Source organism: Anabrus simplex, chromosome 6, assembly GCF_040414725.1.
Source record: "Anabrus simplex isolate iqAnaSimp1 chromosome 6, ASM4041472v1, whole genome shotgun sequence".
Taxonomy (NCBI): Eukaryota; Metazoa; Arthropoda; class Insecta; order Orthoptera; family Tettigoniidae; genus Anabrus; species Anabrus simplex.
The window spans coordinates 246682960-246796318 of NC_090270.1; the positions used below are offsets into that span (position 1 = coordinate 246682960).

The window sequence follows — 113359 nt, forward strand, 5'->3', positions numbered from 1 at the left end:
ACAGACTATGAAGTTGTCAGTTCGTTGGGAGACAATGTTATGGTTCTCTCAGTGTGAGGTTAAAACGGCCGGCAAAATTCTTCAAATTTCGCCAGTTACGGGTATCGGCCAAAGATTGTGCGCTGAGGTAACGAAATTTGGCAGATATAAATATTTTTTCGAGAGGGCTTTAGACGCCGCGGGTAAGAGCAGGGTACCTCAACCCAGGCTCTAATTTTTGCGCAGTGACGGATGCGATGTTGCCAGTTTGAGACGGGTAATTGTCTGCTAACGTCATCTCATCAATCTCAAGGTGATAACATCCATTTGTGACTGGGGTATGCCATGTTTCCGGCATACGTAAAATCGAGCCCACGGTAGGCCGCGCGCGAGACTGGAAAACTTATTCCAGGTTAAAAGGGCTAACGTCGAATCAGTATTATTATTGTTAGTATTATTGTCGAGTGATATGATGAAATTTCCTATACAATGAATTGTGACGTTAATATGGTAGGGGCGTGACACAAGCCGTTTGTAGGCTCAGTTTGGATTGATTTGTTGGAATTTCGAGTAAAGTTAGGTCACGCTGAAATTTGTATTAAATATTTGAATGTACCTATGCTTTCTGTCGATCACCGGTGGTCAATTTTCTGCCCACGGGAGATCTGCTTTCTCCAAGATTGAATTTAATATGGACATGGAGGTCATGAGGGATATGATGCGCCAATTATTGGCAGAACGCGAAGAAAGGGCAAAGGAAGACAGGGAACTTTTAAAGGAACAGTTAAAGATAATGACGGAACGTGCAAATCAGCAGGCAGCGGATGTTAAAGCGGAGTTCGAGAAGCAGGGAGAACTTTTAAAGGGACATTTCGAAGAACAATTAGGCAAGCAGGCAGCAGGCTTTAAGGCGCAGTTTGACACGCAGGCAGAGCTTTGCCAGGCTCAGGCGGCCACGAATAAGGCTTCGTTAGGCGAGCTCGCAGAGGATATGAGATTAGGTCGTGAACGCAGCGACGAGAACGCCGCGAGATTGGAGGCGAAGATGACCGAGGCGTTAGATGACGTCATCCAGCGAATAAAGCAAGTGGAGATTAGGGTGACAAAGAAGATCGACCTGACGGACACCAGGGTAAGCGCGTGCGATTAAGAGATGGAGAAGGTGAGCACCCTATAGAGGAGGTTGCGAGTGACGTGCAGGATACCAAGGCGGAAGTCCAAGAACTAAGGACGCAGACGACGGAGTCCCTCAACAAAGTGGCGAATGAACTCAGGAACGGCATAGCCCAAGTGCAGGATACTGCGACAACCAAATTCAAGGAGGTCCAGACGCAGATGTACGATGAGGTCGAGAAGCTACGGAAGGAGATGACCGAAGAAATGGGAGTCGGACGGATCTGTAAAGTTTCTACAGAACATATAGTGAAAGGAGATAGGAACAACGGAGTAGAGAAGGTGGCCACTAAAAGGGATACCGAAATTGACGCATCCGAAACCCAGGGTGACGTCGAGATAGATGAAACTGACATACGGCGACCACCAGGCTTGGAGATGAGTGACATGGCTGGCGGAGTGTACTCAAGAGTGGAAGAAATGATGGAGATAATAGATGACGTCGTGGTAAGCCATCTGGAGTCGAGAGAAGAAGTAGAAACTGAATTGGTAAGAGCAGGAACAGCGAGAACGGCTAAGGACGTTGAAGCGTCAGTTGGGGGTACTGGGGAGTCGAACTCAGGACTAGAAGATAGGGAGTCACGTGTACATCAGGCAGATATCGAACTCAAACCAGAAGACTTAGTGGAAAGAGATGCGACCCCAGATGTCGAAAAGGAGTTCGAGATGGAAAGATCAAGGAATGGAGCCAGGGAGTGTGACTCGCTAATGGACATGGCAGTAGCCGTGGAACAGAGGGACACAAACTGCTGGGAGCAGGTAGTGAACTCCGAAGAAGAAAGGAAGGCATTGGGTCATCGGGGAGCAGAGCTGAAAGAAGGGGGCGAGCTATCTTTAAGTACCCAGGCCATTGTGAGTGGACCAGAGGTGACAGGCGTATCCCTAGCGTATAATGAAAGAAAGGTCGCCAATGTAAATGTAATGGGAGACGTAAGTACGAGCGCTAATTCTCGTACGGAGCTAAGTGAACAGTTGCTGGAAAACAAACAGTTTCAACCAGCTGGAGAATCGAACTGGGTATCTCAGCCCAGAAGAAGGAAGAAGAATGTATTGGGTCGACGGAAAAGACGATACCGCTACAAGTACGGATGGTTCATTAGACGGAGGAAATTGCAGTTAGGAAGAGAGGAGCAGCGCTACTGAAGAACCATGAGATCGCGACCCGTGCAGCGTACCTTACGTAATAATAGAGCTCGGAAGAAGGAGGACCGGTGCAGCTACGGGAACGTTACCGCAGGAAGGAAGAAGGAAGGGAAGAGTTGTGAACCTCATCCTAAGAAATGCAGAGGTAGGGGCACCCAATTAGACCCCCACGTCTCAGGGTACGATCCCGGAGGGCGAAGAGAGGATCTACAGGAGTGATAGCGAATTGTGGTCGCACGAGGAACTGTATATTAGGTAAATAAATTTCACCATATTGTAAGCAAATTTTTTTTGCCGCATATTTTAAGGGGTCGCGAATATATTATTAATTACGCATCAGGTGAGACCAAGCTGGAATCGACGGGAGCCCAGAAAGAGTAAAACTGAACGTGTGTGAAGACAACGGTGCAAGATGTCCAGGCATAAGCCGAGAAGAGTATGGCGGCGAGGAATTATTACCATAGTTACAGAACCCTTCATCGGAACCTAGAGAATAACACTTACGAAGTACAGTCAATGGACGGAAGAACAGAGACCACTTACAACGCTGCGGATAACCAAATTTTACCATGCCCCAGGACAACACCCTGAAGAAGGTCCGGAGGAAGAAGAACCAGGAGAAGCTGAGGATGACGAGGACAACCCGGATCCAATGGAAGGAATGGAAGCCGATGAAGAAGATGATGCCGTGAATCACATTGATTTGGAAGAAGGGAGCGAGTCCGAGGCATCAGCATGTGAAGATTGTCCAGAATGCTCTGAGAGGACCGGTCTTAGGAACGCTTTAATTAATCTATGCTACCAGATACAACTGGAGAACACAGAGTTGACCGAGAAGGTCTATCAATTACGCGAACATCATCAGTGACTACTTTCCGAGACAGTTGAAAGGGAAAGAAAAATCCCGAGTTCGTGATTTTTCTTTGATGAAGCAGGAGGAGAATGAAACCGTACAGTGTCCTGTCCAGCTCATGGGAATGATATGTGCCTTTCTACTCCATTAAAATTACTCCTAAAGGTCGCGTCATTGGTAGCAGTATGGGCGATGGGGATCGAGCGGCGTCCGGCCAGAACGGAACCCGCGAAAGAGCGCCTGCAAAACAAAGGGAAGACAGAGCAAGAGCCAAGCCCCCACGGAAATACCCACTCAACTTGCAGAGAGAGATAGAAGAGGACGCGATACTGGAGTAGTCAGATACGCCCCGAGGTGTGGCTTAGCTTCCCAGAGTTCCAAACTAACATAAGGAACTTCCGGTTTTTTATGCACGTAAAAATGGGATGATATTTTGATCTAGACATAGGAAAATTATGTGAGACACACCATTGAATAGAGCGGAATTTTCTGTGTTTCCCAGACTAAAAATATGTAATAACTTATTCAGGGGAAGAAATGAGGTCACCAGCTGTCCAGATGTAACATATTGCTAACACATGTGAATACAACAGCGTCACCCAAGCTAAGAGTCGCGCTCAAAAGATGACTCCACCCCCCAAAGGACGCTATGAATTAATCAAAGGCGGGAAGCAAATTGCATAAAAACTGCCGATCGTAGGTCCAGCACGCCTTGCTCAAATGAAAGAGCAGATGGAGGGCCACAAGATGCACTATTTAAATTTCTTCAATTCTTGGTATGAAAGGAGCTCTTGTTCTTAATGAACCGTGAACGTTTACGCCCCCAGGCTTCCGGCGGGCAAGATAATATAGGCCAGGCTGGCCATCGGAGAAGACAGTTGTTCTTTGCGGGTCGTTGAGAAGGACACTGTGTCCCGCGGTGCTCCAGTTTACAGTCCGAAACCATTGACCGCTTGCTGAAAGTGCTATTGTGTCCATCGCCTTTGTGAAGTGTAACGGGAGGCCAAACCAGCCTAGGTGAATTGTCTCTGTGCTGCGTGTCAAACTAGTTAATCCGCGAGCATAATTTACAAACAAGTAGCAGAATACGGCTGAGACAGTGCCGGCTTTAATGAGTCAGTGAAATTCATAATTTGGTATCACCCAAAGTGTTACTCTGAATCAGGGGGCTCGAGTCTCGTGAGCCACCCGATCCCTGCTGTGAACGCGCCCGCCGTGATTTGAAAGACCGTCTTATTCGTGGTGTAAACTCTGGAAACAGAGGCCGTGTGACGAGTGTAAAGTGTCACCCATTTTGGATTACTGTAAGATTTCAGCTGTGAACGAGTTCCCCAGGATGTCGGACTTGTATGGACCAGAGATGAAGGACTGCACGCCCGCCACCAACCGCGTGGTCATGCAGTACTAAGAACTTCACCATGGGTCTCCCGTGGAAGGAGAAACAACGGCCACCAAACAGATGAGTGATGTCCAAATCTAATTTCTAAGCATGATAACATAACCGGGGGATAGGATTAGCTTTCTTTGTAAATATCAAAATGTTGTAAGATAATGCATGTCCTATATGGAAATTTTATTGATCTTTATAATGTTGGAGTAAATTCAAGGGAGCTAAATTCCCGGACAACTCATTTTTTTCTTAATGATTAGCTTATCGTGAGGGTTATATTTTTAGTAATATGTAGAATGTCCTAGCAAATATGGGAACAAGGTTAGGAGAATATTTGAGTTTCCCGTAGGGGTGGCTGAAACAATAATGCTGGCGAGCAGGGAAAACCATGTCAAAATGTTGGTAGTTACTGTCCCACGTGGCTGTTGTATATGCCAGGGAAACTCATGGGTCAGTCAAACAATGCATGCCTAGCGTACACATATAATCAGTGCATGTACAGCAAGAGAGAAGAAATCCCGACTGGGAGAGGTATATGTTGTGTTATTTAGGTAGGTGTGAGGGACCATGTGCAAGTCTCCCGTGATTTTTGGCTAATTGGCCAGAATGGTTTGGAGTGTTTTTTTTCTAATCTATAGCCGGGGTGCGGCCCAGAGGCAGGAGTCCCTAATGTTTGGTCAGAAGATTTAAATATAAGTATATTTCCTGTGGCAGGAACGATATAGTCATGAGAGCCCTATGCCCAAGGGAAGAAGATACGCGATATGAGACGTAGTGAGAGGGCCGAATGCCTGAGTAATCTACGATGAGATGAGTTAGAAGTGATCGTGCCCACAGTCGGCGCTCAGCGATAATAATGAGAAGGGAGAGAATAAAAGAGTATTTCAGGGGAATTCCACGATAATATGCATAAACAAATGAAGTGGGCCATGGGTATGTGTCCCCGAGATGAGAGGGTGGACGTGTGAGGGAGAGAAGAATCTGGCGTGGCCAATGAATGAGAAATGGCCGTGCGAAGTGAATGGCCGCCCTCCTTTTTTTGTGTGTGTGAATGTCTGGCTCTCGCCCTCGTGACAGAGGGATCCCGTTGCACCATTGTGTTAAGACTTGGAGCCCTGGGTCTACCTCGTGCTCTTCTGTTTGGTTTAAATGGCTTAGCTAAGAATACTTGTATAATGATAATATCATGGTGATTTTAAAAGGTATTTAATAAATGAGTAGGGATCTCCCCCAGATATCCGGTGATATGAGACTGTAGCTATTCTAGGGATCTATAGAAACCCACAGTACCTCTCGGTCGGGAGTCGGCCAGTTCGACTCCGGATTATGATGGCGCCCTTGAGCGGGCTGCTCCAGGCTTGCGCCTTGGGCCGGAGACAGTGTTAACCATGCTGTTTCTTTCTAGGAGTGGCTCTACTTTAAGCATGAAGTGTATATATCCATATATCTGTGTATGTTTCGTAATTATGTGCATATATTTTTGAGTTCAAACAGAACCTATGTGCACGTTGTGTGGTCTTGGTGACAGATGAGGAGTCCGGGGTTTAGATAAATGGTATGTGTGTTTGTTTGTGTATCATGCAAATGTTTCTTTTAATATGATAATTATTTAGCGTAGGCCCCGGTTATGTTCGTGCTAAGAACAACAAGTAATTTGTGAATAGGGACATCAGATCATCTCACGGTGTGATCGACAGAATAATATAAAAATTTCATGAACGGTCTGAACTAATGAGGAAAGATGAACGATAGCAAGTCGCAAAACCTCAATCATACCGTTATGCAGACGACGCCCATGGGCGATTCATATTTTAAAGGGATCATTATTTGCTTTTCCTCCCATATGTGGAGAGTTCATTGTATAGAGCTGTGTCAACTTCTTTAATATGTCATATTTGAATAATTTCGTATTCGTAACCCCATCTTATGATTCTTGTCATTTGTAGCAGTGCTAAGCAGTATCCACTAGGCATTTGAACCCAGAGATCCTACTTTCATATTATAGACATAAGGCTCCATCTTAAGTATTTGTTTTTTTTTTCTTTCGAACGTACCACTCCCCAAGTGCTCAGGCTGCCCGGGCAAGCACAGAAAGTAGGAAGGGAAGCGGTTCGAAGCTCGTGAAGCAATTCGACCCGTTCTTCAATCCATCTCATCCGTAGGTGTTTACCCCGTTACGTGGAGGCATTCTTATGCGTGGGTCGTCCATTCGAGGCCCGGAAGGGTGTAGTATTATTTAATTTATTTTATATCCAGTCATGAATTTTTTTTTTACTTTATTTTCCCCCAGATCAGACTATAAGTATTTTTCGGAAACAACGCTCATTCTCCAGAGCAGAAAAGCAATTAAAAGCAACCAAAAGCTCCTGTAAATGATAACGAAATAAAATAGTTACTCGATAGCTAAGAGGCCAAACCCCCTCTAATCTCCTCCTTCTTCACACCGTTTACCCACCTCCTTCCTCCATCACAACTCCCCAATCCGCCCGCATCTCTTGGCCAGAAAGGAAGCGCAACCCTCCAGGTGACCCACCCCAACCCTTCAGAATGGGGAATGAAAACATTGATATATACGGTATATTATTTTTTTGCAAGCTGCTTTACGTCGTACAGACAAAGATAGGTTTTAAGGCGAAGATAGGATACGAAAGGGCTAGGAGTGGAAAGGAAGCGTTCGTGGCCTTAATTAAGGTATAGCCCCAGCAATTTACTGATGTGAAAATGGGAAACCACGGAAAACCATCTTCAGGGCTGCTGACAGTGGGGGTCGAACCCACTATCTCCCAAATACTGGATACTGGCCGTATTTAAGCGACTACAGCTATCGAGCTCGGTGATTGATAGATAGATAGATAGATAGATAGATAGATAGATAGATAGATAGATAGATAGATAGATAGATAGATAGATAGATAGATAGCCTCATGTCCCACTTATGTTTTTTTCACTGGAAGTTGTTCCGCTTCAGTTTCTTAGGGTAAAATTACAGCAATCAGTAAAGATTCTAAGTCCGTAAACTTTGCCATCTCGATTTCGCCACTGACTTCCTATTACTAAAACGATACTACAGGTGTGTATCGCGCTCACTGAGACGCCATGGATGTAACTGAAACAGAACTGACACGTCAGAGCACGGAACGAAAACTTTTAAATAGTAGTGGTAGTAGTATAAATAAAGCTTTGGTCGCCACACCTATGGATAACTAACTACAAAAGTTTTCACCGTGGCCTGTAATAGGAACTGCCCCGGCATTCACCTTAGTGCAGAAGAATGGGAAACCCCTCTCCATCTCCCGAATACAGAAGCGCAGAACCGCGGTAGAGCCGTGGCCACCCCTCCTCTGCTCGGTTGATCGTTCGGTCGGTCGGTGAAAAAATAGAGAGCTGTCGAACTATGGACCAGCCTTGGCCACCTGCAGGCCGAAGCCCACTCTGCATTCACCGACCTATCGTATGGATACGTGATACAGTAGAATCTCATTAATCCGTACTAACTGGGGCTGTGGGTTGTCCGAATTAACGAAATCCTGGATTAAATAACTAACTACCGAGCTCGATAGCTGCAGTCGCTTAAGTGCGGCCAGTATCCAGTAATCGGTAGATAGTGGGTTCGAGCCCCACTGTCGGCAGCCCTGAAGATGGTTTTCCGTGGTTTCCCATTTTCACGCCAGGCAAATACCGGGGCTGTACCTTAATTAAGGCCACGGCCGCTTCCTTCCCATTCCTATGCCTTTCCTATCCCGTCGTCGCCATAAGACATATCTATGTCGGTGCGACGTAAAGCAAATAATAATAATAATAATAATAATAATAATAACAATAATAATAATAACTAATGAAATGTGCCAGGTACATATTTAAGCACATTGTTTAGTAACAAGAACGTGTACAGTACAGTGTATTAAATTTAAGAAATATAAAGGTTTTTTACTATACAAGATATAATGCAATGTAGTATTAGGCCCTACAAAATACAGAATAACAAAAACATGGCAATCATGGCACACCTTCATTGACCACACTTGACACGCATACTAGTTGAAGCCTGTGCCGGCTGCCAAAGCCTGTCGCACTTCGCTGGGGCAATGATTAATGAATGATATTGGAGAGTGTTGCTGGAATGAGATATGACACGGAAAACATGAGTTCCCGGAGAAAAAGCTGTTCCACCTTCGCTTTGTTCTGCACATATCTCACATGGAATGACCGGGATTTGAACTACAGAACCCAGCGGTGAGAGGCTGGCGCGCTGCCGCCTGAGCCACGCGGACTCTCTGCCCTTTAGCATCAATTTCTTTAACAATTAACTCATGCAGATGCCTCAAATGTTCATAATTTGCAGATATGTTTGTATCGTTATCTTCTATGCATGTTCTTTTAATTACACTAAGTTTTGGCTTGTCCGCCTGTACAGTGTAGTGGTTAGTGTAATTACCTGCCACCCCCGAAGGCCGGGGTTCGATTCCCGGCTCTGCCACGAAATTTGAAAAGTGGTACGAGGGCTGGAACGCGTTCCACTCAGCTTCAGGAGGACAACTGAGTAGAAGTGGGTTCGATTCCCACATCGGCCAACCTGGAAGTGGTTTTTCGTGGTATCCCATTTCACCTCCAGGCAAATGCCAAGATGGTACCTAACTTATGGCCACGGCCGCTTCCTTCACCCTTCCTTGTCTATCCCTTCAAAAATTCCCATTCCCGGAAAGGCCCCTGTTCAGCATAGCAGGCGAGGTACTGACCATCATCCCCAGTTGTATCCCCGACCCAGAATATGAAGTTCCACGACACTGTCTGAGGCAGTAGAGGTGAAGTCCCTTACTGAATCCGAGGGAAAAACCGACCCTGGAGGGTAAACAGACAAAGAAACAACAGCAGGACATTGCTTCATAAAGTACCAAAAATGCTTAATTTACATCATACCAACTGGTAAACTGTTGCTCCTTAAAGGCGTACGCCATCGAGCGCTGCTTTTGTGTAGAAATTGCTGTAGGCCTATGGAAGAACCAGAACTCCAACATAAATGGAAGTAACCAATAAATCACGATAAGGATTACTAACAGAATAGCAGGAAAACAAATAGAAACTATACATATCTAGGACAAAACATACTTAACCGTCAGCACGTAGCATCCGTGGCGCAATCGGTTAGCGCGTTCGGCTGTTAACCGAAAGGTTGGTGGTTCGAGACCACCCGGGGGCGGCAAGTTTTTAAAGCCCAGTGTCACTTAGACGGTCCTAGAACAGATGTTTCACTGCAGAGATATGTGGCTACTGTTATATTTGTTACGGGGTTTTTCGTGGTAGTTAGAGGTGAAAGAAGGTGCTGGGATGAACAGGTCTCAACTTACGAAATTAAAGTTAATTTAAAATTTAACAAGGTTATATTTTCTTTTCAAGATCAAGAAATAACAAATATAACAGGTACTCAGTAGCCTAGCAACAAATCGAAAATGTACAATCACAGTGTTACAGGATTTGGGCTCCGAGAGCCAGACACATAATTCTTGAGCAATTAGCCCAACTTTAGCCAGATACCAGGTTTGACAAAGGGGCAGAAAACCCCAATCATGCCCAGGAGCTCTTGCTCCCTATTACTCAGTAAAGCCTGCTCGAGGCACACAGAAATCATAATTTTTTGGAAGAGCAACCCGCTCTCAAAGTTCCAGCCTATCAAAGGCCACACCAAATTCCACCTTCAAGCTGTCCTCTAAGGACATAAACACAGGGGTAAAAATACCCAACCTACTGAGGCCGATTTAGTAAATAAACAGGAAAATTACAAGGCCCCAAAATACAAACTTGAGCGGAGGCGTAACTAGCACTCCTAATACGCTTCTTTAAAACCTACTTGGCACTAGGCCACTAATGCAAGGGCTAATCCCATACTAAAGAGGTGACTTATATAAGAAAACGGTTTACATTACATTAGGAGGGAAGAAACGGTTGTGAAAATAAGTTCACCTCAAAGCAATATGAGTGGGAGCTCGAGAGGGTTAAGCACTCTCTATCCCAATATGTAGTTACAGAGGCAGAATTTAAACCAAAAGTCTTTTACATTTTAGGGGAAAGTTACATGGTAAAAGATTTCGAACCCGCCCCGAGGGTTAAACTGCTGAGCTGGCAAGAAAATAAGTTATAAAACGACCATTACCTGGTGGTTGAACTGCTGCCCGAAGAAAGAGGCGCTTCCCGCCCCCTGCTACATAATTTACACAATGATAGATGTTACTGAAGTGGCCCGGAGACCCGAAAATCAGCAGTTTATATACCCTCGCGGAACATTCGAGACCTTTCATGAATGAGAACACCCGCCCACAAGCCTTTTATTGGACGACCAAAAGATTACATGTCAGAACTGAAGAAGAAACCCAGGATTGGTGGAAAATTAATTATAGAAAATTATGATTGGCCAGTTTCAAAACTGGCAGAAAGAAAGGGTTAACATTGCCAACTTAAACAAAAGCTGAAAGAAATTTAATAAGGAACAAACTTATAAATACTAAATTTCTTCAAAAAAGGGTTCCCTCACTTCGCACTAGGGTGCACAATTGTAGTTCGTAAGTAGTGTCATCTAGAAGAGAATGTTCACATTTCTTGCTACAGAGAAAACAACATTGAATCGAAATTGACATAGTTCAGAACACTTCAAAATTTACAAGTAGTGACATCTTCTGATAAACTTGAGAATTAACCTGGTAGTTAAAGTTCAGGTTTCCTCCAGTAGAGGAGTTTCAACTGGCGCAAGGTTTGAATTAGCGGCGTGGAGGTGTACCACCCGGTACAATATTCAAGATGGCATCCGCTGGAAACACCTCAACAAGACAAACTGCTCTACCTGTCCTTGGTTCTTATAGGTAAGGAGATATTCAGATGAATATAAGGCCTCATCTGATCAGGAGGAAGATAGCGTCACCATGGCCATACAAACGTTCCACTTCTATGAGGATGTGCACTAAATTGCAAACAAGGAAATTACTCGTACAGTTTACATGCGGAACTTAGTCTCATATAAGAAGTTTGTATATAAGTGTCCGCCTTTGTGGTGTAGTGGTTAGCGTGATTAGCTGCCACCCCCGAAGGCTCTGCCACGAAATTTGAAAAGTGGTATGAGGGCTGGAACGGGGTCCACTCAGCCTCGGGAGGTCAACTGAGTAGAGGTGGGTTCGATTCCCACCTCAGCCAACCTGGAAGTGGTTTTCCGTGGTTTCCCACTTCTCCTCCAGGCGAATGCCGGGATGGTACCTAAGGCCACGGCCGCTTCCTACCCTCTTCCTTGCCTATCCCATAGCATAGCAGGTGAGGCCGCCTGGGCGAGGTACTGGTCATACTCCCCAGTTGTATCCCCGACTAAGAGTCTGAAGCTCGAGGACACTGTCCTTGAGGCGGTAGACCCTGGAGGGTAAACAGATTACGAACGAACGAAATCATGAGAGACTATTGACGAACATAAAGCTAAATGAAATGAAATGGCGTATGGGTTTTAGTGCCGGGAGCGTCCGAGGACATGTTCGGCTCGCCAGGTACAGGTCTTTCGATTTGACCCCCGTAGACGACCTACGGGATGAGGATGAAATGATGATGAGGACAACACATACACCCAGCCTCCGTGCCAGAGAAATTAACCAATGATAGTTAAAATTCCCGACCACCGGGGAATTTGGCCGTGCGGTTAGGGGCGCGCAGCTGAGAGTTTGCATCCAGGAGATAGTGGGTTCGAACATCGGCAGCCCTGAAGACGGTTTCCCATTTTCACACAAGACAAATGCTGGGGCTATACGTTAATTAAGGCCACGGCCGCTTCCTTCCCATTCCTAGGCTCCTCCTGTCACATCGTCGCCGCAAGACCTATCTGTGTCAATGCGACGTAAATCAAATTGCAAAAAAACTCCCCGATCCTGCCGGGAATCGAAACCGCGACCCCTGTGACCAGAAGCCAGCACGCAAACCACACACCCATGGAGTCGAACAACATAGTGGTTGTAGAACAAGACAAAAGGGTGATTACATGGGTACCTAAATTTCTAGACAACAGAACTCACAAAATTAATGAAACTTTACCTGACACTATCATGATAAAAGGGAAGCTTACGCAAGTCATTATTATTAACTTTTGCGTTTGCGGTTTTTTTTTTTTTTTTTTTTTTTTTTTTTTGTTCCTTTCTTTACAATTTGCTTTACGTCGCACCGATATAGACAGGTCTTTTGGCGACAATGGGACAGGAAAGGCCTAGGAGTGGGAAGGAAGCGGCCGTGGGTTTGATTAAGGTACAGCGTGCTGTGACAATGGGAAACCGCTGAAAACCACCTAAGGACTGCCGACAATGGGGGTTCAAACCCACAGCTGCGCGCCCAAAAACGCACGGCAAATTCGCCCAGTTTTGTGCTTTGTAATGTAAATAGATAAATAAATATATATAAATGGCATAAATAATTATGTAGAAATGATAAATATAAGAACTGGAATCACATATAAAGCTTTGGTGGCTGATGTACTTTATACAGGAGGAGGATAAACAGATGATGATAATAATAATAATAATAATAATAATAATAATAATAATAATAATAATAATAATAATAATAATAATCATCATCATCATTATTATCTGTTTACCCTCCAGGTTCGGCTTTTCCCTCGGACTCAGCGAGGGATCCCACCTCTACCGCCCCAAGGGCAGTGTCCTGGAGCTTCAGACTCTCAGTCGGGGATACAACTGGGGAGTATGACCAGTACCTCGCCCAGGCGGCCTCACCTGCTATGGTGAACAGGGGCCTTGTAGGGGGATGGGAAGATTGGAAAGGATAGGCAAGGATGAGGGAGGGAAGCGGCCGTGGCCTTAAGTTAGGTACCATCCCGGCATTCGCCTGGAGGTGAAGTGGGAAACCACGGAAAACCACTTCGAGGACGGCTGAGGGGGGAATCGAACCCACCTCTACTCAGTTGACCTCCCGAGGCTGAGTGGACCCCGTTCCAGCCCTCGTACCACTTTTCAAATTTCGTGGCAGAGCCGGGAATCGAACCCGGACCTCCGGAGGTGGCAGCTAATCACGCTAACCACTACACCACAGAGGCGGCAATAATAATAATAATAATAATAATAATAATAATAATAATAATAATAATAATAATAATAATAATATTTGTACCGGGCGGTACACCTCCACGCCGCTAATTTAAAATGTGCGCCAGTTGAAACTCCTCTGCTGGAGGAAGTCTGAACTTTATTGACGGTATTAATTTCAAATTTCTCAGAAGATGTCACTACGTGGAAAATTTTGAGTTTTTGAACTGTGTCATTTTCGACGTATTTTTGTTTTGCTTGTAGAAAGTAGTGTGAACTTTCTCTTCTAGAGGACACTACTGAAGATCAACAATAGTGCACCCTAGTGCGGAGTGAAAGAACTGGTTTTTTTTGGAGAAATTTTTATTTCAAAAGTTTGTTTCTTGTTAAATTTCTTTCTGTTATTGTTTAAGTTGGCTGTATACCCCTCTCTTTCCCCTTGTTTTGTATTTAGCCAATCCCGAATTTCTTTAATTAATTTCTGACCAATCCGATGTATCTTCCCCCAACTTGAATATGTTGCTGTATCCTACCCAATAAAGTGCTTGTGGGAGGGTGTTTTCATTCCCCTAACGCCTCGAACCTTCCGCGAGAGTATATAAGCTGCTGATTTTAGGGTCTCCGGGCCACTTCTGTTCCATCTTTCAGTGTGTAAAGTACATAGCAGGGGGCGGGAAGCGCCTCTTTCTCCGGCAGCGGTCAACAACCAGGTAATGGCCGATTAATTACTTCTTTTCTTGCTTGCTCAGCAGTTTAACTCTCGGGGCGGGTCCGAAGTTTTTCCATTATGTAACCTTCCTTAAAATGTAAAGAAACTTGTATTTATTCTATCTTTTAAACTACATATTGGGATAGAGAGTGCTTAACCCTCTCGAGCTCTCACTCATATTGTTTTGAGGTGAACTTATTTTCTCAACCTATTCTTCCTTAACATTATGTAAATTTGTTTCTTTTCTAAAGTCACCTCCGTAGTATGGGATTAGCCCTTGCATCAGTGGCCTAGAGCCAAATTAGGTTTTGAAACAAATACATTAGGAGTGCAGATCGCCTCCTCTCAAATTGTTATTTTAGAGGTCATGTAATTACCCTTTTTCATTTAATAGAACCCAGTAGGTTGGGTATGTTACCCCTGTGTCTATGTCCAGAGAGGACAACTTGAAGGTGGAGTTTGGTGTGGCCTTTGAGAGGCTTAAAGTTGAGAGCGAGTGGCTCTTTTTCGAAAATTGAGTGTTGTATGCCTCGAGGAGGCTTTTCGGTGTAAATTGGAGCAAGTGCTCCTGAGCATGAATGGGGTTTTCTGCCCCTCTGTTAATTCTTATTTTGAAGTAAGGTTGGGCTGATTGCCCAAGCATTGTGAAGTCGGGGCGCGAAGCCCAAATCCTGTAAATATTATAACTACCTTTTGACTTGCTACTCTGTACCTGCCATGCTTGTTATTTCTTTTGAAAAGAAAATATAACCTTGTTAAATTTTAAATTAATTTTACTTTCGTAGTTTGAGACCTGTTCACCAACCCGCACCTTCTTTCACGCATAACTACCGCAAAAACACGGTAACAATATTATTAATAATAATAATAATAATAATAATAATAATAATAATAATAATAATAATAATAATAATTGTACCTGTTGGTACACCTGTACGCCGCACATTTGAATTTTCCGCCTTAAATTACTCCTCTACAGCTGAAACTCTGAACTTTAAAACTGAATTAATTCAACCGTTTATCTGAAGATGTCACTGTGTTAATTTCGAATTATTTTTGTTTACTAATTATCAAGAAGTGTGGACATTCTCTCACAGATGTCTCTACCAAAAACTATGATCATGCACCCTGGTGCGAAATGAAGGAACTTTTGTTGAAGAAATTTTGTATTTATAAGTTTTGGTCTTTACTAAATTTTGTTCTTTATTATTCATGAAAGGTCTCGAATCTTCCACGAGGGTTTAAAAACTGCTGATTTTCTCGGCTCTTCGCCACTTCAACAACATCTAGCTTAGTGTATGGAAGTATAGCAGGGGGCGGGTTGCGCCTCTTCCTTCGAGCAGCAGCTCTTCAGCAAAGGTAATGGCCTTTTAACACCTTTATTTCTTTCTTGCTCAGCAGTTTAACCCCCGGGAAAGGTTCTTTTTTTTTTTTTTTTTTTTGATAGTTGCTTTACGTCGCACCGACACAGGTAGGTCTTATGGCGACGATGGGACAGGAAAGGGCTAGGAGTGAGAAGGAAGCGGCCGTGGCCTTAATTAAGGTACAGCCCCAGCATTTGCCTGGTGTGAAAATGGGAAACCACGGAAAACCATTTTCAGGGCTGCCGACAGTGGGGTTCGAACCTACTATCTCCCGAATACTGGATACTGGCCGCACTTAAGCGACTGCAGCTATCAAGCTCGGTGGGAAAGGTTCGAAACCTTTTCAAAGTAGCCTACCTGTTCAAAATGTAACTTAGTGCCGGCTTGTGTAAACATTTTCTTATTACTTTAACTGTAAATCGGGGATAGAGAGTGTCTTACCCTCTCGAGCTCCCCTTCATTTTGGATTTGAGGTGACTACGTTTTCATAACCGATTTTCTTATCTTCATTAATGTGTTAAATTATTTTTCTTATACGAGTCACCTCTATAGTATGGGAATAGCCCCTGTGTATCGGCTTAGCACCACTTAGGTTTTAACAAGCTTTCATGTAGGAGTGCAAGTACTCGCCTCCATTCAGCTTTGTATTTTGGGCCATTAACTTAACCCGTTTTGTTTTCCTTCCTGCGAAGGCCCAGTAGATTGGGTACGAGGTACCCCTGTTCCATTATAAGTTGTGCCTTGATGGCAGTTTAGTATAATAATCTGTTATTGCCTTTAATAGGTTTGGACAATTAAGAGTGGGTCAGCTCTTTCTGGTATTTTGAAAGGTGCCTCTAGGAGGCTTGACATTACGAGGTGGGAGCAAGTGCTCCATGTAATTAGGGGTTTTCTGCCCTTTGGTAATTTGTGTTTGTGAGCTGAGAGCTCAGAAATTGTTCAACTTTGGGGCTCGTAGCCCAGAATTTGTAAAGACACCTTACTTGTGTTTTCGCTTGTTATTGTACCTGAATATTCATTGTTATTTCACTTAGTGAAAAACTGTTAAAACTTGTTATCTGTTGAAAATATAAACTTTATTTAAATTTTAAATTCATCTTTCGGTCTTGTAGTTAGACCCATTCCAGCCCGCAACTTCTTTCACCTCTGCTGATCTAAAAAAATACGGTAATAATAATAATAATAATAATAATAATAATAATAATAATAATAATAATAATAATAATTGTACCAGGAGGTACACCTCAACCCCGCACATTTAAAAGAAGCGCCTTAAATAACGCTATCTCTCATACAAATCTTAAAACAGCTACGGCATGAAGTTGGAACATCGACCAGGAGATGTCACCATTGAATTATGGAGTAATGGTGTTATTGTGAAGTTGCCTAAACTGTCTGTATTTATTGGTTTTGTTGTGGTTTACGTCAAGAAGATTGAACTTTTTTCAACAGATGTCGTTACAAAAAACTGAGGTACTAATGCACTCTGGTGCAGGGAAAAAAGAATTAGAGATTTAAAGAAGTTTTGTGTCCTTATGTTCTCTCAACTAAATTAATGTTCATTAATTTTATTTCAAGGTTTGCAACACTTCTTTCTCATTCCGCCAGTTTTTGAATCTGGCCAATCACTAATTTTCTGTAAATATTTTTCAGCTAATCACTGGCTTCTTGTAGGTTTCTGGTTTACCCAATAAAAATGAGAGGGTGTGTCCGCATTTAGTCCAGAACACTCTCGAACCGTCCCCTCGGGTATATAAGCTTGTCTTTTGATCGCCGAATTTCTGAGAGTGTGTGCGTAAAGACAGGAGGTGAGGCGCCTCATTCTTCGCCAGGCAGTTCATCAGCCAAGGTAATGGCCACCAGTCATATCTCTCTGTAGTTACCTCCGCAGGCTTACACGAGGGGAAGGTTCAAATTTCTAACTATGAAAACACCCGTTTTCTAAAATGTAAATTTCCTTTCAGCTAATGTAAAATTTCATAAAGTCTTTAAATCGGGCATAGAGAGTGCATTACCCTCTCGAGTTCCCCTTCAACTTCGTTTGAGGAGACTACGATTTTGTAACTGTTTCTCTTTTCTGTAAAGCGTTTAATTAACCTTCATTCTAGTCACTTCAGGAGCTTGAGATTAGCCCCTGCATCATCGGGCCGAGAGCCCAAATAGGGTTTTATATTTAATTTTCTAGGAGCGCAAGTGTACGCCTCCATTCATTTTGTGTTCGGGCCAGTAATTTAACCTGATTCTTTTCCACGAAGGCCCAGTAGTTTGGGTACTAAATTGTAAAATTGCAAGTTGGGCCTAGAGAGGCCAGAAATGTGTAAGAATTTTGTAAGAAATTGGGAGTGAAGTCTCCTTGGTTAATGTTGGAGAGCATGTAAGCTCCTTTCTGAGATTGCTGTAATATTGAGGTGGCCTTTGGAAGGCCGTATTTGTAACATTTCGAGCAAGGTGCTCTTGTTTTGGGAGAATTCTCCTGGTCTATGTAAACGCTAATTGGCGGTGTTGTAAAGTTGAAAATTAGGGGCTTGAAGCCCAAATTGGTTAAATTCCCTATTATTGGCTTTTCCAATTCTTGTATCAAGATTGTTATTGTACCTGATCTTTCTTTTCCTCACCTAGTGAAGAATCTTGTTAAGTTAGAAATTTGAAAAGAAATATAACCTTCATTTTTAAAGTTTTAAGTTAATCTTTGATATAGTACACAGATCTTTTCCACCCAGCACCTTCTTTCACCTCTTTCTGCTCTACGGAAACACGGTAACAATAATAATAATAATAATAATAATAATAATAATAATAATAATAATAGAGCGAAGAATCATGAGGACAATTTTAGGACTAAGACACACGGAATAATGGTACCGCCTCCAAACCCGGAAATACACAGAAGAATTATCTAATATTGCATCAGACCTCAGGAAAAGAAGACAAAAATGTTATGGACATGTTAAGTGGTTTCGTCCGCCTCTATGGTGTAGTGGTTAATGTGATTAGCTGCCACTCCCGGGAGGCCCGGGTTCGATTCCCCGCTCTGCCACGAAATTTGAAAAGTGGTACGAGTACTAGAAACGGGTCCACTCAGCCTCGGGAGGTCAGCAGAGTAGATGTGGGTTCGATTCCCACCTCAGCCATCCTGAAAGTAGCTCCCGTGGTTTCCCACTTCTCCTCCAGGCAAATGGCCGGGTGGTGCCTAACTTAAAGCCACGGCCGCTTCCTTCCCTCTTCCTTGTTTATCCCTTCCAATCTTCCCATCCCCGCAAGGCCCCTGTTCAGCATAGTAGGTGAGGCCGCCTGGGCGAGGTACTGGTCTTCCTTCCCAGTTGTATCCCCGATCCTGAGTTTGAAGTTCCACGACACCGACCTTGAGGCGGTAGAGGTGGGGTCTCTCACTGAGTCCGAGGGAAAAACCGACTTCGGAGGGTAAACAGATAAAGAAACAACAGCGAGACTTTGCTACAGAAAGTACCGTAAATGCTTATTTTACATCGTACCAACCGGTAAACTGTTGCTCCTTAAAGGCGTACGCCATCGAGCGCTGCTTTTGTTTAGAAATTGCTGTATGGAAGAACCAGAACTGCAACATAAATGGAAGTAACCAATTGATCACGATAAGGATTACTAACAGAAAAGCAGAAAGACAAATAGAAACTATACATGTCTAGAACAAATCATACTTAACCTTCAGCACGTAGCCTCCGTTGCGCAATCGGCTAGCGCGTTCGGCTGTTAACCGAAAGATTGGTGGTTCGAGCACACCCGGGGGCGGCAAATTTTTCAAGCCCAGTGTCACATTAGGCGGTCCTAGAACAGATGTTTACTGCAGTGATATGTGACCCTTTTTATATTCGGGACGACACCCGCTGGAAACACCGCTACGAGACAAACTGCTGTACATGTCCTTGGTTCTTATAGGCAAGGAGATATTCTGATGAATATAATGCATCATGTCCGCCTCTGTGGTGTAGTGCTTAGTGTGATTAGCTGCCACCTCCGGGGGCTCGGGCTCGATTCCCGGCTCTGCCGCAAAATTTGAAAAGTGGTTCGAGGGCTGGAACGGGGTCCACTCAGCCTCCGGAGGTCAAACTGAGTAGAGGTGGGTTCGATTCCCACCTCAGCCACCCTAGAAGTGGTTTTTTGTGGTTTCCCACTTCTCCTCCAGGCAAATGCCGGGATGGTACCTAACTTCAAGCCACGGCCGCTTCCTTCACTCTTCCTTGTCTACCCCTTCCAATCTTCCCATCCACCCGCAATGCCCCTGTTCAGGTGAAGCCGCCTGGGCCAGGTACTGGTAATACTCAAATGTCTCACGCTCCAGGACACTGTCCTTCAGACGGTAGAGGTGGGATCCCTCGCTGAGTCCGAGGGAAAACCAACCCTGGACGGCAAGCAGATTAAGAAAGAAAGATAATGCATCATCTGATCAGGAGGAAGATAGCGTTACCATGGCCATTCAAACGTTCCTGTTTTACGAGGTCCTGCACTCAATTGCAATCAAGGTTTAAGTACGGAACTTAGTCTCATATAAGAAGTTTGTATTTAAGTAAGGTTAGACTCAACTTGGAGGATTCCAGTAAGTTGTGCCGGATGTTTTCGAATCAAGAGGTCAAATGAACTGCATCACTATTTATCTAACCAACGAGCTTTGGTTAAGCCCCCCTAAAGAACCAATTAATACTGAAGTGATGATACTTGTACTAATGAAAATATTTATTTCCATAATATAGGCCAGGATCATGAGAGACTATTAATTAACATAAAGGTAAATGAAATGAAATGACGTATGGCGTTTAGTGCCGGGAGTGTCCGAGGACATGTTCGGCTCGCCAGGTACAAGTCTTTCGATTTGACTCCCGTAGGAGACTTGCGCATCGTGATGATGATGATGATGATGAAATGATGATGAGGATGACACATACATCCATACAAATTGTACCGGGCGGTACACCTCCACGCCGCTAATTTAAAATGTGCGCCAGTTGAAACTCCTCTGCTGGAGGAAGTCTGAACTTTATTGACGTATTAATTTTCAAGTTTCTCAGAAGATGTCACTACCTGGAAATTTTAGAGTTTTTGAACTGTGTCATTTTCGACGTATTTTTGTTTTGCTTGTAGTAAGAAGTGTGAACTTTCTCTTCTAGAGGACACTACTGAAGATCAACAATAGTGCACCCTAGTGCGGAGTGAAAGAACTATTTTTTGGAGAAATTTTTATTTCAAAAGTTTGTTTCTTGTTAAATTTCTTTCTGTTATTGTTTAAGTTGGCTGTATACCCCTCTCTTTCCCCTTGTTTTGTATTTAGCCAATCCCGAATTTCTTTTATTAATTTCTGACCAATAGGATCTATCTTCCCCCAACTTGAAGATGTTGCTGTATCCTACCCAATAAAGAGTTTGTGGGAGGGTGTTTTCATTCCCCTAACGCCTCGAACCTTCCGCGAGAGAATATAAACTGCTGATTTTAGGGTCTCCGGGCCACTTCTGTTCCATCTTTCAGTGTGTAAAGTACATAGCAGGGGGCGGGAAGCGCCTCTTTCTTCGGCAGCGGTCAACAACAAGGTAATGGCCAATTAATAACTTCTTTCTTTGCTAGCTCAGCAGTTTAACTCTCGGGGCGGGTCCGAAGTTTTTCCATTATGTAACCTTCCTTAAAAATGTAAAGAAACTTGTATCTATTCTATCTTTTAAACTACATATTGGGATAGAGAGTGCTTAACCCTCTCGAGCTCCCCCTCATATTGTTTTGAGGTGAACTTATTTTCTCAACCTATTCTTCCTTAACATTATGTAAATTTGTTTCTTTTCTAAAGTCACCTCCGTAGTATGGGATTAGCCCTTGCATCAGTGGCCTAGAGCCAAGTTAGGTTTTGAAACAAATACATTAGGAGTGCAGATCGCCTCCTCTCAAATTGTTTCTTTAGAGGTCATTGTAATTACCCTTTTTCATTTAATTGACCTCAGTAGGTTGGGTATGTTACCCCTGTGTCTATGTCCTGAGAGGACAACTTGAAGGTGGAGTTTGGTGTGGCCTTTGAGAGGCTTAAAGTTGAGAGCGAGTGGCTCTTTTTCGAAAATTGAGTGTTGTATGCCTCGTGGAGGCTTTTCAGTGTAATTTGGAGCAAGTGCTCCTGAACATGAATGGGGTTTTCTGCCCCGTTGGTAAAACTTATTTTGAAGTAAGGTTGGGCTGATTGCCCACGAATTGTGAAGTAAGGGCGCTGAGCCCAAATCCAGTAAATATTGTACCTACATTTTGTTGACTTGCTACTCTGTACCTGCAATGCTTGTTATTTCTTAATTTTAAAAAGAAAATATAACCTTGTTAAATTTTACATTAACTCTGATTCCGTAGTTTGAGACCCGTTCACGCCCACACCTTCTTTCACCTCTACCTACCGCTAAAACACGGTAACAAGTGGTAGCAGAGCGTGGTTGAATGGGTCTCAATTTAGCCCCTTTTGACGGCTAAACATTGTTTTGTTCCGAACTCTAACAATTTTCTCAGTTGCTGGAATTTTTTTTGATTTTTTCAAAATTGTTCTGTCATCACGCCCGGCCCTCGCGATGTTCTCCATTTTAACTATTTGCGCAAAGAGGAGTTAATCTATGAATTAACTATTAGAAATGTGCAATCTGGAGGCTCGGTTGCAGTAGACACAAATAAGCTTCGAGAGTCCCTTGATTTGCCCATTTCCATCCCCACCTTGGGAGAGAAAGAAGTTGACGACTCTCTTTCCACGATCGTCGAGAATATTACTGGGCTAGCTTCTGTAGTTAGTTTTTTTGATGAAAATGATCCTTCTCCTAATCAAATTAAGCGGGTGCAAGCCAGGCTATATCACTTTTCAAATAGAGTTAACGATCTGTTGTCTCTGAAGTTGAATGACGTTCAGAGGAAGGAAGCTAGTACGCTGCTTGAAAATATTTCTGAATTATCTAGCAAGGTCACTCAATTGTTAACTGGGGAGGTTCCTCCCAAAACTGATCAACCCGCCACGATGAATGCAGGTAGCGAGGAAGAGCCTCCTAAGGGAGAAGTAAATAGGAAAACCATTGCTGCTCAAACAACCTCTGCCCCATTGGACGAGTCTGAACACCGTAACTCATTAAATAATGTACGTTCTGAATTAACTTCCTTGCCATTGAAACCTTTACCGACTATGTCACCTGGGTTTAACAGCTTGCCTCATCCATTGGCAATGTTGCTCAGAGGTATCTCTAAGTTTTCCGTTAATACCACCAGTGACGTAATTTCATTTTTAAGATTTCTAGTTGAATTTCAGGATCATGCCCTTGTGTTTAATCTTTCTCCGTGTCAAATTTTGCAAATCATCTATCCTTATGCAATTGGTATTCTCTCAGACAAAATAGTAAGAGCCATAGCCGAACAGTCATCTATTGAAGATTTTCATGCACACTTGCTTGCAAATTTTATTCCTGCTCGCGCGAGGTCATCTCTGATTCAGAAGTACTATTACCGTGTACAACGCTTGGATGAAAATTTGGCTGATTTCATACAAGACATTAAGTTTTATACTAGGGTGTTTGCCCTTCATTTTCCTGAAGATCAGATTGTACAGGCTATTGTAGAGGGAATTTCACCTCCCTATAGGTCATATTTGTGTTTCGCGGCGTGCCCGCAAACTTTTTCTGAACTTGAAGCATTGGCCGTCTCAGCGGAAGGAGTTAGATACGCCGATTCTTTGCGTGTCGCGAAAGAACCCCCTCCTTCTTTTAGTAATCCTCGGCCTCCACCTCGCCGACCAGTCAATCCCCGTAAATGTTATGCTTGCGGGTCGCCTGACCATCTTCGCAATAAGTGTCCACTGATCAAGTCGAGTGGGACAAGGAATGGGGCTGGTTCATCCCAAGGCTGTTTTAAATGTGGGGCTTTCTCACATATCGCCAAGAATTGCCCAAACTCAAATAGCACCCCCTCCTGCTCAACTTCTGGTGCAAATTCCACCAATGCCAATAATAAAAAATGACTAGTGGCTTCGGCTGAGTCGACTAATCCTGCTTCCCAAGGCTCAGCCCCTGGCAAAAAGGTCGTGAATTCAGGGAACGATCAGTCTTCAAATTCATCTTTTGAATGCCCTAAAGAATGTCTTAGGATTGCGGCGGATACCCCCGCACCTGTTCCTTTTCTTAAGATTGAGTTAAATAACGAACCTATAACTGCTCTATTAGATTCAGGCAGTGTTTGTTCTATTATTTCGGACCAATGGTATTCAAAATTGAAATCTATTTGTAAATTACCTGACTATGATTCATCTCCTGTTCAATATGTTTCGGCTAATTCATCCCCATTAGAAATTCTAGGTTCTGTAAATGCCAAAATTCGTATTTTTAAATTTACATGGAAAATCAAACTGTTTGTGGCTAAGCATTTGTCTTGCCCCATCATACTGGGAGCGGACTTCATTTCTCACACGGGTCTTGTGCTCGATCTCCAAAGTAAGTCGTGCACATTCAAATTTGCGTCCAATTGTAAAATTCCCTTATTAAAGTGTAATTCTGTGTCATGTTCATCTATTTCGCCTACCCAGGATGAGATGTTTTTAGACCTTAGACATCTACCTGAGGAGCAGGCTGATAGTATTCGTAAATTATGTCAGTCATTTCCAGAGGTGATCTCTGATACTCTTGGTGTTACTGATCTTATTGAATACAAAATTGAGGTCACGGATTCGATTCCTGTCCGTTTTCCACCATATAGGCTATCTCCACCTAAAATGAAGGCATTGAAAGAAATCATCGATCAAATGTTGAAGGATGGTATTATTAGGCCCTCTAAGTCGGCGTATTCTTCGCCTATTTTTCTAGTCCCGAAACCCCAAGGGGGCTTCAGGCCTGTCATTGATTATAGGGCTCTCAATCGGAAGGTGGTGTTGCAATCTGTGCCCCTTCCTGACCTTCATTCTTGTTTTTCATGGTTTCGTAAGGCCAAGTTCTTTACTATCTTGGACTTGAATCAGGCCTATAATCAAATTCCCCTTGCCGAAGAGTCTAAATACCTTACAGCGTTTGCCACGGACTGGAACTTATACGAATACAACCGCGTGCCTTTCGGGCTCCCCACGGGAGCAGCTGTACTCACTAGGCTACTAGATAGGGTCTTCTCCGACATCAAATTTGAGTACTTATATCACTACTTGGATGATGTCGTCGTATTTTCAGAGACTTTTGAAGAACATCTAGATCATCTGCGAGAAGTTCTCGATCGCCTTCGTAAGGCTGGGTTAACTGTCAAGTTGTCCAAGGTTGCCTTTGCTAAGCCCTCTATGTCATTCCTAGGGCATATTGTGTCACCTGATGGTGTAGCAGTCGATCATTCTAGAACACAGGCCATCCGTGATTTTAAACCTCCCAAGGACATTAAAGGTATCGCCAGGTTCATTGGTATGGTGAATTTCTTCAGGAAGTTTATTCCTAACTTCGCTAATAGAGCGGCGCCCTTAAACCTTCTTCGTAGGAAAGGCATCAAATTCGAGTGGGGACCTTCTCAACAAGCCGCTTTTGAAGATCTTAAATTAGCTCTCTGTAATGCCCCTGTACTTGCTATGCCTGATTTCTCGAAGAAATTCATCGTCCAAACCGACGCGTCGTCGTCAGCAGTAGCGGCAGTCCTTCTTCAAGAGACTGAACTAGGGAGGCGCCCCATCGCCTATGCATCTAGGACTCTATCGGCTCAAGAAGCCAAGTATTCCATCTATGAGCTCGAAGGTTTGGCAGTCTTATTCGCCTTAGAAAAGTTCCGTCTCTATCTGGAAAACGTCAAATTCGACCTGGAGACAGATAATCAAGCCTTAAGCTGGGTCTTAGGTAGGCCGCGTCGTACTGGTCGTATAGCCCGTTGGGCCATCCGTATTTCTGCCTTCCAATTCGATATCAGGCATATCAGAGGTACTAAAAATGTTGTTGCTGATGGACTCAGCCGTATGTTTTCCAACGACGTCGAGACCCATGAACCGGTCGACAGTTCATCACCTCCCGAGTCCATACTATCTGATGTTAATGCCATCTTAACTGATGCTCCCATGCTCTTTAGGGATATCGAGAAATACCAGCGTGAAGATCCGACGCTGGCTCCGATAATGGAAACCCTTTCTTCTGGGAAACATGTTGTCCCTTATGTTCTGAGGAATGGTGTTTTATGTTGCCCATCGAGGCATGATAAGATGATGAAAGTTGTCGTTCCAGCTGTTCTTGTACCTATGATCTTCAAGTATTATCATGAGACCCCATTAGGAGGGCATCTTGGTATCTTTAAAACTCGTGAAAAGATTCGTGAAATGTTCATCTGGAAAGGTATGGACGGTGAAATCCGTGAACTAGTGAAGGCTTGCAAACCCTGTTTGATCAGTAAACCCACCATGTCCTCCAAGGTAGGCCTTTTGTCTTCGCATCAAGCGTCGCGCCCCATGGAACGCCTGTATATTGATTATGTAGGACCCTTCCCCCAGTCAAAGGGAAATGCCAACAAGTTCATCTTTGTATGCGTAGATGGTTTTACAAGATTTTCCTGGTTATTTCCGACTAAGCTGGCTACCGCTCAGTCCAGCATTACTTGCCTAAATTCTATTTTTGCTTCTTTTGGTCCGTGCCAATATATTGTATCTGATAATGCTAAGGCTTTTACATCTAATTTATTTCGTAAATTCTGCTTTGACCTGTCCATCTCTCATGTGACAACTTCTGCTTATTACCCTCAACCATCTTTGGCTGAACGGGTTAATCGTAATCTCAGGTCCGCGCTTATTGCCTATCATCATGAAGATCATTCCAGGTGGGACACGTCCCTGCATTGGTTAGCTTTTGCTTTGAATTCGGCGGTTCATGAATCACATAAATTTACTCCAGCCTCTTTGATGTTCAAGTTTGTTCCCAACACGCCGCTCTCTAACCTCTGGTCTCTGAGTGACATTCTACCCGAGACAATAGATCCGGACAACATTAAAGATCTTTGGAAGAAGGCTAAAGCCAACCTTAAAGTGTCTCATGAAAAGGTTAGGGAAAGGTATGATCGTGGACGGAGACCCACCCCTTTGAGGGTAGGTGACCAAGTTATGGTCAAGAACTTTGTCCCCGCGGGCAAGCTTGCCCCCAGATTTCATGGGCCTTGTATCATTCTCGATTTTATTACGCCGGTTACGTTGTTATTAAGTAATCCAGCTACCGAGAGGATATTTAGGGTTCACTTGTCACAGGTGAAACCGGTGTAATTTCTGTGTTAACTTCCTTCAGATTATTTTGAAAGGAATATGAAGGTTATTTTTTTTTTTTTGAGTTTCACTTTTAAGGCTTTCTGCCCCTTCTATAATATTTTGTTTCATATGTAAGTATTTTTGTAAACCCTCCCCGCACCGTTAAACTGCCATTCTGTCCTTACCACGGCCATTACCACGCTCCCGTCTCCTGCTATACACACTGTGGCTTGATTATATTAAATGCCATGGATATCTGCACGCCGCTGGCCCCTCAACCTCTCCACCAAGCCTGTGCCCTCAAAAAATGATGATGGTCCAACAATTCTGCCGCCTAGTTTTAATGTTTCAGTGCCCCCGCAGCCGCGCGGCGCCGTGCAGCGACTGGGCTAGAGGAAGGGCCCCCTCGACCCCAGCGAGGACGACATGTGCACGGCGAGCCGGAGCTCTTCTCCCGGCTAAGGCTGATGTGCGGCGCACGTCCTGCTACTTGCCCGCAGCCTGTATATGTTCACCGCGGGCGCGGCGTGCTTCAACACCACTGCTCCCCTCATAGTGCGGGCGAGCGGTATCTCAGGGTACTTGAGGGGTCCGAGCGGCCTCCTTTGGACGCAAGCTGCAACGGCCGGTCTGGCGATCCAACTTAATCAACATCAACTACATGGACAGTTACTATAAGCAATGACTACTCTTGGGAATTCAACAACAAATCTGGTGGACTTAGAAAATTTTTCCTCAACTTTAACACTAAAGTTTAACACTAAAGATTTCCTTCTCAATTCAACCTTCTACAAACATTAAGACAGTACTTCCGCTGTTACTACAAGATTTTTTGAAACTGAATCAAACCAAATTAAGGAAATCTTATAAATGCTTCTGCAATCAATCTTCATATCCACATCATAACTTGGACCTTGTTTCAAACAGATTTCATGTGTCACCCCTGGAGGAACTTTTGGGGGGGGAGGTCTGTACCGGGCGGTACACCTCCACGCCGCTAATTTAAAATGTGCGCCAGTTGAAACTCCTCTGCTGGAGGAAGTCTGAACTTTATTGACGTATTAATTTTCAAGTTTCTCAGAAGATGTCACTACCTGGAAATTTTAGAGTTTTTGAACTGTGTCATTTTCGACGTATTTTTGTTTTGCTTGTAGTAAGAAGTGTGAACTTTCTCTTCTAGAGGACACTACTGAAGATCAACAATAGTGCACCCTAGTGCGGAGTGAAAGAACTATTTTTTGGAGAAATTTTTATTTCAAAAGTTTGTTTCTTGTTAAATTTCTTTCTGTTATTGTTTAAGTTGGCTGTATGCCCCTCTCTTTCCCCTTGTTTTGTATTTAGCCAATCCCGAATTTCTTTTATTAATTTCTGACCAATCGGATCTATCTTCCCCCAACTTGAAGATGTTGCTGTATCCTACCCAATAAAGAGTTTGTGGGAGGGTGTTTTCATTCCCCTAACGCCTCGAACCTTCCGCGAGAGAATATAAACTGCTGATTTTAGGGTCTCCGGGCCACTTCTGTTCCATCATTCAGTGTGTAAAGTACATAGCAGGGGGCGGGAAGCGCCTCTTTCTTCGGCAGCGGTCAACAACAAGGTAATGGCCAATTAATAACTTCTTTCTTTGCTAGCTCAGCAGTTTAACTCTCGGGGCGGGTCCGAAGTTTTTCCATTATGTAACCTTCCTTAAAAATGTAAAGAAACTTGTATCTATTCTATCTTTTAAACTACATATTGGGATAGAGAGTGCTTAACCCTCTCGAGCTCCCCCTCATATTGTTTTGAGGTGAACTTATTTTCTCAACCTATTCTTCCTTAACATTATGTAAATTTGTTTCTTTTCTAAAGTCACCTCCGTAGTATGGGATTAGCCCTTGCATCAGTGGCCTAGAGCCAAATTAGGTTTTGAAACAAATACATTAGGAGTGCAGATCGCCTCCTCTCAAATTGTTTCTTTAGAGGTCATTGTAATTACCCTTTTTCATTTAATTGACCTCAGTAGGTTGGGTATGTTACCCCTGTGTCTATGTCCTGAGAGGACAACTTGAAGGTGGAGTTTGGTGTGGCCTTTGAGAGGCTTAAAGTTGAGAGCGAGTGGCTCTTTTTCGAAAATTGAGTGTTGTATGCCTCGTGGAGGCTTTTCAGTGTAATTTGGAGCAAGTGCTCCTGAACATGAATGGGGTTTTCTGCCCCTCTGGTAAAACTTATTTTGAAGTAAGGTTGGGCTGATTGCCCACGAATTGTGAAGTAAGGGCGCTGAGCCCAAATCCAGTAAATATTGTACCTACATTTTGTTGACTTGCTACTCTGTACCTGCAATGCTTGTTATTTCTTCATTTTAAAAAGAAAATATAACCTTGTTAAATTTTACATTAACTCTGATTCCGTAGTTTGAGACCCGTTCACGCCCGCACCTTCTTTCACCTCTACCTACCGCTAAAACACGGTAACACAAATCATTAACCGATGATGGTTAAAATTCCGGACCCTGCCTGGAATCGAATTCGGGACCCCCGTGACCAAAGGCCAGCACGTTAACCACTTAGCCATGGAGCCGGACAACATAAAGGTTATATCGAAATGACAAAGGAGTCATTACGTGGGTACCTAAATTCCTAGACAACAGAACTCTCAAAATTAATGAATGTTTACCTGAACCTATAATGATAAAACGGGGGCAGGGGGGTACTCAAGTCATTATTATTGGCTTTTGTGTTTTCTTTCTTTCTTTACCGTTTGATTTATGTCGCACAATTACAGACTGGTCTTGTGGCAACAATGGGACAGGAAAGACCTAGGAGAGGGAAGGAAGCGGCCGTGGATTTAATTAAGGTACAACGTGCTGTGAAAATGGGAAACCACTGAGAACCATCGTAAGGACTGCCGAAATTGGAGTTCAAACCCATTATATCACGGATGCGAGCTCACAGCTTCGCGCCCCTAACTGCACGGCCAACGCGCCCGGTAAGAGCAGGTATTAATTGGACGGAAGAAAGGAAATTGATCTTTAGTAAAGATTAAAGCATCCTGGAATCTCCGCAAACGAAATCGTATATAAAGTTTCGTGTGTTCAGAAAGGGACAATTCACGCATAATAATAATAATAATAATAATAATAATAATAATAATAATAATAATAATAATAATAATAATAATGTCCACCTCTCTGGTGTAGTGGTTTATGCGAGTAGCTGCCAGCACCGGAGACCTCTGTACGATTCCCGGTCTGCCACAAAATTTGGAAAATGGTACGAGGGCTGGAATAGGGTCCCCTCTGCCTCAGGAGGTCAACTGAGTAGAGGTGGTTTCGATTCCACCTCGGTCATCCTGGAAGTGATTTTCCGTGATTTCCCAATTCCCCTCCAGGCAAATGCCGGGATTGTACCTAACGTAAGGCCACGGCCGCATCCCCATGCCCACCGAGACCCCTGTTCAGCATAGCAGGTGAGGCCACCTGGGCGTGGTACTGGCCATCCTCCCCAGTTCTATCCCCTGACCCAGAGTTTGAAGCTCCAGGATACTGCCCTTGGAGCGGTACAGGTGGGATCCCTCACTGAGTCCTAGGGAAAATCCAACCCCGGAGGGCAATCAGATTAAGAAAGAAAGAAGTGTTACAAACTACATAACGCAAGAATCAGTTATTATGTCTTCTATCAGAATCAGATTACCCTGCGGGGTTTCTCTTTCCCTCGGACTCAGCGGGGGATCCAATCTCTACCGCCTCAAGTGCAGTGTCCTGGGGCGGGAGACATTGGCTCGGAGGATACAACTGGGGAGAATGACCAGTACATCGCCCGGGCGGCCTCGTCTACTATGCTGAACAGGGGCCTTGCAGGAGGATTGTAAGATTGGATGGGATAGGCAAAGAAGGGGGAGGGAAGTTGCCGTGGCCTTAAGTTAGGAACCATCCGGGAATTTGCATGTAGAAGTAGGAAAACACAGAAAACCATTTCGAGGTTTGCTGAGGTAGGAATCGATCTCGGGCCTCCGGAGGTGGCAGCTGATCACGCTAACCACTACACTGTATTGGTGACTCATATTTGATTTCACCCGTGGTTCTGTTATTTTTTGTTTAAGTATTTCCATATATCATCGTAACAACGGCAGGGGACCACCTCTGTGGTGGAGTGGTTAGTGTGATTAGCTGCCACCCCCGGAGGCCCGGGTTCGATTCTCGGCTCTGCCACTAAATTTGAAAAGTGTTACGAGAGCTGGAACGGGGTCCACTCAGCCTCGGGAGGTCAAATGAGTAGAGGTGGCTTCGATTCTATCCTCAGCCATCCTGTAAGTGTTTATCCGTGGTTTCCCACTTCTCCTCCTGGCAAATTGCCTGGATGGTACCTAACTTAAAGCCACGCTGTTTCCTTCCCTCTTCCTCGTCTACCCCTTCCAATCTTCCGTTCCCCCGCCAAGACCGCCTGGGCAAGGTACTGGTCATGCTCCCTAGTTGTATCCCCCGACCCAGAGTCTGAAGCTCCAGGCACTGCCCTTGAGGCGGTAGAGGAGGGATCCCTCGCTGAGACCGAGAATAAAACCGACTCTGGAAGGTAAACAGATTATTTTACATCATGCCAACTGGTAAGTCCGCCTCTGTGGTGTAGTGGTTAGCGTGATTAGCTGCCACCCCCGGAGGCCCGGGTTCGATTCCCGGCTCTGCCACGAAGTTTGAAAAGTGGTACGAGGGCTGGAACGGGGTCCACTCAGCCTCGGGAGGTCAACTAAGTAGAGGTGGGTTCGATTCCCACCTCAGCCATCCTGGAAGTGGTTTTCCGTGGTTTCGCTTCTCCTCCAGGCGAATGCCGGGATGGTACCTAACTTAAGGCCACGGCCGCTTCCTTCCGTCTTCCTTGCCTATCCCTTCCAATCTTCCCATCCCTCCACGAGGCCCCTGTTCAGCATAGCAGGTGAGGCCGCCTGGGCGAGGTACTGGTCATGCTCCCCAGTTGTATCCTCCGACCAAGAGTCTGAAGCTCCAGGACACTGCCCTTGAGGCGGTAGAGGTGGGATCCCTCGCTAAGTCCGAGGGAAAAACCGAACCTGGAGGGTAAACATATGATGATGATGGTGATGACCAACTGGTAAACTTGCGTAAGCTATCGAGCGCTGCTATTGTTAGAAATGCTATACCGAAGAACCAGAACTCCAACATAAATTGATGTAATCAATAAATCACGATAAAAAATTACTAACAGAAAAGCCGGAAAACAAAAGGAAACTATCCGTTTCAAGGACTAAGCATACTTCCTCTTGAGCACGTAGCCTCCGTGGCGCAGTCGGCTAGCGCGTTCGGCTGTTAACCGAAAGGTTGGTGGTTCGAGCCCACCCGGGGGCGGCAACTTTATAAAGCCCAGTGTCGCACTAGACGGTCCTAGAACAGATTTTTCACTGTGACGGCACCCGCTGGAAACACCGCTACGGGACAAACTTCTCTACCTGTCCTTGGTTCTTATAGGTAAGGAGATATTCTGTTGAAAATAAGGCATCACCATGGCCATTCAAACGATCCATTTCTACCAGGATCTGCACTAAATTGCAAACAAGGATAATGCTCGTACAGTTTACGTACGGAACTTAATCTCATATATGAGAAGTTTGTATTTAAGTAAGGTTAGACTCAACTTACAGGATTCCAGTAAGTTATGCCGGGTGTTTTCGAATCAGAAGGTCAAATGAACTGCAACACTATTTACCTACCCACGGATTTTGATAGGGTAGATCAGCCCTGTCCAACGCGGCGCCCGCGGGTGCCATGGCGCCCGAGGTGCCCTTTTATGGCGCCCTTCGCAATTATTTTCCAAATTAAATTTTACTTAATATTTGAAAACAATACTTTTGCATTTCAATAAATATTCTTACTTTTCTCTTAAAAATACCGTTCTCAAAGTCAGCAAATTTGTTATATCCGTACCTCCAAATACACAAATAGCTTTGAGTAAGCCATAAATGTGATCTAGGCCTAACTGACTCGTGTCCGCAATTAATGAAAGGATAGAAGAAAGGTTCAGAAAGAGAGCTATTCGACATGTAAGTAGTTGCGACAAAGGGAAATCCTCCACAAACCTCTCAATGTGGGGTGGGGGTGTGGGGGGCTAGCGCCAGGTATAAGGCCCTCTCTACTCACGGAGCCAAATACAGCCGCTTATTTATTCTGCCAAACAGAACCGCTTCCTTATGATTCACTTGATTGCAATGCCATAAACTACCTACCATGACAGAGTTTCACCAGGACGACAATGGGAAACCCAATTTGCCCACACAGTAACTTTAATCCCAACAAAGCTGTGCCGTAAACAATGAACAAACAATTTATGAAGGTCAATTGGAATGTTCCCAGTTCCTAGCTTTCAGGCGAACATTTAGTATTACTTGTGAGTTTATGCAGGGCTTATGGAATACATTTTCAGTGCCTTGTGTTGTGATAAGTTGTACATTCAACATGTTTCGCGTGCTTTTTTCATTACTATTTAAACTTTAAATTATTCAGATTATAATCAGTTATATTTCATTAAACATAACTCTTCTTAACATGGCTAAAAGGCAAAGAAATTATAACTTTAACAGTGAATGGGAGGACTAGTATTGCTTTATTGAAAACAAAGGGAAGTCTGTGTGTTTACTGTGTAATGCTAGCGTGTCTGTTCCTAAAAGAAGTATTGTACAGCGACCTAATCACAAAAAATTTACAGTGAATTTCCTGTTAATTCTGAACTAAGAAAACACAAAGTGAAAGACATTAAATTTAAATTAGCATTGCAACAAGGTGCGTTTAAGAAGCCAGTTCAACAAACGCGTAACGTGACAATAGCTTCTTACAAAGTTTGTTACGTTCTGGCTAAAAGGAAAATAAGCTTTCAGTGATGGGGAAATAGTGAAAGAAGCTATGCTAAATGCCGCTGAATCTCTGTTCGAATCTACCAAAGATAAATCTGAACTGATATCTTCAATCAAATGACTTCAGTTGTCTCACCAAACTGTTGCTAGGCGGGTTAAACAGATCTCTAATAATATGGAATCTCAATTACATCAGGATTTGAAATCGTGGGAACATTTTTCACTCCAGTTTGATGAAAGTGCTGATATGTCTGACACTGCTGAGTTGTTTATATCTGCTAGAAAGGTTTTTAATGGTTTTACAGTAAAGGAAGAATTTGTCAAGCTATTGCCACTTCTGGACGTACTAGGGGAGAAGACATATTTAATGTTTTCCTTAAATTCACCAAAGAGAGTAACTTACCATTGTCAAAGCTTGTCGCTATAACAACAGATGGGGCACCGTCTATGACTGGTAGAATTAATGGATTTCTTTCTTTTTGCGCTAAAGATGAACCATTTCCAGAATTTCTTTCTTATCATTGTATTTTTCATCAAGAAGCTTTATGCGCAAAGGTTTTAAAGTTCCATCATGTCATGAAAATTGTAACTCATGTCGTGAATTATATAAGATCGTCATCTACTCGTCATCGATTGTTCAGAAATATTTTAAGTATGTCAGATTCGGAGTATGGTGACGTCATCCTTCATGCATACGTAAGGTGGCTTAGTAGGGGGAAAACACTCGAACCGTTTTGCTGCCTGTTGGATGAGATACGAGTCTTTATGAAATCATCTCCAGGGAAATATTATCACGAATTTGATGATATATATTGGCTAATGGAATTAGCATCCTTGGCAGCCATCACCTCAAAATTATATGAGTTAAATCTCGAATTGCAAGGAAAAGATCATAATATTTCAGGTATGATAAGTATTTTCAATGCAGTTGAAAATAAATTTAAGGTGTGGATTGTCCATTTAAATAGAAATTCCCTTTCACATTTTCCAACTTTGAAATCTATGACAGATACAGTAAATGGCGGCAAGCGTGATTTTTCATCTCTTGCTAAACATCTTGAAACTCTTGGGTCCGAATTTGGTAGCAGATTTGCCAGTTTTCAATGCTTGAACCAGTGGTCATGTTTGTCAATAATCCCTTCGCATCTATTGACGTTTGTGAGCTTGGAGAGAGGGTGTGTGAAATATTCAAAAATTATAATCCTGAAGAATTAGAAATGGAAATTTTAAGCCTTGAGTCAGACCTCTCTTTGAAATCCTCCTACGCAACATGCGGCAATTTCTGGACTCTGGTGGACGGTGAAAATATCCCATTACCCGCAGCGTTGCTCTGAAGATGCAATCTTGTTTTGGTTCAACCTATCTTTGTGAAGTCGCGTTTTCTACTATGAACGTAATAAAAAACAAATACCGATCCTGCCTGACAGACTCACACCTGAACGACGCGTTAAGAGCAGCCTGTTCCAGTTACACACCAGACTTTCCTCAACTTACAGCGAGCATGCAGTGCTAGATTTCACATTAATTATGTGAGTAAATAAAATTTCATATAATTTTTTATTCTAGATTTATTATTATTATTATTATTATTATTATACAGTCGTTATAGTACCGACAACAGTAGTCGAATTAGTGGAATCGTACCTGGCGCCCGCATACCCATAGTTATCATGTGAATGTGCTCGCGTAGAAACGAACGTTGGACAGCCCTGGTGTAGTGGTTAGTGTAATTACCTGCCACCCCCGAAGGCCGGGGTTCGATTCCCGGCTCTGCCACGAAATTTGAAAAGTGGTACGAGGGCTGGAACGCGTTCCACTCAGCTTCAGGAGGACAATTGAGTAGAAGTGGGTTCGATTCCCACATCGGCCATCCTGGAAGTGGTTTTTCGTGGTATTCCATTTCACCTCCAGGCAAATGCCAAGATGGTACCTAACTTAAGGCCACGGCCGCTTCCTTCACCCTTCCTTGTCTATCCCTTCAAAAATTCCCCTTTCCCCGAAAGGCCCCTGTTCAGCATAGCAGGCGAGGTACTGACCATCATCCCCAGTTGTATCCCCGACCCAGAATATGAAGTTCCACGACACTGTCTTTGAGGCAGTAGAGGTGTAGTCCCTTACTGAGTCCGAGGGAAAAACCGACCCTGGAGGATAAACAGACAAAGAAACAACAGCAGGACATTGCTTCATAAAGTACCAAAAATGCTTAATTTACATCATACCAACTGGTAAACTGTTGCTCCTTAAAGGCGTACGCCATCGAGCGCTGCTTTTGTTTAGAAATTGCTGTAGGCCTATGGAAGAACCAGAACTCCAACATAAATGGAAGTAACCAATAAATCACGATAAGGATTACTAATAGAATAGCAGGAAAACAAATAGAAACTATACATATCTAGGACAAATCATACTTAACCGTCAGCACGTAGCCTCCGTGGCGCAATCGGCTAGCGCGTTCGGCTGTTAACCGAAAGGTTGGTGGTTCGAGCCCACCCGGGGGCGGCAAACTCTTAAAGCCCAGTGTCACTTAGACGGTCCTGGAACAGATGTTTCACTGCAGAGATATGTGGCTACTGTTATATTTGTTACGGGGGTTTTCGTGGTAGTTAGAGGTGAAAGAAGGTGCTGGGATGAACAGGTCTCAACTTACGAAATTAAAGTTAATTTAAAATTTAACAAGGTTATATTTTCTTTTCAAGATCAAGAAATAACAAATATAACAGGTACTCAGTAGCCTAGCAACAAATCGAAAATGTACAATTACAGTGTTACAGGATTTGGGCTCCGAGAGCCAGACACATAATTCTTGTGCAATTAGCCCAACTTTAGCCAGATACCAGGTTTGACAAAGGGGCAGAAAACCCCAATCATGCCCAGGAGCTCTTGCTCCCTATTACTCAGTAAAGCCTGCTCGAGGCACACAGAAATAAAAATTTTTTTGGAAGAGCAACCCGCTCTCAAAGTTCCAGCCTATCAAAGGCCACACCAAATTCCACCTTCAAGCTGTCCTCTAAGGACATAAACACAGGGGCAAAAATACCCAACCTACTGAGGCCGATTTAGTAAATAAACAGGAAAATTACAAGGCCCCAAAATACAAACTTGAGCGGAGGCGTAACTAGCACCCCTAATACACTTCTTTAAAACCTACTTGGCACTAGGCCACTAATGCAAGGGCTAATCCCATACTAAAGAGGTGACTTATATAAGAAAACGGTTTACATTACATTAGAAGGGAAGAAACGGTTGTGAAAATAAGTTCACCTCAAAGCAATATGAGTGGGAGCTCGAGAGGGTTAAGCACTCTCTATCCCAATATGTAGTTACAGAGGCAGAATTTAAACCAAAAGTCTTTTACATTTTAGGGGAAAGTTACATGGTAAAATATATCGAACCCGCCCCGAGGGTTAAACTGCTGAGCTGGCAAGAAAATAAGTTATAAAACGGCCATTACCTGGTGGTTGAACTGCTGCCCGAAGAAAGAGGCGCTTCCCGCCCCCTGCTACATAATTTACACAATAATAGATGTTACTGAAGTGGCCCGGAGACCCGAAAATCAGCAGTTTATATACCCTCGCGGAACATTCGAGACCTTTCATGAATGAGAACACCCGCCCACAAGCCTTTTATTGGACGACCAAAAGATTACATGTCAGAACTGAAGAAGAAACCCAGGATTGGTGGAAAATTAATTATAGAAAATTATGATTGGCCAGTTTCAAAACTGGCAGAAAGAAAGGGTTAACATTGCCAACTTAAACAAAAGCTGAAAGAAATTTAATAAGGAACAAACTTATAAATACTAAATTTCTTCAAAAAAGGGTTCCCTCACTTCGCACTAGGGTGCACAATTGTAGTTCGTAAGTAGTGTCATCTAGAAGAGAATGTTCACATTTCTTGCTACAGAGAAAACAACATTGAATCAAAATTGACATAGTTCAGAACACTTCAAAATTTACAAGTAGTGACATCTTCTGATAAACTTGAAAATTAACCTGGTAGTTAAAGTTCAGGTTTCCTCCAGTAGAGGAGTTTCAACTGGCGCAAGGTTTGAATTAGCGGCGTGGAGGTGTACCACCCGGTACAATATTCAAGATGGCATCCGCTGGAAACACCTCGACAAGACAAACTGCTGTACCTGGTGTTGGTTCTTATAGGTAAGGGGATATTCAGATGAATATAAGGCCTCGTCTGATCAGGAGGAAGATAGCGTCACCATGGCCATACAAACGTTCCACTTCTATGAGGATGTGCACTAAATTGCAAACAAGGAAATTACTCGTACAGTTTACGTACGGAACTTAGTCTCATATAAGAAGTTTGTATATAAGTGTCCGCCTCTGTGGTGTAGTGGTTAGCGTGATTAGCTGCCACCCCCGGAGGCCCGGGTTCGATTCCCGGCTCTGCCACGAAATTTGAAAAGTGGTATGAGGGCTGGAACGGGGTCTACTCAGCCTCGGGAGGTCAACTGAGTAGAGGTGGGTTCGATTCCCACCTCAGCCAACCTGGAAGTGGTTTTCCGTGGTTTCCCACTTCTCCTCCAGGCGAATGCCGGGATGGTACCTAAGGCCACGGCCGCTTCCTACCCTCTTCCTTGCCTATCCCATAGCATAGCAGGTGAGGCCGCCTGGGCGAGGTACTGGTCATACTCCCCAGTTGTATCCCCCGACTATGAGTCTGAAGCTCCAGGACACTGTCCTTGAGGCGGAGACTATTGACGAACATAAAGCTAAATGAAATGAAATGGCGTATGGCTTTTAGTGCCGGGAGTGTCCGAGGATATGTTCGGCTCTCCAGGTGCAGGTCTTTGGATTTGACTCCCTTAGGTGACCTGCGCGTCAAGATCAGGATGAAATGATAATGAAGACGACACATATGCCCAGTGCCCGTGCCAGAGAAATTAACCAATGATAGTTAAAATTCCCGACCACCGGGGAATTTGGCCGTGCGGTTAGGGGCGTGCAGCTGAGAGTTTGCATCCAGGAGATAGTGGGTTCGAACATCGGCAGCCCTGAAGACGGTTTCCCATTTTCACACAAGACAAATGCTGGGGCTATACGTTAATTAAGGCCACGGCCGCTTCCTTCCCATTCCTAGGCCCCTCCTGTCACATCGTCGCCACAAGACCTATCTGTGTCAATGCGACGTAAATCAAATTGCAAAAAAACTCCCCGATCCTGCCGGGAATCGAACCCGGGACCCCTGTGACCAGAAGCCAGCACGCAAACCACACACCCATGGAGTCGAACAACATAATGGTTGTAGAACAAGACAAAAGGGTGATTACATGGGTACCTAAATTTCTAGACAACAGAACTCACAAAATTAATGAAACTTTACCTGACACTATCATGATAAAAGGGGAGTTTACGCAAGTCATTATTATTGGCTTTTGCGTTTGCGGGTTTTTTTTTTTTTTTTTTTTTTTGGTTTTGTTTCTTTCTTTACAATTTGCTTTACGTCGCACCGATATAGACAGGTCTTTTGGCGACAATGGGACAGGAAAGGCCTAGGAGTGGGAAGGAAGCGGCCGTGGGTTTGATTAAGATACAGCGTGCTGTGACAATGGGAAACCGCTGAAAACCACCTAAGGACTGCCGACAATGGGGGTTCAAACCCACAGCTGCGCGCCCAAAAACGCACGGCAAATTCGCCCAGTTTTGTGCTTTGTAATGTAAATAGATAAGTAAATATACATAAATGGCATAAATAATTATGTAGAAATGATAAATATAAGAACTGGAATCACATATAAAGCTTTGGTGGCTGATGTCGTACTTTATACAGTATATAATAATAATAATAATAATAATAATAATAATAATAATAATAATAATAATAATAATAATAATAATGCGCCTCTGTGGTGTAGTGGTTAGCGTGATTAGCTGCCACGCCCGGGTTCGATTCCCGGCTCTGCCACGAAAATTTGAAAAGTGGTACGAGGGCTGGAACGGGGTCCACTCAGCCTCGGGAGGTCAACTGAGTAGAGGTGGGTTCGATTCCCACCTCAGCCATCCTGGAAGTGGTTTTCCGTGGTTTCCCACTTCTCCTCCAGGCGAATGCCGGGATGGTACCTAACTTAAGGCCACGGTCGCTTCCTTCCCTCTTCCTTGCCTATCCCTTCCAATCTTCCCATCCCTCCACAAGGCCCCTGTTCAGCATAGCAGGTGAGGCCGCCTGGGCGAGGTACTGGTCGTACTCCCCAGTTGTATCCCCCGACCAAGAGTCTGAAGCTCCAGGACACTGCCCTTGAGGCGGTAGAGGTGGGATCCCTCGCCAAGTCCGAGGGAAAAACCGAACCTGGAGGATAAACAGATGATGATGATGATGATAATAATAATAATAATAATAATAATAATAATAATAATAATAATAATAATAATAATAATTGTACCGGTTGGTACACCTATACGCCGCACATTTGAATTTTCCGCCTTAAATTACTCCTCTACAGCTGAAACTCTGAACTTTAAAACTGAATTAATTCATCCGTTTATCTGAAGATGCACCGAGCACAGAATAACATAGAGATGGCAATGCCTACTGCAAAGCATTGGCTCGCTGAAGCCGAGTTTTGCGCGCATCGCCATGTTGGTATTACCAGCAGTGATAGTTAATTCCTATCCGAGTCACGTTAATTCCTATCAGAGTCTGTCATTTTAAACGATTTCTGTAACATTATTTCATTGGTTAACACATCTAACGCAGTAGAAAAGTGCCTTAGTCATAATGATAAGCACTGGACAGTCCAGAACACTGCTTTAATCGCAGTACCGGTAGTTTAAAATTCGGAAATATGAGCTCAAATATCCTGTTATTATACCAGATTGTATTTAGCTCAAACGAATTGCCGATTTGCAAGGATTAGCATCTACACTTTGATACTATCGAGATAATGTTCTAGGGTGTGGAAGACAAGTGTCAAAAGTGTTTCTCACAAATGAATATGCCTTTGGAGAAAGAAAATGAAGAGTAATGGCAAATGCTTTGAACTTCTCATCATACAACTTTTGCACTTTGTTACATGAAGCCTTATCTTGTCGTTTATACAGACACAATGAGGTACCTGACAAACCACTTAACATTTCACAGTACTCATTATCTATCAGAGCCTTCGTTTTAAGACTATCTACAACAGTAGATAGTTCAGCCACTTTTTTTTCATTTGCCTTTTTTTCTGGTGCAATAATTTCATTTTCTTTCTGTACGCAATTTCTTTGGTTTTCATACGATCTATTTGAGCACTAAAACACGTTTCTGCACTTTTATTACAGATTGATTTTTCCAGAACAGGTACTTCCTCGACTGCTGTAGAGGAGTCTAATGAAGGCATTTCCACAGTCTTTATGATTTTAAGGACCCTCCTCTCCTGTAAAATAAATTTACGAAATAGTAGACTTACTCTAAAAAATATGTATTTCGACACATTTCTCACATCAAAGGCTAAAATGAAGGGAAACTAACCTCTGATTTATTTGTAGGTACTTTGGGAAAGCAGCAAACACAGATGGCACAGCCCATTCCCTCAGCCTTACGACACACAATGAAGTACGATCAAAATCACGTTCAGTAAAGTAAGCTGAACATATGGTGCTGAAAGGTGTGGAAACCAATTTCGCTTTCGTATAGCTCTTATCCATTTCTTCCGTCGTTCATTATCTTTTGGAAAACTGTAAATGATAAAGGGGCTTCTTAACCTATACTGCATGTGCAAGGGGAAAACAATTCGGCACTGAATATTCGCAAAAACATATTGCTTACCTGTGAAAAGTTATCCCTGGTATTTTCTTTGAAACTCTGTTTGCACATCCATATACTACACAAGTCGGCATTTTAAAATCAACACAAACTTCCTTTATTTACTACACACGTGGCGCACTGTTCACTTGCTTACACTAACTGGTCTCCAATGTTTTGGTCCAAACAACATGGCGGCCGCTTGTGTCCACTGACTTCAACTCAGACGACACATTGCCATCTCTATGTTATTCTGTGCTCGGTGTGAAGATGTCACTGTGTTAATTTCGAATTATTTTTGTTTACTAATTATCAAGAAGTGTGGACATTCTCTCACAGATGTCTCTACCAAAAACTATGATCATGCACCCTGGTGCGAAATGAAGGAACTTTTGTTGAAGAAATTTTGTATTTATAAGTTTTGGTCTTTACTAAATTTTGTTCTTTCATTTGTGGGTTGGCAATATTAAGCTTCCTTCCCTCCTGTTTTGAACTTAGCCAATCAGTAATTTCTGTAATTAATTTTCTACCTATCAGAGGTTTGTTCTTCGAATTTCCATGTGTAAATCTTAGCTACCCAATAAAGTTGAGTGGGTGTATCTTTATTATTCATGAAAGGTCTCGAATCTTCCACAAGGGTTTAAAAACTGCTGATTTTCTCGGCTCTTCGCCACTTCAACAACATCTAGCTTAGTGTATGGAAGTATAGCAGGGGGCGGGTTGCGCCTCTTCCTTCGAGCAGCAGCTCTTCAGCAAAGGTAATGGCCTTTTAACACCTTTATTTCTTTCTTGCTCAGCAGTTTAACCCCCGGGAAAGGTTCGAAACCTTTTCAAAGTATCCTACCTGTTCAAAATGTAACTTAGTGCCGGCTTGTGTAAACATTTTCTTATTACTTTAACTGTAAATCGGGGATAGAGAGTGTCTTACCCTCTCGAGCTCCCCTTCATTTTGGATTTGAGGTGACTACGTTTTCATAACCGATTTTCTTATCTTCATTAATGTGTTAAATTATTTTTCTTATACGAGTCACCTCTATAGTATGGGAATAGCCCCTGTGTATCGGCTTAGCACCACTTAGGTTTTAACAAGCTTTCATGTAGGAGTGCAAGTACTCGCCTCCATTCAGCTTTGTATTTTGGGCCATTAACTTAACCCGTTTTGTTTTCCTTCCTGCGAAGGCCCAGTAGATTGGGTAAGAGGTACCCCTGTTCCATTATAAGTTGTGCCTTGATGGCAGTTTAGTATAATAATCTGTTATTGCCTTTAATAGGTTTGGACAATTAAGAGTGGGTCAGCTCTTTCTGGTATTTTGAAAGGTGTCTCTAGGAGGCTTGACATTACGAGGTGGGAGCAAGTGCTCCATGTAATTAGGGGTTTTCTGCCCTTTGGTAATTTGTGTTTGTGAGCTGAGAGCTCAGAAATTGTTCAACTTTGGGGCTCGTAGCCCAGAATTTGTAAAGACACCTTACTTGTGTTTTCGCTTGTTATTGTACCTGAATATTCATTGTTATTTCACTTAGTGAAAAACTGTTAAAACTTGTTATCTGTTGAAAATATAACCTTTATTTAAATTTTAAATTCATCTTTCGGACTTGTAGTTAGACCCATTCCAGTCCGCACCTTCTTTCACCTCTGCTGATCTACCAAAATACGGTAATAATAATAATAATAATAATAATAATAATAATAATAATAATAATAATAATAATAATAATAATAATAATAATAATAATAATAATAATAATAATAATAATAATAATAATAATAATAATAATAATTGTACCAGGAGGTTCACTTCAACCCCGCACATTTAAAAGAAGCGCCTTAAATAACGCTATCTCTCATACAAATCTTGAAACAGCTACGGCATGAAGTTGGGACATCGACCAGGAGATGTCACCATTGAATTGTGGAGTAATGGTGTTATTGTGAAGTTGCCTAAACTGTCTGTATTTATTGGTTTTGTTGTGGTTTACGTCAAGAAGTTTGAACATTTTTCAACAGATGTCGTTACAAAAAACTGAGGTACTAATGCACTCTGGTGCAGGGAAGAAAGAATTAGTGATTTAAAGAAGTTTTGTGTCCTTATGTTCTCTCAACTAAATTAATGTTCATTAATTTTGTTATTTCGAGGTTTGCAACACTTCTTTCTCATTCCAGCAGTTTTTGAATCTGGCCAATCACTAATGTTCTGTAAATATTTTTCAGCCAATCACTGGCTTCTTGTAGGTTTTTGGTTTACCCAATAAAAATGAGAGGGTGTGTCCGGATTTAGTCCAGAACACTCTCGAACCGTCCCCTCGGGTATATAAGCTTGTCTTTTGATCGCCGAATTTCTGAGAGTGTGTGCGTAAAGACAGGAGGTGAGGCGCCTCATTCTTCGCCAGGCAGTTCATCAGCCAAGGTGATGGCCACCAGTCATATCTCTCTGTAGCTACCTCCGCAGGCTTACACGAGGGGAAGGTTCAAATTTCTAACTATGAAAACACCCGTTTCTAAAATGTAAATTTCCTTTCAGCTAATGTAAAATTTCATAAAGTCTTTAAATCGGGCATAGAGAGTGCGTTACCCTCTCGAGTTCCCCTTCAACTTCGTTTGAGGAGACTACGATTTTGTAACTGTTTCTCCTTTCTGTAAAGCGTTTAATTAACCTTCATTCTAGTCACTTCAGGAGCTTGAGATTAGCCTCTGCATCATCGGGCCGAGAGCCCAAATAGGGTTTTATATTTAATTTTCTAGGAGCGCAAGTGTACGCCTCCATTCATTTTGTGTTCGGGCCAGTAATTTAACCTGTTTTTCTTTTCCACGAAGGCCCAGTAGTTTGGGTACTAAATTGTAAAATTGCAAGTTGGGCCTAGAGAGGCCAGAAATGTGTAAGATTTTTGTAAGAAATTGGGAGTGAAGTCTCCTTGGTTAATGTTGGAGAGCATGTAAGCTCCTTTCTGAGATTGCTGTAATATTGAGGTGGCCTTTGGAAGGCCGTATTTGTAACATTTCGAGCAAGGTGCTCTTGTTTTGGGAGAATTCTCCTGGTCTATGTAAACGCTAATTGGCGGTGTTGTAAAGTTGAAAATTAGGGGCTTGAAGCCCAAATTGGTTAAATTCCCTATTATTGGCTTTTCCAATTCTTGTATCAAGATTGTTATTGTACCTGATCTTTCTTTTCCTCACCTAGTGAAGAATCTTGTTAAGTTAGAAATTTGAAAAGAAATATAACCTTCATTTTTAAAGTTTTAAGTTAATCTTTGATATAGTACACAGATCTTTTCCACCCAGCACCTTCTTTCACCTCTTTCTGCTCTACGGAAACACGGTAACAATAATAATAATAATAATAATAATAATAATAATAATAATAATAGAGCGAAGAATCATGAGGACAATTTTAGGACTAAGACACACGGAATAATGGTACCGCCTCCAAACCCGGAAATACACAGAAGAATTATCTAATATTGCAGCAGACCTCAGGAAAAGAAGACAAAAATGTTATGGACATGTTAAGTGGTTTCATCCGCCTCTATGGTGTAGTGGTTAATGTGATTAGCTGCCACCCCCGGGAGGCCCGGGTTCGATTCCCCGCTCTGCCACGAAATTTGAAAAGTGGTACGAGTACTAGAAACGGGTCCACTCAGCCTCGGGAGGTCAGCAGAGTAGATGTGGGTTCGATTCCTACCTCAGCCATCCTGAAAGTAGCTCCCGTGGTTTCCCACTTCTCCTCCAGGCAAATGGCCGGGTGGTGCCTAACTTAAAGCCACGGCCGCTTCCTTCCCTCTTCCTTGTTTATCCCTTCCAATCTTCCCCATCCCCGCAAGGCCCCTGTTCAGCATAGTAGGTGAGGCCGCCTGGGCGAGGTACTGGTCTTCCTCCCCAGTTGTATACCCGATCCTGAGTTTGAAGTTCCACGACACCGACCTTGAGGCGGTAGAGGTGGGGTCTCTCACTGAGTCCGAGGGAAAAACCGACTTCGGAGGGTAAACAGATAAAGAAACAACAGCCAGACTTTGCTACAGAAAGTACCGTAAATGCTTATTTTACATCGTACCAACCGGTAAACTGTTGCTCCTTAAAGGCGTCCGCCATCGAGCGCTGCTTTTGTTTAGAAATTGCTGTATGGAAGAACCAGAACTGCAACATAAATGGAAGTAACCATTTGATCACGATAAGGATTACTAACAGAAAAGCAGAAAAACAAATAGAAACTATACATGTCTAGGACAAATCATACTTAACATTCAGCACGTAGCCTCCGTGGCGCAATCGGCTAGCGCGTTCGGCTGTTAACCGAAAGGTTGGTGGTTCGAGCCCACCCGGGGGCGGCAAATTTTTCAAGTCCAGTGTCACATTAGACGGTCCTAGAACAGATGTTTACTGCAGTGATATGTGACCCTTTTTATATTCGGGACGACACCCGCTGGAAACACCGCTACGAGACAAACTGCTGTACATGTCCTTGGTTCTTATAGGCAAGGAGATATTCTGATGAATATAATGCATCATGTCCGCCTCTGTGGTGTAGTGCTTAGTGTGATTAGCTGCCACCTCCGGGGGCTCGGGCTCGATTCCCGGCTCTGCCGCAAAATTTGAAAAGTGGTTCGAGGGCTGGAACGAGGTCCACTCAGCCTCCGGAGGTCAAACTGAGTAGAGGTGGGTTCGATTCCCACCTCAGCCACCCTAGAAGTGGTTTTTTGTGGTTTCCCACTTCTCCTCCAGGCAAATGCCGGGATGGTACCTAACTTCAAGCCACGGCCGCTTCCTTCGCTCTTCCTTGTCTACCCCTTCCAATCTTCCCATCCACCCGCAATGCCCCTGCTCAGGTGAAGCCGCCTGGGCCAGGTACTGGTAATACTCAAATGTCTCACGCTCCAGGACACTGCCCTTCAGACGGTAGAGGTGGGATCCCTCGCTGAGTCCGAGGGAAAACCAACCCTGGACGGCAAGCAGATTAAGAAAGAAAGATAATGCATCATCTGATCAGGAGGAAGATAGCGTTACCATGGCCATTCAAACGTTCCTGTTTTACGAGGTCCTGCACTCAATTGAAATCAAGGTTTACGTACGGAACTTAGTCTCATATAAGAAGTTTGTATTTAAGTAAGGTTAGACTCAACTTGGAGGATTCCAGTAAGTTGTGCCGGATGTTTTCGAATCAGGATTTCAAATGAACTGCATCACTATTTATCTAACCAACGAGCTTTGGTTAAGCCCCCCTAAAGAACCAATTAATACTGAAGTGATGATACTTGTACTAATGAAAATATTTATTTCCATAATATAGGCCAGGATCATGAGAGACTATTAATTAACATAAAGGTAAATGAAATGAAATGGCGTTTGGCGTTTAGTGCCGGGAGTGTCCGAGGACATGTTCGGCTCGCCAGGTACAAGTCTTTCGATTTGACTCCCGTAGGAGACTTGCGCATCGTGATGATGATGAAATGATGATGAGGATGACACGTACATCCATACAAATCATTAACCGATGATGGTTAAAATTCCGGACCCTGCCTGGAATCGAATTCGGGACCCCTGTGACCAAAGGCCAGCACGTTAACCACTTAGCCATGGAGCCGGACAACATAAAGGTTATAGGGAAATGACAAAGGAGTCATTACGTGGGTACCTAAATTCCTAGACAACAGAACTCTCAAAATTAATGAATGTTTACCTGAACCTATAATGATAAAACAGGGGGGGGGGGTTACTCAAGTCATTATTATTGGCTTTTGTGTTTTCTTTCTTTCTTTACCGTTTGATTTATGTCGCACAATTACAGACTGGTCTTGTGGCAACAATGGGACAGGAAAGACCTAGGAGAGGGAAGGAAGCGGCCGTGGATTTAATTAAGGTACAACGTGCTGTGAAAATGGGAAACCACTGAGAACCATCGTAAGGACTGCCGAAATTGGAGTTCAAACCCATTATATCACGGACGCGAGCTCACAGCTTCGCGCCCCTAACTGCACGGCCAACGCGCCCGGTAAGAGCAGGTATTAATTGGACGGAAGAAAGGAAATTGATCTTTAGTAAAGATTAAAGCATCCTGGAATCTCCGCAAACGAAATCGTATATAAAGTTTCGTGTGTTCAGAAAGGGACAATTCACGCATCATAATAATAATAATAATAATAATAATAATAATAATAATAATAATAATAATAATAATAATAATAATAATAATAATAATAATGTCCACCTCTCTGGTGTAGCGGTTTATGCGAGTAGCTGCCAGCACCGGAGACCTCTGTACGATTCCCGGTCTGCCACGAAATTTGGAAAATGGTACGAGGGCTGGAATAGGGTCCCCTCTGCCTCAGGAGGTCAACTGAGTAGAGGTGGTTTCGATTCCACCTCGGTCATCCTGGAAGTGATTTTCCGTGATTTCCCAATTCCCCTCGAGGCAAATGCCGGGATTGTACCTAACGTAAGGCCACGGCCGTATCCCCATGCCCACCGAGACCCCTGTTCAGCATAGCAGGTGAGGCCACCTGGGCGTGGTACTGGCCATCCTCCCCAGTTCTATCCCCTGACCCAGAGTTTGAAGCTCCAGGATACTGCCCTTGGAGCGGTACAGGTGGGATCCCTCACTGAGTCCTAGGGAAAATCCAACCCTGGAGGGCAATCAGATTAAGAAAGAAAGAAGTGTTACAAACTACATAATGCAAGAATCAGTTATTATGTCTTCTATCAGAATCAGATTACCCTGCGGGGTTTCTCTTTCCCTCGGACTCAGCGGGGGATCCAATCTCTACCGCCTCAAGTGCAGTGTCCTGAGGCGGGAGACATTGGCTCGGAGGATACAACTGGGGAGAATGACCGGTACATCGCCCGGGCGGCCTCGTCTGCTATGCTGAACAGGGGCCTTGCAGGAGGATTGTAAGATTGGATGGGATAGGCAAAGAAGGGGGGAGGGAAGTGGCCGTGGCCTTAAGTTAGGAACCATCCGGGAATTTGCATGTAGAAGTAGGAAAACACAGAAAACCATTTCGAGGTTTGCTGAGGTAGGAATCGATCTCGGGCCTCCGGAGGTGGCAGCTAATCACGCTAACCACTACACTGTATTGGTCACTCATATTTGATTTCACCCGTGGTTCTGTTATTTTTTGTTTAAGTATTTCCATATATCATCGTAACAACGGCAGGGGACCACCTCTGTGGTGGAGTGGTTAGTGTGATTAGCTGCTACACCCGGAGGCTCGGGTTCGATTCTCGGCTCTGCCACTAAATTTGAAAAGTGGTACGAGAGCTGGAACGGGGTCCACTCAGCCTCGGGAGGTCAAATGAGCAGAGGTGGCTTCGATTCCATCCTCAGCCATCCTGTAAGTGTTTATCCGTGGTTTCCCACTTCTCCTCCCGGAAAATTGCCTGGATGGTACCTAACTTAAGGCCACGGCCGCTTCCTTCCGTCTTCCTTGCCTATCCCTTCCAATCTTCCCATCCCTCCACAAGGCCCCTGTTCAGCATAGCAGGTGAGGCCGCCTGGGCGAGGTACTGGTCATGCTCCCCAGTTGTATCCCCCGACCAAGAGTCTGAAGCTCCAGGACACTGCCCTTGAGGCGGTAAAGGTGCGATCCCTCGCTAAGTCCGAGGGAAAAACCGAACCTGGAGGGTAAACAGATGATGATGATGATGATGACCAACTGGTAAACTTGCGTAAGCTATCGAGCGCTGCTATTGTTAGAAATGCTCTACCGAAGAACCAGAACTCCAACATAAATTGAAGTAATCAATAAATCACGATAAAAAATTACTAACAGAAAAGCCGGAAAACAAAAGGAAACTATCCGTTTCAAGGACTAAGCATACTTCCTCTTGAGCACGTAGCCTCCGTGGCGCAGTCGGCTAGCGCGTTCGGCTGTTAACCGAAAGGTTGGTGGTTCGAGCCCACCCGGGGGCGGCAACTTTATAAAGCCCAGCGTCGCACTAGACGGTCCTAGAACAGATGTTTCACTATGACGGCACCCGCTGGAAACACCGCTACGGGACAAACTTCTCTACCTGTCCTTGGTTCTTATAGGTAAGGAGATATTCTGTTGAAAATAAGGCATCACCATGGCCATTCAAACGATCCATTTCTACCAGGATCTGCACTAAATTGCAAACAAGGATAATGCTCGTACAGTTTACGTACGGAACTTAGTCTCATATATGAGAAGTTTGTATTTAAGTAAGGTTAGACTCAACTTACAGGATTCCAGTAAGTTATGCCGGGTGTTTTCGAATCAGAAGGTCAAATGAACTGCAACACTATTTACCTACCCACGGATTTTGATAGGGTAGATCATAAGAGACTATTGACGAACATAAAGGTAAATGAAATGAAATGGCGTATGGCTTTTAGTGCCGGAAGTGTCCGAGAATTTTCTCGGCTCTCCCATAGGCGACCTGGGCGTCGTGATGAGGATGAAATATTGATGGGGACGACACATACACCTAGCCTCCGTGCCAGAGAAATTAACCGATTATGGTTAGAATTCCCCCACCCTGCCAGGAATCGAACCCTGGACCCCTGTGAGCAAAGGCCAGCACGCCAACCACTTATCCATGGAGCCGGATAACATAAAGGTTATAGGACAAGACAAAAGAGTGATTACATGGGTACCTAAATTTCTAGACAACAGAATTCGCAAAATTAATTAAACTTACAGCATTCCAGTAAGTTACGCCGGATGTTTTCGAATCAGGAGATCAAATGAACTTCATCACTATTTACCCTTCCAAGGATTTTGATAGGGTAAATCATGAGAGACTATTGACGAACATAAAGGTAAATTAAATGACATGGCGTATGGCGTTTAGTGCCGGGAGTGTCCGAGAACACGTTCGGCTGGCCAGGTATAGGTCTTTCGATTTGACTCCCGTAGGCGACCTGCGCGTCGTGATGAGGATGACATATACACCCAGCCCCCGTGTCAGTGAAATTAACCGATGATGATTAAAATTCCCGAGCCTGCCTGGAACCGAATTCAGGGTCCCTGTGACCAAACGCCAGCACGCTAACCACTTAGCCATGGAGCCGGACAACACAAAGGTTATAGGACAAAAGAGTGATTACATGGGTACCTAAATTCCTAGACAACAGAACTCACAAAATTAATGAAACTTTACCTGAACCTATAATGATAACACGGTGGCTTACGCAAGTCATTATTATTGGCTTTTGCGGTTTTTTTTTTACCATTTGATTTATGTCACACAATTACAGATAGGTCTTGTGGCGACAATGGGACAGGAAAGGCCTCGGAGGGGAAGGAAGCGGCCGGGGGTTTAATTAAGGTACAGCGTGCTGTGAAAATGGGAAACCGCTGAGAAACACCATTAGGACTTCCGAAAATAGGGTTCAAACCCACTATCTCCCGGATACGAGCACACAGCTTCGCGCCCCTAACCGCACTGCCAACTCGCCCGGTAAGAGCAGGTATTAATTGCACGGAAGAAAGGAAGTTGATCTTTAGTAAAGATTAAAGCATCCTGGAATCTCCGCAAAAAATCGTATATAAAGTTTCGTGTGTTCAGAAAGGAACAATTCACGCATAATAATTGTACCGGGCGGTACACCTCCGCTCCGCTAATTCAAACTTTGCGCCAGTTGAAACTCCTCTACTGGAGGAAGCCTGAACTTTAACTACCATGTTAATTCTCAAGTTTCTCAGAAGATGTCCCTACTTGTAAATTTTGAAGCTTTCTGAACTGTGTCGTTTTCGATGTATTTTTGTTTTGCCTGTAGTAAGAAGTGTGAACATTCTCTTCTAGAGGACACTACTGAAGAACTACAATTATGCACCCTAGTGCGAAGTGAAAGAACTGTGTTTTTGGAGACATTTTGGGTTCATAAGTTTGTTCTTTGTTAAATTTCTTTCAGTCATTGTTTAAGTTGGCAATATTAACCCTTTCTTTCCGCCAGTGTTGAATTTGACCAATAAGGAATTTCTGTAATTAATTTTCCACCAATAAGGTGTTTCTTCTTCGTTTAGTGTAGTAGTTTTTGCCATTATCCAATAAAAGGCTTGTGGGCGGGTGTTCTCATTCCTGAAACGCCTCGAACTTTCCACGAGGGTATATAAACTGCTGATTTTCGGGTCTCCGCGCCACTTCAGTAACATCTATCATTGTGTAAATTATGTAGCAGGGGGCGGGAAGCGCCTCTTTCTTCGGGCAGCAGTTCAACCATCAGGTAATGGCCTTTTAGTAACTTCTTTTCTTGCTAGCTCAGCAGTTTAACTCTCGGGACGGGTTCGAAACCGTTTCCATGTAACCTTCCTCTAAAATGTAAAAGACTCTTGATTTAAATTCTGTCTTATTAAAATACAAATTGGGATAGAGAGTGCCTAACCCTCTCGAGCTCCCACTCTGGTTGTTTTGAGGTGACTACGTTTTCATAACTGTTTCCCTTCTATTCGTAATGTCATAAAGTTTTCTATCGTGTCACCTCCGTAGAATGGGATTAGCCCTTGCATAAGTGGCCTAGGGCCAAATTAGGTTTTAATAAAATGTATTAGGAGTGCAGTTTCGCCTCCTCTCAAGTTGGTATTTTGGAGGCCATGTAATTGACCTGTTTCTGTACTTAATAGGCCTCAGTAGGTTGGGTATTTTTACCCCTGTTTTAATGTACTGAGAGGACAGCTTGAAAGTAGAGTTTGGCGTGGCCTTTGATAGGCTTGAATTTTGAGAGCGAGTTGCTCTTTCTTGAAATTTGGTTGCTGTATGCCTCGAGGAGGCTTTACCGTGTAAAGGGGAGCAAGTGCTCCTAGGCATGATTGGAGTTTTCTGCCCCTTTGTTGAACCTTGTATATAAGTAAAGTTGAGCTCATTGCTCAAGAATTATGTGTCTGGCTCTCGGAGCCCAAATCCTGTAACACTGCAATTGTACATTCTCGATTTGTTGCTTTGCTACTCTGTACCTGCCATTCTTGTTATTTCTTGATTTTGCAAAGAAAATATAACCTTGTTAAATTTTAAATTAACTTTAATTTCGTAGATTGAGACCTGTTCATCCCAGCACCTTCTTTCACCTCTGCACATCCACAATACTCCGTAACAATAATAATAATAATAATAATAATAATAATAATAATAATAATAATAATAATAATAATAATAATAATAATAATAATAATAATAATAATAATAATAATAATAATAATAATAATAATTGTACCGGGCGGTACACCTCTACGCCGCAATTTTAAATCTTCCGCCAATAAAGTACTTCTCTACCGGAGAAACTCTGAACTTTAACAACTGAATTCATTCAACAGTTCCTCAGAAGATGTCACTGTGTGTATTCTGGAAATATAACCTTTATTTCAATTTTAATTCATCTTTCGAACTTTAGTTAGACGCATTCCAGCCCACACCATCTTTTCACCTCTGCTGTACCACCAAAACCTCGGAATAATAATAATAATAATAATAATAATAATAATAATAATAATAATAATAATAATAATAATAATAATAATAATAATAATAATAATGTCCACCTCTCTGGTGTGGTGGTTTATGCGAGTAGCTGCCACCACCGGAGCCCCTGTACGATTCCCGGTCTGCCACGAAATTTGGAAAATGATACGAGGGCTGGAATAGGGTCCCTTCTGCCTCAGGAGGTCAACCGAGTAGAGGTGGGTTCGATTCCACCTCGGTCATCCTGGAAGTGGTTTTCCGTCGTTTCCCAATTCTCCTCCAGGCAAATGCCGGGATTGTACCTAACTTAAGGCCACGGCCGCTCCTTCCCTCTTAATTGTCTATCCCTTCCAATCTCCCCATTCTCCACCGAGGCCCCTGTTCAGCATAGCAGGTGAGGCCACCTGGGCGTGGTACTGGCCATCCTCCCCAGTTCTATCCCCTGACCCAGGGTTTGAAGCTCCAGTATACTGCCCTTGAGGCGGTACAGGCGGGATCCCTCACTGAGTCCTAGGGAAAATCCAACCCTGGAGGGCAATCAGATTATGAAAGAAAGAAAGAAAGAAAGAAAGAAAGAAAGAAAGAAAGAAAGAAAGAAAGAAGTTTTACAAACTACATAGCTCAAGAATCAGTTATTATGTCTTCTATTTGAATCTGATTACCCTGCAGGGTTTCTCTTTCCCTCGGGCTCAGCGACGGATCCAATCTCTACCGTCTCAAGTGCAGTGTCCTGGGGCGTGAGACATTGGGTCGGAGGGTACAACAGGGGAGAATGACCAGTACATTGCCCGGGAGGCCTCGTCTGCTATGATGAACAGGGGTCTTGCAGGAGAATGGGAGGATTGGATGGCCTTAAGTTAGGTACTGTTCCGGGGTATCTGTGGAACGCAGAAGTGAAAGAAGGTGCCGGGGTGAACGGGTCTAACTACAATGTCACGAATTGAATTTAAAACTTAAACTGAAGGTTATATTTTCAAAAACCGGGCGAGTTGGCCGTGCGCGTAGAGGCGCGCGGCTGTGAGCTTGCATCCGGGAGATAGTAGGTTCGAATCCCACTATCGGCAGCCCTGAAGATGGTTTTCCGTGGTTTCCCATTTTCACACCAGGCAAATGCTGGGGCTGCACCTTAATTAAGGCCACGGCCGCTTCCTTCCAACTCCTAGGCCTTTCCTATCCCATCGTCGCCATAAGACCTATCTGTGTCGGTGCGACGTAAAGCCCCTAGCAACATATTTTCAAAAAACCTCAAACTTAATAATTTTTACAGTTACAAGTAGCAATCATTAAACAAGATGAGGAAAAAGTCCAAGATTCAGAATCTTACCACTTTGGGCTTTAAGCCCCAAGTTTTACATTTCCTGAGCTACAAGCTCATATTTACAAAAGAGCACAAAGTTTTACAAGGGCAGAAATCCCCTAATTCAAAGAGCACTTGGTCCCAAAATTACAACATCTAGCCTTCAAAAGGCTTTGATTAATCTTATAACAATTTTGAAAAAGAGCTAACAGGCTCTCAGTTTCTTCTAGCCTATTCAAGGCAATATCAGAAAGTTACCATCACTCGCCATCAAGGCACAACTTACAATTGAAAGGTAATGTTATACAGGGGTATCTAGTACCCAACCTACAGGGTCTTCATGGAACAAGAACGACGGTTAAATAAATAAATGGCCCGAACACAAAATGAATGGAGGCGAACACTTGCACTCCTAGATATGAACACTTAAAACCTAGGCCGATGAAACAGGGGCTATTCCCAAACTATGGAGGTGACTCGTGTAAGGATAAATTAATACATTACGGAAAAGAAGAAAAACAGTTACAAAACGTAGTCACCTCAAACCACGATGAAGGGGAGCTCGAGAGGGTACATCACTCTCTTTCCACGATTTACAGTTAAGGATTTTATGTTTTTACATTAGCAGCAGAAAGTTACATTTTATAAAAGAAGGTTACATAGTTAACGATTCGGACCTTTCCCTCGGGGTAACTGCGGAGGTAGCTACAACAAGAAAGATGTTATGTGGCCATTACCTTGTTGATGTACTGCTGCCTGATGAAAGAGGCCGCCCGCCTCCTGCTTTGACACACACACTTAGTAAGATGACAATCAATTGGCCAAGAGACGTGAAAAGCCGCAGTTTATAAATCCTCAGGGAAGGTTCGAGATCATTCATGAATAATCAAGACACACCCACAGAATGTTATTGGTAGATTTCAAAAGTAACACTCAGAATCGGAGAAGAAGCCTGTGATAGGTGGAAAACTAATTACAGAAATTAGTGATTGGTTGGACTCAAAACTGGCGGAAAGAAAAGGTAGACATTGCCAACCGAAAAATAAATGAACATCAATCATTAAAATAAATAAACTTAAAAATACAAACTTTAAATAAAATATTTTTTCACTTCGCACCAGGGTGCATGATCATAGTTTTTGTAATGTCATCTGTGGAAGAATGTCCAAACTTCGTGATGAATGTTAAACAAAACAAGTAGAAATTCACTCAGGTTAGGAAACAGTACAATAACAACATTACTCAATATTTTAGTGGTGACCCCTTTTGATTAAATTTCTAAGTAGGTGTAGTATCAGTTTCACTGTTTTACCGATAGAGGAGTGCTTTAGGCGCTGAATTTGAATGCGCGGCGTTGAGGTGTACCTCCCGGTACAGGTACCATCCGGAAATTTGCCTGGAGAAGTAGGAAAACACAGAAAACCACTTCGAGGATGTCTGAGGTAGGAATGGATCCCGGGCCTCCGGAGTTGGCAGCTAATCACGCTAACCCCTACACTATATTGGTCACTCATATCTGATTTCGCCCGTGGTTTGTTATTTTTTAATTAAGTATTTCCATTTATCACCGTAAACAACGGCAGGGGACCGCCTCTATGGTGTAGTGGTTAGTGTGATTAGCTGCCACCCCCGGAGGCCCGGGTTCGATTCTCAGCTCTGCCACGAAATTTGAAAAGTGGTACGAGGGCTGGAACGGGGTCCACTCAGCCTCGGGAGGTCAACTGAGTAGAGGTGGGTTCGATTCCCACCTCAGCCATCCTGGAAGTGGTATTTCGTGGTTTCCCACTTCTCCTCCAGGCAAATGCCGGGATGGTACCTAACTTAAGGCCACGGCTACTTCCTTCCCTCTTACTCGTCTATCCCTTCCAATCTTCCCATCCCCCCCCCCTTCCCGCAAGGGTGAGACCGCCTGGGCGAGACACTGGTCATCCTCCCCAGTTGTATCCCCGACCCAGAGTCTGAAACTCCAGGATACTGCCCTTGAGGCGGTACAGGCGGGATCCCTCACCTAGGGAAAAACCGAACCTGGAGGGTAAACGAACGAACGAACCAACTGTTAAACTGTTGCCCCTTAATGAATTTTGTCTGGTAAACACAAAATGTGTCCGCCTCTGTGGTGTAGTGGTTAGTGTGATTAGCTGCCACCCCCGGAGGCCCGGGTTCGATTCCCGGCTCTGCCATGAAATTTGAAAAGTGGCATGAGGGCTGGAACGGGGTCCACTCAGCCTCGGGAGGTCAACTGAGTAGAGGTGGGTTCGATTCCCACCTCAGCCATCCTCGAAGTGGTTTTCCGTGGTTTCCCACTTCTCCTCCAGGCGAATGCCGGGATGGTACCTAACATAAGGCCACGGCCGCTTCCTTCCCTCTTCCTTGCCTATCCCTTCCCATCCCTCCACAAGGCCCCTGTTCAGCATAGCAGGTGAGGCCGCCTGGGCGAGGTACTGGTCATTCTCCCCAGTTGTATCCCCGACCAAGAGTCTGAAGCTCCAGGACACTGCCCTTGAGGCGGTAGAGGTGGGATCCCTCGCTGTGTCCGAGGGAAAAGCCGACCCTGGAGGGTAAACAGATGATGATGATGATGATGAAACACAAAATGTGTCACCAGAGATCTTTTACCTGCCGACATCGTACGACATGGAGTGTCAAATGGAAGTAAATAATAAATCACTATAAAAATTACTTACAGCAGAAAAACAAAACGAAACTATCCGTGTCTAGGACAAATCATACTTATTCTTAAGCATGCAGCCTCCGTGGCGCAATCGGCTAGCGCGTTCGGCTGTTCGAGCCCAACCGGGGGCGGCAACTTTTTAGGTCAGTGCCACACTAGGTATATGTGGACCCTTTTATATTCGGGACGGCACCCGCTGGAAACACCGCTACGAGACAAACTGCTCTACATGTACTTGGTTCTTATAGGCAAGGAGATATTCTGATGAATATAAGGTATCACGTGATCAGGAGGAAGATAGCGTCACCATAGCCATTCAAACGTTCCAGTTCTACGAGGATCTGCACTAAATTGCAGTAAGGATAATACTCGTACAATTTACGTACGGAACTTAGTCTCATATAAGAAGTTTGTATTTAAGTAAGGTTAGACTCAACTTACAGGATTCCAGTAAGTTACGCAGGATTTTTTCGAATCAGGAGGTCAAATGAACTGCATCACTATTTACCTACCCAAGGATTTTGATAGGGTAAATCATGAGAGACTATTGACGAACATAAAAGTAAATGAAAAGAAATGGTGTTTAGTGCCGGGAGTGTCCGAGAACATGTTCGGCTTGCCAGGTATAGGTCTTTCGATTTGGCAATCGCAGGCCACCTGCGCGTCATGGTGAGGATGAAATTATGAGGAGGACGAAACATACACCCAGCCTCCGTGCCAGAGAAATTAACCGATGATGGTTAAAAATTCCCGACCCCGCCGGGAGTCGAACACCGCGCCCCAGTGACCAAAGTCTAGCACGCTCACCACTCAGTTACAGAGTCGGATAACATAAAGGTTATAGGACAAGACAAAAGAGTGATTACATGGGTACCTAAATTTCTAGACAACAGAACTCTCAAAACTAATTAAACTTAACTGACCCTATCATGATATAAGGTGGGGGGGGGGGTGCTTACGCAAGTCATTATTATTGGCTTATGTGGTTTTTTCTTTCTTTACAATTTGCTCTACTCGCGCCGATACAGATAGGTCTTGTGGCGACAATGGGACAGGAAAGGCCTGGGAGTGGGAAGGAAGCGGCCGCGGGTTTAATAAAGGTATAGCGTGCTGTGAAATGTGAAACCGCTGAAAACCACCATAAGGACTGCCGAAAATGGGGTTCAAACCCACAGCTGCGCGCCCAAAAACCCACGGCAAACTCGCCCGGTTCTGTGCTTTGTAATGTATAATGTGATATAGTTGTTGCCACCCCCTGAGATCCGGGTTCGGTTCCCCGGCTCTGAAACGAAATTTGAAAAGTGGTACGAGGGCTGGAACGGGTTCCACTTAGCCTCGGGAGGTCAACTGAGTAGAGGTGGGTTCTGTTCCCTCCTTAGCCATCCTGGAAGTGGTTTCTCGTGGTTTCCCACGTCTCCTCCGGCAAATGCTGGGATGATACCTAACTTAAGGCCACGGGCACTCCCTTACCTCCTCCTTTTCTCTTCCTTCCAATCTTCCCATTCCCCGCCAAGGTCCCTGTTCAGCATAGCAGGTGAGGCCTCCTGGGCGATGTACTGGTCATTCTCCCCAGTTGTATCCCCCGACTCAATGTCTCACGCTCCAGGACACTGCCCTTTATATGGTAGATTTGGGATCCCTGCCTGAGTCCGAGGGAAAAACCAACCCTGGAGGGTAAGCAGATTAAGAAGAAGATACAATAGTAATAGAATATATAGAGGACATTGAATGAAGCATTAAAAAATCAAAACATTGTTCTTTTACTTTGATCATTGAGTATTGTTCCAGATTCTTATTTCATTCTTAAGCCGTTTAACGCCGAGGGTTGCTTTTTCTCTCCGAATTAACGAGAGATCCCTTCTCGACCGCCTCAAAGGCAGTATCCTGGAGCGTGAGACTTTGCACCGGCGGTACGTCTGGAAAGGAGAAACAGTACCTGACCAAGGCGACCTCGCCTATTATGCTGAAGGAGCCTTGCCGGTGGATGGGGGATATGAAGGGATAGTCAATGAAGCGGCCGTGGCCTACGGTTAGGTACCAAACAGGCAATGGACTGAAGGAGAGAAGGAAGACCAATGAAAACCACTCCCAGGTGGGTGAAGTGCAAATCGAGCCCCGCCTCTAGCAGCATGACCTCTCGAGGCTGAGTGGACCCCGTTCCAGTCCTAGTACCTTTCTAAATTTCGTGGCTGAGCCGGGAATAGAACCCGGGTCTCTGGGGGAGAGAGGGTAGCAACTAATCACACTAACCAATACACCACAGAGGCGGGCAGCACGTATAAATATGAATAAGAACGTACACAGTTAGTAGTGATGCGCCCTAACGGCACCGCTTAGAATCTTTACTATTCTATTATACTTTTATACTTCAAAAGCATCATATGTGGTTCGACATAAAAAATTGCAATCGACGAGGATGGGATTCGAACCCACGCGTGCAGAGCACATTGGATTAGCAGTCCAACGCCTTAACCACTCGGCCACCTCGTCGTGACGGCAGGCGTTAGTATCTCATGTAAATAATACGACTTATTGTTATTTTATTATTACTGATGCGCTTGGTGGCAGGTACACTACTGTGTATGTGTTTCAGAATGCGTCAGTACTCCTGTGTGATGTTTGAGGTGTGTTTAGAGGCAGAACTGGTTTGTGAAGGTACGTCGACCCCTCTCTATATATATTTTTTTTCAATGATACCAGCAACTGTCCGTCTCTGTGGTGTAGTGGTTAGCGTGATTAGCTGCCACCCCCGGAGGCCCGGCTCTGCCACGAAATTTGAAAAGTGGTACGAGGGCTGGAACGGGGTCCACTCAGCCTCGGGAGGTCAACTGAGTAGAGGTGGGTTCGATTCCCACCTCAGCCATCCTGGAAGTGGTTTTCCGTGGTTTCCCACTTCTCCTCCAGGCAAACATAAGGCCACGGCCGCTTCCTTCCCTCTTCCTTGCCTATCCCTTCCAATCTTCCCATCCCTCCACAAGGCCGCCTGGGCGAGGTACTGGTCATTCTCCCCAAGAGTCTTAAGCTCCGGGACACTGCCCTTGAGGCGGTAGAGGTGGGATCCCTCGCTGAGTCCGAGGGAAAAGCCGAACCTGGAGGGTAAACAGATTATGATGATGATGATGATGATGATACCAGCATCCCTCTAACAGTGATAACGTTTTCCAGTTATGTGCTTGGATAGGACTTATTACTCATGTGTCGCATGTACTTCATACACTGTGGTTCTGAAAGTGCTCAGCTATCGTAAGCTCATTATAAACGGGTCAGAATACTCGTCTTGATACCCTTTTCAATAGTTCTATGAACATTTAATACCTTACTACCTCTTTAATTCCACTTAATCCCTTCTCTTTTTGGTACTTCATTCTCTGGAGTATCTTCCCACTTGTCAATTTTATTTCTATATATATTTCGATTCAGAATTTCTTCAGGTTGAATGTGTGCGTTCTTCATGTCCGCTTTTGATTGTTGTGTCCGAGGGAAATTCTATAGTTTATGAACTCTTTGAAGATTTTGGTGGGTTAGTCTGGTTTCCGGAGGCCTTTAACATGTCTGTTGGAACAGCAATGAAAAAATGAAATGGCGTACGGCTTTTAGTGCCGGGAGGTGTCCTAGGACTTCGGCGCGCCAGGTGCAGGTCTTTTGATCTGACTCCCGTAGGCGACCTGCACGTCGGGAATCGAACCCGGGACTCCTGTGACCAAAGGCCAGCACGCTAACCATTTAGCCATGGAACCGGACGGAACAGCAATGAAACTACCCGTTTCACTCCTTCCTCAAACTCTCAAACCGTATATTTAGAGATTAAACCAATCTTACAGCAGACACATAGCACAACAAAGGGACATTCGTCTTCGTTTTAAAAAGTTAACTTACAAGTTCACCGCCTTCTCGATTCACAATAACATCGCTAGTCCAGACGCAACATCCTGCCACATTTGATTTTACACTGTCAAATCAAATTTATTTAAACATTAACAAGATATATTAGACAAATTATAAAACACAGTTTAAGTTCTTTCAATCAGGAAAACGTGTAGGGATGTTCGCTTTCCAGCCTGTCTTGCTAACTCTGGCACCTTGCAAGGGGATACAAGGATCTGGAGACCTTGGAACACCTACCTTGATTTTTTGGGGGGTAACGTCTAGTGTTGCGCCTTTACCTGGGCTTATGGGAGAGAAACACAGTTCCAAGGGATAGATGCGTTGTACTGGCAGGATGAATTCTCCAGCAGCAGTTTTCACCTTCAACACTCGTACTACATTGTCCTTCCCGGGGAACACCTCTGTCACTCTCGCCAAGGGCCAGTCCATACTCTTCATGTTGTAATTGCCGATCAGCACAACATCTCCATACTTTATCTCTTCTCTCCTCCCCTTCATATCTCCTTTCTTGTGAAAGAATTGACCTAGATATTCCAATCTGAATCTCTTCCTCAATTCTTCTCTCAAGCGTTGTTGGTATTGCTGCCTTTTTGATAAATTAATGTTATCGATGGAATCGAGATCTGGCACTCCCACCCTTTTGATATCTTGTATGTACATTGAAGGTCTCAGAGCCACATTATGGTCATCTGATATGTAGGTCAATGGTATGGAATTTACAACCTCTTCACAGTCAAAAAGCATGGCCCAGTAACCGTCACAACAAAATTTTGACTACCTGAACGACTCGTTAGGTACCATCACGGCATTTGCCCGGAGGAGAAGAGGGAAACCACAGAAAACCAGGTGGGAATCGAACCCACCTCTACTCAGTTGACCCCCCGACGCTGAGTGGACCAGGTTGCAGCCCTCGTACCACTTTTCAAATTTCGTGGCAGAGCAGGGATTCGAACCCGGGCCTTCGGGATTAGCAGCTAATCACACTAACCACTACACCACCGAGGCGGCATTATTTAATTACTATTATTTACTGTATGCAGTACGACAGCACCCACAAAATCCCGATATGTGGTTCCAGTTCTTATATTTATAATTTCTACATATAAGTCCTACCCAAGCACATAACTGGAAAACATTATCACTGTTAGAGGGATGCTGGTATCATTGAAAAAAAATATATAGAGGGGTCGACGTACCTTCACAAACCAGTTCTGCCTCTAAACACACCTTAAACATCACACAGGAGTACTGACGCATTCTGAAACACATACACAGTAGTGAACCTGCCACCAAGCGCATCAGTAATAATAAAATATGTCGTATTATTTACATGAGATACTAACGCCTGCCGTCACGACGAGGTGGCCGAGTGGTTAAGGCGTTGGACTGCTAATCCAATGTGCTCTGCACGCGTGGGTTCGAATCCCATCCGCGTCGATTGCAATATTTTATGTCGAACCACATATGATGCTTTTGAAGTATAAAAGTATAATAGAATAGTAAAGATTCTAAGCGGTGCCGTTAGGGCGCATCACTACTAACTGTGTACGTTCTTATTCATATTTATACGTGCTGCCCGCCTCTGTGATGTATTGGTTAGTTGATTAGTTGCTACCCTCTCTCCCCCAGAGGCCCGGGTTCTATTCCCGGCTCAGCCACGAAATTTAGAAAGGTACTAGGACTGGAACGGGATCCACTCAGCCTCGAGAGGTCATGCTGCTAGAGGCGGGGCTCGATTTGCACTTCACCCACCTGGGAGTGGTTTTCATTGGTTTTCCTTCTCTCCTTCAGTCCATTGCCTGTTTGGTACCTAACCGTAGGCCACGGCCGCTTCATTGACTATCCCTTCATATCCCCCATCTACCGGCAAGGCTGGTTCAGCATAATAGGCGAGGTCGCCTTGGTCAGGTACTGTTTCTCCTTTCCAGACGTACCGCCGGTGCAAAGTCTCACGCTCCAGGATACTGCCTTTGAGGCGGTCGAGAAGGGATCTCTCGTTAATTCGGAGAGAAAAAGCAACCCTCGGCGTTAAACGGCTTAAGAATGAAATAAGAATCTGGAACAATACTCAGTGATCAAAGTAAAAGAACAATGTTTTGATTTTTTAATGCTTCATTCAATGTCCTCTATATATTCTATTAATATTGTATCTTCTTCTTAATCTGCTTACCCTCCAGGGTTGGTTTTTCCCTCGGACTCAGGCAGGGATCCCAAATCTACCGCATAAAGGGCAGTGTCCTGGAGCGTGAGACCTGCTATGCTGAACAGGGACCTTGGCGGGGAATGGGAAGATTGGAATCGAGAGACAAGGAGGAGGTAAGGGAGTGCCCGTGGCCTTAAGTTAGGTATTAACCCCAGCACTTGCCGGGAGGAGACGTGGGAAACCACGAGAAACCACTTCCAGGATGGCTAAGGAGGAAATCGAACCCACCTCTACTCAGTTGACCTCCCGAGGCTGAGTGGACCCCGTTCCAGCCCTCGTACCACTTTTCAAATTTCGTTTCAGAGCCGGGGAATCGAACCCGGATCTCAGGGGGTGGCAACAACTATATCACAGAGGCAGACACCTTTCATATTACGGGAAGAATATTGACTGACACCGTCATTACATCACGGCAAATTTCAATTACGAAAACTACCTTTTGTAGCGTGAATATATTATTCATGGTCCGCCTCTGTGGTGCAGTGGTTAGTGTGATTAGCTGCAACCCCCGCGGCACGAGTTCGATTCCCCGGCTCTGCAACGATATTTGAAAAGCGTACGAGGGCTGGAATGGGGTCCACTCAGCCTCGGGAGGTCAACTGAGTAGAGGTGGGTTCGATTCCCTCCTTAGCCATCCTGGAAGTGGTTTCCCGTGGTTTCCCACTTCTCCTCCAAGCAATTGCCGGGATGGTACCTAACTTAAGGCCACAGGGACTTCTTTCCCTCTTCCATGTCTCTACCTTCAAATCTTCCCATCCCGCACCAAGGCCCCTGTTCAGCATAGCAGGTGTGGCCGCCTGGGCGAGTTACTGGTCCTTCTCGCCAGTTGTATCCCCCGACTCAATGCCTCACGCCCAAGGACACTGCCCTTGGTGTGGTAGATTTGGGATCCTTCCCTGAGTCCGAGGGAAAAACCAACCCTGGAGGGTAAGCAGATTAAAGAAGAAGATATAATATTAATAGAATATATAGAGGACATTGGATGAAGCACTAAAAAAATAAAAACAGTGTTCTTTTACTTTGATTATTGAGTATTGTTCCAGATTATTATTTCATTCTTAATCCGTTTAACGCGAGGGTTGCTTTTTCTCTCCGAATTAACGAGAAATCCCACCTCGACCGCCTCAAAGGCAGTATCCTGGAGCGTGAGACTTTGCACCGGAGGTACGTCTGGAAAGGAGAAACAGTACCGGACCAAGGCGACCAAATGTCAATTGGGAAGGTATTGCGAACGACAGGAAGCATGACCAACAAATGGCAAATAAGTTAATATGGAAAGGGCACCTGATTGAGGAAGTGACGGAACCAAAGAGAGGGAGGAATATTCTGGATGTGGCTTTGGTAAAACCAGATGAGCTCTATAGATAAACCGAAGCAATAGATGGTATTTTTGATCACGAAGCTGTTTTTGTGGTAATTAAAAACAAATGTGAAAGAAAGGAAGAGATTAAAATTAGGAGTGTTAGGCAGTACCATATTGCACCCGCTCACCTCCTGAGTCCCAGACTAGCATTTATCTCAGGGGTGATCAGTTCGAAAACGATAAAAAAGATTTATATAAAGAAAATCAAAAAAAATATATATCGGCCTATCAAATGAACACAGGGATGAACGGGGCCTGCAAATTTAAGGTTACGGGGGACGACTCATTCATGGATACAAATTTTTGACTCCACAATAGGACTGGGAAGTGACAACTTAAATTCCATGGGCATATTGGACTAACTACAATGAAAAGATATGGAAACTGTTTCCTATTGAAATTGCAATGAGGAACAATTTATTCACTTGTTTTGCATACTACACATGATGACAATTTTTCATTGGGGCACTTTAATCCTGAAAAATAAATGACATAATACTTGGATTTTACCTCACTACTCTGGTAGTGTAAAACATCTGGTGAATTCGCCCCAATTGGTTACTGGGGATCGAATTCACATCCGTATGATTGGACGTTTCACCGCTGGAGATCTTCTTTCGGAGACGAAGGCACGACAGTAACTTTTTACTGTCGTCTCCTCGTTCCGTTTGGACATGAGACACTTCCGGTATGTACATTCTGGTGAGCCGGACACCCACCGTAGTAAATGTTATCGCCTCGAAAAAACGGGAATTTATAATACGGACAAACTCTAGCCTATTATTTCCAGATTCACAAACACACCAGGTAGAGTTCATTAACTCAAAGCCTATTTCAATATTTACACTTGTCAATACGACAAGACGTACGGAAAGGTTCATTACTATGCTCTGACCCTGAAGACCTGTGCCGTCCGTGGGTTATTTACGTATCTACCGCTAACAATCTCCCCGTGAAAACCCAACATCTGGTTCGGAGCGGTTCGACACAGGATGACTGTCCCTATCATATCCTCCTATGATTATTAAATAATATCATTACCATTCTTTATCTGATCATTATCATATTCTTTGACTACCATCAATTAATTTTATTATTATCATTAATTTCAATTATAATCCTGTATTTGATTATTATCATTTGTCATCCGGGATGATTATATGCCAACCCTTGCCGACGTTTCAAACGAAGGGTCGTTCTTCCTCCTAATTTATCCGCACAATATAATGATCAGCTTCCTCATAAATATTTTTATTATTATTATTATTATTATTATTATTATTATTATTATTATTATTATTATATTCGTAACAATGAATCATCGCCCATTAAATATCTTAATTTCCTTTCATCATAATTATTATTCTCAAATTACTATTGCAAGTTCTTTATCTCCTGCTCCTTCAACTTTTCATTATTATTATTATTATTATTATTATTATTATTATTATTAATAGTGGAAATCGTGCTTATCGTAACCCGTAATCATCCTCGCTATAATACTTCAACTTCTCGCTCTTATTATTTTCAAAAAAAAAAATCAAAATAAAAAAATAGCTTCATTGGTTATTCTTCTTCTCCTTCTTCAAATATTTTATTTATTATTATTATTATTAGTTAAAAATCTCAAATCTTTCATTTCAACTCCCAACATCATTATTATGTCCAAAATATAAAAAAAGTAAATTCTTAAAAAAAAAAAGTAGCTTAGTTTTCATTTATTATTATTATTATTATTATTATTATTATTAAAAATGGAAAGATGATATTTTAATTTCCACTCTTTAGAATTTAGTCACATATGTTAAATCCCGTTATGAACCACTAAGATCTGCTTTATATCGGTCGGGACGACACGGTATTCGGGACCGTACCTTCACTTTCGTACTGCCGTTAATTTTATATGGGAACACCTGTCCTCCCAAGACACATCTCACAACCTATGGCACATCGCGGCTGGGCAAATACCTCCAATGCCGGCGATTGCTAAACTATTCCTTCAAATTTGAAGTCCATTTCCTTTCATCGGAACTCTTCAAACATTTAATTCATAAAATAATCCTCGGTGCGTGGATTCTACCACTAATAACACCGGCATATGCATTTATATCATCTTAGGCCTTGAGACTACTCTATTTCATCATTACAAACAATACGGCTCAATTTACTTCACGCCGGATATTCGTCCCTCATGACTTCCAACTCTAAATATGGGCTCAAATCATTCTGGGCTTTTAACATATCGTGACCATTCTAATTCACGTGCCTATATCGCTTTTAAACAAAATTTTAATGGTTAAATTAAAGTCCAAAAACGTAAAATCAAACATTTACGTAAAATCAAACTGACTACGCGAATGAAAGTCTTTAACGCTACATGTCATCTCCACATTGATTATTATATTTGCACTGGCTAACTCGCGAAGCACCGTCATTATTATTATTATACTTTAACTTGCACACGCCCAAATATTATTATTATTATTATTATTTTACTTTCCTTTGTCGACTCACAAACATGATTATTATTAGTATTTTAATGACCTTCCGTACGCAACACAAATCTTACATACTCTGGCTCTTTCATAATCTGGCTGTCTAATAGAAATTATTCCTAATTAAAATACAAATGATCACCGCAGTGAATGAAATTCAAATAAATGGGTTAGCACAAAAAAAGAATTTAACACTTGAAATGAACTTAATTCAAAGTATTACAAACAGCATGCATTAATTGAAAGAAATATATCCCATATTTACATTATATACAACAAACAAATACTCAAATTAATTAATCTAACCCATTATTACGTTAATATAAATTAGTTCGTCCGTCTAACAAAAAAATAAAATCATGGACTCGGGAAGCGGACCATGTTAAGTAACCATAATTAATTTATACTGAACCCCGTTTAGTCGCGATAACATCCCCCAGATATCAAAATTGTGTACTCATTCCTATGTAGAATTCCATTGTCTCGTAGCAGATGAGATATAGGCCTTACGGCCCCATGGTGATCTACTCGTCCATCATGTCGCACAATACAAATGTAACACAATAAAACACTTCTGGGTGACTACCCATGATTAATACCTTATTACACTATTTTACACAGGAATACTAATAACAAAAAAAACACTTATAGGTGCTCCTAGACCCCTGACACTCGCACAATATAATCTTCATATACGCCCGAAACACACGTCGTGGCACATTACGACGAAATGTCGTTCATTTGAACCGGCGCGTATCGCGTCTTCAACCGGCACTTCCTGGTTTATTTCTAAGCGGTCTTGATAATCGCCTAGCTCCTATGGTTCCCTGCTCGGATAGTTATTCACCGTCTATCTTGAGGTGTTTACTTCAGGCTTCGCACACTGCCTTCCAAAGGTACTATCGGCGTTCCGTTAATTATTTATTATTCAATCACATGGCATTTATTAAATTCTACATACAGTTGTACTGATTAGTTACACTCGGTACTATGGATAATTTCACTGTTCGTATTCATTCTCCTAATAATTCACGCACTTTCAGCTTTAACTGACTTCGAATGCGTCCCGAGGTACTGACTTACAGAGTCAACGTGTCAGAGTCCCAACTACTTCATTACGACTGACACGACTGGTGACCGATAACGACTGGTGACTGGTAAGAACTGAGTGATGTGAGGTTCGCTACTGGACTTTTATGGACGATATGATTTCTCGCCGGGGTCATCCGCGGTCAACTCCTGGAGAGGGGGGTTGGTTATCCTAAATCGGCATATGCAGGCGGATTTGGATCTCTTGCTTTATCCTACTTAATACACTGGCGATACACATTCATGTGTCGTATTCTGAACTATCGTTCGGTGATCATGGAAATATCACTTAATTTCTGTCCTCCACCTTTCGCGCGCTAACTCGGCGTCCCTGATGGCGTGCTTATCTCGACCAATGGCGAGATAGCGTGGGTCATTTCCACGAATTCATTACTTGAATTTATTACGATTACAATTAATCAACATGGGAACGATATCACAAAAATCCCCTCTATTCAATTATGTGGTTGGAATAATTTAATTATTGTTATCGGAGAAGCTAACTGGAGTTCACTCTGAGTTTTTCTTATGTTGGTTTATCTGCGGGCCTATGATAAATTTTCTCATTGGTCAACACCGCTTCGGTTAGTTTGAAATCTCTTCCTTGTAACGTTGACAACACCAAATGCCTCGGGTGTGGGAAAACTGGCACGTCACATTCTCGGTATTGGTGATACATCTGCTCGCCCTTGGTCCGAAATATATACTCTTTCACTTCCTCGAAGTCATTACTTCGTTGTTGTGAGCTCTAGCTTTATTCCTCTTGTCTTCTGGCCAAGAAACATTTTCCCCTTAATGACAAGCTTACACTGTGGCAACGGACAGTCGCGATATGTCTAGCTATGTTGAAATTATCCCGTCCACACAAAACTGACACTGTATTCATTTAATATTCCTATTTATCAGTATTTCTCGTATCAAAATCAAATCATGAAAGATAGAGCCTATCTCATCAGGGTACAATATGGCTGACAAAACATGCCTGAGGGAGTTTTTAATACGTAACTACGATCGGTGGAAAACGGTAAATAAAAATGTAAACAGACTCTTGGGTGGGTTTAAAGCAATTGTTGCGGAATATGAAAATAGGTTTGTACCTTTAAAGCGGGTAAGGAATGGTACAGATTCACTATATTATAACAGAGAAGTAAAGAGACTAAGAAGGAGGTGCAGGCTGGAAAGAAATAGAGTTACAAATGGCTGTGGAAGTAAGGAGAAATTGAAGGAACTTACTAGGAAAATGAATCTAGCAAAGAAGTCAGCTAAGGATAACATGATGGCAAGCATAATTGGTGGCCGTACTAATTTTAGTGAAAAATGGAAGAGTAGGAATAGGTACTTTAAAGGAAAAAACAGGTTCTAAGAAGGACATTCCAGGAATCATTAATGAACAAGGGGAGTGTACATGCGAGAATCTTCAAAAGCTAGAAGAATTCAGCCAGCAGTATGTAAAGATTGTTGGTTACAAGGATAATGTCCAGATAGAGGACGTGTCTAATAATACTAAAGAAGTATTAAAGTTTACCTATGACAGCAATGACATTTACAGTAAGATACAAAAGTTGAAAACTAGAAAAGCAGCTGGAACTGTTTTTTTCTAGTTGCTTTACGTCGCACCGACACAGATAGGTCTTATGGCGACGATGGGAGAGGAAAGGGCTAGGAGTGGGAAGGAAGCGGCCGTGGTCTTAATTAAGGTACAGCCCCAGCATTTGCCTGGTGTGAAAATGGGAAACCACGGAAAAGCATCTTCAGGGCTACCGACAGTGGGGTTCGAACCTACTGTCTCCCGAATACTGGATACTGGCCGCACTTAAGCGTCTGGAGCTATCGAGCTCGGTGCTGGAATTGTTAAGGTTTCGGGGGATATAGTACCATATCTGAAGTACTTATTTAATTATTGTTTGGTCGGAGGAGCTATACCAGATGAATGGAGAGTTGCTATATTAGCCCCTGTATATAAAGGAAAGGGTGATAGGCAAAAAGCTGACAATTACAGGTCAGTCAGTTTGACATGCATTGTATGTAAGCTTTGGGAAAGCATTCTTTCTGATTATATTAGACATGTTTGCAAAATTAATAGCTGATTTGATAGAAGGCAGTTTGGGTTTAGGAAATGTTATTCCACTGAAGCCGCACTTGTAGGATTCCAGCAAGGTATAGCAGATATCCTGGACTCAGGAGGTCAATTGGTCTGTATCGCGATTGACCTGTCTAAGGCATTTGATAGGGTACATCATGGAAGACTACTGGCAAAAATGACTGCAATTGGACTTGACAAAAGAGTGACTGAATGGGTTGCTCTGTTTCTAGAAAATAGAACTCAAAGAATGAGAATAGGTGAAGCTTTATCTGTCATTGTAATAATTAAGAGGGGAATTCCTCAAGGCAGTACTATTGGACCTTTATATTTTCTTATATATATCAATGATATGTGTAAAGAAGTTAAATCAGAGATAAGGCTTTTCGCAGACGATGTTATTCTGTACAGCGTAATAAATAAGTTACAAAATTGTAAGCAACTGCAAAATGACCTCGATAATGTTGTGAGATGGACAGTAGGCAATAGTATGATGATAAACGGGGATAAAAGTCAGGTTGTGAGTTTCATAAAAAGGAAAAGTCTAATTACTGCGTTGATGGGGGTGAATGTTCCCTTTGGGGAACATTGTAAATACCTAGGTATTAATATAAGGAAATATCTTCATTGGGTAATCACATAAATGGAATTGTAGATAAAGAGTACAGATCTCTGCAGATGGTTATGAGAGTATTTACGGGGTTGTAGTAAGGATATAAAGGAGAGAACATATTTGTCTCTTGTGAGACCCCAACTAGAGTGTGGTTCCATTGTATGGGACCATTACCAGGATAACTTGATTCATGAACTGGAAAAAATCCAAAGAAAAGCAGCTCGATTTGTTCTGGGCGATTTCCGACAAAAGAGTAGCGTTACAAATATCTTGCAAAGTTGGGACGAGGTGACGAGCTGCTCGACTAAGTGGTATGTTCCGAGCTGCCAGTAGAGAGATGGGGTGGGAGGACATCAGTAGACGAATTTTTGATGGTGTCTTTATGAGTAGGAAAGATCACTATATGAAGATGAAGTTGAAATTCAAGAGGACAAATTGAGGAAAATACTCGTTTATAGGAAGAGGAGTTAGGGATTGGAATAACTTACCAAGGGAGATGTTCAATAAATTTCCAATTTCTTTGCAATCATTTAAGAGAAGGCTAGGAAAGTAACAGATAGAGAATCTGCCACCTGGGCGACTGCCCTAAATGCAGATCAGTAGTGATTGATTGATTGATTGATTGATTGATTGATTGATTGATTGATTGATTGATTGATTGATTGATTGATTGATTGATTGATTGATTGATTGATTGATTGATTGATTGATTGATTGATTGATATTGACCTCACCTATTATGCTGAAAGGGCCTTGTCGGTGGATGAGGGATTGGAAGGAATAGGCAATGAAGAGGCCGTAGCCTACGGTTAGGTACCAACCCAGCATTAGACTGAAGGAGAGGAGAAAAACCAATGAAAACCACTCCCAGGATAGCTGAAGTAGGAAACGAGCCCCGTTTCTAGCCGCATGACCTCTCGAGGTTGAGTAGACCCCGTTCCAGTCCTAGTACCTCTTTCTAAATTTCGTGGCTGAGCCGGGAATAGAACCCGGGCCTCTGGGGGAGAGAGGGAAGCAAGCAATCACACTAACCAATATAGCACAGAGGCGGGCAGCACATATAAATATGAAAGAATAAGAACGTACGCAGTTAGTAGCGATGCGCCCTAACGGCACCGCTTAGAAACGTTTTTATTCTATTATACTTTTATACTTCAAAAGCATCATATGTGGTCAACATAAAATTCTACAATCGACGAGGATGGGATTCGAACCCACGCGTGCAGAGCACATTGGATTAGCAGTCCAACGCCTTAACCACTCGGCCACCTCGTCGTAACGGCGGGCACCAGTATCTCACGTACATACGGTATTAGGACTTACTGTTATTTTATTATTACTGATACACCACTGTGTATGTGTTTGAGAACGTGTCAGTACTCCTCTGTGATATTTAAGGTGTGTTTAGAGGCAAAACTGGTTTCTGCCCCGCCTGCTCTCTCGCAAGAGAACTTTCCTGACCTGCCCCAAACCTCCCCCCCCCCCTTTCACCAAACGTCTTCTCCCCTCCCCTCCTCTCAAATGTCTGATATTATGGAAATCTTTAAACTATTTAAGGTCCCCTCGTTCCGAGGCATTCTTTCCCTTATTAAATCAACACTTCAGAAGCTCAAAGCAGCCTCCTCTCCTGCTGACAAACTCGAAATCATCATGTCTGCCGTTCTCTCCTTTTGTGAATAATGGCCCCTACCAACCGACAAGCGTGCCCCAAACAGTTGAGAGTCCTCTTTTGGAATGCCGAAGGAATCCGTAGGGACATTCCTGAGCTATCGGAATACCTAGCAGACGAGAGCATTGATATTGCCCTGGTCTGCGAAACTTGGCTGAAGCCTGGATTGTCGGCCTGTATTAGTAACTACATTAACTACAGAGATGACAGGCCCAACCGCACTCGTGGCGGCACCAGCATTTATGTGAGGCATAACCTCACCCACCATCGAATCCCCACCCCCAATAACCTCACTGGTCTCGAGGCAACGACAATCCAGTTTCTCACCCACAGAGGACCACTCAACTTATCTGCGTGCTACATTCCACCTGATGCCGTTTTCGACCCGCAAGACCTGAACCGCATTATTGACGTAGGGGTCCCGACTGTCCTGGCCGGAGATTTCAATGCCAAGAATCCTCGCTGGAGCAGCCGGATCACCACTGCCAGGGGTAAACAACTTGCCCAACACTGCGACCGGAACCATCTTGTGACTCACGGCCCTGATCGACCGACCCACTTCCCCCACAACCCCAATCACCGGCCTGACACTCTGGATTTCGCCATTTCCCATAAAGTACATCAGTATCTACATCTCACTACCCTCGACCTTTTCGACTCAGATCATCAACCTGTTCTAATGACCATAGATTCTTCCCCTAATTATACCCCTATTCACATCCCTATTTATAACCGTAAAAGCAACTGGTCCATCTTCCGTGATGAACTCTCCACCACCCGCAATGGCAACCCCAGTGTGTTAGGTCCGGATGATATTGACAATCTGGCCCTCCATATCTCCACTTCCATCACTAATGCTGCCCGGGCTGCTGCAGTGGGACCTAGCGTTGTGCAATCCAAGGACACGCTCCCCTCGGCAATCTTGGCACAGATTAAAATTAAAAATAGAATTCGGAGGCTGTGGCGGTTGACCAGGGACCCGTATCTTAAGTCCGAATGGAACCGGTCAAAAAGAAATCTACAAACCCTGATAACAAACCATAGAAGGGATGCATGATGGTCCAGGTTGGCGGGCCTCAGTGTGGAAGACAACTCACTCTACAAACTGGCACGCAAATTCACTAATAGTAGGACTGGCATACCTGCCCTCCATGGTAGGAATGTAATGGCCTACACTGACAAAGACAAGGCTGACGCATTGGCTGACACGTTTGAAAGTACGTGCACTTCCAATGTTGAACCCTGTGACGAAGACTTCGTTGAGTTAGTAGAAAATGAAAACGAACTACACGCCACTGACGCAACTGACCTCCCCCCCCACCCCCCACCCCCGATTTCAAATTTGTTACGCCGTCCGAACTGTTCTTCGCCATAAAACGCCTTAAGAACAGGAAATCTCCAGGCCTAGATAATGTGTCAGCGTCTTTCCTCAAGAACTTACCCAGAAAGGCGCTGACATGCTTAACTAAACTTTTCAATGCGATCTTCCGGTATGGTCATTTCCCGGTCTGCTGGAAGACCGCGAAAGTAATTGTGATCCCCAAACCTAACAAAGACAAAACTTTTCCGCAGAACTATCGACCCATCTCCCTCCTCAGTATTATTTCAAAATTATTTGAAACCCTGTTCTTAAGCAGACTAAACACTCTCATTGACGACAAAAACCTTATGAACGAAGAGCAGTTCGGCTTCCGGCGAGGCCATTCCACTGTCCACCAACTTACCCGGTTAACGGAGGAAATCACCAAGAATTTCAACCATCGTCGACATACAGGAGTCTGTTTCCTAGATATTTCTCGTGCGTTTGATAAGGTTTGGCACGATGGACTTATCTATAAACTAAGGACTCTAGGCTTTCCCCCTTACGTATTACGCTTACTGACGAACTACTTAGCCGACCGAAAGTTTCAGGTCCAGGTCGGCGCCGCGCTGTCGGATCCCCGCCCTCTTGAGGCGGGAGTACCCCAGGGCGGCGTGATCTCACCTGTTATTTTCAACCTCTATATGACCGACATGCCCAAGCCTACGCACGGGAAATTATATTTATATGCAGATGACACTGCGATATCCTCTGTCTCGTGGCAGGCACCTAAGGCCAAAGAATATCTCCAAGATGCCCTCTCCACCCTCGAACCCTGGTTCGAGAAGTGGAGAATCAAAATTAATGTAGACAAATGTAGTGCTACACTATTTACCAAACGCCGTCCTGACCCTCCCCCTCCCCTGATGTTTTTCGGCGAGGTCATCAGGTGGACTAATAAAACTAAATATCTAGGTGTCACCCTAGACAGAGGACTCACGTTTGCTGACCACATTAAAAATATCGCTGCGCAAGCTAAAGTGCGCCTTTTCAAAATTATTCCTATGATCAAAGCCGACAATGGGCTCACTCTTGAAAACAGACTCCGTTTGTATAAGACGATGGTCCGACCCATCTTAGAATATGCCAGTCCTATTTGGGGCATCGCAGCTAAGTCCCACCTGTCGACAGTGCAGCGCGTGCAGAATCGAGCGTTGCGCTGCCTGACAGGTGCTCAATGGTTTGAGCGGAACGACGACCTCCATGATACATTCCAACTCTCCACCCTCACAACAAGGATTGAGCGAGCAGCCAACCAATTTTACAGCAAACTCCATCTCAGTTCCAACCCTCTCATCTCCAATCTGGGGAATTATGACACGGACGGTCTTCGCTATCGCAGACCAAAAGATGCCCTCAACTTAACAACCTAGAGCCCCCCTCTTCACCCTAACGGGTGGAGGTCATATTCTGGCCAATTAGATCCACATACAAAAGTTCACACACTCACCACAGTAATGCTGTCTCGGTAGCATACATCATGAAGTAGCACTCAAGGTCGTAACAGGTCGATGGGCTACAATCACTCATCGGTCACCCGTGACCAATGAGATTTGTGGTCTAGAACTGGTTTGTGAAGGTACGTCGACCCCTCTACACTTCTATGTTCAATGATACCAGCATCCCTCTAAAAGTGATAATGTTTTCCAGTTAAGGTGCGTACACACTTGCGAGCATCTTGCGAGCCGCTCATGAGCCGCTCGTGAAAAAATTAAATGTCCGAGCGGCTCGCGAGCACTGCTTGAGCCATTTGCTCGCCGATTGCTCGCCATTTGGAAGCAGGATCAGTCCGTGAATTACATGCAAAGATGTCTTCTGAGCATGAAACTCTGCTTGCTGTGATGGTAGCAAGTGGCGCAGCTATGATTATAGCCTATTTAAATAAGCAAAAGAAACCTCGTCGGTATTGGCGCACTGAGCTGTACAAAAAGCGGACTGGGTGCGAATTAATGTTGGACATGAAGTTCCAGAGCGTTAGTGTTCAATATAAAAATTTCACCAGGATGTCACCTAATGATTTTGATAATTTACTGAACAGAATAGGTCACAAAATTTCAAGACAGGAAACGTACCTTCGCTCCCCGATTTCTGCTCAAGACAGGTTCGTACTTAATTTCCTTGACTTTCTAACAAATTTTTAAATTAATTTTTTAGCTCATATAATTTTGAACCACGTTCACGTTTTTGTAATAGTACCTATTTATAGTTATCTTTTTGACTTTTTCATTAAGGGATTTGTTCGATTCCTGAATTACATGTGTACTTAACATTTCAGGTTAGCAGTAACTTTACGCTTCCTTGCCACAGGAGATTCGTACACTAGCCTTCAGTACCTGTTTAGAATATCAAAGCAAGCCATCGGAAAAATAATTCCGGAGGTCTGTGCAGCACTTGTTGAGGAACTAGCAGAATATGTCAAGGTACGACAAATGAATTAGCTTGATTTGTTTCTGTGTTACATTATTTACTAGAATTGAATTTATAACGTACAAACTATATTGTTAAAATCATTCCAGTCAACATGAAATCAAACTGCACGAAAGTCAAAATGTAACTCCATTTAAACATAGACATCAAAGTCATCTGAAGACATTGACAAGTTGGATTGTTGAGAGGGTGAAGATACAGGATGTGTTTTTAGAAACTGGGTAGAGTTATCAGATGAGGGCTCAGAGTAGGTTGGTGCATGAAGTGAAGGGGTAATTGCAGAAACTTCTTGTTGTGTCTGTGTTTGGTGGATGGTAGTCAGTTGCGTCAACTGAGGCTGAGAAGAGTATGCAGGAGCTGACTGATGGGACATTCCTGTAGCTGGACGTCCACCATATGATGAACTTGGCTGTTGGTAGCCCTGAAAAGCATTTTCAGGTGTCCACTCATAGAAGCCTCTATCTGCCTTCATCAAAATATCAAATACAGCCTCTTGAACACCTCTCTTTGTTTCAGGGGAACAGCATTTTACCTTCGCAGTCACGTACTTAAAAAAGGAAGTTACCTCGTCGTCCTCAGAGGGGAGAGCATTCAATTTTGTGGAAGCTGCTTGCAGTACTTGGAAAGCATTGGCCATCATTTCGATACCCTGATTTCGCTCTTTTGTTTTCGCTCGCTTACGTGGTGTAGGGTTGGCAAAAACTTCTTCATTTTGAACTGCTGACTGGTTTTCCTCTTCACTTACTTCTGTTGGTATTTGCGTTTCCTCATTATCAACATCCACCGTCTCCTAAAAGATACACGAATACATGTTACTGAACAGTATTTTTTTACTTTTCTAACACTACGTGCCCGATGGTTATATTGTACTACTGCGCGTCGTGAGCCCGAGTGCCGCTGTTAGTAAGACTATTACCACGAACTTTCAAATGCTCGAATGCTATTCACGTTAACGAATTAGTTGTTACCTTAATGCGTTAAAGATTTCCTTTAGTACCAATACATGGTACTACTGTTCGATATCCCCCCTGTGGGTGCGGGTATCCCCTGCCTGCCGTAAGAGGCTACTGAAAGGGGCCACAGGGGCTCTTAACATTGTAGTGTGGGTTGACGAGCACGGAGTCTCTACCTGAGTCTTGACACTGCTTACACGTATGCCAGGATCGTCACTTTCATCTACCCTATCAGACCTCACTTGGTCAACTCTTGTTCTTTTCCGACCTCGAAAGTATTACGTATGGAGGCATTTCCACGCCCTTCGTGGCCCTCGTCTTTCTTTGGCCGATACCTTCATTTTTCGAAGTGTCGGATCCCTTCCATTTTTTCTCTCTGATTAGTGTTATAGAGGACGGTTGCCTAGTTGTATACTTCCTCCTAAAACAATAATCACCACCACTTACCGTTCGATAGTGATTGGTGATGCTGCCTAAGGACAATTTTTCGTAGCCATATGTGTTCAGCTAGATCTTCCCCAATTACTTCGGTCAGCCCACTTCGGTCAGATAAGCTCAGATTTATGTGCGGGTGTTCTAAGTATAGATTGTATGACTTCACAGATTTAGAATGAAACTGCAGTGAGTCAACCATATCTCAAGTAGTCAATTAATATTGAATATTGAGATATGGATCCCGGACCTAGTACAAGCAAAGGAAATCCTACGCATGCATACAGCCCACTGATAAGTGAACAGATTTTTACTGAACTTGTAAACGATTCGGATTCTGATCTGTACATTGTGAAGAATAAAATGAAGTGTTTGATTCCCCACACGGCAATGAGTCATCAAATTCATCACCCGCCTCCATGGCTAAATGGTTAGCGTGCTTGCCTTTGGTTCAGGGGGTCCCGGGACAGATTCCCGGCCGGGTCGGGGATTTTAACCTTGATTGGTTAATTTTGATGGCTCGTGGGCTGGGTGTGTGCCTTCCACACCATTAGAATTGTGAACAGGCCTGTTCTTTTTCTGGCACACCAGTACATAATACTAATAACCTTGGTATTTCTGCAAAATCCTCAACTCTAACTTTAGTTTATTTTTGGACAATAATATATTGAATGTTATCAGGGTGGAGAGTAACAGATAGGTCTATGCCCTATATCAAATGAATCTAAAGAAGCAAAAAAGGCCTTTAAAACTGAAAACTCGTGACAGTGAATAAACTAAAGTTCTTTTTGTGGTAGTGGTTCAATTGTGTTTGATTCGTAAACCTTTTCTCCGGAACTACTGAACCACAACATCAATTGTAAAAACTGAATACGCCAAGTCCATTGGAACGCAATTTTCTTCCTGAGGATTTAAGGGTAGAGACGCCATTTTAAACCATCCGGGCTCATAGTGTTAATTCTCTCATTTTTTGAACATGTTTCTATGTAACTATTCTTTTAAATCTATTTCTTTTTTTCAACCTCCCAAGACTCCCACGGATTGGAAGAAAATAAGCTCAACATTTGACACTGTTTGGAATATCCCTCACTGTGTTGGAGCCCTCGATGGCAAACATGTTGTATTGCAATCGCCAATAAATTCTGGCAGTGATTTCTTTAATTATAAATCATACTTCAGTATTGCACTACTAGCACTAGTAGATGGAAATTATAATTTCATTTTTGCGGACGTAGGATGCCAAGGCATAATTTCGGATGGCGGAGTTGTTAGAAACAGTAAACTGTATAAAATGTTAACCGAAAACACGTTGGGACTGCCATTACCCGAAGAACTTCCGGGTCGTCAAACCGTACTTTTTTGTAGGTGATAGTGCATTTGCACTCAGCGAAAACTTTATGAAACCATACCCGGGAGATCATGCCCCTGGAACTTCCAAGAGAATCTTCAACTATCGATTGAGCAGAGCTCGACGAGTAGTGGAAAATACCTTTGGTATATCAAGTTCAGTATTTCGAGTTTTAAGAAAACCAATGCTTTTGGAGCCTCCCAAAGCCGAAATCGTTGTTATGTCTGTAGTAGTTTTGCATAATTACCTGAGGATTCATTCCCCTAACTTATACACACCACCCGGTTCACTAGACCATGAAGCGAACGGAGAAATAATTGAAGGAACATGGAGACACAATGAAGAGATGACTTCCATGAAACGGCTACGAAATGTTCCTAGGAGATCTTCTGCTTACGTAAACAAAATTAGAGATGAAATAGCTGACTACTGCATGAAAGAAGGAGCTCTGCCATGGCAAAATACGTACGCTTAAACGAGATAAAGAAAAGGAAAAATACTCACTCTGTTTAGCGTCTGTCTTGGTTTATATCTTTCATTGAGGAACCCCAAAAATTCATACGCAAACTATCGGCGTTTGTAAATTTCCGTAGCTCCTTTAAAAGAAAAAGATAATTGTACAAAATATGATTGAATACGGTATTGTATAGGTACTACCTATTGAATTGCAACCTGTGTTCACTTTTGATATTTATTGATTATTATATAATTACTTGTTTACTACAGTTGTTATTTTAAACAGATAATAAATGAATACATCATGTACAAAAAGGAAGTTCAAGCTTCATTTTATTTAAACACGAGAACTTACCTTTTCCAGTAGTGCGACTGCTTTTCTCTTTGCTCCTTTCCCTCCGGAGTGATGCCAACAAAGAAATAATTTTCTTTTTACATTCATCCGCGGGTCGTCCAATTGTTGTGCCAATATCCCGCCATGCATCCTCTTTTACATTCTTTTTAAAGTGATCGCCATCTTTGGGGTCCCATAAAACAGAATGTGTCCGATAAGTGTCTATTAGCGTAAGCACATCTTCATCCGACCAGGCCGCCATGCTCGCGGGATACTCACTTTGCCGTACACATTTGCGAGCACGTTCCTTAGCGGTCCAAACTGAGCGACTCCAGTCGGCTCGCAGCGAGCGGCTCAAAACATGCTCGCTTTACGCTCGTTACCCCGTTCACACTTGCTAGCATCGTAGTGTGAGCGGCTCGGCTCGCAAGATGCTCGCAAGTGTGTACGCGCCTTTATGTGCTTGGATAGGACTTACTACTCATTTATCGCATATAATCCATACACTGCGTTCTGAAAGTGGTCTGCTATCGCAAGTTTTAATTAAGTTACTAGAGGACCCATCTATGGTGTAGTATTTGGTGTGATTAGCTGCCATCACCGGAGGCCCGGGCTCGATTCCCGTCTCCGCCACGAAATTTGAAAATTGGTACGAAGGCTGGAACGGGGTCCACTCAGCCTCTGGAAGTCAAATGAGTACAGGTGGGTTCGAATCCCTTCTCGGCCATCCTGGAAGCGGTTTTCCGTGGTTTCCCATTTCTCCTCCAGGCAAATGCCGGGATGGTACATAACTTAAGGCCATGGCCACTTCCTTCCCTCTTCCTTGTCTCCCTTTTCCAATCTACCCATCCCTCACCAAGGCCCCTGTTCAGCACAGCAGGTGAGGCCGCTTGGGCGAGGTACTGGTCATCCTACCCAGTTGTATCGCCTGACATTGAGGCTTACCCTCCAGGTTTAGTTTTTCCCTCCGACTCAGCGACCATCTCAACGGCATGTCTTGGAGCGTGAGACATTTGGTCGGGAAGTGGTAAGGAAGCGGCCGTGGCCTTAACTTAGGTACCATCCTGGAGGAGAAGTGGGAAACCACGGAAAACCACTTCAAGGATGGCTGAGGTGTGAATCGAACCCACCTCTACTCATTTGACCTCCCGAGGATGAGTGGACCACGTTCCAGCCCTAGTACCACTTTTAAAATTTCGTGTCAGAGCCGGGAATCGAACCCGGGCCTCCAGGGGTAGCAGCTAATCACACTAGCCACTACACCAAAGAGGCTGACACATCAAACTTATACGAGCCAGTTTCTATGAATGTAGACCAAGTAGGGTAGTTTTTCTTAGTTACGGGCATGTACTTAGTTTTTCCTTCATTAATCTGTAAATTCATCTTTCTTGCTGCTGTTTCGAGGCTTGTGAAAGCTTCTTTCCATGCTCTTGGTGTTCTTACGATTAAATCAATACCATCTGCATATGCCAAAATTTTAACTGATATATATATAAGATGGTTCCCCTTGTGTTGATACTCCCATCTCTAACAACTTTCTCCAAAGCTATATTGAACGAAAGGCATGATAATGAATCTCCTTGCCTAACTCCGTTCTTGGTCGTTACAGCACTTGATAACATATTCTGGATCTTAATTTGATCCCGAGTACTATCCAAGGTAGCTTTCAAAAGGGCGATCAATTTCTTAGGGATCTCAAATTCTTCCCTTGCTTCATAGAGATTACTTCTATCAATGCTGTCATAGGCTGATCTGAAGTCAATGAAGAGATGGTGTGTATCAATTCCAAATTCTTTACATTTTTCAAGTATCTGGCGGATTGTGAATATCTGATCAATAGTATATCTTCCTTGGCGACATCATTGATAGTCACCAACCGCATTTTCCACGTAAGGCAGCAATCTGCTAAAGAGAATGTTGGAAAATATGTTATAAGCAATGAATAATAAGCGGCTACCTCTATAATTAGAACACATCATGATATCACCTTTCTTATGCATCGGGCAGATGATACTTACGTTCCATTCATTAGGGATTGTTTCAGCTACCGATATCTTGGCCACTACTTTGTGAAAGTGTTTAAGAAATTCTTTTCCAGCATTTTTTCCGAGCTCTGATTGTATTAAATCCATTCCCGGGGCTTTGTTATTCTTTCACTTCTTAATGCCAAGCTCAACTTCCTCAGTAGTAGGCATCGGTACTTCTATGTCTGATTTTCTTGTATTTACAGGCGGTAATGTTTCTTGGTTATCACCTGGACTTTAATTCAACATTTCATCAAAATATTGGGCCCATCTTTCTAGTATTGCTTCCTCACTGCCCAGTATTGTGCCATCTTTCTCTCTACACAAACATGTTCTAGGCTGGAAGTCCTTACGACTTTTATTTAACTTTTGATAGAAAGCTCTCTCATTCATCCCTTTCAAACGTTCCATTTCTAATTTTCTCCTCTCATACTGTCTCTTTTTCTTCTTGTGCAATCCCTTTTCTTCTCTTCTGGAAGTTCTGTACTCTACCACTGCTTTTCCGGTGTGGTTCCTCTGTTGCATTCTCTTGTACGCTTCATTTTTTAAGGTCGTTGTCCAGCTCCATGGCTAAATGTTAAACGTGCTGCTCTTCGTCACAGGGGTCCCGGTTTCGATTCCCGGCATGGTCTGGAATTTTAACGGGCACTGGGCATATGTGTCGTCTTCATTATCATTTCATCCTCATCTTGACGCGCAGGTCACGTAAGGACGTCAAATTGAAAGATCTACACCTGCCGAGCCGAACATGTCCTCGGACACCCCCGGCACTAAAAGCAATACGCCATTTCATTTAAGCTCGTTGCTCGTGCACACTCTTCATCAAACCAATTGTGCCATACTTTCTCTACCCTTCCCAAAACTTCATTTGCAGCTTTGCAGCTTTTAATAGTGCGTCTTTAAGATTCTTCCAGATTTCATTAATACTCTCACATTTCGTTAAAAGTACTTCCATCTGGAGACTTCCCTGTCATTTTATGTATTTCCTTGTGATGAAAAATTGCAAACGGTGCAAAATGTATAATCCTGATTCCATTATTATTAGACACATCGTGCAAGCTGTATTTTCCAATACAAGGTCTGTATCGTCTTCCTTTCCTACCTTCGTAATCAAATCCCCGAAGATTATTCTACAGTCCGCTCTTGGGCACTCTAGTTGGAGTCTTACCAGAGACTTATATGCCCTCTCCTTTACATCCTTACTACCACCCCTAAACAGCCTCATAACCATATGCAGAGATCTTTTCCCTTTATTTACAATCCCATTTATGTGATTACCCCAATGAAGATCTTCCCTTATACACTGACTGACAGAGCAAATGCAACACCAAGAAGGAGTGGTCAGAACTTTATGCCAATTGCAGGGTAGACTGACGTCACTGAGGTATGCTCATGATGTGAAATGCGCCGCTGTGCTGCGCACGTAGCGAACGATAAATGGGACACGGCGTTGGCGAATGGCCCACTTCGTACCGTGATTTCTCAGCCGACAGTCATTGTAGAACGTGTTGTCGTGTGCCACAGGACACGTGTATAGCTAAGAATGCCAGGCCGCCGTCAACGGAGGCATTTCCAGCAGACAGACGACTTTACGAGGGGTATGGTGAACGGGCTGAGAAGGGCAGGTTGGTCGCTTCGTCAAATCGCAGCCGATACCCATAGGGATGTGTCCACGGTGCAGCGCCTGTGACGAAGATGGTTGGCGCAGGGACATGTGGCACGTGCGAGGGGTCCAGGCGCAGCCCGAGTGACGTCAGCACGCGAGGATCGGCGCATCCGCCGCCAAGCGGTGGCAGCCCCGCACGCCACGTCAACCGCCATTCTTCAGCATGTGCAAGACACCCTGGCTGTTCCAATATCGACCAGAACAATTTCCCGTCCATTGGTTGAAGGAGGCCTGCACTCCCGGCGTCCGCTCAGAAGACTACCATTGACTCCACAGCATAGACGTGCACGCCTGGCATGGTGCCGGGCTAGAGCGACTTGGATGAGGGAATGGCGGAACGTCGTGTTCTCCGATGAGTCACGCTTCTGTTCTGTCAGTGATAGTCACCGCAGACGAGTGTGGCGTCGGCGTGGAGGAAGGTCAAATCCGGCAGTAACTGTGGAGCGCCCTACCGCTAGACAACGCGACATCATGGTTTGGGGCGCTATTGCGTATGATTCCACGTCACCTCTAGTGCGTATTCAAGGCACGTTAAATGCCCACCGCTACGTGCAGCATGTGCTGCGGCCGGTGGCACTCCCGTACCTTCAGGGGCTGCCCAATGCTCTGTTTCAGCAGGATAATGCCCGCCCACACACTGCTCGCATCTCCCAACAGGCTCTACGAGGTGTACAGATGCTTCCGTGGCCAGCGTACTCTCCGGATCTCTCACCAATCGAACACGTGTGGGATCTCATTGGACGCCGTTTGCAAACTCTGCCCCAGCCTCGTACGGACGACCAACTGTGGCAAATGGTTGACAGAGAATGGAGAACCATCCCTCAGGACACCATCCGCACTCTTATTGACTCTGTACCTCGACGTGTTTCTGCGTGCATCGCCGCTCGCGGTGGTCCTACATCCTACTGAGTCGATGTCGTGCGCATTGTGTAACCTGCATATCGGTTTGAAATAAACATCAATTATTCGTCCGTGCCGTCTCTGTTTTTTCCCCAACTTTCATCCCTTTCGAACCACTCCTTCTTGGTGTTGCATTTGCTCTGTCAGTCAGTGTATTAACACCTAGGAACGCACAGGGATCACCATATGGAACTTTCACACCATCAACGCAGTAATTAAAACTGAGAGGACTTTCCCTATTTGTGAAACTAACAACCTGACATTTATCCCTGTTTATCACCATACCATTGCCTGCTGCACACCTCACAACATTATCGAGGTCATTTTGCAGTTGCACACAATCTTGTCACTTATTTATTATTCCATACATAACAATATCATTCGCAAAAAAATATCTTATTCACTTCTTTACTCGTATCATATATATATATATATATATATATATATATATATATATATATATATATAAGGAAACATGAAGGTCCAATAATATTGCTTTGTAGAATTCCCCTCTTAATGATTACAGTGTCAGATAAAGCTCACCTACTCTAATACTCTGAGATCTATTTTCTAGAAATATAGCGAACCATTCAATCACTCTTAACTAGTCAAATTGAACTCATTGTTGCCAGTAGACTCCCATGATTCAACCTATCAAATGTGATACAGTCCATTTGACCTCCTGAATCCAAGATATCTGTATACCTTGCTGGAATCCTACAAGTTGAGCTTCAGTGGAATAACCTTTCCTAAACCAGTTCCAGTCCTAATACCTCTTTCTAAATTTCGTGGCTGAGCCGGGAATAGAACCCCGGCCTCTGGGGGAGAGAGGGAAGCAACTAATCACACTAACCAATATACCACAGAGGCGGGCAGCACATATATAGGCCTACATATGAAGGAATAAGAACGTACGCACCGCTTAGAAACGTTTTTATTCTATTATACTTTTATACTTCAAAAGCATCATATGTGGTCAACATACAATTCTACAATCGACGAGGATGGGAATCGAACCCACGCGTGCAGAGCACATTGGATTAGCAGTCCAACGTCTTAACCACTCGGCCACCTCGTCGTGACGGCAGACATCAGTATCTCATGTACATACGGTATTAGGACTTACTGTTATTTTATTATTACTGATACACCACTGTGTATGTGTTTGAGAACGTGTCAGTTCTGCTGTGTGATATTTAATGTGTGTTTAGAGGCAGAACTGATTTGTGAATGTACGTCGACCCCTCTACATTTCTTTGTTCATTGATACCAACATTCCTCTAACAGTGGTTATGTTTTCCAGTTATGTGCTTGGATAGGACTTATTACTCATACGTCGCATGTACCTCAAACACTGTGTTCTGAAAGTGTTCTGCTATGACATGTTTTAAATAAGTTACTAGAGGACCCGTCTGTGGTGTAGTATTTCGTGTGATTAGCTGCTATCCCCGGAAGCCCGGGTTCCATTCCCGCCTTTGCCACGAAATTTGAAAAGTGGTACGAGGGGTGGAACGGGGTCCACTCAGCATCGGGAAGTCAACTGAGTACAGATGGGTTTGATTCCCTCCTCAGCCATCCTGGAAGTGGTTTTCTGTGGTTTCCCACTTCTCCTCCAGGCAAATGCCGGGATGGAACCAAACTTAAGCCTCGGCCGCTTCCTTCCCGCTTTCTTGTCTATCCCTTCCAATCTTCCCATCCCCCCCAAGGCCCCTATTCAGCATAGCATGCGTGGCCACCTAAGTGGGGTACTGGTCATCCTCTCCAGTTGTATCCCTCGAACCAATGCCTCGCTCCAGGACACTGCCCTTGATGCGGGAGAGGTGGGGTCCCTTGCTGAGTACGAGGGAAAAGCCAACCCTGGAGGGTAAGCGTATTAAAAAATATATTATTATAACAATTACCTTCAACTTTAACAAATTTAACTCTTAATATTTAGTTATGAAATATTTTGTGATTATAAATTACAGCCCCAATATACGTTTGTGAAACAGGGCTTCATGCTGTACTGGATAGTCAATGTTATTATCATTGTTATTATATTCTTGTTAGTAATAAATAGCAATAATGGTAGTACAGTAGGCCTACTTACTATTTTCATGGAAATTTACAGCATGCAGTGGCTAATCTTGTGTACTTTAAATAATCTTTCTGTTAATATTATTTCTTGATTGTTAAGCTTTGTCCGTCTCTGTGGTGTAGTGGTTAGTGCGATTAGCTGCCATTCCCGGAGGCCCGGGTTGTTTTCCTGGCTCTGCCACGAAATTTGGAAAAGTGGTACGGTACGAGGTCTGGGATGGGGTCACTCAGGCCCTGGAGATCAACTGAGTAGAGGGGGTTCGATTTCCATCTCAGCCATCCTCGACGTGATTTTCTGTGGTTTCCTAGTTCTTCCCCAGGCAAATGTCGGAATGGCCCCGAACGTAAGGCTATGACAGCTTCCTCCCCCTATCCCTTTCCATCTTTCCATCCCCCACAAGACCGCTGTTAAGAATAGCAGGTGAGGCCGCCAAGGCAAGGTACTGGTGCTCCCCCAGTTGTATGCCCGACCAAATGTCCCACATCCAGGACACTGCCACTCAACTTTTTCTTGGTGTGCTATGCATCAAGCGAAGGAGAAGGTGATATTATAATCTCTTTGGACAGAGATATGCTCCAGAGGGAAAATTCAACCCTGGACTGTGAACGGACTAAGAAAGGAAAAGACCTAGTTCGATAGTTGCAGTCGCTTAAGTGCAGCCAGTATCCAGTAATCGGGAGGTTGTGGGTTCGAGCCCCACTGTCGGCAGCCCTGAAGATGGTTTTCCGTGGTTTCCCATTTTCACACCCGGAAAATGCCGGGGATGTTCATTAAGGCCACGGCCGCTTCCTTCCAATTTTTAGGCCTCTCCCATCGTCGCCACAAGACATATCCGTGTCGGCGCGACGTAACGCAAATAGCAAATATATATATATATATATATATATATATATATGTAAGAAAGAAAGAAGTATTTTACATGTCGACATCGCACCCTTCAAAAATCCGTCTACCTCAGCCGCGTTTGAACCCTAACAAAAGCCTTGGGTAGATAAATAGTGATGCAGTCAATTTGACCTCCGGAATCGAAAACATCTGGCATGTCTTACTGGATTCCTGCAAGTTGAGCCTAACTGGAGCAACTTCACTTACATTCGAACTGTCTGCTATGAAGATTTACGTATGACATCTCGAAGTTTGCAATATGGTACAGATCCTTGTAGAACTGGAAAGATTGTATGGTCATGGTGACGCTATCCTGCTCTTGGTCAGATGATGCCTTGTATTCATCGGTATATCCTCATACCGATAAGAACCAAAGACATGCACACATTTGTCTCGTTCCGGTGTTTCCAGGGTGTGCCGTCCTGACTATCGTAGCGGACCACATATTTCTGCAGTGAAATATCTGTTGTTGGACCATTTAGTGTGACACTGGGCTTTAAAATGATGCCGTCCCCGGGTGCGCTCGAACCACCAACCTTTCGTTTAACAGCCGAACGCGCTAGCCGATTGCGCTACGGAGGCTAATGGCGTTAAGTATGATCAGTTATAGACACGTACATTTTCATTTTGTTCTTTGCTTGTCTGTTGGTCGTCTAGTACTTATCATGCCTAAAGGTAATGGCAACTTGATGTCTTTGGAGTGTACAGATCGGGAAAGGGAAGCGCTGACGCTGGTTCAGAACTATTTGATAAGATAATCAGCTACGTGGGAAACGAAATGGAAAGGAATGTGATTGTAGCGGGAGATCTCAATTTCATCATCATCACCTGTTTACCCTCCAGGTTCGGTTTTTCCCTCGGACTTAGCGAGGGATCCCACCTCTACCGCCTCAAGGGCAGTGTCCTGGAGCTTCAGACTCTTGGTAGGGGGATACAACTGGGGAGTATGACCAGTACCTCGCCCAGGCGGCCTCACCTGCTATGCTGAACAGGGGCCTTGTGGAGGGATGGGAGGAGTGGAAGGGATAGGCAAGGAAGAGGGAAGGAAGCGGCCGTGGCCTTAAGTTAGGTACCATCCCGGCATTCGCCTGGAGGAGAAGTGGGAAACCACGGAAAACCACTTCCAGGATGGCTGAGGTGGGAATCGAACCCACCTCTACTCAGTTGACCTCCCGAGGCTGAGTGGACCCCGTTCCAGCCCTCGTACCACTCTTCAAATTTCGTGGCAGAGCCGGGAATCGAACCCGGGCCTCCGGGGGTGGCAGCTAATCACGCTAACCACTACACCATAGAGGCGGACGATCTCAATTTACCAAATGTTAATTTCGAAAGTACGGTAATGACAACGACAGGCAGCGTAAGAAACAAATGGCAAATAAGTTAATTTGGGAAGAAGGGCTGATTCCAACTAGAGGGAAGAATATATTGGACGTGGTGCTTTTAAAACTAGATGAGCTCTGTAGAGAAACCGAAGTAGAAGATGGTATTAGTGATCGCAGTTAGAAATAAATGTGGTAGAGTGGAAGGTCTTAAAAGTAGGTCTATTAGGCGGTACCATATGGCTGGTAGAAGAGACGTGAGGGAGTTTAAAAAAAGTAACAATGATCGGTGTCCGCCTCTGTGGTGTAGTGGTTAGTGTGATTAGCTACCACCCCCTGAAGCCCGGGTTCGATTCCCGGCTCAGCCACGAAATTTTTGAAAAGTGGTACGAGGGCTGGAACGGGATCCACTCAGCCTCGGGAGGTTAAGTGAGTAGAGGCGGGTTCGATTCCCACCTCAGCCATCCTGGAAGTGGCTTTCCGTGGTTTCCCACTTCTCCTCCAGACAAATGACGGGATGGTACCTAACTTAAGGCCACGACCGCTTCCTTCCCCCTTCCTTGTCTATCCCTTCCAAGCTTCCCATCCCCCACCAAGGCCCCTGTTCAGTATAGCAGGTGTGGCCGCCTGGGCGAGGTACTGATCATTCTCCCCAGTTGTATCCCCCGATCCGATGTCTGAAGCTCCAGGACTCTGCCCTTGAGGCGGTAGGGTGTGATCCCTCGCTAAGTCCGAGGATAAGCCAACCCTGGACAAGAAAGAAAGAACAATGATCGGTGGAAAACGTTAAATAAAAATGTAACAAACTCTGGGATAACTTTAAAGCAATTGTTGAGGAATGTTAAAACAGGTTTGTACCTTTAAAGGTGGTAAGGAATGGTAAAGACTCACTTTATTTTAACGGAGAAATAAAGAGACTATGGAATGAAATAGAGTTAGAAATGGCCGTGGGAGTAAGCAGAAATTGAAGGAACTTACTAGGAAATGATCTAGCAAAGAAGTCAACTAAGGATAACATGACGGCAAGCATTTCGCAGTCATACTGTCCCCTCCAAATTTGGCTTATAGTGAATATTTTATTATAAGTGGTAAAGATTACAATATTGACCCACCGTGTATCTTCACAGTCCGTTCATAGCATAGCATAGCATGTTAGGCCGCCTGGGCGAGGTACTGCTCCTCCTTCCAAGTTGTATCCCAGACCCAGCATCTTATGGTCCAGGACACTGACTTCGGTTTGGTGGAGGTGGGGTCCGTCGCTGAGTCCGAGGGAAAAGCTAACCCTGGAGGGTAAACGGATTAAGAAAAAAAGAATATGAAAGGTCTCAGCGGTCTAATAAGCGAGTAATACGTACATAATATATTTATTAGAACATCATACACAGTAACGTTACATCATATAACGTTACCCCGCATTGATCTCTGTTACGAGTTCGACTTCTCGGCTAAATGCTCAGCGTAGAGGTTCTTGACTCAGAGGGTCCCGGATACGATTCATGGCCGTGGCGGGGATTTTTACCTCGCATCACTGATTCCCGGGGCATGGGGATTTTGTGATTGTACCAACACCTTATTCTTCATATCCAGGCTGATTTATTTTATGACAAGTGACAGTGATTCGTGAAATTGCCAAGAAGGGATGTGGCGAACAATATTATTAGTGTGATCGAAATTCTTTTTCTTTCACTCTAATTCGTCTTTAGTTCTTGTAAAAATTACAAACTATTAAACTCTCTCTGGATCCCTCATGATAACGGTAACGGCAACAGAGATTGCAGAGGGCCGATACCTTCGATATTAAGCCCCTTTTAACAACAAGCATCATCATCAGAGATTGTAGAAATAACAGAGAAAGCGAAAAACCTGTTCAACATTCAGTTTATAATGCAGTTTATACGTAATATGCACTGTCCCTAGTCCGGGTGGACAAAGAAGAAACAGATAAACGATGAAAGAAAAAGAAAGTAGGAGAAGAGACAGTGAAAATGACGTGTGGGACAATATTGTATTCTTTATGAGTAATTACAACTGTTCATCTTCATCACTGGCGCGACACCTCTTTGTGGGGCTTGGCCTTCTGAAGAAGTTTACCTCATTCTTTCCTGTTACGTTCACAGCTTTTCAAATTCTTGATTCCAATTATCTTTACACCCCCTCTCACCCCTTCTTCCCACCTTAACTTTGGTCTACCAACTTTCCTGATTCCTTCTGGCATAGCTTTAAATATTTTTTTATCATTCTGTCATTAGCACGCAGCACATGTCCTGCCTACTCCAACCTTCTGATCTGTATACAGTTAATAATTTTTGGTTCGTTATATAAATGATAAAATTCATGATTATATCTTTTTCTCCAGAAACAATTTCCTTCCACCGGCCCAAAAATTTATCTCAAAATCTTTATTTCATACATACCGAGCCGTCTTTCATTAGATTATGAGAGTATCCAGGTCTCACCACCATATGTTAATAGAGGCTTTACTAAAACTTTATACATCACGAATTTAGTTTTCCTGAACTGCAGCTAAGATTTGAAATGTTTCTGAGGCCATGTTAGCACTTGTTAGCAGACAGTATACGTTTTTGGATTTCAGAACTAACATCGTTCTTGGAATTAACTTCTGATCCAAGGTAGGTAAAGCTACGCGCAACATCAAACTTATACGAGCCAATTTCTGTGAATGTAGACCCACTAGGGTAGTCTTTCGTGGTTACGGGCATGTACTTATTTTTTTTCCTTTATTAATCTGTAAATTAATCTTCCATGCCGCTTTTTCGAGGCTTGTGAAAGCTTCCTTCCATGCTCTTGGTGTTCTTACGATTAAATCAATATCATCTGCATATGAAAAAAATTTAACTGATTTATATAACATGATTCCCCTTGTGTTGATTATCCCATTTTCTAATAACTTTCTTTAAAGCTATATTGAACAAAAACATGATACCGAATCTCTTTGCCTAACTCCGTTCTGGGTCGTTACAGCACTTGATAACATATTCTGGATCTTAATTTGATCCCGAGTGTTTTCCAATGTAACTTCAAAAGGGCGATCAATTTCTTAGGGATTTAAAACTCTTCCATTCCTACATAGAGATTACTTCTATCAGTGCTGTCATAGGCTGACCTGAAGTCAATGAAGATGGTGTGTATCAATTCCAAATTCTTCATATTTTTCAAGTATCTGTCGGATTGTGAATATCTGATCAATAGTAGATCTTCCATGGTGAAATCCTCATTGATAGTCACCAACCGCATTTTCCACGTAAAGCACCAATCTTGGAAAATATTTTATAAGCAATGGATAATAATCACCTTCCTTATGTATCGGGCAGATGACACCTACGTTCCATTCATTAGGGATTGTTTCAGCTACCCAAATGTTGGCCACTACTTTGAGAAAGTTTGTAAGAAATTCTTTTCCAGCATTTTTTGCAAGCTCTGATTGTATTGAATCCATTCCCGGGGCTTTGTTATTCTTTAACTTCTCAATACCAAGCTCAACTTCCTCAGTAGTAGGCATCGGTATTTCTATGTCTGATTTTGAATCCATTCCCGGGGCTTTGTTATTCTTTAACTTCTCAATACCAAGCTCAACTTCCTCAGTAGTAGGCATCGGTATTTCTAAGTCTGATTTTCTTGTATTTACAGGAGGTAAGGTTTCTTGGTTTTACCTGGACTTTCATTCAACATTTCATCAAAATATTGGGCCCATCTTTCTAATATTGCTTCCTCACTGCCCAGTATTGTGCCATCTATATCTCTACACAAACGTGTTCTAGGTTGGAAATCCTTACGACTTTTATTTAACTTCTGATAGAAATCTCTCACATCATTCATCCCTTTCAACCGCTCCATTTCTTCTAAGTCTCTCCTCTCATACTGTCTCTCTTTCTTCTCGTGCAATCTATTTTCTTCTCTTCCGGAAGTTCTATACTCTTACACTGCTTTTCGGGTGTGGTTCCTCTGTTGTATTCTCTTGTATGCTTCATTTTTCAAAGGTCGTTGTCCGGCTCCATGGCTAAATGGTTAGCGTGCTGGCCTTTATTCACAGGCGTCCCGGGTTCGAATCCGGCAGCGTCCGGCATTTTAACCATCATTGGTTAATTTCTCTGGCAAGGGGACTGGATATTGCATATTGATACTGCATATTGACAGCAAAGTTCATTTCCAAATTCAGGTAAGTCGCTCTTCCAGAAGATGTGTGAGTCATTTTGGTGGAGAGAATTGAATATGTAAAGGTCCTCTTCTTTCTTGCCGCGATGAGAGCTGAAACTGACACGAAAGGATATAAAATGTGATCACACACACGACCACGTGGAAATTATCTTAGAATAATACGTAACTTGTCCTCGAAAATCTACTTCACTCGGTGAACGTCGCAATAGAAAGTCATATCGAAATATCAGCGAAGATAAGAGCGTCGAAGTAGAAGAGATCGTTTATTCCTAAAGCACAGGTATTTATGCATTTACACTTGGAGGTGTGGCCTTAAATTGCGTCGTAAATAGACATCGTATTTTCACCTGATAGGTTCTCATAATTCGAGAATGTATTCCTTGGAGAACATTCGCCACGTGACCTGCCTGTTCACATGACTACGGCGAGACGGTCGATTGAAAAATCAATACACTGCCACGCTACCAGTTCAACCCGGTTCTCCACGCGAAGACACGACTGGGTCAGAGTAAACTTGTAAAATATTACACTCAATGAAAGAATGAAGTCCGCCTCTGTGGTGTAGTGGTTAGCGTGATTAGCTGCCACCCCTGGAGGCCCGGGTTCGATTCCCGGCTCTGCCACGAAATTTGAAAAGTGGTACGAGGGCTGGAACGGGGTCCACTCAGCCTCGGGAGGTCAACTGAGTCGAGGAGGGTTCGATTCCCACCTCAGCCATCCTGGAAGTGGTTTTACGTGGTTTCCCACTTCTCCTCCAGGCGAATGCCGGGATGGTACCTAACTTAAGGCCACGGCCGCTTCCTTCCCTCTTCCTTGCCTATCCCTCCCAATCTTCCCATCCCTCCACAAGGCCCCTGTTCAGCATAGCAGGTGAGGCCGCCTGGGCGAGGTACTGGTCATCCTCCCCAGTTGTATCCCCCGACCAAGCGTCTGAAGCTCGCTAAGTCCGACGGAAAAACCGAACCTGGAGGGTAAACAGATGATGAAAGAATGATAAAATCCATTTACCACTTATAATAAAATAGTCAGTCAGTATGAATGCCAATTATGCTTGCCGTCATGTTATCCTTAGCTGTCTTCTTTGCTAGATTCAATTTCCTAGTAAGTTCCTTCAATTTCTCCTGACTTCCACAGCCATTTCTAACTCTATTTCATTCCAATCTGCACCTCCACAGTCTCCTTATTTCTCTGTTATAATAAAGTGAGTCTTTACCATTCCCCACCACATTTAAAGGTACAAACCCGTTTTAACATTTGCTTTAAAGCTATCCCAGAGTTTGTTTACATTTTTATTTATCGTTTACCACCGATCATAGTTACTTTTTTTAAACTCCCTCTTGTCTGTTCTACCAGCCATATGGTACCGCCTTCCACTTTATCACATTTATTTTTAAGAGCGATCACTAATCATCATCATCATCATCATCATCATCATCTGTTTCGGCTTTTCCCTCGGACACAGGGAGGGCAGTGTTCTGGAGTTTCAGACACTTGGTCGTGGATACAACTGGGGAGAATGACCAGTACCTCACCCAGGCGGCCTCACCTGCTTTGCTGAACAGGGGCCTTGTGGAGGGATGGGAAGATTGGAAGGGATAGGCAAGGAAGAGGGAAGGAAGCGGCCATGGCCGTATGTTAGGTACCATCCCGGCATTCGCCTGGAGGAGAAGTGGGAAACCACGGAAAACCACTTCCAGGATGGCTGAGGTGGGAATCGAACCCACCTCTACTCAGTTGACCTCCCGAGGCTGAGTGGACGCCGTTCCAGCCCTCATACCACTTTTCAAATTTCGTGGCATAGCCGGGAATCGAACCCGGGCCTCCGGGGGTGGCAGCTAATCACGCTAACCACTACACCACAGAGGCGGACGCGATCACTAATACCATCTATTACTTCAGTTTCTCTATAGGGCTCATCTAGTTTTACCAGTACCACGTCCAATATATTCTTCCCTGTAGTTGGTTCCATCACTTTCTGAATCAGCTGTCCTTCCCAAATTAACTTATTTGTCACTTGTTTGTCCTGCTTCCTGTCGTTCGCATTACCTTCCAAATTGACATTTGGTAATTTGCCATCTCCCGCTACAATCACATTCCTTACCATTTCGTTTCCCACGTAGCTGATTATCTTATCAAATAGTTCTGAACCAGCGTCAGCGCTTCCCTTTCCCGATCTGTACACTCCAAAGACATCAAGTTGTCCATTATCTTTAGGCATGATCATCATCATCATCATCTGTTTACCCTCCAGGGTCGGCTTTTCCCTCGGACACAGCGAGGGATCCCACCTCTACCGCCTCAAGGGCAGTGTCCTGGAGCTTCAGACTCTTGGTCGGGGATACAACTGGGGAGAATGACCAGTACCTCGCCCAGGTGGCCTCACCTGCTATGCTGAACAGGGGCCTTGTGGAGGGATGGGAAGATTGGAAGGGATAGGCAAGGAAGAGGGAAGGAAGCGGCCGTGGCCTTATGTTAGGTACCATCCCGGCATTCGCCTGGAGGAGAAGTGGGAAACCACGGAAAACCACTTCCAGGATGGCTGAGGTGGGAATCGAACCCACCTCTACTCAGTTGACCTCCCGAGGCTGAGTGGACCCCGTTCCAGCCCTCATACCACTTTTCAAATTTCATGGCAGAGCCGGGAATCGAACCCGGGCCTCCGGGGGTGGCAGCTAATCACGCTAACCACTACACCACAGAGGCGGACTTTTAGGCATGATAAGCATTAGATTACTAACAGACAAGCAAAGAACAAAATAAAAATATACGTGTCTAGAACTGATCATACTTAACGCCACAAACACGTAGCCTCCGTGGCGCAATCGGCTAGCGCGTTCGGCTGTTAACCGAAAGGTTGGTGGTTTGAGCCCACCCGGGGGCGGTAAATTTTTAAATCCCAGTGTCACACTAGACGATCCTACAACAGATGTTTCACTACAGAAATATGTGGCCCCCTACGATAGTCAGGATGAAACACCCTGGAAACACCGGAACGAGACAAATGTGTGCATGTCCTTGGTTCTTATCGGCATGGGGATATACTGATGAATACAAGGCATCATCTGATCAAGAGCAGGATAGCGTCACCATGACCATACGATCTTCCCAATTCTACAAGGATCTGTACTCCCCTGGTTGTACGTATGGTCCACCTAGATATATTGCAAACAACGAAAATACTCTTAGAATTGACATACGTAAATCTTCATAGGTGACAGTTCGAATTTAAGTGAAGTTGCTCCAGGTAGCCTCAACTTGCAGGAAACCACATATTTTCGATTCCGGAGGTCAAATAGTCTGTATCTTTATTTATCTACCCAAGGCTTTTGTTAGGGTTCAAACGCGGCTGAGGTACACGGATTTTTTGAAGGGTGCGATGTCGACTTGTAAAATACTTCTTTTTTTTTTTTGCTTTACGTCGCGCCGACACAAATATGTCTTATGGCGACGATGGGATAGGAAACGGCTAGGAATTGGAAGGAAACGTCCGTAGCCTTAATTAAGGTACATCGCCATTATTTGCCTGGTACGAAAATGGGAAACCATGGAAAAACCCACTATCTCCCGATTACTGGTTACTGGCCGCACTTAAGCTGCTATCGTGCTCGGTCGCTCTCTTTCTTAGTCCGTTCACGGTCCAGGGTTGATTTTTCCCTCTGGAGCATATCTCTGTCCAAAGAGATTATGATATCACCTTCTCCCTCGATGATGCATAGCACACCAAGAAAAAAGTTGAGTGGCAGTGTCCTGGATGTGGGACATTAGGTCGGGCATACAACTGGGGGAGCACCAGTACCTTGCCTTGGCGGCCCCACCTGCTATTCTTAACAGGGGTCTTGTGGAGGATGGGAAGGGATAGAGAAGGAAGCGGTCATAGCCTTACGTTCGGTGCCATTCCGACATTTGCCTGGGGAAGAACTGGGAAACCAAAGAAAATCACGTCGAGGATGGCTGAGGTGGGAATCGAACCCCCACTAATCATTTGATCTCCCGAGGCTGAGTGACCCCATCCCAGACCTCGTACCCTACCACTTTTCCAAATTTCGTGGCAGAGTCAGGAAAACAACCCGGGCCTCCCGGAATGGCTGCTAATCGCACTAACCACTACACCACAGAGACGGACAAAGCTTAACAATAAAGAAATAATATTAACAGATAAAGTCCAAATAAAATACACAAGATTAGCCACTCCATGTTGTAAATTTCCATGAAAGTAGTAAGTAGGACTACTGTACTACTGTACTACCATTATTGCTATTTATTACTAACAAGAATATAATAACAATAATAACATTGAATATCCAGTACAGCATGAAGCCATGTTTCACAAACGTATATTAGCGCTGTAGTTGATAATCACAAAATATTTCTAAACAAAATATTCTTTAAAGTAGAAGATAATGGTTATAATAATAATATATTTCTTCTTTCTTAATACGCATACCTTCCAGGGTTGGCTTTTCCCTCGGACTCAGCGTGGTTTCCCACCTCTACCGCATCAAGGGCAGTGTCCTGGAGCGAGGCATTGGTTCGAGGGATAAAACTTTGGAGGATGACCAGTACCTCGCCCAGGCGGCCGCGCATGCTATGCTGAATAGGGGACTTGGGGGTGGTTGGGAAGATTGTAGGGGATAGACAAGAATGTGGGAAGGAAGCGGCCGTGGCTTAAGTTTGGTTCCATCCCGGCATTTGCCTGGAAGAGAAGTGGGAAACCACCGAAAACGACTTCCAGGATAGCTGAGGACGGAATCGAACCCACCTGTACTCAGTTGACTTCCCGAGGCTGAGTGGACCCCGTTCCACCCCTCGTACCAATTTTCAAATTTCGTGGCAGAGACGGGAATCGAGCCCGGGTCTCCGGGGAAGGCAGCTAATCACAACAAATACTTTTTTTTTTGCTAGGGGCTTTACGTCGCACCGACACAGATAGGTCTTATGGCGACGAACAACAAATACTACACCACAGACTGGTCCTCTAGTAACTTAGTTAAAACTTGCGATAGCAGAGCACTTTCCGAACACAGTGTATGAAGTACATGCGACACATGAGGAATAAGTCCTATCTAAGCACAAAACTGGAAAACGTTATCACTGTTAGAGGGATGCTGGTATCATTGGACAAAGAAATGTAGAGCATTCGACGTACATTCACAAACCAGTTCTGCCTCTAAACACACCTTAAATATCACACAGGAGCACTGACACGTTCTGAAACACATACACAGTAGTGTATCAGGACCGGGCACATCAGTAATAATAAACAGTAAGTCCTAATACCGCATGTACATGAGATACTGATGCCTGCCCTTACGACGAGGTGGCCGAGAGGTTAAGGCGTTGGACTGCTAATCCAATGTGCTATGCACGCGTGGGTTCGAATCCCGTCCTCGTCGATGGTAGAATTTTATGTCGAACCACATATGATGATTTTGAAGTATAAAAGTATGTGAAAACCTACAACCTGTTTTCCAGTCATTGACCGGATCAGGGATGAATGAATGAAGCAGATATAGGCCGTTAGTACGATAGGGTCGCACCCCCCAAAGTGATTTATTAATGAATGATAGATGCTATGAAATGAGAATGGAGAGTGTTGCTGGAAAGAAAAATAACAGGGAAAACCGGAGTACCCGGAGAAAAACCTGTCCCACCTCCGCTTTGTCCAGCACAAATCTTACATGGAGTGACCGGGATTTGAACTACGGTATTCAGTGGTGGAAGGCCGACGCGCTGCCGTCTGAGCCACAGAGGCTCTCTAAAGGTATAATAGGACTGGAACAGGGTCCACTCAGCCTCGAGAGGTCATGCTGCTTAGAGACGGGGCTCGATTTCCACTTCAGCTATTCTGGGAGTGGTTTTCAAAGGTTTTTCTCCCCTCCTTCAGTCTAATGCCGGTTTGGTATCTAACCGTAGGTCACGGCCGCTTCGTCGCTTATCCCTTCCAAACTCCCATCCACCGACAAGGCCGTTTCAGCATAATAGGTGAGGTCGCCTTGGTCAGGTACTCTTTCTCCTTTCCACAGGTACCTCCAGTGCAAAGTCTCACGCTCCAGGATACTGCCTTTGAGGCGGACGAGGTGGGATCTCTCGTTAATTCGGAGAGAAAAAGCAACCCGTCCGCCTCTGTGGTGTAGTGGTTAGCGTGATTAGCTGCCACCCCCGGAGGTCCGGGTTCGATTCCCGGCTCTGCCACGAAATTTGAAAAGTGGTACGAGGGCTGGAACGGGGTCCACTCAGCCTCGGGAGGTCAACTGAGTAGAGGTGGGTTCGATACCCACCTCAGCCATCCTCGAAGTGGTTTTCCGTGGTTTCCCACTTCTCCTCCAGGCAAATGGGATGGCACCTAACTTACGGCCACGGCTGCTTCCTTCGCTCATCCCTGCCTGTTCCTTCCAGTCTCTCCATCCCACCACAAGGCCCCTGTTCCGCATGGCGTTTTATGCCGCCTGGGCGAGGTCCAGTTCCTCTTTCAAGTTGTATCCCAGACCCAACATCTTACGCTCACACTGCCTTCGAGGCGGTGGAGATGGGGTCCGTCGCTGAGTCCGAGGGAACAACTAACGCTGGAGGGTAAACGGATGAAAAAAAAAAAAAGAATATGAAAGGTCTCAACGGTCTAATAAGCGAGTAATACGTACATAATGTATTTATTAGAATATCATGCACAGTAACGTTACATCATATAACGTTAACCCAAATTGATCTATGTTACGAGTTCGATTACTTGGCTGAATAGTCAGCGTAGAGGTTCATGATTCAGGGGGGCCCGGGTAGGCTTCACGGCCGGGTCGGGGATTTTTACATCGCCTCATTTATTCCCAGGGCATGGGGATATTGTGATTGTACCGACACTTTATTCTTCATATTCAGGCTGATTTATTTTATAGCAAGTGACAGTGATTCGTGAAATTGATAAGGAGGGATGTGGCGAACAATATTATTTGAGTAATAGAAATTTTTCTTTCACTCTAATTCGTCTTGTGTTCATGTAAAATTTACAAACTGTCCATGATAACGGTAAAGGCAACAGAGAGTGCAGAGGGCCGATGACCTTCGAAGTTTGGCCCCTTTAAACAACAAGCATCATCATCATCAGAGATTGTAGAAATAACAGAGAAAGCGAAAAACCTGTCTAGCATTGAGTTTATAATGCAGCTTATACGTACATTGACTGACAGAGCAAATGCAACACCAAGAAGGAGTGGTTCGAAAGGGATGAAAGTCGGGGAAAAAACAGAGACGGCACGGATGAATAATTGATGTTTATTTCAAACCGATATGCAGGTTACACAATGCGCACGGCATCGACTCAGTAGGATGTAGGACCACCGCGAGCGGCGATGCACGCAGAAACACGTCGAGGTACAGAGTCAATAAGAGTGCGGATGGTGTCCTGAGGGATGGTTCTCCATTCTCTGTCAACCATTTGCCACAGTTGGTCGTCCGTACGAGGCTGGGGCAGAGTTTGCAAACGGCGTCCAATGAGATCCCACACGTGTTCGATTGGTGAGAGATCCGGAGAGTACGCTGGCCACGGAAGCATCTGTACACCTCGTAGAGCCTGTTGGGAGATGCGAGCAGTGTGTGGGCGGGCATTATCCTGCTGAAACAGAACATTGGGCAGCCCCTGAAGGTACGGGAGTTTCACCGGCCGCAGCACATGCTGCACGTAGCGGTGGGCATTTAACGTGCCTTGAATACGCACTAGAGGTGACGTAGAATCATACGCAATAGCGCCCCAAACCATGATGCCGCGTTGTCTAGCGGTAGGGCGCTCCACAGTTACTGCCGGATTTGACCTTTCTCCACGCCGACGCCACACTCGTCTGCGGTGACTAACACTGACAGAACAGAAGCGTGACTCATCGGAGAACACGACGTTCCGCCATTCCCTCATCCAAGTCGCTCTAGCACGGCACCATGCCAGGCGTGCACGTCTATGCTGTGGAGTCAATGGTAGTCTTCTGAGCGGACGCCGGGAGTGCAGGCCTCCTTCAACCAATCGACGGGAAATTGTTCTGGTCGATATTGGAACAGCCAGGGTGTCTTGCACATGCTGAAGAATGGCGGTTGACGTGGCGTGCGGGGCTGCCACCGCTTGGCGGCGGATGCGCCGATCCTCGCGTGCTGACGTCACTCGGGCTGCGCCTGGACCCCTCGCACGTGCCACATGTCCCTGCGCCAACCATCTTCGCCACAGGCGCTGCACCGTGGACACATCCCTATGGGTATCGGCTGCGATTTGACGAAGCGACCAACCTGCCCTTCTCAGCCCGATCTCCATACCCCTCGTAAAGTCGTCTGTCTGCTGGAAATGCCTCCGTTGACGGCGGCCTGGCATTCTTAGCTATACACGTGTCCTGTGGCACACGACAACACGTTCTACAATGACTGTCGGCTGAGAAATCACGGTACGAAGTGGGCCATTCGCCAACGCCGTGTCCCATTTATCGTTCGCTACGTGCGCAGCACAGCGACGCATTTCACATCATGAGCATACCTCAGTGACGTCAGTCTACCCTGCAATTGGCATAAAGTTCTGACCACTCCTTCTTGGTGTTGCATTTGCTCTGTCAGTCAGTGTAATATGCACTTTTCCTAGTCCGGGTGAACAAAGAAGAAACAGATAAACGATAAAAGAAAAAGATAGTAGGAGAACAGACCTAACTTAAGACCACAGGCACTTCCTTCCCTCTTCCTTGTCTCTACCTCCAAATCTTTCCATCCCCCACCAGGGCCCCTGTTCAGCATAGCAGGTGAGGCCGCCTGGGCGAGGTACTCCCCAGTTGTATCCCCCGACCAAGAGTCTGAAGCTCCAGGACACTGCCCTTGAGGCGGTAAACGTGGGATCCCTCGCTGAGTCCGAGGGAAAAACCGAACCTGGAGGGTAATCAGATGATGATGATGTTGATGATGATGATGATGATATATAGAGGACATTGGATGAAGCACAAAAAAAATCAAAAGAGCGTTCTTTTCCTTTGATCATTGAGTATTGTTCCGGATTCTTATTTCATTCTTAATCCGTTTAATGCCGAGGGTTGCTTTTCTCTCCGGATTAACGAGAGATCCCACCTCGACCGCCTCAAATGCAGTATCCTGGTGCCACCGGAGGTACGTGTGGAAAGGAGAAACAGTACCTGATCAAGGCGACCTCACCTATTATGCTGAAAGGGCCTTGTCGGCGGATAGGAGATTGGAAGGGATAAGCAATGAAGCGGCCGTTGCCTACGGTTAGGTACCAAACCGGAATTAGACTGAGGAAGAGGAGAAAAACCAATGAAAACAACTCCCAGGATACCTAAAGTGTGAATCGAGCCCCGTCTCTAGCAGCATGACCTCTCGAGGCTGAGTGGACCCTGTTCCTAGTACCTCTATCTAAATTTCGTGGCTGAGCCGGGAATAGAACCCGGACCTCTGGGGGAGAGAGGGTAGCAACTAATCACACTAACCAATATACCACAGAGGCGGACAGCACGTATAGATATGAAGGAATAAGAACGTCATCATCATCATCATCATCTGTTTACCCTCCAGGTTCGGCTTTTCCCTCGGACTCAGCGAGGGATCCCACCTCTACCGCCTCAAGGGCAGTGTCCCGGAGCTGCAGATTCTTGGTCGGGGGATACAACTGGGGAGAATGACCAGTACCTCGCCCGGGCGGCCTCACCTGCTATGCTGAACAGGGGCCTTGTGGAGGGATGGGAAGATTGGAAGGGATAAACAAGGAAGAGGGAAGGAAGCGGCCGTGGCCTTAAGTTAGGTACCATCCCGGCATTCGCCTGGATGAGAAGTGGAAAACCACGGAAAACCACTTCCAGGATGGCTGAGGTGGGAATCGAACCCACCTCTACTGAGTTGACCTCCCGAGGCTGAGTGGACCCCGTTCCAGCCCTCGTACCACTTTTCAAATTTCGTGGCAGAGCCGGGAATCGGCAGCTAATCACGCTAACCACTACACCACAGAGGCGGACTGATTATAAATTACAGCCCTTATACTTTTGTGACACAGGGCTTCATGCTGTACTGGATAGTCAATGTTATTATCATTGTTATTATATTCTTGTTAGTAATAATGGTAGTACAGTAGGCCTACTTACTACTTTCATGGAAATTTACAACATGCGTTGGCTAATTTTGTGTACTTTAAATATTATTTCTTTATTGTTAAGCTTTGTCCGTCTCTGTGGTGTAGTGGTTAGTGCGATTAGCTGCCATTCCCGGAGGCCGGGGTTTTTTTCCTGGCTCTGCCACTAAATTTGGAAAAGTGGTACGGTACGAGGTCTGGGATGGGGTCACTCAGGCCCTGGAGATCAACTGAGTAGAGGGGGTTCGATTTCCATCTCAGCCATCCTCGACGTGATTTTCTGTTGTTTTTCAGTTCTTCCCCAGGCAAATGTCGGAATGGCACCGATCGTAAAGCTATGACCGCTTCCTCCCCTATCCCTTTCCATCTTCCCATCCCCCGCAAGACCGCTGTTAAGAATAGCAGGTGAAGCCGCCAAGGCAAGGTACTGGTGCTCCCCTAGTTGTATGCCCGACCAAATGTCCCACATCCAGGGCACTGCCACTCAACTTTTTCTTGGTGTGCTATGCATCATCGAGGGAGAAGGTGATATTATAATATCTTTGGACAGAGATATGCTCCAGAGGGAAAATCAGCCCTGGACGGTGAACGGACTAAGTATGAAAGAGACCGACCTCGATAGCTGCAATCGCTTAAGTGCGGCCGGTATACAGTAATCGGGAGATAGTGGGTTCGAGCCGCGCTGTCGGCAGCCCTGAAGGTTGTTTTCCGTTGTTTCCCATTTTCACACCAGCAAATGCCGGGGCTGTACATTAATTAAGGCCACAGCCGCTTCGTTTAAATTCCTAGGCCTTTCCTATCCCATCATCGCCAACACCCAGCAAGATGCAAAATAGTATTAATGAGGTAGAGAACTACTGCAAAGAGTGGAATTTAAAGGTTAACCCACAGAAAACCAGAGTAATGGTCTGTAAAAGGGGTGTTAAGCATTCTAAGAGTGAACAGTGGTGGGTGGGTAGGACAAATTTAGAAGTAGTAAAAAAAATCGAATACTTATGGTCGATTATAAGTAGTAATGGAAACTGGTCTGTCCAAATAAAAAGATCAAAAATGAGGGGAATAAGTGCCTTGGCTAGTAGCAAAATATTAGATAAAAAGATGCCTAACGTAGAGTACAAAATCCAGGAAAACATATTTAATGCAATAGTTAAAGCTAAAGTACTGTATCGATCAGAAATTTGGGGAGTAGATCAGGGAATTGTAGCTTTAGATGTAATCGTTAACAAATTTGCCAAAATAATTATGGGACTACCTAACTGTACTGCAAACAGTGGAGTAAGAATGATGTGTGAAGGGGTGAGTATGCGAGCTGAGATTGCTAAGCGAATAGTCAAGTATTGGTTGAGATTAAAGACTGGGGGGAGGTGGTGAAATATTAGGCTTAGCCTACCATCACCAAATGAAGCATTTAAACGAAGGCTATTGGGTGGATGGGGTGAAGAAGCTTCTAGAGTACATAGGAATGGGATCATACTGGGTGACTAATATTGAAAGGGATGACAGGAGATTGCATAAGAAAGTAGTTCAAAGAGTGAAAGATGTAGAAAGACAAACAATTAGGACAGAATGCAATAGTAAGAGAACACTAATAGAATTTTGTTAAATAAATGAGAATATGACAATAAGGACACAAATGTTAACAAAAAGGGTAATGAGAGGAATAATCTGGTGGCTGATGGGAGTGTATAAAAATAAAGCTTTAAGAGAAAAAAAATTACGAAAATAAATGTATTTTATGTAATTCAAATATGGAAGTGGCTCATTTGATTAAGGACTGCAAAGAAACAAGAAACATTAGAGAGAAATACATAGAAAGGAAAGAATTGGACAAAATTCTAAATGAAAATGAACTGTACACACTCTCTAGTCTATTAAGCAGAGAATGGAAGAAACTGGGAAAGATAGCCAAATTATTTAATATTATGAGAGGTATTTGGAAAAAAATGTAAAGAAAACAGAGATAATTACATGTAGCTACGTTCAAAGATATATGTAAGTAACTATTAATGAATATGTCTGTGGTAGTAGATTATAACTGAATATCGTACAAGTTACAAGTAAGTGACAGTTCGAAACTGAACAGAACCAGTGACATGTGATAGAGATGGATGCGATGATCGGACGGCCTCTCCCCCGTATTGGTGGCCATCCTTGGATGGGGGGCGAGGGGGTGATGTCCGTTCATTGTTTTCAATCGGTCGTGTGGAATTAATATATTCGATTTATTCACAGATGGAACATTATATAGTATAACTCACTAATAAGTAAGGGCGACAATAATTATAAGTTTAGTATTATGTTTCGTTTTTTTATATCTGTTCAGTTTTGTTTCTTTGATCCTTAGGTATTGTATATTTCTAATTGTAGATTCAATTCATTGATATGTAAGCCGTACTGTATACCTTCTAATGAGGTTGTTGGTTGTTTGTCTGCCCGTTTTATTTTGGTTTTATTTTAGTTTGGTTTTGTTAGTTTGTTTGTTTTTGGCTGCTGACGTACAGTAGAGTTGGAAGAGGGGGAGATAGGCCTGACCTATCTCAAGCTAAAGTGTTGATTCGGTACGTCTGCACATGTAAAGTAGAGTAAAGTAGTGAATAGTGTTAGGTTAGAGGAAGTAAGTTGTCAATGAGACAGTGAAAGATGAGCCGAGTTATGGAATCCGTCTCGGCAGTGAAATACAGGTGTGACAGCCTACATGTAGAGCTAGGCAATTCGCAAACATGTGGGTTGTTACAGGAAGGAGTGGTGAGGAAATAACATTGACAGCTTAAAGGGTCTATGAGGTATCGGTTTCTGAGCCTCATGAGACATGTCTGGTCGTGACATCCCAGGGAAGGGTGGTAGCAGTTCCTCACCAGGGGTGATGTCGCGGCCAGACAGATGCCGAGATGGTACCTAACTTAAGGCCACGGCCGCTTCCTTCCCTCTTCCTTGCCTATCCCATCCGATCTTCCCATCCCTCCACAAGGCCTCTGTTCAGCATAGCAGGTGAGGCCGCCTGGGCGAGGTACTGGTCATTCTCCCCAGTTGTATCCCACGACCAAGAGTCTGAAGCTCCAGGACACTGCCCTTGAGGCGGTAGAGGTGGGATCCCTCGCTGAGTCCGAGGGAAAAACCGAACCTGGAGGGTAAACAGATGATGATGATGATGATGATGTGATTGTAGGGGTAGATCTCAATTTACCAAATGTTAATTTCGAAGGTAATGTGAACGACAGGCAGCGTGAGAAACAAATGGCAAATAAGATAATTTGGGAAGAAGAGCTGATTCAGAAAGTGATGGAACCAACTACAGGGAAGAATATCTTGGGCGTGGTGCTTATAAAACTAGATGAGCTCTGTAGAGAAACCGAAGTAGTAGATGGCATTAGTGATCGCTGTTAGAAAGAAATGTGGTAGAGTAGAAGGTCTTAAAACTGGGACTATTAGGCGGTACCATATGGCTGGTAGAAGAGACATGAGGGAGTTTTTGAAAAGTAACAATGATCGGTGGAAAACGTTAAATAAAAATGTAACAAACTCTGGGATAGTTTTAAAGCAATTGTTGAGGAATGTTAAATCAGGTTTGTACCTTTAAAGGTGGTGAGGAATGGCATTCACTTTATTTTAACAGAGAAATAAAGAGACTATGGAGGTGCAGATTGGAATGAAATAGAGTTAGAAATGGCTGAGGAAGTAAGCAGAAATTGAAGGAACTTACTAGGAAATTGATCTAGCAAAGAAGTCAACTAAGGATAACATGACTGCAAGCATTTCGCAGTCATACTATCCCCTCCAAATTTGGCAGATAACGAATATTTTATTATAAGTGGTAAATGGATGGTATCATTCTTTCATGAGTGTAATATGATACAAGTTTATCTGATCCAGTCGTGTCTTCGCGCGGAGAACCGGTTTGAACAGGTAGGGTGGACTGTGTATTGATTTTTCAATCGCCCGTCTCGTCGTAGTCATGTGACCAGCCAGGTCACGTGGCGAATGTTCTCGAAGTAATACGTTCTCGAATTATGAGAACTTGTCAGGTGAAAGTACGATGTCCAATTACGACGCAATGTAAGGCCATACCTCAAGTGTAAATGCATAAATACCTGTGCTTTTGGAATAGACGTTCTCTTCTACTTCGACGTGCTTTTCTCCTACTTCGACGCTCTTATCTTCGCTCATATTTCGACGTGACATTCTACTGTGACTTTCTCCGAGTGAAGTAGATTTTCGAGGACAAGTTACATATTATTATAAGATAATTTCCACGTGTTCTTTTGGGTGATCGCATTCTAGAAGACTTTCGTGTCATTTTCAGCTCTCATATTGGCAAGAAAGGAGAGGACCTTTACATACTCAAATATCTCCACCAGGATGACTCACCCATCGTCTGGAAGAGCGGCCTACGTGAATTTGGAAATGGACTTTGGAGTCAACATGCAGTGTTATAATTGTAGGCACCATCTGACATGGGGGAGATAAGGACTGGACGCCGATCGCCATATAAACAGATCACCGCGTGAGCAGATTCCTTCATCGACGGCGAGATCTAATTTCATCAGATATTTAAATACTGTTTTATAATAATTTCTATGTTCATCTTTTTACATGTAGTACGGTCCTATTAATTGATGGTATTTTTCTGATAGATTGGAGCATTTTGGCAATTTTTTCATTCTTTTTCTTAAAGGAGTAATGGTAGTGTTGTTACATTGTGTATGAATCATTTGTTGGACCCTATTATCGTAATGATGATAAACAGGGTTAAATGTCAGGTTGTGAGTTTCACAAATAGGGAAAGTCCTCTCAGTTTTAATTACTGCGTTGATGGCGTGAAAGATCCTTATGGAGATCATTATGAGCATCTATGTCTTAATATAAGGAAAGATCTTCATTGGGGTATTCACATAAATGGGATACGTGCATATTGACTCCCTTAGGCGAACTGCGCGTCATTATAAGGATGAAATGATGAAGACGACACATACACCCAGTCCCCGTGCCAGAGAAATTAACCAATGATGGTTAAAATCAACACAAGGGGAATCATATTATATAAATCAGTTAAAATTTTGGCATCTGCCGATGATATTGATTTAATCGTAAGAACACTAAGAGCATGGAAAGAAGCTTTCACAAGCCTCAAAAGAGCAGCAAGAAAGATGAATTTACAGATTAATGAAGGAAAAAATAAGTACATGCCCGCAACCAAGAAAGACTACACTAGTGGGTCTATATTAATAGAAATTGGCTCGTATAAGTTTGATGTTGCGCGTAGCTTTAGCTAGCTTGGGCCAGAAATTAATTTCAAGAACAATGTTAGTTCTGAAATACAAAAACTTATACTGTCAGCTAATAAGTGCTAACATGGCCTCAGAAAAATTTCAAGCCTTACCTGCTGTTCAGGAAAACTAAAGTCCTGATGTATAAAGTTTTAGTAAAGCCTCTATTAACATATGGTGGTGAGACCTGGATAATCTCATAATCCATTGAAAGGCAGCTCGGTATGTTTGAAATAAGGATTTTGAGGCAAAGTTTTGGGCCAGTGGAAGGTAATGGTTTCTGGAGAAAAAGATATATAATGAATTGTATCATTTGTGATAGTACATATATCACACCCCCGAATTATATGTAGAAGTTAGAGATATTATTGTCAGTATTCGATTTATTATTATTATTATTATTATTATTATTTTTTTTTTCATTTATATATTTTGCCATTTATATTGGTAAGCCGGAAGATATCCACATATGTAGGTATGAGTAATTTGTTTTGCTTTAATAACTCTGGTAATTTGAATGAGTCATCTGGCTACCCCAGTGTGTGTTGTGATGTACTTGTGTCAGGAAATTCCATTAGTCATGTATATATCCCAGCCTGATGAGATGAGCTTGTTGTTGTACCAGGGAAGTTTGGTGATTCATGTAAAACTCCCCAGAGTTTGTTATTGTCTTGGGAGGAAGAAGTAGTTCAGGGCTTGGGCTTGAGAAGAGGACCACCCATGATTGGCTGGCAAGCACCAATCCAGACGGATCATCTGAGAGGAGGGGGATGTTGATGTCTATAAAGGTTGATGATACGGCGGCAACCAGTAACATTATGGGAGACATTGTAAGGAACATTGTAAGGGTGATTGTGAGAGTGATTGTAAAGGAACGAGAAGGAACTACTACAACTACAAGCAGTAACACTGTATGAAGGAACGACAACTGACGCACTGTACGGGAAGGAATTGGTGCTGATACACGGTACTGGGGTGACACGGCAGCTATGGACTGGACTTCAAACGTTCGTGGAGCGTAGTCTTGTTATGTTCGTGGAAAGTGGATGATTGTGGAGAGTGCTTGCGCATTAAGTATTGTAGCACTTGTGGCGGCCTAGCATTATATGTTGGTGAAAGCTATCTCAGACTTTCCATAAATTTATATGTTGAGGATCGACAGACGTGTGTATGTATCTTTACAAGTGTTAAAATATGTGAACACAGTAGTACAAGGTACAGTATCTGTGTGATGTGATAACTGCCGATTATGAGAATCGGTAAGTCGAATTGATATAGAGACAGTGAAGGGTATTTATCTTCATACATGTACATTGTTCATCGGACTATTTACAAATGGTAACTTAGTTCTCGCTTTCGTTTTCCCACGATTTTCATTATTATTGTTGTTGTTGTTGTAAATATGGAGTCTTCCAGCAATATTTTATGTGTGTATTATATGTATAATGTTGTATGTTGATGAGGTGCTCATGCACGGAATTTGTTCAGAATATAGTTAGCTATTTTAGAATCAGTGTTATTGATGAACCTAGGTGCAGTTTCTACCTAATTAGTCGTTTTCAGGAGGTTAGGAAAGGCCTGCAGCAGATGTACCAGTACGCAGCATTATGTACACGCCCTGGGATATAAAGTTTATCATGCTCTTATCTAAATTCGAGGGATGCATTCTGGTGAACTCTGGCGCCCATACTACGGACATTTCGGTTAATTATGCTTATTAATTTTATTAAGTTTTTGAGTAATTTTATTTATATATTTTTATTCATGATTTTATTTATTATTATCATCAAAAAAAGTTACAAATGGCTTCCCAACGTGTGGCTGAATGATTGGTACATCTGTTAGGCTTATAAGCGTAGGTGCACTTGTCAGGTGTGGTTGGAATTCTGCAAACTATGTCAGTGATGTGTTTTATATGTTTCATGTGTATTTTGGAGTATGAAGAAATGTTGTAGCGAGTCCAGTATTATAAAATGGAGAAGTAGGGAGGTTTTTAAAGTTGCTGGTACTAAGAATCAGGAGAAGAGAAGGCAAAAGAATGCCACCACATTGAGTTTATCTAATGTAAGTCAGAGTAGCAAAATGGCTGATAGTAGGAAGTATCTATTGGCAACAATGGGTGAGGAACCGAGTAATCCGCCTCAAACTCAGAATGTAGGGGATCAAGGCGAGTCTTCAATGCTCTGTATGATTAAATCACTACTTAATGAGCTGAAGGGTGAATTGTCCAGTAAAATCGATAATAATAATGTTGAATTGTCTAGTAAAATTGATAATCAGAGTGTTGTTTCTAATAGTAAGAGTGATGAATTGTCCAGTAAAATCGATAATAATAATGTTGAATTGTCCAGTAAGATTGATAGTCAAAGTAAGGAGTTAAATTCAGTGAGTGTTGAATTGTCCAGTAAGATTGATAGTCAGAGTAAAGAGTTGAAGAGTGATTTGAGTTTTTTAAGTAATGAAATATACAGTATTAATAGTGAATTAAATTCAGTTAGTACGGAATTGTCCAGTAAGATTGAGAATCAAAGTAAGGAGTTAAATTTAGTGAGTGTTGAATTGTCTAGTAAAATTGATAGTTTAAGTAGTGCTGTGAATGGTAGAATAGATGAATTGAACCAGAAGTTTGACCATCAAAGCAGGGAAATTCAGGAAGTCAATAATAAGGTAGAAGCTCAACGCTTGGAATTGACTGAGAAAATCGAATGCCGATTTAATGTTGTTAGGAAGGAATTTGTTGAAAACAGTAAGGAATGTGATAAGAGAATAAAAATAGTGGAAGATAAAGTCGAAGAAATAGATAGAATTAAAACCAGCCAGAATGTTTTAGCGAAGCGAATAGATAAAAAGACTGAGAAATTGGAGAAAGACCTCAAGTCAGTAGAAGGAAATGCCAGAATGGTAGTTGAAGAAGGAATTAAAGCATGTCATGTAAAGTTAAGGCAGGAGATCAGTCAAATCCAAGTAGGTAGCAGCATATGTAATAGGTACGTATCTTTTACGAAGGACTCTGAATTACCCAAGTTTAATGGTCGGCAGTTTAATCCGATGGAATTCTTGAAAACGGTGGAGAAACGGTTTTCCAAGAATCTTGACGATGGTTTGATTGATTGGAGTATGGTTGATGAGCTGTTGGATATTGCATTTGTTGGGGAAGCGAGATCCTGGTTTCAAGTTTATAGACAGGGTATTTCGAGTTTGGAGGAATTTAGGGAGAAATTTAGTTCTAAATTTTGGAGTGATGCTATTCAGGGAAGGGAAAGGGATCGCGTGCTATTTGGCAAATATAGGCCTCAGGAAGGTGTGTCTATGACGGAATATTTCTTAGCGCATGTTCTGATCAGCCAGAATATTGAAGGTCTAGCATCGGAGAGAGATACAGTCCGCCAGATGTTGAGGCATTTTCCTGAGAAGGTCGGATTAGCTGCATGTATGCAGAATATTGTTACGATCAAGGAATTAGAGCAGCTGTTAGAGAGGTTTGATGCTTTGGAAGGGCAGGGGAGGACTAGACAAGGTGAAGGTAGAAATTACGGGGATAATGGGAGACAAGGTAATCAGGTAGCGGGAGATAGGAATAATCAGAATTTCAGTCATTCTAGACAAGGGAATCAGGGTGGTAATTCCGGAAGAGGAAACAGACACTCTAACCAAGGAGGTAATCACCAGGAATATTATGGCAGAAGACCTAATCAAGGGGAATCAGAAAGTAGGGGGCGTACGGATCAAAGACCGCCAGATCAAGTGCCGAGACATGATAATAGTGAACAGTCCACGTCAAGTAATTTAAACCGGAATCGGACTTCTTAGTTGGGTCAGATAGGCAGCCCGATACCGAAATTCCTATTCACGTGATGAAACAGGTAAGTTACGAGGTAGACGTGAAAGAGGAATTATTGTATGACCATGTGTTTTGTGTTCAGGGAGATTTTGTGTATAGGGGGCGTGATGAAAGTAAGAATGATGTGTCGGATGACTTACTTTGTGCTAGTGGTGATGGTAATAGCGGTGTTGCGACCGATAATCTTGTGGAAGTTTCTGAAATTGAAAGTGAAGTTTTCTGTGAAGTTGATGAAGGTCGTTTAGTAAGTGTAGAGAGTTTACAGAGTATACATCATGAGGATGTTTTTGTTGATTTACGTGTACGTGAGGAGAGTAAAGTTAGGTCCATTATGTGTGAAAATGGTGACTTTGAGATTAATGAAACTTCTGATAAGAGAGTCGAAAGTAGCAGTGTTGTTGGCATGAAAGTTGTGCAAGTAGGAGCTGATATGGAAGGTGGTGAAGATGGATTAATTGTTGGGTCATTAAGTAGTAATGACAGCAATTTCAAAGTGTATTATGGTAAGAATTCCAGTAATAGAGTGAGCGTGTGTGAGAATGGAAATGTGCGCGAGATGAAAGAAAGACTGTTAAAGCGAGTGCGTAATATTTTATTTAATTCTGAGAGTTGTGTGAATGATGTGAACGACGTGCTGAGTGATAGCGATGTGGAATGTGTGAAAAAGTATGTGATTTGTTTGCTTGCATTAATTATGGTTTTGTGGAAGAGTAAACGTAGTGAGATTCCCGCGCATTTCAGAAAGAGGGATTTCTTGGTTATGAATGTTCCGAATGAAAGTTTGTATGATTCTTGTGTGACTGGATGGGATGAATGTTTGTGTGTGAGATAGAGTGGATTCTAGACGTAGTTAGTTTTTATTGCGGCACGCATTCCTCGCTCATCGATGCCAATGTTAAGTTTATGTATAGTTTTTTTCATTTATATCAGGGTCCGTATACTGTGGACAGTAGAAAAGGCAAGTGTGCTTATAGGCTCCTAACTGCTGAAAATAAGGTTCTTGGGACATTTAATATCTATAGCCTTCGCAGATATAAGAGATAGGATTTGCACCTTGGATGTATATATTATCAATTTTGAGTTAAGTGTACTGTAGCAAGAAGGGATTGTGTTCAATGGTATATGAAACAATAAGAGTTTTGTGTATATAGCCATATTATTATTATTGTTTGGACAAATTGTATTTCGTGTGTGCGAATACAATGCAGTAGACGCAATGTATATATCATTATTATAGTAAATTGTGTGTTCAGTTATGCCATTATAATGTTATGTATGAAGTTCTGTTTTATGGTGAATCATAATATGTGATATCATCGATTCACCAAGGGGGCGTTATGTGATAGTACATATATCACACCCCCGAATTATATGTAGAAGTTAGAGATATTATTGTCAGTATTCGATTTATTATTATTATTATTATTATTATTATTTTTTTTTTCATTTATATATTTTGCCATTTATATTGGTAAGCCGGAAGATATCCACATATGTAGGTATGAGTAATTTGTTTTGCTTTAATAACTCTGGTAATTTGAATGAGTCATCTGGCTACCCCAGTGTGTGTTGTGATGTACTTGTGTCAGGAAATTCCATT

At 43.6% G+C, this 113359-nt stretch overlaps 12 non-coding genes across 12 annotated transcripts; 9 read left to right on the top strand and 3 right to left on the bottom strand.

Annotated features, from left to right (window-relative positions):
• Positions 1-9661: 9661 nt before the first annotated feature.
• On the top strand, positions 9662-9735 carry TRNAN-GUU (transfer RNA asparagine (anticodon GUU)). The gene has a single exon. It is a non-coding gene; the product is annotated as a tRNA-Asn (tRNA).
• A 9626-nt stretch (positions 9736-19361) lies between these two features.
• On the top strand, positions 19362-19435 carry TRNAN-GUU (transfer RNA asparagine (anticodon GUU)). Its single transcript has one exon. It is a non-coding gene; the product is annotated as a tRNA-Asn (tRNA).
• A 12696-nt stretch (positions 19436-32131) lies between these two features.
• TRNAN-GUU (transfer RNA asparagine (anticodon GUU)) lies at positions 32132-32205 on the top strand. The gene has a single exon. It is a non-coding gene; the product is annotated as a tRNA-Asn (tRNA).
• A 3924-nt stretch (positions 32206-36129) lies between these two features.
• Positions 36130-36203, top strand: TRNAN-GUU (transfer RNA asparagine (anticodon GUU)). Its single transcript has one exon. It is a non-coding gene; the product is annotated as a tRNA-Asn (tRNA).
• A 9484-nt stretch (positions 36204-45687) lies between these two features.
• Positions 45688-45761, top strand: TRNAN-GUU (transfer RNA asparagine (anticodon GUU)). The gene has a single exon. It is a non-coding gene; the product is annotated as a tRNA-Asn (tRNA).
• A 3504-nt stretch (positions 45762-49265) lies between these two features.
• TRNAN-GUU (transfer RNA asparagine (anticodon GUU)) lies at positions 49266-49339 on the top strand. The gene has a single exon. It is a non-coding gene; the product is annotated as a tRNA-Asn (tRNA).
• A 9882-nt stretch (positions 49340-59221) lies between these two features.
• Positions 59222-59303, bottom strand: TRNAS-GCU (transfer RNA serine (anticodon GCU)). The gene has a single exon. It is a non-coding gene; the product is annotated as a tRNA-Ser (tRNA).
• Positions 59304-62053: 2750 nt separating this feature from the next.
• TRNAS-GCU (transfer RNA serine (anticodon GCU)) lies at positions 62054-62135 on the top strand. The gene has a single exon. It is a non-coding gene; the product is annotated as a tRNA-Ser (tRNA).
• A 9599-nt stretch (positions 62136-71734) lies between these two features.
• TRNAS-GCU (transfer RNA serine (anticodon GCU)) lies at positions 71735-71816 on the bottom strand. Its single transcript has one exon. It is a non-coding gene; the product is annotated as a tRNA-Ser (tRNA).
• A 13290-nt stretch (positions 71817-85106) lies between these two features.
• TRNAS-GCU (transfer RNA serine (anticodon GCU)) lies at positions 85107-85188 on the bottom strand. Its single transcript has one exon. It is a non-coding gene; the product is annotated as a tRNA-Ser (tRNA).
• A 10186-nt stretch (positions 85189-95374) lies between these two features.
• On the top strand, positions 95375-95448 carry TRNAN-GUU (transfer RNA asparagine (anticodon GUU)). Its single transcript has one exon. It is a non-coding gene; the product is annotated as a tRNA-Asn (tRNA).
• Positions 95449-97878: 2430 nt separating this feature from the next.
• Positions 97879-97960, top strand: TRNAS-GCU (transfer RNA serine (anticodon GCU)). The gene has a single exon. It is a non-coding gene; the product is annotated as a tRNA-Ser (tRNA).
• Positions 97961-113359: the final 15399 nt, after the last annotated feature.